Source organism: Malaclemys terrapin, chromosome 6 (genome assembly GCF_027887155.1).
Source record: "Malaclemys terrapin pileata isolate rMalTer1 chromosome 6, rMalTer1.hap1, whole genome shotgun sequence".
Lineage (NCBI taxonomy): Eukaryota > Metazoa > Chordata > Testudines > Emydidae > Malaclemys > Malaclemys terrapin.
In genome coordinates this window covers 99,616,041-99,744,855 of record NC_071510.1, presented here as the reverse complement: position 1 = coordinate 99,744,855, position 128,815 = coordinate 99,616,041, and the positions used below count along the sequence as shown (strand labels likewise).

At 42.0% G+C, this 128,815-nt stretch overlaps 1 protein-coding gene across 3 annotated transcripts; it reads left to right on the top strand.

Moving 5' to 3' along the window:
• The first annotated feature begins 14,105 nt into the window (after window positions 1–14,105).
• Window positions 14,106–118,140, top strand: DDX4 (DEAD-box helicase 4). Of its 3 annotated transcripts, XM_054032238.1 has the most exons (21): window positions 14,106–14,186; window positions 14,607–14,694; window positions 22,977–23,040; window positions 37,018–37,092; window positions 40,934–40,975; window positions 44,157–44,201; window positions 55,801–55,896; window positions 56,265–56,342; window positions 66,313–66,354; window positions 75,538–75,585; window positions 75,684–75,728; window positions 79,797–79,939; window positions 85,115–85,267; window positions 86,649–86,803; window positions 89,126–89,255; window positions 90,775–90,941; window positions 91,590–91,735; window positions 95,127–95,226; window positions 107,309–107,579; window positions 107,748–107,855; window positions 117,378–118,140. In XM_054032238.1, the coding sequence occupies exons 2-21, from the start codon at window positions 14,623–14,625 to the stop codon at window positions 117,459–117,461; spliced, it is 2,064 nt and encodes a 687-aa protein (XP_053888213.1). In that variant the 5' UTR covers window positions 14,106–14,186; window positions 14,607–14,622; the 3' UTR covers window positions 117,462–118,140. The 3 variants fall into 3 exon arrangements, with proteins under 3 accessions (XP_053888213.1, XP_053888214.1, XP_053888215.1); XM_054032239.1 differs by lacking the exon at window positions 44,157–44,201; XM_054032240.1 differs by lacking the exons at window positions 37,018–37,092; window positions 40,934–40,975; window positions 44,157–44,201.
• Window positions 118,141–128,815: the final 10,675 nt, after the last annotated feature.

Here is a 128,815-nt window from a genome sequence, read left to right as displayed (position 1 = left end):
ACTATTTAATTTGATGGACCCAGCTCCATGCTTACGGCCAATGTAGACACAGTTTGACACCCATAGCTCGATTGTAGTAAGGTTGAATTTTAGCCGTGCTAAAGTCAAGCTGAAGGCATTCAACTCTCTACCGTGGTGTTTTCAATTAGTTAAACTAGCGGGATTGAGCTAACTTGATTGAAAAAACACCTTTTTTTCAGTGCTTAATGGTCTGGAAAAAAGGGATGAAGATCTGTCTTATTCTGGTAGCAGTAGTTTTGAAACAGTATATAAAGTGTGCTGCTCCACAGCTGAGCTTGATTTTTAAGTGGGTTTTCTTGGGCCAGGATATGACCCCTTGATCTCCTCCCCACCCACACACTTTACGTCCTGCCTTTTTTCTTAATCTACAGGTAGAGTGTACTTTAGCACTAGGTAGCTGGTAGAGCTGAACAGGATTGGCCTCAGTGAAAATGGCAGCCTGGGCAAACGCGTTTTGGTGCCCCTAGCCAGGGGTGCTAGAACAACTTTTATAGTAGGGGTGCTGAGAGCCATTTAACCAAACCATAAACCCTGTATATAATGGAAACCACTTTAAGCCAGGGGATGTGGTAGCACCCCTAGTTCCAGCACCTATGCCCCTGGCCCCAACCCCCAGGGCTCACCCCATCACCTCTAGGCTCCACTGTTTCCTCTGTGCCCCCCCTCCGCCCCCAGTGTTTAACTTGTGCTGGCTGGGTGCCCAGCACTGAGTTTTGGGGGGAATGTGTGTGTGTGTGTGTGTTGGGGGGAAGAGTGTATACCTGAGTGATCAGTGATCATGTCAGCGTGATCAGGGTGCCTGAACTGTAGCACCGGAAGCTTCCACTTCAGACCTGGAGGCACCAGCACAAACATGCTCTCCCTGACCCCCACCCCCACCACAGAGCAGCAGAAATTGGGTACACAGATGGAGGGAGAGGGACACCCCCCCGAAACACACACACACACTATGAAGCAGACAGGAAACAGGCTCCAGTTGGAGTAGCTTGACCTTGAGTGGCTCCATGGGTAGTGGGAGGGGAACAAGATCAGCGGTGGATACAGATGGCAGTGGAGTAGGGCACCCTTGCTTCGGAGGAGTCACCTGCCTGGTCCAATCACCCCCCCCCCCCCCCCCCCCGCAGCTCAGTTTGTCCGCCCTCTTCAGACATTGCAGCGTCTGCCTGGTAGGGTGACCAGATGTCCCGATTTTATAGAGACAGTCCCGATTTTGGGGTCTTTTTCTTATATAGGCTCCTATTACCCCACACCCTCTGTCCCGATTTTTCACACTTGCTGTCTGGTCACCCTACTGCCTGGTTGCCTCTAAGCCTCACTGGCTGTTGTCAGGTCAGGTGGGTGGGAGGTACCAGCACGGGCAGCGCCCCCTTGAATACCACACCCTGGGCGGGTCGGCCCAGGAACCCTAGGCTCACTCTATGCTAAAGCAAAACTAGAGTTCTAGAATATGTTAGGATGTGCTAGTTAACACACAAAAGCCCAGTTTTTTATCCTAGGTCTTGGCTTCACCACAGCAAAAAAAGGTGTTAGATAACTCAAGTTAGAACATGCCTTATTTCATGGTGAAGACAAGGCCCTAGCCAAGATATACCTCTAGAAGCCAATATTTATAGTATTAGCAATAGGGTTGCCAATTTTGGTTGGACCTATTCCTGGACATCACTTGACATAATCTTTAATTAAAGATTAAGCTTTAATTCCTGGAGACTTCAGGACAATCCTGGAGGGTTGGCAACATAATTAGTAAGTGTGTGGGAAAGTTGTTGAGTTCCATGTTTGGGTGGCAGCAGCATTAATAGTAGAATAACACATGGTGGAAAACTCAGTAATTCCCCCTGTGACTGGCATTTTCATGCAGAGAAGAAAATCTCTGAGTAGGGAAAGGGCCACTTAGAAACATTTTTTTTTTAATGTTTTCATGTGAATTTAGAGACAGTGAGATGTGCTCAATGCATAGCTGTGGAAGTTAAGTTACTTTTACCTATCCATAGAAGAGCATCCATGGCATAATCAGTGGGTGCAAGATTCTCCACATTCACAAATGTGCGTTGACCATGAGGGAATATCTGCAGGTTTTCATGATAGAGTAATAAAAATGCCAAAGACTACTGCTAGCACTAGTTCAGATGCATTGTGGTTGGAAAACAGGTACAACATTTTCTAATGTATGATAGGCTGGAGACTGAAAGAAGGGGATGTTAATAACTATGTCTGTGCAGTCTGGGTCTTTCTTAGGAGTAGGTTTGACAGAAACTGATTTTTTAAATAATTTCAATACATTATATCAATGTTTATTTTTAGGCATTTTAAAGTTATTGATTTAAATATTTACAGTTTTACAAAAGTCTGGGTTTGAAGCATATTTTTATTATATTGATTTAAATTTGCACAGTTGTGGGAAATCATGGGTGGATCCGGCAATAATTATTTAATGACAGTTGATGCTGAGATTAAAAAAGTTAAAGCTTTATAACTGTTAAAATACAAATTGTCAACATCACATGTCAAAATATATTAAATAAATATCCTTAAATCAAACTCTAATTAAGGTTCGCAAGCAACATTTCCTTACTAAGCCTATCTGTAAATTTCTGTTATTACCAATGGCAATATTTTTTCATTGGTTTGTGTGTGTATGGTGAATTGATGTTTACTGATATTGACTACATTTGCAGATGACACAAAGCTGGGGGAGGGTTGTCAACACTTTGGAGGATAGAGCTAAACTTCAGAGGGATCTTGATAAATTGGAGAATTCGGCTAGAGACAACAAAATTTAATTCAACAAAGAAAAATTTAAAGTGCTACACTTCGGGAAGAAAAGACAAACGCACAAATACAAAATGGGGAATAACTGGCTTGGCACCAGCACTGCTGATAAAGATCTGGGGTTGTGGTGGATCACAATCTCAACATGAGTCAGCAATGCGGTGCTGTTGCAAAAAAAGCAAATATAATTTTAGGTTGCATTACCAGAGGCATCGCATGCAAGTCACAGGAGGTAACAGTACCATTCTAGTCAGTGCTGGTTAGGCCTCAGCTGGAATACTGTGTCCAATTTTGGTCACCAATGTATAGAAAGGAAAGGATGTGGAGAAACTGGAAAGGATTCATAGACGAGCAACAAAGATGATCAAAGGGATGGAATGTAAGCCATATGAGCAAAGGCTGAAGGAACTGGGTATGTTTAGTTTGGAAAAAAGGAGATTAAGGGGGCATGATAGTGGTCTTCAAATACTTGAAAGGGTGCCATAAAAAAGATGGAGAAAAGTTGTTCTCTTTTGCCACAGAGGGCAGGACAAGAGGCAATGGGTTCAAACTACAGCCTAGCAGATTTAGATTAGATTAAATCTCAGGAAAAACTTCCTAACTTTAAGAACAGTGGGACAATGGAACAGCCTGCTGTGAGGGATTCCTTCTCTAGAGGTTTTCAAAAGGATGCTGGATAGCCATCTGTCTTGCATGGTTTAGACGCAACAAATCCTGCATCTTGGGCATGGGTTTAGACTAGATAACCCTTGCAGTCCCTTCAAACCCTATGATTCTACTGATAAAAATGTAATCCATCAAAGCTTACTTATGAGAATGCCAATAAAGGCAACTATTGTGGTCTCTATGTTACAAACTGCGATAAGTCCACTGTGAACTGGAGACATACTGCCAAAGTCTTCAGTCCTGCCTAATTATTGTTCCTTGAGGAGCACAGGCAGACCTGCTGCCAAATCTCATTGTCTTGGATGAGTCTGTGTAAATACTCCCTCATTATAAATTAATTTTAAAGTAGTGTCTAATTCTTCTTTAGGTTAAAAAAAATTGCTGTGTGTTCCAATGAGGTATTTAAAAATCTTATTAATGTTATAGGAGGAACCGTTATCAACACCTATTATGAGTGTTGCCTTGTATTTCCCATGATAAGAACCTGTTTTCAGTTTCTTATAACTTTGCCAAGCTTCAACTGTTTGGGCTGAAGTTTTCCATGCCAGTTGTCTGCTTCAGACTAACTTTTTTTAATATTTCAGCCAAAACAGTTCAGCCATTTCTTAAAATTAGTCTAGGGAAGAATATGTTGTTTTGCCATTTAAAAATTCTGGTAAACTTTTCTTTGAGATATTCCAGTATTCCTATGTTTTGAAACAAAGACTTGAAATTTGGCCTTTGTGTCAGAGAGGCATCTTTTGCTGTTCTTGCAAAAATCCACCCAGATTTGAACAAGTTATAAGCCTTTAAAAAAAAATCTCAGTTTCACATTCTCAGTACAGAATTCTAGTTTAGCACCTAAAATACCCAGTGATTCCATCCAGGTCTACTCTACAAAATTTTATTAGCATAGATATGTTGGATGGGGGTGTGAAACAAATATTCCTCCCCACTCCCACCCCCAGTCTAGATGCAGATATGCTGACAGAGTGCTTCTCGCAGCATAGATCATGTTTTTTCTTTGGGAGGAGGGGGGGCATATTCCCCTGATATTCCCACGGTGCCACCAGGAGGTATACCCAGAGAGCACTATGGAGAGTAAGCACCACAAATAGCACTACCCAAGAGAACCAGAGTGACAGTGCCCTGCAACCGTCTGACTGGCTATGTGCCCTATTAACCTCAGGGATTGGCCCAGAAAGTTGTCTGGGCAACCACACAGATTTTGGTCTGCTGCCAAGTCAGACTTTATTGATCTCCTGGTTTTCAGTCTCTGACTCTGACCCTGATTCTAGCCTGGTACTGCCTCTGATCTCTGACTCCAGCCTGTCTCTGATTCTTGCATCCTGATTCCATCCTGGTACTATCTCCGGTGGTCTCCAACCGTGGCCTGAGTCTTGCTGACGGAATCTGGCTCTTGCAATTCTTCCAACTCCAGGCTGATGACTACTGTCCCTGGTGTGCAGACCTCAGCCCAGCTGTGACCGCTAGGCCAGATCACCTATGTCTTGGCCCCTTACACTCTGCCCCTTCACGCATTCTACATGTAACAGGGAGGGAAAGGAGTAGATTGGACAAATAATAAAAAACCTTTTATAGAGCTATTATTTTTGGGTGTCTCTCTGCAGAGGGAGGAAGGCCTAGGCTACGCTACAAATATAATGGAATCAGGTCTCATTTACAACATGATTAACTTTTTAGCATGGACAGGACTTAACCATCTTATTGTAATGAGGCTAGTGCCTTGGATGTTTCAACCTTACACTAGAGCATTAAGAAGATTTTTCTTTGCAACAATAAAGGAAACTGAAACTCAAGGTACTACAAGAAAAGTATTAGAAAGAACTTCCAGACTGATCCAGCTCACTTCAAACCTGGTGCCCCAAGGAAATGTAATCACTGACACTATTTTCTTTTCAGTGACTATTACTACTATAACTTTTGGTGGTACAAAAGAAAAAGAGAAGTTGGACTGAATCATCAATTCTTGCATACTCAGCGCTGTGGTCGGAAGAGAGATGTGGGATAGAGGCTGTAGGAGTTATTCTAGACTAGAGCCTGTGAAAGGATCAAGGGTGTTTGCAGATGCCAAAAAAAAAAAAAAAAAAAAGGCCATGAAAAAGCAAAACTGAGAACAAAGTTCATTTTTGATTACATATAAATTGTATCTCACTATCTCAATTATTATGAAATAAGGCAGTTTGAATTTGTATTCCAGTACATACAAAACTTTCAGTGCCTTTTTAGTGTTACAATATCGACATGTTTTTTTCTAAAGCATGCTAATTTTCAGTATTGTAATACATAATTTAGGGAAAAGCTGCTCTTCATGGGTCACATTTTCTCATGCACCAAGATCCACTTGTTGCAATTGTTGGGAGGTAAAGGGGACCATGCTTCTTAGGCCTTGGCTACACTGGCGCTGTACAGCGCTGCAACTTGCTGCGCTCAGGGGTGTGAAAAAACACCCCCCTGAGCGCAGCGAGTGCAGCTCTGTAAAGCGCCAGTGTAATCAGAGCCTGCAAGCTATTCCCCTCGGAGAGGTGGAGTACATACAGCGCTGCAAGAGCTCTCTTGCAGCGCTGGCGGCGCAACTACATTCGCGCTTCACAGCGCTGCTGTGGCAGCGCTGGGAAGTCCCGAGTGTAGCCAAGGCCTTAGTTCACAGCTGTTCAAGCCACTAGCATGAATTAGGGCTCAGCTACACTTGTGAGTTAGAGTGCATTAAAGCAGCCCGGGGTGCCCTAACTCACGACCCGTCCACACTGGCAAGGCATTTAGAGCATTCTGACTCTGTGGCTAGAGAGCTCCTGGTAATCCACCTCAGCGAGAAGCATAATGCTTGGTGTGCCTCGGGTGAAACGCCAGTGTGAACGGGCATCAGTGTGAACGAGGTGTTGTGTTACTGCGTTCTGATCAGCCTCCAGAAATGTCCCATAATCCCCTTAAGTCAAGTGGCCACTCTTGTCATGGTTTCGGAATCGCTGCAGGGATGCGGATATCAAAGCAAACCATTACTGTGGAATGCTGTGTGTGAGAGAGAGAGGCAGGGGGGAAGGGAGATTTGCTGCTATCTGAACTTACAAAACAGCATGCTGACATGCTCTCAGCCCTCCCAAAACCCACTCTCTCTCCCCCACATACACACAACACACATCCTGTCACACTCCACCCCACCCCATTTGAAAAGCACGTTGCAGCCACTTGCATGCTGGGATAGCTACCACAATGCACTGCTCTCTGTGGCTGCTGCAAGTGATGCAAATGTGGCCACGCCAGTGCGCTTGCAGCTGTCAGTGTGGACAGATTGCAGCGCTTTCCCTACTGCGCTCTAAGAAGGCTGGTTTAACTCAAAGCGCTCTACATTTGCAAGTGTAGCCATGCCCTCAAAGTAGCCTAAGGGCAGCTGGTGGATATCCCAGCTGGGCAGTTACGGACAGATTTTGTCTCCTGTGCACTGCTTGATTGGTGCTATTCAACCTGATAATCAGTGACCAAGTCATGCCAGAACACTGGAATGGCATTCCAGCACCTTTTTGAGTGGCAGCATAGCATTCTGGTACTTCTGACCGGTCTCCCTGTTCCTGAAGAAGAGGTGGAAGAGGCAAGGGCAGTATTTCCTCACACTGCTTCCTCCACCTCTTCTACTTCCAGGTCTGCTCCAGAAGAAGAGATGGTCACTCAGTATCAGTCTCTCCTTCCCGAGCAGGTAGCTGTGCCCAGGGGGTGCCACTCAGAGTTTGGAGCCATCTCTCCTTCCAAAGCAGGGAGATGGGTCTGGGGAGTTCTGGCACTTTTTTTTTTTTTTTTTTTTTTTTTTTTTTTAAGGATTTGAGCACTGCTGATTATAAAAGATAATCTGGCCCCATATTATTTAAAAAATTACAATTTAGTATAAATCTGTACCCAAGAATAGGTCTTATTTTAGAGCTTCAGGAAGCTTCACTCCCAGAAAACATCTCCTGGAACCTGTGCTCTAACTCCACTGCTTACATTAGGTTAGTGGTATTAGGTTTGGTCTACACTTGAAAGTTATATTGGCAGAGCTACGGCAGTCAGGGATGTGACAAAAGCACACCTCCGAACAACTTAGCTATGCAGACATAACTCCCCCAGTGTAAATGAAGCGTTGCTGACAGAAGACTGCTTCCATCAACATAGCTAATGTCGTTAAGGGAGCTGGTGTTCCTATAGTGATGGAAAAACCCCTTTGTTGGAGTATGCTCTGTACACTATGGGGCTATGCCAGCACAGTTATGCCTTGCCGAAATAGCTATCGTCTCCATAGTTTAGACATACCCTTAGAAAAATCCTGTCCCCTGTCTGGTGGCTGAACTCTCTAGCCACATCTACACTTTAGTGTTTTGGTATTAACAACACTCAGTCACCATCTGGCTTCTGCTGAAGCAGTGGTTAAAGTGTGAGACTAATGAGGGCAAAATAGGGATGTAGATAGCCTGGAAACAGCAGGGACAGAGTAATCTAGGGATGGGGGTAGGGACAGTGTGCTAGTCTGTCTACTCCTGAATAACACAGGCTTCCTGAAAATGCATATGACATGTACTTTGCTTGGCTAGCCTTTATAAATGTCCAGGAAATAGCATAACTGATGCTGCGGGGCTAGCAGCCTTTTTGGTTGACATATTCTGCCTACTTCCTTGGGTAGGCACAAAAGGGGACTATCAGTGCTATCTCTTATATAGCACCAGGACAGTTTGGACATATAGCTTGCAAAAGCCCTCAATAATTTCAGGTGCATTATGCCTTTGCCCACATGCCAGCTGCCATTGTGAATTTCTCAACCTCAAACATACAGTATATCTCACTGAATGATAATTGCTTGGAATTACCAGCTGTCATAGAGTAATATCCACTTTATTATTCACAGTGAGCAGAGCTCTCATCTGCATTGTCTGGTGCTACATAAGCTCACAGAGATAGAAAAGTTAATTCATAAGTTTTACTGCTCTTTACTCTCATCCCTAGACTTCAGCACAATCTTGTTCCACTAGTCACTGGAGGATGGTCCTGGCATGAGCACAGGAAAAAAATCCAATAAAGGTCCATAATGAACAGGCATCCGAGACAGTTCTGAACAAGGTAGCAGAAGCCAGATCCCCTTTTCTTCAGTGACTGCCCTCCAGCAGCAGGAACTCCCTCTACTATTATCTCTGTGTGTGTGTGTGTGTGTGTGTGTGTGTATATATATATACACATACATACATACATACACACACACACACTTACTATATGTCCTTACTATATGTTCTATTCTATGCATCTGATGAAGTGGGCTGTAGCCCACGAAAGCTTATGCTCAAATAAATTTGTTAGTCTCTAAGGTGCCACAAGTACTCTGTTCTTTTTGCAGATACAGACTAACACGGCTGCTACTGTGAAATCAGCCTTGACAGCCATTCAGTTCTGCATTACCAGTCTTTCCATCAGAAAATGGCAAAGAGATGGCTTAGTTCCTCTGCAATACAGGAGGAGCTGTTATCCCATTGGGATAATTGAATAAAATGGCAGTGATTATTAGACAATTCTGGGATAAACACCCAGTTTTCTCAAATATTCTTTTGGTCCCACAATACCTTTTAGGGTCTCCTACAAACCCAGATTTCAGGGATGTGTGGTGTTGAGAACTGTGGAATAGATAAACTGAGGCGCTTACAGTGGATAGTTGGAGTAAATGCATGCAGATGCACTGAACTGTTTCAGGAGCAAATGGTGCTATAATTGCCTAGCTGTGATGTTGAAATGGTGTAGTGCTCTAATATAGTCAGGCTTCGAGAGCAAAATCTTCCGTTTTCTAATCTCCCTTATACCAGTTTACAGTGAAGGCTTGCATTCATAAATGGACTTAGGCACCTAGAAAAATCACTGGGACAACACTGCAATCCACAAAGCCTGAATTAGGCAGGTAGGCTCCCTAGACAATGAGAAAGAGGTGACTTAGAATGAAATCCACAAAGCAAGCACGCTAGTCAGGAATCTGCCTAAACTAGCCAATGAGAGATGCCCATGAGAGTGGTGTGTCCTGAGCCTTCTGACAGAGAAAAGCGTTGATATCCAGGCTGCAGGGAGGTGCCTACTGATGCCTGTGATTCACTAGTGGGAACGCCTTTTCTTGGAGTCAGGTGGCTTAGGTGTCTAAGTCAGAGGTTCTCAAACTGTGGTCCATGGACCACCATTGGTCCGTGAGCTCCATTCAAATGGTCTGCAGACAGTTCACTTTAAGGTGCGTGCCTGGGTGGCTGTGCATGAGAGAATAAAGGGCCACCCACCTAATTAGTGAAGCCGTCCAGACCTGGCTCTACTAATTAGGTGCCTGGAACCTGGAGAAGATGCACATATAAGGTGAGGGCAAATGGGGGTAGGTGGGAGGGGGAAGTGAGGTGAGAAGAGGGGGTGGAGGAAATTTGGGACATGCAGGGCTGTGGTGGCCAAAGAAAGAGCGACTTTCCCCAGCTCCAGAGCTGAGGCTGGTGGGGGAGAGACCACCCTCCAGCCCCAGCACGGGGGCTGCTGCAGCGGGGGAGAGAGGGCACATCCATCACATTAATATCAGTAGTCTTACCTTTTTAAAATATGAGTTGTGTGCTTTTATTTGTAGAACAAAAACATTAATTATTATTAAGTTTTTTTTAATATAGCACTTTTATCCAAAGCACTTTGCAATAGTTAGCTAACGGTACAAACAACATTTGGAAAGATCATTAAGTGATCAGCTGAGACCCTCAGCAATTTTCAAGTGGTCTGCGGAAAAAAAAGTTTGAGAACTACTGGTCTAAGTTATTTCTTGTAAGAATAAGTCATGGCCCAAGAAGGAGGTGTGCTGCCTACTTTATAAGTGGGTTAGAGTGCTCAGCTGCAATGTGGGAGATCCAAGTCCAATATCCCCTTCTTTAGGAGAAGGAAAAAGAATTTGAACAGGGGTCTCTGTCACGGGGCAGGACTCACCCCTGCGGCACCTCCTGCTGGTCATCCAAGGAATTAGCTTTTCCAGCTCCGGAACGCCCTCTGCAGGCCGGTGTCCCACTTGCCGCTGGGCCCACGTCCCTCTTGGACCCCAGTGCCCCTTTCAGGCTGGGGTGCTGCCACCTAGGAGCTGGACCTGCTGGCCACGTCTGGGGTACAGTGCGGTGCCAGGACAGGTAGGGATTAGCCTGACTTAGACCCGCAGCACCGCTGACTGGACTTTTAATGGCCTGATCGACGGTGCTGACTGGAGCTGCCAGAGTCCCTTTTCGACTGAGCGTTCTGGTCGGAAACCGGACACCTGGCAACACTAAGCAGAGCCGGGGGTCAAGCACCCCCTGGCACTTCGGAAAGTCAGCGCCTGTGGGAGAACCTATCTTCCCTGGTTTGTGGATCACTTGGGGGCTTACGTGGGAGATGAGCATCTGGATGCCTGTAGAGAGGAACCAGTGTGCCCACATGCAGAAACGTAGATATCTAGAGAACTTTTACTGTAAAAATGTCGGTGCTGAGTGAGTTTAGGAGCCTCCAGGGTGCCTCAGGCAACAACTGAGCAGTAGTTTTGTGGATTCCAGTGGAGCCTATGACTGGGATTTAGGCACCTAAGTACCTTTTTTACTGCCTGTGGTTGATAATGTTTTCTCAAAGGTCAGTTGCAAAACACTAGGTTTTTGCCAAGGTATTTTTGTTGTTGTTAATTCTTATGCTGTATAAAGGCACTTGCTTTGCTTGATGCAAAATGGCTGGAGGATGCAGCATCCATCTTCTTAACTTTAGCCCAGTAGTTAGGGCACTCACATGGGATGTCAGAGACCCAGGTTCAATTCTTCTCCTGCCTGATGGGGAGAAAGGATTTAAACAGAGTTCTCCTATCTCTCAGGAGCATACTCTAAGTACCCAGCTATGGGATATTTTGTTGAAGCTGTGGATAACTAACAAAAAAGTGATTAGAACAGGGGGAGGGGATCCTGAGTCTTCTACCACTAAGGAAGGTTCCCTAACCAGCAGGCTATAGAGTCATTCCCCCTCTTTCTCTTGCCCAGTAACTGTTCCATTGTGTAAAAAGCAACAGAGGGTCCTGTGGCACCTTTGAGACTAACAGAAGTACTGGGAGCATAAGCTTTCGTGGGTAAGAACCTCACTTCTTCAGATGCAAGTAATGGAAATCTCCAGAGGCAGGTATATATCAGTGTGGAGATAACGAGGTTAGTTCAGTCAGGGTGGGTGAGGTGCTCTGCTAGCAGTTGAGGTGTGAACACCAAGGGAGGAGAAACTGTTTCTGTAGTTGGATAGCCATTCACAGTCTTTGTTTAATCCTGATCTGATGGTGTCAAATTTGCAAATGAATTGGAGCTCAGCAGTTTCTCTTTGGAGTCTGGTCCTGAAGTTTTTTTGCTGTAAGATGGCTACCTTTACATCTGCTATTGTGTGGCCAGGGAGGTTGAAGTGTTCTCCTACAGGTTTTTGTATATTGCCATTCCTGATATCTGACTTGTGTCCATTTATCCTCTTGCGTAGTGACTGTCCAGTTTGGCCAATGTACATAGCAGAGGGGCATTGCTGGCATATGATGGAACCAACCCATGCAACAAACCTCGATGCCAACTCTGCCCACATATCTACACCAGCAACACCATCACTGGACCTAACCAGATCAGCTACAACATCACCGGCTCATTCACCTGCACATCCACCAATGTTATATATGCCATCATATGCCAGCAATGCCCCTCTGCTATGTACATTGGCCAAACTGGACAGTCACTACGCAAGAGGATAAATGGACACAAGTCAGATATCAGGAATGGCAATATACAAAAACCTGTAGGAGAACACTTCAACCTCCCTGGCCACACAATAGCAGATGTAAAGGTAGCCATCTTACAGCAAAAAAACTTCAGGACCAGACTCCAAAGAGAAACTGCTGAGCTCCAATTCATTTGCAAATTTGACACCATCAGATCAGGATTAAACAAAGACTGTGAATGGCTATCCAACTACAGAAACAGTTTCTCCTCCCTTGGTGTTCACACCTCAACTGCTAGCAGAGCACCTCACCCACCCTGACTGAACTAACCTCGTTATCTCCACACTGATATATACCTGCCTCTGGAGATTTCCATTACTTGCATCTGAAGAATTGAGGTTCTTACCCACGAAAGCTTATGCTCCCAGTACTTCTGTTAGTCTCAAAGGTGCCACAGGACCCTCTGTTGCTTTTTACAGATTCAGACTAACACGGCTACCCCTCTGATACTTGTTCCATTGTGGATACTTATATAGGTATTGGGCTAGAAAGAGTGAAAGGGAAATGACTCTGAAGCTTGCTGGTTAGGGAGAGACTGAGGTAACCTTGCATCAGAACATCCAATAGCTCAGGGATTAGTGCATCTCTCTTAAGAGGTGTGGGAAACCCCTGTGTAAATTCTTTCTTCAGCCTATGCAGAGAAGGGAACTGAACCTGGGTCTTGCACATCCCAGGTGAGTGCTCTAACCATTAGGCTAAAAATTATCTCATGAGCTCTGCTACCTCCCCCCAGATTTTTGAATGAGACTTGATCTGGTAGGTGGTCTCTGAGAGAATACTCACTGATCAACCCTATATGTGAGACAGGGGTTAATCTGCCAATGTTCCCCCAATTTGTGAATTGCTCTGGGGCTTGGGCAGGAGCAAAAACACTGGTGCTGTGGGAAATTCACCCTGAAAATGTAGGCACTGAGAGAGTTTAGATGCCTATTAGATTTCGTGAGGTTTTGTGGATGCCAGGGGAGCCTAAAACTGGGGTTTAGATGCCTAAGTTTGAGGTTTAGGCACCCATGTATCTCTGTGGATCAGGGCTACAGTTCCTTATGAGCTCCCTACCACTTTTTGCACAGTGATGCAGAGGACTCCTTGCACAGTGACAAAGAGCTTTGAGAGTCTATAGTTGCAGTAATCTTTCCAATATGTTGCACATGCTCTGCAGCACAAGCATATACAGAGCTGACCAGTGATCCCCTCCACCACTTGTGCACTGACACAGTCACACATAATGCTCCTTGGACAATGACTCCCCTCTCCCCCTGCCCACACAACCTATGTACAGTAACCCATTCACAGCTATTTGCAGTGACTTTTCTACTTTTAGTGACAAATCTCTTGTACCCAGACACATACACCCAGAAACATTGTATTTGCAGAGTTTCTCCCTCTCTCTCACAAAGCAAACTGTACAATTACTTTCTCCAGACCACCAGTGCAGTGACATATGGGGCAGGGGCTTTCTCTTTGCTCTCTGCTTTGAAAAGCACCTAACAGTGGAGATCCTGGTCCCTGACTGAGGCTATAGCTCGATGCTAATACAAATAACACAATACTGTGACCCGCAGCCCATTACACAGCGACACACAGCTCTGCTTACCCACCGCCCCCGAGTTCCCCACCAGACACTGTGCCTAGCGACACAGCCACAGATCCCCTAGACCGGCCCTGGAGCCCCCCAGCCAGCGGCTCAGTCTCAGACTAACACAAAACCAGCGCCACGTGCACAAGCTCAAACTCACGGCTGAGCGACTCACAGCCTCTAGCAACGCTCCGCGCCCAGGGCGCTACGGCTGCTGCGTCCTCATTGGTGGGTGGGCGTGGCACGTGACACAAAGACGGGGCGCTGCGCGGCGGTTGGTAGGTAGCGGCACGTGCTGCGGCTGCTGAGTGGAAGAAGCCTCGTTGTAGGGGCGCGCGCCGCCTTTGTGGCGCGTGACTGCTGGTGCGGCGTGGAACGGAGGAGGTGAGAGGGAGCGGAGCGGCTGCCGCCTGCTCTCCCGCCACGCCGGGGTGGGGTCGATGGCTTCCCGACGCAGCGCTGGCCTAAGGCAGCGAGTGGCGTTTGGGTGGGAAGCCCCGCGGAAGGGAGCTGGGCGGCGGCCCGCCCGGGCCAGCAACTAGTGGGAAGTTTGGAGGGAGAGAGTAGAAAACATGGGGCTCCGCGAGAAGAGCTTGTTGGGGGGCGTGGGCGGCCGGGAAGGGCAATTCCGGGTTGGAGGAGGTGTGGGACTCGTGCGGTGCTGCGGGTGTTGGAGGGTCTGGGCTTTACAGGCTCTTCCAGTCCTGATTCGGCTCAGGGACCTCGCGCCCACTTTGTCGGCTCTGCCTGGCCGCGGCAGCTTCCCGTGGCCGTCAGTAACAAGGTCTTACCTTCTCCGCGCAGATTGAGAGCCTGCAGCATGGGAGATGAGGACTGGGACACCGAGATCCAGGACTGCGTGGCATCCTTCGTACCAGACTTCCAGCAGCTGGTATGAGACCATGAAAATGGGGCAAAGGGAGGCTGGGGCCCGGTTACACTTCTGCCCTGCACAACTTCTTTTTAACCTCAACCCTGGCCGGGGGGAGACAAACACGATCGCATATGCCTCTTCCCTTGTATTGGAGTGATAGACTGCTGTAGACGACTGTGTTAGAGGCCAAGGTTTTATGGAACGACAAAGGAGTATTTATCTATATTTCCTAAGTGTGTGTTAGTAGGGAGAGCCTGTTTCTAATCTTTATACCATGTTCGCCATGACTTTTGTAAATTAAATACTCTTATCCTTCTAGTCTCAGAAGTGCTGAGAAAATGTTCCTGCTGAGCAGATCAAGTTCCTTCCCCTTGATCTCTGTTGGATTTCTGTCTCTTTAACAACTTGACTTTGTCTATAAGCAGAGTACCTACCTAATCCTGCTCCCTCAATCTTTTGTTTTAGTTCCTCTGTTCTTTCTTGTGATGTCCTTCCCAATAATACCAGTTTACTGTTCCCTTCATTTCTGATTTTCAGCTTTTTCTCCAGGGATGTTTACTTCTGTACTTGGAACAGTCTCTTTTCCCATCCACCACAAGTGTCTTCTTTCTTTGTTGTAAACCCAGTTTTCCCAGAAGTCCTTACCTTCATTTTTGTCATTCATCCTGACCAAAGGGGGGTCACAAGCTTATTGTGTGTGTGTTTGGAGGGGGTGTGGTACTGCTATCCTTATTTCTGCACTGCTGCAGGTGGTGGTGCTGCCTTCAGAGCTGGGCATCTGGAGAGCGGTGGTGTCTGGCCTGGAACCCAGTTTTGAAGGCAAAGCTGCTGCCAGCAGCACTGTAGAAGTAAGGATGGAATGGTATGGTATTGCCTTACTTCTACACTGCTGTTTGCAGAAAGGGGCCCTTAGTCAGCAGCCACCATTCTTCAGCTGCCCAGCTCTGAAAGAAGCAGTGCAGAATTATGGGTGGCATGGTATAGTATTACCACCCTTACTTCTGCACTGCTGCTGGCGGGGCGCTGCCTTAATAGCTGGGCACCCAGCCAACCACCACTGCTCTCCAGCTGCCCAGCTCTGAAGTACAGAAGTAAGGGTGGCAATACCATGACACCCCTTCCCCCAAATAACCTTGCAATTCCCTGCAACTCCCTTTTTGGGTCAGGACCCCCAATTTGAGAAACCCTAGTCTCCCCAGTGAAATCTATATAGCATAGGGCAACGTTTCCCAAACTTTTTTGGCCACGGAACACTTTTTAGCCTATTACGGAACACACATAATATTATTTTGTAGTCGTTTGGTTTTCAAATAAAAAATTGCGTTATTTATGCTCAAATACATTTTATTTTATAAAACAAAGCAAAAATACAAATTTAAAATAACTTGAACTAACAATTTCTAACTGGAAAGCGCGTATAAAGTAGTACAAAAATCATACAAAAATTAAATACAGTGTTCTTAAAAAAACCCTGTTTTTATATATACCCAAACACCAAACAAATTAGATTTTTTTACTAGGAAAATCTATTTTTATAAACAGAAATATAAATTTGGATTTAATGGGATTGGTGTTCCTGCATTTTTCTTTCACAAATTTGCTTAATATTAGGAATAATGCTGGAAAGTTAAATCCTCATATCAAGCACAACATCAAGTCTATTCCTATATTTGGTTTTCGTTGCAGTATAATACGAAAATACCGTCTCTCACAAATAAGTTGTAGCAAAAGGAAGGAGCACTCGAACTGCACGTTTAGTCATATTAGGGTACTCTTCTATTAGGCTGCTCCAAAAATTATTCAGCAGAATAAGCAGATCCTTAAAGCTTTTGTTTCAAATCAGAGGCAGAAATTAAGTCAATTAGGCTTTCATAATCGTGCGCAGTAAAGCCGACTGGTTTGGCTGTAATTACAAACGGATTTCGAACCCAAGCATTATCATCAGTAGTTGCAGGCCTTATTAGAATATTGTCCTACAAGTCACGTTAGTGCTGTAAAATGGTGCTGGAAACGTCTTCATGGACTGTAGAATTTATTTCAGTGAGAAATTCATGTACTGTAGGGAAGCAGTCAAAGTTATTCTGTTCTACAGAAGATGCCTAGAATTCCAGTTTCTTTTTTAACGACGAAATTTTATCCATTGTAGTAAAAATGGTCACGTTCTTTCCTTGCAGCGACAGATTAATTTCATTTAATTTTGCAAAAATATCTGCAAGATACGCAAGTCTCATTAGCCATGAGGAATTTGTCACAGTCATTACATTTTCGTCCTGAATTATCTGAAGTGAAGAATACCAGTAGTTCACTACGAAGCTCAAAAAACCTCACAAGCACTTTTCCTCTGGATAGCCACCTCACTTCCGTATGTAAAAGAAGCACTTTGTGCTGACCATTTCCTCACACAAAATTTTAAATAACCTGGATTGAAGTGGTTGAGATTTGACAAAATTGATAATTTGTACTTCATCGATCATAATTTTCAGATAGGCTGGTATTTTTTTAACTGCAAGTTCTTGTATGTGTAGAACACAATGGCTCTAGTGCTTTCTGGTGCCACACTTATGATTCGCGTTACAGCTCCTTTCATCTTCTCAATCATTGCCCGAGCACCGTCAGTACATACATCAATACATTTTCCCCAACTAATTTCATGCTTTCCGATAAAATTGTTGATATAGTTGAATATTTCTTCTCCAGTTGTGTTGCTTTGCAGAGATTCACATAAGATCAGGTCCTCTTCAATAATATTATTAAATCTATATCGGACAAATACTAGTAGCACAGCAAGTCCTGAAACATCAGTGGACTCATCTAGCTGCAGTGAATACTCATGGCAAATTTTCAGTCGGCAAACTAGCTCTTTTTCTGTGTCATTGGCAAGATCTTTAATACGGCGTGCAATGGTATTATTTGACAACTATACAGCATCAGTTTTTTTTACAAGACTCCTCGCTCAACATGCACGTTACAATATATTTCACGCAAGGCTTGATAAGCATTTCTCCAATAGTGTGAGCTTCTCCAGCAAGTGCTATACGGTAACTTAATAATAAGATGCCTCTGTTGCACTTTTGTTGTCTGTTTTAGCAGTTTTAATCATTGAAAGTTTACAATTTCCAAGTGAGCCACGCTTCCTCTTGAAAAAGCTTATATTTTTGTCCTTGTATTCAGCATGCTTGGTTTCCAAATGCCTACGAAGTTTAGCAGGAGCCAATGAACTGTTGGCTAGTATTTTGTTGCACATGACGCACTGCGCATCAGGAACTTTATTTCCAACACACGTAAAACCAAAAGACAAATAACTTTCATCATACTTTCGTTTTGGTATTTTAACACCTGCTGCTTCTTGTTTTTTGATATACTTCGGTGGAAATTCTTTCACCTTGGATAACTCATTAGTACCAATAGTTTTTTTCGGCAACAAAAGATTGCGATTGTTCATCCTCACTTTGAAGTGTCACAATATTTTGCTCGTTTATTTCGGCCACAGTTGGATCACCAGAAGAACTTGCTTTTCGTTTCAAAGTTCCTTCTTTTAGCCACAAATCCATGGTGATTAGGTTTAGTAACAATATTTAGAAATACTGATTTTTGTCAAATTTTGTTTGTCACAAATATTTATATTGTTTCGAGCGAAGCTAGTTTAGTTGTGCTTATCGCACACACGGTAAAGACCCATAGGTTTGAACGTGTTGAGTGAATGTTATATTCAACATGGCATAAAGAGAATGGTGTGTGCATACCACTGCAGTTCGCGCAGCCTCGAGCTGAAGGGGTACGACGTCACTAACTGGAAACATGCCCCAAAGAGGTAGATGTCAACATGCTTGCGTGCCACTTTCTCTTTACGCCATGATATTCAATACGAGATCTATCAATAACCGGAAAAAGTTTTGTTAAATTAGTCATTCAAAAAGAGTTTTAAACTACGCTTCAAATATGCCAAATTTAAAATTAAAAAAAAATTTAAAGACACCCTCCCCCCCCCCCCCCCCTTTTTTTTTTTTTTTTTTTTAATTATGATTTTCACGGAACACCTATTCACATTGTGCGGAATACCAGTGTTCCGCGGAACACAGTTTGGGAAACACTAGGCTCTCATGCTCTCTAACGAGAGATGTGCATGTTTTTTGAGTGGTTGTGGCTGCCTTCTCTCATATCTCCTCGAGACAGAAAGGTGGAAGGCAGAAATCTCCCACATCGTGGTTAGAGGTTGCATATGTTATGTTTATGAGTCAAGGTCCATGTCAGAAAAGTATCCTCCTTCCCTCCTCTCACCCTCCATGGAGTTGTCCGGCCGTACACTGGGGCTTTTCAAGGCACTACCTTGCTGGCTGCAAATCTTCAGATTAGGGGGAAGGAGGATACTTTTCTGACATGGACCTTGGCTGGTACACAACCTTGGCTTTTGGTTGAGGAGTATGTTTTGTCCTGCAATGTAATGTAATGTGAGCCTCAAGCGCTCGCAAGATCCTGGTGGGTATGAGTGCAGCTCTTGGTTACTAAAAATAAAATGGTTTTTTATCTGAATGATCTACTCATAAAATCTCTAAACTAACAATCTGCCTTGTGAGCAGTTTAAGGATAGTATCTCTTTTATCTTACCTAAACTTTCAGTCGGGACAAGTGAGTTAATTCCAGATCAACAGATGGTTCTTCTAGAATTCGTCTTTGACATTGCCATCAGAGCAGTTTTCCCTTTTCAGGAGATAGGAAAAAGTCATCTATCTAGTGAATGATGCTCAGGGGGAGACAGATCTCATGAATTACACAAATGCATCGCTTTTCACGTCATAAAATTAGTGCTTTGGGTTAAACACTTCTGATGTCCCCTGTCTGTACAGCTTCCAGTTAGAGGGTCTACAAATGTTAATTTATTTCAGTTCTGTGGTCAGGCAGTACCTCTGGTGAGAACTTCCAGAGAATTTATTGAAAGGTATGCCATTGTAAGAACTCCAATGTGAACGATATTGGGGATTTTTGTTTTTGAAGGAACAACTCCTATTTAGATATGTTCATGGGAAATGGTCCAGACCCAAAAGAAAGATGCACCTCAACCTCCTCCAGCTTAGAGCTGTGAATGTTCAAGGATGTGGTGTCAAAGCATGGTTCTCCTAATCTGATTTGGCACAGTGTGATGGACTTATGTGGTTTTACCAGAGGATACTGGGAGCATAACTTTAGCCAGAAAGTTGAATGTTTTAAAATATTCAAGTCAGAATCTCAGAGCCTTAGAAACAACACACCTGGCTCTTTGAAATTCTCCCTTTTTGTTCAGTAAGGTCCTAGATCTCGAAATGTAATATCCTTGCTGCTCTAACTTGCCTAAATTTGTGCTTGCAGTGAAACACTTAACTGATCTGTTCAATATTTTACTTCAATGTTTTCTCTCTAGATCTGTAAATCATTGTACAGGTGAAAATATAAACAGCTAAAGACAGCTGATGAGAAGTGTTGTTCAACACTTGCTGTATTCAGCGGAAAAAAAAATTGTATGAAATATACCATACACTGGCTTTGCAACAGCATTATGTGCAAATTTAAAAATTCAGCCTTCTCTTTAACCAGGATCACATGAAAAATTAATTTTTCAATGTTAAATGGGGTAAAGCTAAGGTTATCAAAGGAACTGATTTCTACTATACACATTCTACTTCTGGGGGAATTCTGCACCAAAACATTAAAAATTCTGCACACAATATTTTAATCTGCAAATTTTATTTGTCAAAATAGCACTATATAATCGCGCCAGTTTTAATTATTTTGGTAACTTATTTCAAAATACCTGTCAGCAAGTATGTCTATAACAATATAGACAGACACACACACAAATTCCCCCAAAAATGGAGAGTTAAAAAATGCTATGACAACCCAGTTCCTGTTTCTCTGCGCGCGCCCCCCCCCTTCCGGGAGCCTAGTTCGGGGTCCAGACATTCACACCCCTTCTCCCTCAGAGCCCAGCCACGTCCCCTCAGCCCAGACAGTCACGTCTCCTAACCCCCAGAGGCCAGCTGCAGGCCCCCCGGCCCAGACACACTCACATGTGGCCGCCTCCCCCCCCCCCCCCCCCCCGCCAAGCGCAGCTTGCGTGCGCCCTCCTCCCCAGGGATCCAGAGGGAGAAACAGACTATTTGGTGGGTCCCAAGCTTGCACGGAGTTTTCTGTGTGCTGCCACCACCCCCTTCCTTAAGGGTGTGCTGGGAACTGCAGCTGCTGGGAACCCTCCAGTTCCCTCCCACTCCCCCTGGCCTTGTCATCTCTTTGCAAGCTGGGCTCTGCTGGGTCCACTGCCGCCCATTTCTATGGGGGGAAAAAAGGAAATTCTGCATGCACAACTTTAATTTCTGCAAAATTCTACATTGCGCGGTGGTGCAGAATTCCCCCAGGAGTAATTTGACATTCGAAGTAGCAATTACATCTTAAATTTGTTTTGCTTTAGTGGTCAGTAGTATGTCTGCTTTGAGAAGGGTTAGATGATATGGTAGAAAAGCAGGGAGGATAAAATGGATGTTGAAAATAGTCTAGTTTTAAAAATTTTGTTTATAAAAATGATTTTAAAATTGAATTGAAATTATGGTAACTTGGGTTAAGGCCTAAATTTACTATAATATACAAATTATTTTAGTATTAAATAAAAAATATATTAAGCAGAACATATTTGCTGCTGAAATTTTAGAGAGGGCCAAACCTCTAAAGTGTTAAACCAGCTTTTGACAGCATTAGTCTCTTCTGCAAATGCAGAAATATTTTCTTCATTTCAGTTTATGCAACGAGTTCAGTTCAATGACTAGTTTGAGAAACTGGGAGTTGAAGGAAAAAAAGGACAAAAGCTTGTTTTCCTTTTTCAGTCTATGGATAAAAACAAGGTGTGAGATGATGAGATCTATTAGTTCTAAAATCTTGATGAACATGATGAACAGAAACCGTTGAGTTTACTAACTACAGCTAATACTTCCTTATTTTAATAAATCAGTTAACTTTAAATATGTTTTGATAATTTCTCTTAGGTATTCAGCACACTTAAGGCAGTTTCATTTAATACAAAAATTAAAATGCTGTCTGTCCATTTGTGAGTTCCAGTTTCCATCCAAATACAGCTTAACGCAAATCATAAATAAAAAAATTAATCAGGTAAACAAGAAATGCATCATTCACCATTTTCTTACAATGATATAAAAACTAAGATTCTGAATAAATGTATGTTAAGCTATATAATTGATTAAATGTGTATTGAATGTGTATAGATGTAATACCAAATTTTGTGTAAAGGATATATGTAGTTGCCGGTCAACATGTTTGATATGGTAACTGACCAATCAATTTTTCTTTAGAAAAATAACTAAAAATACAAAGGTGAAACCAGATTAATATTAAATCAAGGTTTCCTGCTTGCTGATATAAATCATCATTAAACTCTGTAATTTACACTGCTTTGACTTAAATCAATCCACCTTGTAAAACAAACAAACCCCAATTCTGCAAATAGTCTATTCTATCACTGCCACTGTTAACATTGTTGGAACTGCACTGTGCTTGACAAGAGGTGGTATAATTAGGGAATTGTCAGTGGCGGTACAGCCAGTGATATCACATCACAGAAATCAAGAGTGAATGTTAAAGGATTAATTGGATTTTTGGTTAGCTGGTTTGCTTTAGCAAACATTTAGTTTGGATTAAAAAATGTGTTAAATGTTCAACAGCTCTGCTGTTTCAATTAAATTGTTAAAGCTCACAATAAACATACTTCCATGATGATCTCCAGCAGAACCAGAGAAGATCAAGCATAACGTTCCTAATCTGTCTAAAGAGTAAAAGTAAGAACTTCCTTCCAGTTCATTTAAAAAAAAAAAAAAACAAACCCAAACAACTTTCAGAATTTTGTGGATCAAAAAAACAGAGTAAAGGCCCTTTTAAAAAAAAAAAAAAAATGTAGCACTTGTTCCGGGGAATTGACAGTATTCCTGTGTTAAAGGGACATGTTAAAAATAAATATGCATTTTGGCAGCCCCCAAAATTCGGGTGGTATACATTGTGTCCTGGAAGTGTGTGAAAAGTTGTTCAGTTTAATCATTTAGCAACTGTAGAAGATAAAGATTTTGAAAGAGATGTTAATAGGTTTAGCATATATTAATGCAGAACATTTTGACTCGAAACATGATTTTGTTAAGAGCATTTATAATATTTATTCTTGGTGTAACCTCCTCATTGATGGATGCATTTGCAACTGAAGTTTTTTTTTTTTTTTTTGCTTGGTCCAGAACTATTATAATAGGTCTAATGTGTCTTGCTGTCTGTTGTAGGATAACTTTTCTGGAAGAGCAAATGACCCCTCATTTAGTTGCAGTCAAAGCAGAAATTCAGCAGGTATGTGTTACAGAATTTCTAATTGTAAGCATTTGTGTTTTAGATCACTTGAGTGGCTTAAGAGATGCAGGAGGTTTTCAGCCATACAGTCCTATGAGTGTATTTAGTACATGATCATATAGTAAAGAAAATTCAGTATAAACCAGCCATTCTTCTGTAATTTTGCAAACTTATGATCTGTTTTCTAAAGAATATAAACAGACGCAGTGAGGTTGGGTTGGTTCTTTCTTTTCTTAAGAGCTGAAATTAAAGGAAACATCAATATTTGTCATTGTTTATTTTATAATACATAAAATAGGGGATGACTTTGGAAGTTTAAAGAACTGCTTGTAAATGTTGTAACATATTGGGGATTAATAAGTATAAATTCATGTTTCCCATTTTGGAACTTACACATTTAACACTATTGCAAAGAGAAACCAACTTAAAAATTGCACTTCACTCTGTTACACTAGACAGTAAAAACAAGTAATGTCTAAGATTGCTTTAAGTGAAGGAGTAGAGAAAAATATTTATTTTTCAGTTTGTGCATATTGCGCATTTTAGAATTTTCCCCAAAGCAACAGCTAAGCACCGAATTAACTACTGCCGGTAGCAAAAGGATGCACAGAGATAAACTTAGTCTGAAGTGCATAAGTCTGTAAGGCACTGTACATAGTACACCTCTACCCCGATATAACGCTACCCGATATAAAACAAATTCTGAGATAACGCGGTAAAGCAGTGCTTCGGGGGGGTGGGGGTGGCGGGGCTGCGCACTCCAGTGGACCAAAGCAAGTTCGATATAACGTGGTTTCAGCTATAATGCGATAAGATTTTTTTTTTTTGGCTTCCAAGGACAGCGTTATATCGAGGTAGAGGTGTAGTTTAAAATGCTTTAACAGAAGTAACATTATTTAAGCATTAATTGTGCTTGCTTGACTTCCTAAAAAACTTTATATCATTATTCAAGAAAACTCATTTGAACCCTACAAGAAGAGTTGATGGTATAACTTTTGAAAATTGCATAGTAAAAGCTGTTCACTAGTATGGTTTAGTACAGGTCTCAACCATTTTTCAGTATTGTGTCAATTTGTGCTTAGCATGTGGAATTTTCAGAAGAACCTGACTAACTTAGGAGCCCAATGTTCTCATTGAAAAGCAACAGGATTTAAAAACTTCTGAAAATTGTATTAGCATGTAACAATACTGAACAGACAAGGAATTACAGTAGGTATAGAGAATTAATATCACAGGGTAACATGTAGGTCAGGACTTGTTAGGGTATGTCTATACTGCAATAGATGCCTGTGGTTGGTCCATGCCAGCTGAGTCAGACTCATGAGGCTTAGGCTGGAACCTTGGCTCTGGGGCCCTGTAAGGTAGGAGAGTTCCAGAGCCTGGGCTGCAGCCCAAGCCTGGAAATCTACACTGCAATTAAACTGCCCTGCAGCCTGAGCCCAGTGAGCCAGAGTCAGTTGGCACAAGCGAGCAGCGGGTTTTCAATTGCGTTGTAGACATACCCTGAGACCAGATTGTGGGAAAAATCGATCCCTAAAACAGTGTGACTCATTCTCCTAATCCTTACGTGCTTTTGAAAAATCTTCCCCATAAGGTCCGACTGCTGACGTATGTTAAGATTTTTGTATCCTCCTTTGAAGCTTCTGATGCTGGACATAATAAGAGAGAAGATAAAAAGTTAGATTGAGAATTGTTGTGACGATTTTTATATTTCTGTGAAACTTTAGTGGAGGTGAATCTGAGTGGAACCATATTTAGGAGAACTGTAAGAGACATTTAAGAGACATTAATGTTCCTTTTTAAAAAATTCGTTAATGGTAATTGTTTTCTTTCTTGCTGCTGTGTGAAATATCCTCAAAGAGAAACTATCTATGCACAAAGTGCTGAAAAATCCACACTTTTGAGCGATGTAGCTATGCAAACCTAAATATAAAGTGTAGATGCAGCTAGGCTGATAGAAGAATGCTTCTGTCGGCCTAGCTACTGTCGCTCAGGGAGGTGCTGCCACTAAACCAATGGGAAAAATCCCTCTATCTAGATCAGCTGTGTCTACATTATGAGGTTGTTCCAGCATCGCTCCAGTGCTGTAGCTATGCTGGTTTAGTCCCCATATTGTAGACATGGCTTCAGTGCGTCTACTTATGCCATTTTAAACACCGTAACAACAGAATGACTTGATGTAGATAACTGACAAAGTATGGGAATGACACACTTCATATGAAAAAGAAATTCCCATATAAATTGAGGCATACTTCCTCCATCCTCCAGCAGTCGTCTTCTCTGCAGCTTTCAACTGGCCAGATTTTCCCATGTCACAACTTCCCTGAATCAACTTCCTCTCACCTGGTTGTGCAGTATGTCGTGTACCAGCTTTTGTGATGAGCTTTTAAGTGGTTAGGTGGCTGTTGTATGCATCATTTGAAAAGTACTCTGTTTCATTATGAAATGTGCTGTGGTCTATAAATGCTAGTTATGCTTGTATGACTTATATCTTACTGAAGCAAGACATGGCTTTGAACTGAATATTCATGCAAACAATTCTAAAGTGAATTTAACTTTCTTGCTTCTGTTGTAGCAGTCATCTTCATGGCATACTGACATGTAATTACTGCTTATTCTCTTGGTGTAAGGCACTGTGAGATAGAAAGGTACTGAGTAGTGCTTAGTTGTCAGTTTCCTCTTCTCCTGTCTTCTTCTTCTTTTTTTTTTTTTTTTTTTTTAAATCTCCCCTGCTACCAATGACAGGATTTTGAAAGATCATTTATAGTGGTGCTGGGGTAAAATTTCACCTCTACCACTCTAGACCTTTTCTGTAACATTGTCTCCAGTTCACATTTGTATTTTAATTGTTTATTGAAGAAAATTTAAGCCCAGTTTAAAAATTGCTTAAAGCTAAAATGATTTTACATGTTGCGATAGTTGTTGGATAGGACCAAATTGTTTATGTGAATGTGGCTAGAAAAATGGCGTTACCCCATATCGGCTTGCTGGGTTTGAAGTCTCTTCAACAGAAAAACCTTTGAAGATTGGTTGTGTTGTATCAGCATATCTTAAAACAGATGACTGCAAGACCCGTACATAGTGTTGTAAAGTGCTAGTTAGGGAACTGCTCAGATGGCATTCTGAGGTTATTTTTGGTGGCTGGTAAGTAATTCATGAACAGTGCATTTGATGCTGGTTGGTGGTAGTATATCAGAACTTTTGTTCTTTTAAAATCTCAAGGCATCTAGAATCCTGGGTGACAGATGGTAAATGTTCATAAATCTGGATATGAAAAAGGCAGATAAAATGCAGCAGATATGGGTGCTTGTTCTTTCTTCTTTTATTTATTGTGGTCTGGGTAAGAATATTTTCCTGATCCATTAAATCAGATTGCACTAGTTAACATAAACAACCAGAAAATTAACTATGTACATTGCCCTCCACAGAGCTACATTAGGATTTACATGCTTAGGGAGATGGCTGTGAAACTTTGAGAAATGTGTGTTTGTATCCTGCAGGCTCTTACCCACCCTGGGATAAGTATGTAAAGAGAGGTTTGCAGTTGGTCAGTAGTATTTCCTTTCTTTCAAACAAACCAGTTTAGGAATACTCCATACTACTTTCTCTATTGTGTGGTGTTGACCTTAAAAACTTTTATGCAGTGCTGACACCTATAGTCCAAGGTTGCCAAACACTTTCCATTTTAAATAGTTTGAATAGTTAATATTTATTTTTTTATTAAATTAGAATTAGTTGGGTAGGGTTTTTTTCCTTGTGGAGAACCTGGCATTGAGGAAATGGGTTTAAGAAGTGTGCCTCGTGTGGTAACCAATTTTTTTACGTGCCTACAAACACTTTCTTCTTTGTCTAGCAGAGCAAACTGCAGGAAAAAACATGGCTTCTCCTTAGAGGGGTGCAAAAAGATCTCCAGACTCTCCTTGTGAGGGTGACTATCAAGTATAGCTTCAGAGAGAACATCTGGAAAAGAGGATTCTCTAGGCATAAGGGCCCTGCTTCAGAATCAAATGGGATTAGCCTGCTTTCTTCAGTGTGGGATAAGAAGTCATTCTTGGGGGGGGGAATGCCCTGAAAAGAGTCCTCTTAAAAATGCAGCAGGCCCTGAAATCTAATCTCCTTTAGAGCTAGGGGATTCTACTCAGTTACCAGTGACTTCCAGGAGCCGTTTGCTGGAAAGATCTATCTGAGCCTCAGTACCAGCTTTGCGCATATCAGGAGTTGTGGCAAGTAAAGCAGCCCTTTGCATCCAAGCTGTTTGAAATACTCCAGGGTCCCTGTCAGATTCATCTACTCTGATCTTTGAGAATCATGTTACAAGGTTTCATACTGGGGGGATCTCTGAAGACTTAGCACCGTTTGATGCTGAGACAGAACTATTACCCTTTGGAGTTTTGTCCCTTAGGTCTCCTCTGAACGTCTACCTCTTCTGTGAGAGCCTTTGGACATTTGATGGTGGCCTCTGTGCTGGGCTTGATGCCAAGGAGGACTGGGGTTGGGAAAATCTGGGTCTTGGTGTTTCTTTTACTGCCCATTCTTAGAAGGCCCAGACTCCTTTGGCTCTTGCTCTCCACTGTTTGGGTGTACCCCACATCTTTTCTGTCAATCAGCAAGCTTAGGGTTAGGACAAGTTCTTCACTGCTTGGGAGGGATTTTGCAGCAGTGCCTAGCCACATGATTAGTCAGGATCACTCATGCTTCCTCACCATAACTCTCTGGAAGGGGATTAGAATTGGGAGGAGAAATTTTGAGGCCACTCTTAAATCTTTCCCAGATGAAGTCATCACTGCTTCCTTTTCACTCTCATGCAATTGTGTGTATAATGGCAGGTACTCTGGAAAATTCCTTTGACATCACTAAAGGAGGAAGGCCCATTAAACTCTCTGACATCCCAGAGGTTTAGGAAAAGGGTGGAGCAGCCCTCCTCATTAAGAGCTTACTGGACCTGGGCAAGGTTATTTGGAGGCACCCTACTTCTGCGGACTGCTCAGATTTTATTCATTAGGTTCCAAGAGAAAGGTTTGATTTATTATGTTAACACCCAGCAGTTGGTTCACTGATGATTTCCATGACCATTGATAATCTTTGCTACAGGCAGCAAGGAGTTCTGATAGCTGAATGATTTGTGCAGAAAGATTTGCTAATTAGCAGCTGCTATAGCTTCCAGCTACCAGGCTGTCATGGCTCACTACAAATTCTTGTGTAGTAGGGTATCCATGTGAGCTAATCACAGGTTAGCTGACAGGGAAGTTCCTTAACCTCTGTCCTGAGGGACAGCAGCTCTTCAGGCATTCCTTGAGAGCATCTTTGCTATTTTTTGACAAAGCAACCAAATCATTTGATTCTGCAATGATTCTGAAAGGACCTGTTGGGCTTCATACTTATGGCTTGTCTCAGGAAGTTCAAGCAAAGCTTCTTAACTTTCTGTTGGAGGGATCTGAACTCTTCACCGTGAAGATGAGCTAAGATCCTAGGAAGCTGAAGGCACTCAAGATTGCCAACTCATTTGACTTACAACAATCCTATACCTGCAAGGTAATCTGTGGTCATGGAAAAACTCTCCTCTAAAGAGTCTGAGAAGATAGTTTGTTTACTTTAAAGAGACAAATAAGAGGGGCTTGATAAGAGTACAAAGTAATGAATGTTTTTGACAAGGCTAATCAGGCACTCTGTTTTCCTTGTCTTATAGTACAGTATGAGCATGGGATACTCGATGAAACTGAAAAGTAGCAAAAAAGATAACACAATACTTATAATACATGTAGACTATTAAACTCATTTCCACAGGATGTCATTGAAGCCAAGAACATAGTAAGATACAAAGCTCCACTTCCTTTTTGAATAAATTACAAGTTACAAGAATGTGTTATGGTAAATATTACAAAAAAATATCCTGAACTAGATGGACCATGGCTCTGATCCAGAGTAAGTAAGTAAACCAGAAGCAAGTGGCAGTACCACCCTTATAACCTTTAGCCCAGTGGTTAGGGCACTCGCCTGGGATGTGGGAAATTCAGGTTCAATTCCTCAGATTTATGTGGAGAGGGGATTAGAACTTGTCTTCCACATTGTAGGATTGTGCCCTAGCCACTGGGCTATGGGATATTTGGGTATGGAACTTTCTCAGTCTCTCGTCTTGAAACTGCTCTACTTTTTTTCTAATACTTAGTCATCGGAGTAGAGATTTGAACCCAGGTCTCCTACATCCTGGGTGAGCATACTGACTACCAGGCAGTAAGAGTCCTTCTTATTCTTTCCCTAGTTCAGCGACACACCATGATGGTGAGTGCCCTAACCACAGGGCTAAAGCTTATAAAAGCCATCACCTCCCCTATATCCTCATTTTGTAAATCCTTGCCTCTTTTCAAAATGCCTAAAAGTAGAAATTAAACATTTTGACTCAACATGTTTTAGATTTCTTGATTTGCCAAAACTTTCAGAAAATGTTTATTTTGATCCAAAATAATGTTTGTTCAATTTTGCAAAATGGCTAGTAACCTGAAAAATCCATTATTTGCCCAGCTCTAGTTCAGATCTCATTAAAGGGGTCAGAGGTTCTATTATTTGTATTACCATAGTACCTAGGCGCTCTAATCATAGACCAGGACCTTACTGGGTATAAACACAGAATAGAGATGGTCCTTGCCCCATAGAGCTTACAGGCTAAGTATAAGACAAAAGATGGATACAGACAGGCTAACAGGAGTATGATAAAAGAATGGGGAGTATAATCATACAGTATTAGTCAGCATGGCAGGCAGTGGCATCAGTGCACTAATGGCTTAACATTTTTTGTAGGCATCATGGCAAAGGAAAGTTTGAAGAAGGACAGGGCTGTCATGGCTATGTATCTAAAGATACACTGCAGGACTGGCACTACTTTCATTGACTGTTCAGTCCTCTTCCCCTGTTTTCATCAGCATTTCTGGTTATTTCCTTTGGCTGCTGGCTGTTAGGAAATGAACAAGGTATACCCCTCAGGGCAAGGTTGTGTCAGATCCCAGCCATCTTCCAAACCCTTTTCTTTTCAGAGTCTTCTCTTGAGATTTATGGGCAATGGTCTTGGATCTGCTAAAATGTAGGAGATAGAGCAGTGGTGCCAGACCCATACAAAGTAGATGAAGTTTTGTTCCTGGTATTTTCTTCTTCTGAAGGAAAAAAATCTTGCATATTACTTTCAACCTCTACAAGATGAATAGATATCTATTCAAGTTATTTGTGGTTTCTAAAGCTCTCAAGCTGTGTTTGCATCCAGTCCTGCTGTGACCTCATTTAAAAGCCTGTGACAGTGACTTACGGTACATTCCCTTTGAAGAGTGGCAACATCCTAAATGGAAGGACAAACAACAATAGATGTGCAACTAGGGTCCTTGATTTCAAACGGGCAAACTTTAAAAAATTAAGGGAATTTGTTAGGGAAGAGGACTAGACTGAAGAACTCAAGGATCTGAATGTGAAGGGGGCTTGGAAGTCAAAGTTGTAGAAATTATCTGAAGCCTGCATCCCAAGCAAGAGGAAAAATTTGTAGGGAAGGGTTGCAGACAAGCAAGCATCTCAAACAGGTGATTGAGAAAGCAGAAAGCCTCTAAGAAATGGAAGATGAGGGGGATCAGCAAGAAAAGATGCTACTTCTAGTGCTTGTTCATGTCCATTCCAATCAGGTGTGTGAGTGCCGCATGCACGGTCGTTAGAAAATTTTCCCTTAGCAGTTGCCGTTGGGTCAGTTGTGGAGTCCCCTGGGGTTGTGCCTTCATGGTGCTCAATATATGACCCAGCTGCCCGCCCCGCCTCCCCCCATGAAGTTCCTTCTTACCGTCCGTGGCGGCCAATGGAACTGCGTTCGCTTGCCTTTTAGCTTTCTTCTTTAGTCTAGTTTGTTTCGGTTAGTAGTTAGTTTTAGTTTTGTGTATATAGTAGTTTGGGTTAGGGTGCAGGGTCCTCCCCTCGGCTCCGGGGCATGCCTTGGGGCCAAGGATTTAAATCTTGTGGGACACGCGGTAAGCCCATGCCAATGGGTGACCCCCACGACGTGTGCCTGAAGTGTCTGGGAAAAGAGACAGGTGCAAAATCTGCTGGTCTTTCCGCCCTAGGACAAAGAAAGAGAAGGGTTTCTGTCTGAAACAACTTCTGATGGAGTCCGCTCTCGATCCACAGCCTGCCAAGGAGCGCCGGGATCTGGCACCGAGCGTGTTGGTGCGGAGCGCTCTGGCCTCAGTATGCGACATGGCACTGGGGAAAGACTCTGATTCAAGAGACTCTCGGCACTGGTGCTCCCTGGCACTGCAAGTGGCGCAGACAATCAGGCACCACTCGCACTCACTGGTGCCGCACAAGAAGATGGACAGGGGTCATTCCCGGGTGTTGAAGGCAGTGCCAGGCACAACAGCAGTACGTCCCATGAAGGAGCACTCAGCGCCCAAGGACCAGGAGTTGGCACCATTGACTTCGGTTCCCCGGAGGGGACTGTTGAGCCTGGCGCCCAGCGACTCCCCGGACAGACAGTGCCAGGTGGAGGAGTTCGAGTCCCCCTCTATCCCAGACACTTTTGAAGCCGCCAGTGTCCTAATAGCAATGACGGCCCCACAACCTCTGGTTAACAGGGACAAGCTTCTGGTGCTGCCGCATATGGCGCCATGTAGAGGCAAGCCAACCATGATGCGGTGATCACCTTCTCTGACATGGCACCGTTCCCCTTGGCACCACTTGAGTTCACCGTCGCTGAGGCACCGTTCTCCAACTCAGAACCTCGTGCAGGGTTCCCCGGCTCGGTCCCCAGTGGAGAAGCACCGGTCCTAGCTCAGTACTGCTTGGTGCTGCCATGGTCATCACGATCTAGATCAGTGTTGTCTGACTCGGGCGGGGACTTATTTTATTTATGCCATAGCAGGCACAGGTCAGATTGGCACAGAAGTGAGGCATGCATGTCTCCACAATGGCCCTTTTGGACTCCCTGGGCTTATCACCAGGCCCAGGGCTCATTTTCCAGGGGCTCTCGGTTGGTAGTCTTAGAAGCCCGAGCATCCCGGCCCCATAAAGATAGCCCAGCGCCTTGGGATTGGAATAGACTCCAGCACAGGTCCACAGCCTGTCTAGGACACAGTTGAAACAACCATGGCAACAGCCCTGACAGCCGGCCAAACTACCATTGCTGTGACAACTGTCAGCGCAGAGCCCACAGGCACTGACCAGGAAGACACTAGAGAGCTGGATGGTGAGGAGGACCCGGTACCGCCTCTAGCCTCCTCAACTTTGTCCCCGGACGAGGCGGTTGCAGGGACTTTGGCCTCAGGACCTCCTCCAATAGACCACCGCACACACCAGGACCTCTTGCGCAGAATCACCCGCAAGATGGGATTGCAGGCAGAAGAGGTTATCGAGCCAGAGGACCCCATGGTTGATATCCTGACTCCGGAGGGTCCCTCCAGGGTAGCTCTGCCCCTAATTAAAATTATACAGAGCAATACCAAATGCTATAGCAGACACGGGAATCGATCCCGCCTATGACAAGGGACGTGGAGTGCAAGTACTTTGTCCCATCCAACTGATATGAGTATTTGTTCTTGCACCTGCAGCCCTGCTCCCAAGTAGTGACCATGGTCAATGAGGAGGAGAGGCAGGGCCAACAAGGACTGACTCTTAAATTCAAGGAGTTTAAAAGACTAGACCTTTTTGGTAGAAAAGTCTATTCAACAGGTGGCCTGCACCTGAGAATAGCTAACCACCAAGCTGTCCTCAGCAGATACAATTTCAATTCATGGGCCTCCATGTTGAAGTTCAAGGAGCTAATTCCATCAGACTCCAGGGCTGAATTCACGGCCATTATTGACGAGGTTCGTGCCACTGCCTTCCCTTCTCTTCAAGCCACCCTTGATGCGGCAGACTCTGCCGCCCACACCCTCTCATCAGGGTTAGCCACGAGAAGGGGTTCATGGCTGCAGGCGTATGGGTTGCCCCCCGAAGTGTAGCAAAAACCCTTCAGGACCGGCCATTTGAGGGCACGGTCATTCTTGGAGCAGACGGACTCCAAGCTGCACAGCCTGAAAGATTCCCGGGTGACCATGAAGTCCCTGGGTATGCACACCCCTGCAACCCAGTGTAAACACTTCAAACTGCAGCCTCAACAGCAGCGGTCGTACCCTTCTTGACTCATCCTTGAGGAGTAGGAATGGCAGGCGCAGACCGTCTCACCCCCAGTCAGGTCAGGGCCCGACCAAACGTTTGTCGGGCTCAAAGTAGGCCTTTTGAAGATGCACCCAAGAACAGTGTACCTGCCCCTACACCGGATCCTTCCCTGTGTTTCATGAATCTATCCCACTTGGTCCCAAATAACATTGGACCGCTGGGTCCTTCACACGGTAGAGGTGGGATATTCTCTCCAATTCTGCTCCTCCCCTCTCTCCCACCCCCTTTCCCCATCCTTCTTCAGGGACCCTTCTCACGAGCAACTCCTTATCTAGAAGGTGCAGTCAATTGCTCCTTACCATAGGGGCAGTGGAGGAGGTTCCTTGGGAGCTAAGGAACAGAGGATTCTACTCTCGTTATTTCCTAATCCCCAAAGCAAAGGGGAGTGTCAGTCCCAGTTCAGACATGTGAGGACTCAACCAGTTCTTGGTCAAGCTGAAGTTCCGCATGGTCTCCCTGAGCACAATCATCCCATCCTTAGATCCGAGAGACTGGTACATCGCCCTCGACATGAAGGATGTGTATTTTCACATATCCATTCGGCCTGAGCACAGACTATTTCTGTGGTTTGTGGTTGACCATGAACATTATCAGTTCACTGTTCAGTGTATTGATGGGCCCCCAGGTGTTCACCGCGTGCATGTCGGTGGTCGTAGCCTTTCTTTGCAGGAGGCAGATACAGGTTTATCCCTTCCTTGACGACTGGCTGTTACGGGGGCACTACAGGGAGCAGGTGGAGTCTCAAGTCCGACTAGTGTGAGCTAATTTTGAGAGACTGGGACGACTCCTCAACATGAACAAGTCGACCTTGTCACCGACCCAAAGAATAGAATTCACTGGGGCAGTGCTGGACTTAATACAAGCAAGGGCGTTCCTGCTAGAGACCCGATTCCAAGCAATGACAGACATGATCCAAAGCCTCAGGCAATACCCCACCACAACAGCAAGAGGATGTATGAGTCTCCTTGGCCACATGGAAGCCTGCACTTATGTGGTCCAACAAGCGTGGCTCGCTTTGACCTATCGCCCAGGACGCGACAGCCTGGAGTCAGTGGTGTCTGTGCCAGAGCACATAATCAAGTCCCTCTGTCCCTCGGACAGTCTGTGAAAGGAGTTCCCTTCAACAGCCCAAAATCCTCTCTGTCCCCAGTAACAGACACGTCCGCTCTGGGTTGGGGGGGATCACCTGGGAGATCTCCGAACACAAGGCCTGTGGTTGTAGGATGAGCTCTTACTCCATATCGATATCAAGGAACTCAGAGTAGTGTGACTAGCCTGCCAGACCTTCCTGTCCCGACTACAAGGCTAGTGCATGGCAGTGATGACCGACAACACCACTGCCATGTTTTACATCAACAAACAGGGCAGAGCCCATTCCTCCCCCCTATGTTGGGAAGCCATCAACTATGGGAGTTCTGCATAGCCTACTCCATTCACCTGGAGGTGTTGTATCTCCCAGGAGTGCAGAATGAACTAGCGGATCACCTCAGCAGGAGGTTCCGCAGCCACAAGTGGTCCATCAATCCGGATGTCATACATTCCATTTTCCAAAGGTGGAGGTTTCCCCAGGTAGATCTGCTTGCAACAGAAAGTGCCCAGTGTTCTGCTTCTTCTGGAAACACAGCCCGGGCTCGATCTTGAACGCATTCATGCTACCCTGGGGGGACTGCCTCATGTATGCCTTTCCACCAGTCCCACTCGTACACAAGGTACTGCTCAAGATCTGCAGAGACAAGGCAGAGCCGTTGGCCCCAGCGTGACTCCACCAACATTGGTACACCACGCTTCTGGAGCTGTTCGTGGACACCCTGATTCTGCTACCGCTTTACCCAGATCTCATCACCCAGGACCACAGTCGCCTTCACCACCCAGACCTCCAGTCCGTCCATTTCATGGCTTGGAAGCTTCATGGTTAAACCCACTGAGACTCCTGTGCTTGGAACCGGTAAGGGAGATTCTGCTCGGCAGCAGAAAACTATCCACCAGGACCACTTATCTAGCTAAGTGGAAGACATTCACTTGCTGGTGTACCAAGCATCGCACACCTCCGCTCCAGGTGCCTATACCACTTGTCCTGTAGTGCCTCCTACATATGAAACAACAGGGCCTGGCAGGGTCATCAGGGTACACCTCGCTGCTATCTCAACTTGTGGAACTCTGTGCCAGAGGATGTTGTGGAGGCCAAGACTATAACAGGGTTCAAAAAAGAACTAGATAAATTTGTGGAGGATAGGTCCATCAATGGCTATTAGCCAGGATAGGCAGGGATGGCGTTCCTAGCCTCTGTTTGCCAGAAGCTGGGAATGAGTGACAGGGAATGGATCACCTTGATTATTTGTTCTGTTCATTCCCTCTGGGGCACCTGGCATTGGCCCTTGTGGGAAGACAGGATACTGGGCTAGCTGGACCTTCAGTCTGACCCAGTATGGCTATTCTTATGTTCTTGTTCTTCTTATGGCAGTTGTCAGTTTTCTCAGTCTTTTTCAAATAGTACAGGGAAGAGAAACATTTCCAGGACATCTTGAGAGAGATTGGAATAGATGTAGTAGCTTAAACAATTTAAGTTTCATTCCATTTAATAAGTGGAACCATGTTCTAATTCAGACTAGTGAAGTGAGAAACCTGGACAAAACAACATTTAACAGCTGCAATAGCGGTGTCTGTAGTGAAGACCCTAAGATTTCATTACTTCCGCAGCATGTAGTGATTCTTTTTTGCGTATGTACACTGTTACTGTAAAGCTTAACTACTAATGGAAAAAGTACATCTTATAATGCACTCTCTCCATATATTAAATTGGGGGAGAGGGATAGCTCAGTGGTTTGACCATTGGCTTGCTAAACCCAGGGTTGTGAGTTCAATCCTTGAGGAGGACACCTAGGAATCTGGGGCAAAAATCAGTACTTGGTCCTGCTAGTGAAGGCAAGGGGCTGGACTCAATGACCTTTCATGGTCCCTTCCAGTTCTATGAGATAGGTATACCTCCATACATTTTTTTATTAGCTTTTTTTTAATGCTTGCTTGTGGTTTAAAGCATGCAGTGAGTCTCCATTCTGTTAATGAAGTAGCGAGATTTTTGTTCTGCTTTATTTTTATTTCTTTTGAATAATTATGTACAGATCCATACAAGATTTCTTTAGAAAATATTTTGCAATAATTACACCAATAACATTATAAATTATCCACCCTATCCCTACTCTAAGGCAATGTATATTAGGAGCAGTTTTCAGGTAATAAAAGCACCAAAACACCTAGTGATAGGGCAGCTTAACACAACAGAATGTAGTTTTTAATGCTCTGGTTATGCACATTTTGCATCTTTTAAAATTAAAATGAATTTTCTTTCACTCTTTCATGCACAAATGACTCCACCCAGAAGTCATATTTGTTGGTATATCTTGCCTGGGAATGTACACATGGCAATTTAAAGTAAATGTCTCCAGTGACAACTTTAAACCACTTTGGATTTGGTAGTTCAGAACCAAAAAAAAAAAACTTCTTAGAACAGACTATGGGTCCATCTGGTCTGGTTTTCTATATCAAAAGTGATCTGTTTGATGCCTCACAAAACCAAAATCTGAGACCTAGCCCATTATACATTACTATATTGTGACACAAGTGAAGGGAGGCATTTCCTCTTAGCATGGCTAGTAACTACCGGTAGATTATTTCTTGAGTTGAGGGTTGATATCTCTCTAATGGCTGTAGGTATAGCTTAGTCTTAACTTGGATATTTTGAAATAGAAAAACTTAATGTATTGAAATCTGAATCAATAATTCTTTTTCTTTTACCACCAGATGCTGGTGTGGGACGTAACAGAAGTCAACACATGCGGGGTGGCTTTGGTATCGGAAGGAGTTTTGGGAATAGAGGTAGTTTTGTATTATCTAATGTTCGTTTAAAGTCCTGTTGTATTCACGTAAATTCTTAATTTGTAATTGTCAGGGTATACCACCCCAAATCTGAACTCTGGGGTACAGATGTGGGGAGCTGCATGGAAGACCCCCTAAGTTTATCTTATACCAGTTTAGGTTAAAACTCTTCTAAGGCACAGTCTTCTGCCTTGGACAGATTGCTGCCACCACCAAGTGATTTTCACAAATATTTAAGGAAGGGTCACTTGGAATCCCTATCCCCCCAAAATATCCCCCAAGCCTCTTCACCCCCTTTCCTGTGGAGGCTTGAGAATAAAATACTAACCAGTTGCCTTAGCAATGTGAGCACAGACCAACCCCTTGTCTAAGGACTTTGGAATCAAAGGATTCTTTAAAAAAAGGTAAATTTTTATTAAAGAAACAAACGTGAAAACTCAGGCTTTAGGGATTAAACACCAAAAATAACTTTCTTGGGGTTCAGTTTAAAGGTTACAAGCAAAACAAAAGCACCTGGGGTTAGCACAGAGGAATCCACAAACCAAAACAACCAAAAAGGTTTCTAATCACATCTGTCTTAACTTTTCCTGTGCTACTTGCATATCTGGGGTTCCAAATTAGGAGTTTCTAAGTATGATGCTGCTGTTTTCCCATACCTGGCTTAAAGTTTAGAGCTTGTTGCTGCCTTCCCCTCTCTCCAGCCCAAAAGACAAAGATATCATTGAATGTTGCTACTGATGTCTGTGTGAAATAGTTGTAGCTTAATGTGAAAACATTTTGAGAACTTTAATTACCTTGATTTTGTCACAAGACAAAATGTATCTGCTTCCTTCGCTTGCTTCACTTTTCGAGTAGGTTAATTTAATATTTCTTTCTGTCAGAGTAATACAGCTCTCAGATACTTCATTTACACTCGTTGCTATTAAAAATTGGTTGCAATGTCGGGTATTCACTGTACTTTGTATGGAAAGGTACTGCTAACACTGCAGTATGTTTTATTACTCTGTCCCACCTGCCTGGCTGTCCCTCACATTGTGATGCTGATGTGAAGCTGCAAACCTCTGACAGGCACTGCACTTATGCAGACATCCACAGGCAGGGACACACCCAGCTGAGTTACATGAATGACTTCCCAGCCACTCATGAACCAACAATAGAGAGACGCTGGCCAATTCCCCCCAGCTCCCTGGTCTTGCACTCCAGGGCTATACTGTCTTTGGCTATACTCAAGGCTCCCTTGGGCAGTGGAAGTTCATCAGTTTGCCACTCCCTCACTATGGAGAGGACACACACTAGCCTTTGTAAACTGCATTGAGATTTCCCAAGCACTTCAACCAAAACATGCTGTTTTTAGGTAAAATATAAAACAGATTTATTAACTATAGAAAGATTTTAAGTTATTGGCATAAAGTTCAGAGATGTTACCTTTAAGAAAATAAGAAGTAATCATGCTTTCTAAATCCTAATCTTTTAGTCTACGCAAGAGTTGAATCGAACAGCTTTTATCACCTTGACAGATGTTACAAAGCAGATTACAGTTTCTCAATAACTAACTTCCAGCCTGGGACCACCTTTCCCCTGTTCAAGGTCTTTTTCTTCCAGACCTTTCTGCAGGTCTTGAAATGGAGGGGGGAAAGAGGCTAAGTGTTGTCACTTCCCCTCTTTCATATTTTCTTCCAGCTTGCTGGAAAGATCTTTGCTCTGATGGGGGATCAGGCAGTCCCGATTGGTCAAGCAGTCTCCATTGCATATGTGCTTTCTCTGAGAAGTCTCAGGGATGGCCACTGGGAGAGGATTCCCTTTAATGGGCTATCAGCATATTTCTGGCTGGTTCTTTGTTGCAATTGAAAGGTTGGTTGTGGGCATTTCCCAACCTGACAACATATTTCAGTAACATACATGGCAATTTGGCTTCATAATGTCATGTATAATGAAAGCACATGTAATCCAACAGGATATTAATGTGCAACAGATCAAGACTTTTAAAATGATGCCTTACATGGCATACTTTGTACAAAATATGTCATAATTATATGACAGTGGTGAATACAGAGATTTCAGGGTTCTACTTTGAGGTACAGAGTGTCACTATGCATTGGGGCTATATTGGATACTCCCTCAAATGCTTTTGTGCTAACTGGTGTCTAGTGAAAGCTGGGAATCTTAGCGTGGAGGAAAGGTGCTTGAAGTAGCAATAAGCTAATAGAACAGCTAGCTAGGATAGGGCTAAGTGGTAAAAGAAGGGAAGCTGGTGTCTGATGTGGAGGAGATAGGGAGTCAGTGGAAGGATTCAGAAGAGGGTGGCGTAGCCAGGAAGAGAATAATGGCAGTTTTTTAAATGTGGAGACCAGGTTGCAGTACTCAGGGACGGATTAGGAGTCCAGGCATAAGACGATGATATGGGCAAGAGTTTTGGTCATATGGAGAGAGGAAAGTACTTTGATGTGTTTGTTTCCTTTTTATTAGGTGTATGGGCATCAACTGACTGTTAAATGTGTATGTCGCATATGTCTTGGATCTTTTGTAAGAGAGAGCTGTAAAGAGAGGGTGCAACATTAAAGTTGACACCCATAATGTGGGCCTGGATGACTGGATTGAGGGTGTCAGTGGTGTAGAGGCTGAGTTGAAAGACTCATGAGGAGATGTCAGAAAGACAGGACAAGATGTGAATTTGGCCAAAGGGAGGGTAGAGGTAGATTTGAGGGATCAGTGTACAGAGAACAGGTTACGTCGATAAGATGTATATGGTTTAGATAGAGAAGAGAACCAGGGATGAGGTGTGTGGTGGTGGTTTTGTTGTTGTTTGTTTTTTGTAATGCTGCATTTTCCCTCACACTCCTCTAAAACCAAAATAACTTGACTGACTTTTTGTTGAAATTATTCCAAAGACTTTTAGGGCTGAGGCTGTGTAAGAAACTTCAGCTGTAGTGGAAATTTGTAAAATATAAAGTGGGGATGAAAAGAGTTTTCTAAAATGCTTTTCATTCAACTTTTATGGCTTTTAATGGTGGCTGCAATATTACTGCAACTTAAATTCCTCATCATATTTTGAAATCTTAAGAATAAACTGAGTTCTTTAAATCCAGTGGCTGCATCTATTGCTGTCTTGACAAAACTGTAAGCAACAGTGTGAAATTAACAATTTTAAATTTCACAACTGCTGCTGATCTGAGAGATATTGAAATGAACAAATGTTAGTTTCGTTGGTGAAATTAGGTTCCCTTGAGACTTGTGGTAAATAATTTAAGCAGCCATTAGCCCTGATTACCCTGAAAGAACCCATGAAAAAAGGTTATTGTGTGTTCCTAAGAACGGCCAATATAACAGTAGTGGCATGCATCAATTGCCAGGAAGTTACTAGCTGCAAAAGCCTTAAGAGAGACTGTTGCTGTTCTCATGGATGAAGCTAGAGTATGTAAATTGAAAGTACCTGGGGGAGTGGTCTCTGAAGGACAGAGATTCTAGAGTTGGTCTCCAAAAATGGAGTTGATATGCCATAGACTAGTCTATTCTCCTGCCCCTATCCCACCCCAAAAAGAAAAGAAAACGTCCATCACCTTTACAGAAGATGTTGGAATGGCTGCAAAAATTCTGTTTGGTTTGCCTTCAGTACCTCTGATGTGGAAAGGTTTGATAAAGACCTCCATGTTCAGGTTACTCTGATCCTAATATTCCGTTCTGATTATTGGGCGAGGTTCTGTGGTCTGGGCTATCTGGATAGTCAGACTAGTTCATAATGGTCCCTTCTGACTTTTAAACACTATCATTATGAATCTATGGTAATACATGTGTTGATTCTTCTGCTATAGCTTATTTGTCTTATTCCCTATAACTACACTAGGAAATAAATTGGAAGAAAGAAGAAACTCTGGATTTGAGAGAGGTGAGCTTGATTCTTCCAGTCTGTTTTTTTTTATAGCATAATTCACCATCAGTACATGTCTACATATTGTAGAGATGTGTCATGTTGAACTATAATAGCTTTCAGTCAGTCTCTTTCCAGTGTGGTAGGTGGTTTGATATGGCTGTGCATGACATTATTTTGGTGTGTAGATATGATCACATGTTAAATACTTTGCAGGGCAATTATTGAGCTGTTTTATGCAATGTATTTTGTAATTCCTATTAAAAGTATGTCAGTGTTCCCTCTTAAAGCATTCATGTTGAGATTTCTTTGAGTGTTTTCATGTCTATGAAATGTTTAAACTGAAAGACTGGGACATTTTTAGACATGCTAAAAATGCAGTTTTTCGTAGTACCAATCTTAAGTGTAAAACTGTATTCTTAATCTGGACAAAAAGGGTAAATATGGTCAGAACTGAGGGTGCAGTTTAGCAGTAAACTTAGAGAAAACTCGCTGTTCCACATTGCAATAAAATGTAACCTTTTAGCAAAAACATGTCTTAATTGCTGGTTGGAGAAAGGCATAAAATTAAGCTAATGCTTATCAGAAAAGAATATTCCTAACTTTTAAAAGTAAACTCTGGAGGTTGTGGTTCAGAGGAAGTTTCTTGTGATAGTCAGCTATAGTCTTGTCTGTCTTGTTTTGAATCAAATACAGAATGATTGTAGCTTCCTTCTGTAACTGAATTAGGTGTATGCCATTATTTTCAGGATTTGTCCACTCATTTTTATAGGTCCTGAACTCTCCTCCAGACATGTGGGTAGTACCTCTCTTCCTGCAAATAACAGTGTAGCTCAGACAGCCATGCTCTTTCAACCTTTATGCCAGATTCTGTCTGCGACTGTTTAGCACTTCCAACTTGCCTATTGCTGTTCTAGCTATTAAATATGGTTTTGAGGCAGCAACAAGCAAAATTTTTCATGCTGAGGGTGATATCTTCGCAAAAAGCCTTGCAAACAGAAAAATAGACACCCTCCACCTTTGATGGACTTCAAAGCTTCATCAGGGATTCATTGGCAACCACTGATTGACTAGAACTACACTGTACTGGTGTGACAGCCAAAAGAACCTGTACTTTCTGGACCAAGACAAATTTAAGTCAGTACTAGAGAAAATATGCCTAGCTGCTGAGTTCATAGACTCAAGGCTGACAGCAAAGACCATAGCCGCTCTGGACAGTAGATAATTGTTCTCAACAAATCCTCTGCTTCAGAATTCTCAGGTGAAATCCTCTTTGGAGAGAAGCTTCATAAAGTGGTAGTTACCGCCACCAAGGACCCAAGCATTCTGTCACCTCTGATGAAATCCAAGAATTAGGATTGCTCATATGGGCAAAAGCTGCTTTTTTTTTGTTCTGAGAGAGGAATAGTCCAGTGGTTAAGGTGCAAACTTGAGACACCATGGGACTAGGTTGTTATTTGTTCTGCCACAATCTTCTGATGCAACCATGGGCAAATCACTTGATCTTTGCCCTTCAGTTCCCCATCTGTAAAATGGGCATAACAGTTCTTCCCTATCTCACAGATTGCTGAGGATAAATATATTAAAAAGATAGAGGCAGTTGAATGGTATGGTAATGGTGGCCTTATATGTATCTTAAATAGATACCCATAAGAGAGCTATCAGGTCTGGGATCAAAACCTGTATGGGAAAAGTTTGATCAGAGAATGGCTCCAAGACTACTTCCAAACCCTGCCAGCAGTATGACTCCATTTGTGTCTGTCTCCCTACAAAAATAGACCTAAGGGAAGGGATATCCCTTAAGCTGCCTAAGACCAAAAGAAGTGAAATAGAGCAGTGAAGATTAAATTTAAGATGGAGACTCCAGCTTTCCTTCTCTGCACTTTCTCAGGGAGATTGCCTGGTATTGGTGGATCTGATAGAAGTTTGTCTAATATGAAATTTTCAAATAATTTGCTTATGCCTAGTTTACTTGTGAAAATTGCCAGTATCCACAGAAAAAAGATCCTGTCAATTCCCAGGATCTTTAACAAGGACTGATGATTCCCTCAAGTCTTCCATGTAAAAAGAAGTTGAAATGTGCCTTATTAGGGCCAGTCAATTCACAAGAACATCACCTCTATTTGTTTCCATCCACCTTAAATACCAGTGCCTGATGGCTTCCAAGTCCTCCAAAACTAAGAGTTAAATGCTGTCACTCAAGCAGATGCAGCCCCTAATTAACCAATTCCAGAAGCTATTAGAACTCATTCAGTCCTATTTAAAAAAAAAAAATTAACTAATTTTCCATTTCAAATTAAGGAAAAAAACTAACATGGGAAAACACAATTTTTTTATGTACTTGGCAAGTCTTATTTTGACCATAAGCGTGTATTCTACAATGGTTTAAACCAAAGAGGGTTAAACATTGTAAAAGTGGGTGATTATTTTAAATTAAATTATTAATAGGAAGAAGGAATCCAGCATATTCCTCAGTACTTAAAGGCAACATATAATTGTTCACTTACTAAAAGACAGCTATAAAAGAGAGTCTCTTAGTGAAATCACTCTAATTATATTATTCTGGTTGACTGTAGTGGTAGAATGGTTTCTTCAGGCCTAATTTCCAGTCCATTCCATCTACTCTGCAAACTTATAACACACACAATTAAATTAAACGGTCAGGTTTTTGCAGGAACGCTTGTGTAAATGCTGCTTGCATCCTCTCCCAGTGTTTCCTGATAGTAGGATCTTAATGCAGCAAGGCTGTAGGAAGTTGGTTGCTATGCTGTGGCAAGTGATTTGTGTGTTGCAAATAACGTACTATTTGTTTTGTCTGATACAATTACGCTAGCTGTTAATGTGTACCTTTCAACCCAGTTTAATACTTTGAAGGCTAAGATCCAAAATCCTTAGTGGTGTGTAATATCAGAGGGGTAGCCGTGTTAGTCTGAATCTGTAAAAAGCAACAGAGGGTCCTGTGGCACCTTTAAGACTAACAGAAGTATTGGGAGCATAAGCTTCCGTGGGTAAGAACCTCACTTCTTCAGATGCAACTGAAGAAGTGAGGTTCTTACCCACGGAAGCTTATGCTCCCAATACTTCTGTTAGTCTTAAAGGTGCCACAGGACCCTCTGTTGCTTTTTAGTGGTGTGTACAATTCAGCACAGAGACCTGACAAGTTTGTTTAAATTTTAATTTTAATTCATTTGTCTCGAAGAATCTACTGAAGATGGCCAATCAAGAGCGCTTTCAAGGAGAGGAGGTAAGACCACAAAGATGAAGTGACACTGATAGCAGCTCTGTTTTTTCTATCTCCAAGGGAGTCTAACGTTCTTTGAGTGATTGTCCATATAAATTCTACTGTTGGTGCACATGTTTCCATGTGCTAGAGATTTCAGCCTTTTCACTCTTGGAGTCTGAGGCCATGCATGCGCTCTGAAAGCCCTCCTACTGAGGGCATGTAGAGTAGACTGGGCCCAGCCGTCCCTCGTTCCTTCTTACTACCCAGGGCTGTGAGATGGAACTTTAGTGTCTGTCACAACACTTATTTTTTCTAATCTTAGTGTAGATACGTAGATAGATGTGACAATAACAGTGTGGTTAGGTTTAACATAGTTAGGATAGCTTATGAGTTGGTAAATATATTTTTTATAGTTCAGCTCTTTTTGGTTTGGTTTTGACAGGAAGATTTTGTTTTTCCTGGGGATTTAGCCCTGTCTGATTATAAGGGCTGGCCCACACTAACCCCCCAGTTCGAACTAAGATACGCAACTTCAGCTATGTGAATAACGTAGCTGAAGTCGAAGTATCTTAGTTCGAACTACAAGGTACTTACCACGGGTCCATACGTGGCAGCCAGGCTCCCCCGTCGACTCCGCGTACTCCTCTCGCGGAGCAGTAGTACCGGTGTCGATGGTGACCACTTCCGGGATCGATTTTATCGCGTCTAGACAAGACACGATAAATCGATCCCAGAAGATCGATTGCTTACTGCCGAACCCGGAGGTAAGTATAGACGGACCCTAAATCCCTGGGATTTAAAACTGTTCCTCCTAACGGTGGCTATCCCTTTTAATGATGGGATAGGGCAGTAGTTTTCAACCCAGGGTACATGTACCCCTGGGAATACGCAGAGGTTTTCCAGGGGGTACATGAACTCATCTAAGATATCTGCCTAATTTTACAACAAGCTACATAAAAATCACTAGCAAAGTCAGTACAAACTAAAATTTCATACAGTGACTTGTTTATACTACTCTACATACTGTACACTGAAATGTAAGTACAATATTTATATTCCAGTTTCTTTATTTTATAATTATATGGTAAAAATCAGAAAGTAAGCAATTTTTCAGTAATGGTGTGCTGTGACACTTGTATTTTTATATCTGATTATGTAAGCAAGTAGCTCTTAAGTGAGGTGAAACGTCGTGTATGCAAAACAAATCGGACTCCTGAAAGGGGTACAATAGTTTGGAAAGGTTGAGAACTACTGGGATAGAGAACCAAAACAGTTTGATTTGTTAGGAGTTAATCATTAGCCAGCCTATAATTTAGGATCACTAACTACCAAGTGATAGTATTTAGCTCATATAATCATATCCTGCTATTATAAGTTCCTGGATTTTGTTGACAAACTACTGCAAGAGGCATGGCGGAATTTAAATTTTTGATTTGAGGGACAGTGGATAACCAGGACATTCCTTCAGGAAGCTCTGGATGCCTCTGACACCACATTCCATTCCATGAAAATTTCAATTGTTTGGAGCCGGGATGCTCTACTTATCTTCCAGCATCACAAGGGAGATACAGTCAGTGGTGGAACATTTCACTGCGAAGAAAGATGAGGCTCTTCATTTGTTCAAGGAATCCTGGGCTGCACTTTATTCTCTTGGAATATATACACTAACTCCTAGAAGGAAGCAGGGAAAGCTGCCCTGCACCACATAGTAAAAGATACTGGGTAATAGCCTCTATCAAGTCCACTGACCCTCCATGGAAGGAGATTTTGCTTTCAAAAGAAGAGTCCTTTGGCCTCAACATCCACATCCTGTCCTGCCACCACTTTGAAGCAGTCACGTTGACAGATTGGTCTAGAGGCACTCTACAACAGTGGTCACCAACTGGTCGATCATAGAGAATCTCCCGGTCAATCCTAGAGAATCTCCCAGTCGATCGCGATCTCCGGTGGCACAACAGGGCTGCCACTAGCCACTGCCGCTGCCCCAGTCCCACGCTGCTCCCAAAGTGGCCCCGGCGGCAGGGGTCTCCCTCTGCGCGCTGCTCCTGCCTGCAAACACCGCCCACACCGCTCCCGTTGGCCAGGAACGGAGAGCTGTGGCCAGTGGGAGCTGTGGGGGTGGTGCTTGCAGAGATGGACAGTGTGCAGAGCTACCTCCCCCCCTCTCTGGGACCACAGAGGTGCGTTGGCCCCTTCCAGCAGTGGTGTGGGGCCTTAGTGGCAGCACCTCTTCGCCGCGGACCAGGAGCCACCCAAGACAAGTGCCACCCCATGGGAGGCCGCACTCCAACCCCCTCCTTCATCCCAACACTCTGACCCAGCCTGGAGCCCCCTCCTGCACCCAAACTCCCTCCCAGAGCTTGCACCCTTCATCCCCTGCTGCACCTTAACTCCTTGGCCCCAACCCAGAGACTGCACCCCCTCCTGAACCCCAACCCTCTACCCCAGCCCTCTGAAAGTGAGTTGAGGGTGGGGGAGAGTGGGCGATGGAGAGCGGGGGGATGGAGTGAGCAGGGAAGGGGTGGGGTAGATCCTGGGTTGCCCTTAAATTCAAAAAGTGATCTTGGGCATAAAAAGGTTGGAGACGACTGCTCTACAACGATGCAGATGGATCTTTAATCTTCATCCACTCTCTGTTTGGAGGCAGCCTTTCAGCATGGTAGCATCAGATGTCTGGGTTATAGAAACAATAATATACCTCCTACAATTCCAGCCCTATCACCCACTCCCTTCTCTGTCTCTATTCAGAGACTCCCTTTCAAAGAGACTATTTCAGCAGGAAGTGGAATTGCTTTTCTGTGGCAGCAGTAAAGGAAGTACTGCTTCAGTACAGAGGGAGGGGGTTTTATTCCAGTTGTTTTCTAATCTTCAAGAAAAAAGGATGCTGCCCTGTCTTGGAGCTGAGGGCATTAAATGCCTTCATTTGTTGCAGCAGGTTCAGAGTGGTAACTCTAGCCTTCATAATTCCTTCATTAGAGCCACAGGACTGGTTTGCTGCTCTTGACTTGCATGTTTGCTTTCATATCACCATACACCCCGTACATAAAGGTTTCAAGAAGGATAAAACCACTATCAGTTTAGGGTCTGATTCTTGAGTTTGTCTGCATTCACAAGGGTTTTCAACAATGCCTAGTAGTGGTGGTGGCTCACCTCAGAAAACAAGGCATAGTGTTGCTGTATCTTGATGACTGTCTGATCCAAGGAAAATCATCACAGCCCAGCTACAAATCCACTTAATGGGCAAGTCCATGAGTCTGGCATTGAACCCCGGTCACAAGAGGGCACTTCCCCCTGCCCCCCCCAAAACCATGATCTTTGTTCTGAAGAGTGTGGGTGCTGACTCAGTGCTTCATCTTCAGTCCTGTTTCCAAGATCAACCAAATCTGATAAGACACTCTCAGAAATTGAATAGGTCACAAGGAGTCCCAGGAGTAGATTCCAAACAAAGAGCTTAAAGAAGAGGTTTACCCTCTTTCTTCAAATCTGAGACTTCATGGTCTTATGTGGTTATACTGAAGCTTGAGCTCATGAATGTGTGGAATCCTTGGCACAAGCAGACTATACTTGGATTAGTTGTTGAGAGTGCCACTGCTGAAAGCTGCTTTATCTAAGAACTTGGCTTCTTTAACCTTCTGCTCTTCAATATCAGCTCTGACGAAGGCTGTTTGGAGGCCAAAGGCTATTCTGATGCCACTGCTTCCACTGCCACAGACTTCAGCATCTATACTGGCCTGCAGGACACCATGGCATCATCTCTACCTCAGTGCCATGGGGCTCCATTGACATTTATGGCACCGATGGACCTTGGTGTGCTGCCGGAGCTGGAATCTCCATTGATGCCAGAACTACCTTCGTAGGCTACACAGCCTGTGACCCAGAGTGCCTTGATGGTGCTGCCATCAGTGCCCGTGTCTATGGGACCTACTTAGAGTGGATATGTTCCTTCGTGTCAGCTTCCTCTCTGGTGTCAGACAATAGGCAGGGAATGGAAAATTCCCATATGTATTCTTCTAGTAGTTCTCTTTCACCTTTATTTGGTTTTGAATAAAGGATCGAAGTACTCATTGTGAGACACATACTCTTGCGCACCAGGTAGCACCTGGACATGGGCTGAAGTTTAACACCATATCCACCAGGCCCTTCTCCATCTGTCAATGTGCCATATTGGGGGGCTTTGATCTTTCCCTGGCAGAAAGGGTAACAAAAGGCTGGTCTGGATAGTTCTAATACTCTTCCTAAGGCCCTGGCTATGCAATCTGCCTCTGAACTTCCACCTGCTCAGCCTTATTCCCAGTGCTAGGATGTACCAAACAGAGTTTCTTCCTTGGCGGATCTATTGGGAACCACTATGATTTCCTTTTCATCCCCAGTATGCCTCAGTGGGATGACTTTCAGGGTTTTCAGGACTTAGTCTGATTCCTTACAAATCCCAGTGGAGGAGATCCAGGAACCTATGCATAAACTAATGGATATTCAGCAATCTGTTTTTTCAGGGAAGGATTGCACTTCTGATGAATGAAGCCATTATGAACCCTGCACAAGTGATCTGGCTGACACCATCTGTAGTGCCCCTGCTGCCTACAAAGCAGACAAAATATCAAATGGTGATCGGGACTGGGAGCGGTAGTGGCTGTGGCGGGACACAGATGATTCTGTTTCTGAGGAGTATTCTGTACCTGACCACGGGGGAGCGGAGCCGGACGGTGCTGGGGAGTGGTACCGGGGAGACTGAGACTGAGATCAGCACCGCAACATCATGGGCTTCCCCTGATGATGAATCAATGGTGGTGCCACCATGAGTGCCGCCCTCGGTGCGGAGACAGGTGTCGTAATCGTCCATGGTGCTGGGCATTGCACCGCAGTCGGTGCCGTCGTCGGTGCCACTGGCGGTGCCCGAGTTTGCAAAGTCAGGCCCCGCACCTGCCTAGCCAGGTACTGCGCTGTCGTGGCAATGAGGTCTCGAGCCGCCTCTTGTGTCCAGAGTGGAGGGGAGATCAAGCTCTTCCTCCAAATTGTCCCGGGTAGAAGAGTCCATTCTCGCTGGACTCAACGATTTTGCAACTGGAGCCGGAGTCAATGGCACCGGTTCTTGGGGACCAGATCAAGGGTGTCATGGACAGGTCACCTGCTGTACGCGTTCCTGCCATTCACCCTTATACAGAGTGCTCCTCAAGACTTGTTAGGACAGGGCTTTTTTGATCCTCATAGCACCAGCGTGGCCTCACCAGCACTTGTTCACCATGTTACTGAACCTCTCAGTGGACAGACCACTAGCGCTCCCTCTCTGTCTGACCCTAATCACACAGGACCACAGCCGTGTACAGCACCCCAACCTCGAGTTCCTCCACCTCATGTTGTGGAATCTCCACGGCTAAACCTTCTTGAGCTTCAGTGCTCACACTCAGTGAGGGAGGTCCTGTTAGGAAGCAAGAAACCCTCCACTCGAGCCACGTACCTGGATAAGTGGAAGCATTTTGCCATTTGATCTCGACCAAAGGGGAACTGAGCCATAATCAGGCCCAGTTCCCCTTATTTTGGACTATCTTTTATATCTCAAGCACCAACGGTTAGCAAGATCATCCCTGAGGCTACACCTTGTGGCCATTTCGGCTTTTCACCCGGGAACGACGGGGGGCATCAGTTTTCGGTAATCCCATGGTGAGCAGGTTTCTTAAGGGCCTGGACAGACTTTATCCTCCATTACGCAGCCCGTTCCCCCCGGGACCTCAACCTGATCCTGTCCTCACTCATGGGGCCCCACTTTGAGCCCATGGCTACCTGTCCTCTGTCCTACCTTTCCTGGAAGGTGGCTTTTCTGGTGGCTATAACCTCCGCTAGAAGGGTATCCGAACTTAAAGGACTGACCTCCGAACCACCTTATACGGTATTTTATAAAGACAAGGTGCAGCTATTCCCCCATCCTGCATTCCTGCCTAAGGTTGTCTCCCAGTTTCATGTGAACCAGGATATATTTTTACCTGTGTTCTTTCCTAAACCCCATGCCACTAACAGGGAGCGCATGTTCCATTATTGGATGTTACACGTGCCTTAGCATTTTACATTGAACACACAAAGCTGTTTCGTAAGTCACCGCAGCTCTTCATTGCTATCGCTGAAAGAATGAGGGGGCTCTCGATCTCATCACAGCACATCTCGTCATGTATCACGTCCTGCATCAGGACTTGCTATGACCTGGCTAAAGTTCCAGCCCCTCCGCTTAAGGCGCACTCTTACCAGAGCGCAGGTGGCGTCCACAGCATTCCTGGCGCAGGTCCCTATCCAGGACATTTGCAAGGCGGCAACCTGGTCTTCAGTTCACACCTTCACTTCCCACTATGCCATTATCCAGCAGGTGAGGGATGATGCTGGGTTTGGTAGAGCTGTCCTGCACTTGGCAATTAGGTGAACTCCGACCCCTCCCCGGGGTAACTGCTTGGAAGTCACTTATTGGAATACACATGAGCAATCACTCGAAGAAGAAAAAACACTTACTTACCGCTCGTAACTGTTGTTCTTAGAGATGTGTTGCTCATGTCCATTCCAAATCCCTCCCGCCTCCCCACTGTCTGAGTACTCCGGCAAGAAGGAACTGAGCCAGCGGCAGGCCAGCAGGGACATATATACACCGCCATAAAGATGCCACTCTAGGCGTCTCCACAGCCGACCTGACGAGTACCGCAAGGGAAAAGCTTTCCAGCAGTCATGCATGTGGTGCTTGCACACGCCTATTGGAATGGACATGAGCAGCACATCTCGAAGAACAACAGTCCCATTGTTTGTGGGATTGTTTATCTGCTTGGTAGATACGTTAATAAAGGGACTTCTGATAAATTGCACTTCTCATGTACTTCTAGGGTGTCTCATTTTAATCATATTGATGATGATACTCCTGATGCTGTAGCCTTCAGGAGACCAAACCATTATTGACCACTGTGGTCTAAGATTGATTAATCAGTATATCAACCCATCATACACATCAGAACAAAAGACTGTGATCCTAAAAGATAGTTTATTTGGCCACTAGTTTGCAATGCTGTATTAAAAATTACCAGACCTGATGGGTAAGTATGACTTCCTGGATTGAATTGAAAAATTCATGTGTTTTATGAACAAGTTACTAGCAGATGCAAAGGGAAGAGTTTGATATTGTGGTCAACAAGGCCATCTAATTGCCAAGACGAGCTTCTCAGCTGCGCTGGATGTATTGCATACAGTATCTTACTCGGTGACTAGAGGTGTAGTTGGGAAGAGGGTTTGTGGCTGCAAGGATAGGGCTTAACCTGCAGGTGCAATTTACAATGGAGGACTTGCCCTTTGAAGGATCAGTGTTGTTCAGCTCCAAAACTGATGAAACCCTTCACACACTGAAGCACTCCAAGGCAACTTAGATCCCTCAGGGTCTTCACATTAGTCCCTAAAAGAGAGCACATCAGACCACAATTATACATCTCATAAAGATCAGCTCTATCTTCTTCCTGTCACCAAAGACTGACTGATCCTTCCAGAAACAGGTATCTCTCCAGTTTCCAGAGGACATGGACAACCTTTGCAGCTCACTCATTGCAGTCTCCATCCCAGCAAAACATAATATAGAACCCACAATGTTCTATATCTACATTTGTTTTGATGGGACTGTCAGAAGGTTCAAACTTACTCCCATTGATCCAGAACCACTGAGTTTCTTTTGGGGACCATCTAGCCCTTCTCAGGCACACATGTTCTTGCGTCGCCTCAGACCAGTGAGTTATGGATACGATTACAACAGAATACTCTGTCCAGGTTCACGTTGTGCATACTCCCAACCCTCTTTCCCAATCTCTCTTCAAGGATCTGTTTTAGGAGGATCTGCTACATCAAGAGGTCCTCTAGCTTCTTTTAGAGTGAAAGAAAGGGTCCTACGTCAATACCTAAGGAGGGGATTCTACAGCAAATACTTTGTCATCCCCAAAAAGAAAAGGGGATGACAGTCCATCTTGGACTTGACACTTAACATGTTCATAGATTGACGTTCAGGATGATTATGCTTGCTTTGATAATGATCTCCCTGGATCCGGGGACTGACTTGCATCTCTTGACCTCCAAAATGCATGCTTCCATATATCTGTTCCATCATACAGGAAGTACCTAAGGGTTGGTGACAGGTCATGAACATTTTCACTATTGAGTTGCTACCTTTGGACTATTGACTGCATTGAGGGCATTCACCAAGGTGTTAGCAGTTACAGTGCATCTGGTCTTGAAAGTCAGCATGCAGAAGTCCAACCTAACTACTGCTCAAATATTCCAGGGTTGGATTTCAACAAGTCCACAGCCTTTCTGCCTGCGGACTGGTTCGAGAACCTGATAATAACATAAGAGAGGCCGTACTGGGTCAGACCAAAGGTCCATCTAGCCCAGTATCCTGTCTACCGACCGTGGCCAATGCCAGGTGCCCCAGAGGGAGTGAACCTAACAGGCAATGATCAAGTGATTTCTCTCCTGCCATCCATCTCCCCTCTGACAGTCAGAGGATAGGGACACCATTCCTTACCCGTCCTGGCTAATAGCCATTAATGGACTTAACCACCATGAATTTATCAAGTTCTCTTTTAAACGCTGTTATAGTCCTAGCCTTCACAACCTCTTCAGGCAAGGAGTTCCACAATTTGATTGTGCACTGCATGAAGAAGAACTTCCTTGTATTTGTTTTAAACCTGCTGCCTATTAATTTCATTTGATGACCCCTAGTTCTTGTATTATGGGAATAAATAAATAACTTTTCCTTATCCACTTTCTCCACATCACTCATGATTTTATATACCTCTATCATATCCCCCCTTAGTCTCCTCTTTTCCAAGCTGAAGAGTCCTGGCCTCTTTAATCTCTCTTCATATGGGACCCGTTCCAAACCCTTAATCATTTTAGTTACCCTTTTCTGAACCTTTTCTAGTGCCAGTATATCTTTTTTGAGATGAGGAGACCACATCTGTACGTAGTATTCGAAATGAAGGAGTATCATCGATTTATATAAGGGCAATAATATATTCTCAGTCTTATTCTCTATCCCCTTTTTAATGATTCCTAACATTCTGTTTGCTTTTTTTGACCGCCTCTGCACACTGCGTGGACATTTTCAGAGAACTATCCACGATCTTTTTCCTGACCTGTTGTAGCTAAATTAGCCCCCATCATATTGTATGTATAGTTGAGGTTATTTTTTCCAGTGTGCATTACTTTACATTTATCCACATTAAATTTCATTTGCCATTTTGTTGCCCAGTCACTTAAGTTTTGTGAGATCTTTTTGAAGTTCTTCACAGTCTGCTTTGGTCTTAACTATCTTTAGCAGTTTAGTATCATCTGCAAACTTTGCCACCTCACTGTTTACCCCGTTCTCCAGATCATTTATGAATAAGTCGAATAGGATCGGTCCGAGGATCCCCTCTCCATTCTGAGAATTTACCATTAATTCCTGTCCTTTGTTCCCTGTCTTTTAACCAGTTCTCAATCCATGAAAGGACCTTCCCTTTTATCCCATGGCAGCTTAATTTACATAAGACCCTTTGGTGAGGGACCTTGTCAAAGGCTTTCTGGAAATCTAAGTACACTATGTCCACCAGATCCCCCTTGTCCACATGTTTGTTGACCCCTTCAAAGAATTATAATAGATTAGTAAGACACGATTTCCCTTTACAGAAACCATGTTGACTATTGCTCAACAGTTTGTTTTTCTATGTGTCGGACAATTTTATTCTTAACTATTGTTTCGACTAATTTGCCTGGTACAGACGTTAGACTTACCGGTCTGTAATTGCCGGGATCACCTCTAGAGCCCTTTTTAAATATTGGCGTTACATTAGCAAATTTCCAGTCATTGGGTACAGAAGCTGATTTAAAGGACAGGTTACAAACCTTAGTTAACAGTTCCGCAACTTCACATTTGAGTTCTTTCAGAACTCTTGGGTGAATGCCATCTGGTCCCAGTGACTTGTCAATGTTAAGTTTATCAATGATAATCTTAGCACAGTTGGAATCTAACCCAGAGACCACAGTGAGGATTTCTCACCTACTTAAGCACATGACTTTGTGCCCTTCGTTGTGCTATATGCTAGACTATGCCTTTGGATGCATGTAGGTCTGGCTGAGGTCAGTGTATGCCCCTACCAAGCATCATGTAGGTCTGTGAGTGCAGGGCCTTCGAACTGCATGAGAGACACAGATGCATATCAATCTGTGGGAACTTGGAGCAGTGCGCAAAGCTTTTGAGTTTTCCATCACTTGTTCTATACTGATAACAATGGACAATATGCATACCATGGTCTATGCCAACCTGCAGCACTGGGTGAGATCTTCCCCCTAAGTTAAGAAGCAATCAGACTATGGAGCTAATGCATCAGATCCCAAATCTCCCTTTTGATGGTATGCATACTAGCCTGCAGGACAGTGTAGCAGACCTTCTTTTCCAGTCACAGGCGTGAGATCAGACTCCATTCTCCAGCACATCTCCTTTGAGTGGGCTACTCTTGAGTGGACCAGTTTGCAGTGCAAAACAAGTGTCAGGCTTTTGGCTTGAGGGAGAGATCTGAGTTCAGAATTCCTGTCTGATGCTTTCTTAATCATGTGATCATCTCTGATGTATGCTTACTCACTAGTCCCACTGATTTCTAGAGTGCTCTTCAAGATTATACAGGACGCTGATATTGATCGCTTCTGTGTGGTCCAGACAGTTTGATTCTCAGATGTTGTGAACCTCTTGGTTTCCCAGCCAAAGACCTTGCTTGTGTTCTTATATGTACTGTGTCAGAGTGAAGGGATCTCAAATTCCTTCCTCTTACAGCTCATCTGCTGCAGCTGTGCTCTTCACCTGTCTGGAATTTTCTAGTGAACAACAGAAAGGACTCCTAGACACACTTAACCTCGCTCCACTTTGCAAGGTTTTCTTGGTGGTGTCATCCAAAACCCTAACTTGACAAGAAGTTTTGGTACCAGAAATCTGAAATTATCTGCTGTACTGTATTCCATATTCTTAGCCGTTTTTTCACAAGTAAAATCAAATAAAAGTACAGGTACCCAGGATTAGACAGTTAATAAACTGAGAATACTTCATTACATTATTGGTGCATTGAGACAAGTGATTCATTAGAAGTGTCATGTACTGTGATGGAGATAGGTATAGTATCCTGATCTGACTGTCTTCTGGTTTAACCATTGGAGAATCTGTACCAAAGTGGGAGACTGGAGGGTAGGGAGTTGTGTATCTTAATCCACAAATGTAGAAGTGCAGTATGGAAGAATACTCCAAGGCCTTAATTCCTTCCACTTGTATAATCTGTCACTGTGTAGTACCAAGAAAGAATACCAACAAAAAGGGTAGCTTTTCACTCTTGTTGTCTTGCGAACTGTAATAATTGCTTCAGAATAGCTTTTATATAAATTTGCTTGAATGTAAAGAGTAGCATACTGAAAAGGACCTGATTCTTTGAGACTGCGGGTAAGTCGCTTCAAATCACTGCACCTAAGGTTTCCCACTTGTAATTTTGGGATCATGTTTATTCTCCTTTCTAAGAAGTGCTTTGAAGTCTGCGGATGCAAAATAATAGTGTAAACTAAGGTGCTAAATTGCTGTTATTCTGTATTGTAGGTTTCCAGGAAGGAAGCTATTCAGAAAGACTTGGCACACGAAGAGGTGTTGCAGGGGGTTTCAGAGGTGGCCATATAGGATTTGCACAAAGTCAAAGTAAGTTGTATGGCATTCAGCTTTTTGTATTCATCATGGAGCAAAAATTCAATTCAATTACTACTTGAGTAGACAGAGGGCTTTCCCAGAAGATTTTTAGGAATAAATGAAGGTACAAGTTATGGAATGGTCTTGGTGCTTCAGAAATATATGGAAACTTAAAATGTACATGAACAGGTTCACTTCTGATATTGCAGAGTGGGAGTTTTTTAGGAATAATATAGTTTTATAAATGATAACCTGATGGGATTGCCACTTTTTTTTTTTTTTTTTTTTTTAGTTCATTGAGTTGAAATTGCTAATTCAGGCTTGAACACTTATGCTTTGTATAATTACTTTCTGATTACTTTGGGTATGAATTACTACAGATAATGAAAATGAGCAACGAGGACAGCAGTCTGATAGCGTCTTTATCTCTAGGAGAGGAGGGTTTGGAGGTCCTACAGGTAAGATTATACTTTCTGTAAAGTATTTATTTAAATCTTTTTTTGTGATTTATTTGGAGCTGCTTGCTCCTCGACTCCATTCTCTTCACTAACCCTAAGCATTCTTTAGCCTACAGCTGTATTAACTTAGTTTATCTCTACACTCAAACACAGAAGAAACCTACCAGACATAGGAGGGGCCTGGAAAGCTTTTGGTCTTGCCTCTTTTAAAGAGAAAAGCAGGGTGTCTGCAACTGGGGTATCACATGCAGAATCCAGGTTATAGAATTATTTTGTTGCTACTGACATTGGATTTGTTTATACAACTACATGTATGCTCCCAGCCCTGCTGGTTTCTATTTACTAGAATACATGAATCACTCATTGGAATGATGATGTCCTCTACCCCCAAAAAAGCAGGCTGGATTCCTTTAACTACTCAACACTTTCTAAGGATTGAAACACCACCTTCCTGATCACTGGTTTAGAATTAGTACTTTAAATTTATGGGTCCTCCAAGAATCAGTGTTTCAGGTCTTTACATTGTAGGTGGCAACTAGCTTAGTCAGTTTTTCAGAATGTTTGTTCAGCAGGGTATAGCAATTGGTTATTGTGGTGGTGGATATCTGAGCTGGTGGTCTGATTCTTTATTATCAGACAATAGAACTATTACTGGCATGGCTGTTGAATAGGGCTGTCAAACGATTAAAAAAATTGCAAAATTAAAAAAAATCACAATTAATTGCACTGTTAATAATAGAATACCATTTATTTAAATATTTTTGGATGTTTTCTACATTTTCAAATACCGTATATACTCAATCATAAGCTGGTTCGTTTATAAGCCGACCCCGCCAAGGTGGATAAGCAAAAATGGAAAATTTTTATAACCCATTCATAAGCCGACCCTATAATTCAGGGGTCAGCAAACTTTGGCGCCCAGGATAAGCCGCTGGTGGGCTGAGATGGTTTGTTTACCTCAAGCGTCCACAGGCACATAGGTAAACCTAAGTAAACAAAGTGTCCTGGTGTGCCAGCTGCTTACCCTGAAGGGCCGGGACAGCAACTGGTGGGGAAATTTTTTGGCAGGGGAGAAGCTGGGAGTCAAGGGAGGAACCCTGTGACCATCCACACATGACCCCACCCCTAACCCGGGACCCCAACACTCTCCCCATCCCATCCCTTCCCACCTTATTTGGGATGGGCCAAGGGAGGATGTCTCTGACCTGGCTGGAGCTGCTCCGGCGGGCCGGACTGAGCGGCGCAGCTGCAGCCCCAGAGCTGCAGCTGCTTCGGAGGCTGGGAGGAGAGCAGTGTGGCCAGAAGCGGAGAGACTCTGGCTCCGCCTCTTCCCTTTTGTCTCTGCTCGCTGTGCTGCCTCTCCTTGCTCCCTTTGTTGGAGGAAGGGGCTGTGTCCCATCTCTCCCTCTCTATACCCGTTCATAAGCTGACCCCCATCTCTGGTGATTCTCTTTTTTACTAAAAAAATTCGGCTTATGAACGAGTATATACAATATTATTGATTTAAATTGCAACACAGAATACAAAGTGTACAGTGGTCACTTGTTATATTATTTTGTATTACAAATATTTGCACTGTAACAAGATAAAGTCAAAGCATGAAGCGGCATACGAATGCATAGCATATCTGGCATGTAAATAACTTGGAATGCCGGCTACAAAAGTGTCATGTGAACTCCTGTTCTCGCTTTCAGATGATTATAAATAAGAGGTCAGCATTATCTCCCATAAATGTAAACAAACTTGTTTGTCTTAGCGGTTGGCTGAAGAATAAGTGGGACTGAGTGGACTTGTAGGCTCTAAAGTTTTACATTGTTTTATTTTTGAGTACAGTAATGTAACAAAATACACATTTGTAAGTTGCACTTTCATGAGAGAGATTGCACTACAGTATTTGTATGAGGTGAATTGAAAAACAGTTTCTTTTGTTTATCTTCCTTATAGTGCAGATATTTGTAATAAAAAAATAATATAAAGTGAGCACTGTATGCTTTGTATTCTGTGTTGTAATATAAATCAATATATTTGAAAAATAGAAAAACCTCCAAAAATATGTGTAATAAATTTCAGTTGGTATTCTATTATTGTTTAACAGTGTGATTAAAATTGCGATTAATTACGATTAATTTTTTAATCAAGTTAATATTTTTTGAGTTATTTGCTTGAGTTAACAGTAATTAATTGGCAGCCTTAGTCTTTAGCTACTGTTCCAGGGCTGAACTTCACGGGTTTGATGTCTGGGGCCTACAAACTTTTTTTCCCCAGTCCCTACATTCTTTTTCTGAAAGGTTTTCTCCCCCACTCCCATCTTCAATTAGCTATTTTTGGTAATTTTCCTATGTTCGTGTTGATTCTCCAGGAAGTGTTGTATATCCCTATGTCTTTGTACATTCCTGTTACAGAATTTGAAGCCTCAGGTGTGAGATCTGAAAGCTGATTGGTAGGCTAATTGTTTAAAACCTGTAGACAGACTTGACGGGAACAAAACCAAGGGCCTTGTAGATGAGCAGGTCAGCAACGAAACAGGACAAACCAGTCTTCCTGCTGAAATAGGTTTCAAGTCCCCATCTGATAAGTTACTTTCAAGATTCAGCTTTATAACCTGATCGATTGCGTATCCTTGTATGATTGGTTCTTGTGAGCCCAAACGAACAAACTGCCATTTTTCATTTTCATTTACAGAATGAAAAATGCACTGCTTGAAGGTTTTGCATATCCAGTGGCTTAGTATATTGTTCATAGGGTCATAGTATCAATGCATGTTTTGATAAACAAAGATCTGAAAATATTAGGGAATGGCAAGAAATACTTAAAATATTGCTTGACACGGTCAAAATTTTAGTCCTTCCACAGCCACTGTGGAGTGCTGGAGAGCAACAATTGTGATGTTTACTTGAGCATCCTTAAGCTACTTGCCAGACCTAGTACAACTTTTGCCCATCATGTCAGTGACGCCAAGAGAATCAAGTACTTGAGCAAGACAGTTACTGATGAACTAAGTCTCTTAACATCATATACTAGGAGACATATACTTATTAGTTGCAAAGAAGTTAAGTTTTCATTTTACTGTCATTGCAGATACAACCATGGATATTAGCTTTATAGCAGTAAGTGAGGCAGATGCTGAATCCTTGTTTGATCAGTTAACTAATGTTTTATTCTGCAAGTATGGATTAAACCCCAAATACATGTCTGGCCAGGGATGTGATGGCTAGTGTTATGGCAGAGCTCATGGGGGATTGCAAGCAAATATGAGAGAATAAGGTAAGGGAGATAGTGTATGCACCATGTAACCATTGCCCAGACATCAGATTAACCTAGTTTTGATTCATGCTACTGAAGGTAAAGCCAGTATAGACCTGATGGTTTTCTTCACAACTTTGCAGGAAATATATAAATATTTCAGATTCTATCAATGGGCAAAAACTAATGAAGTCTAAAAATTGTCTTTATCTTCAAACTCTTACTCAAGAGAGTACAGTTTTGTAAAGAGTAAAGGAACTTGATGTACTTCAGGCCTCTGAAGAAGTTGACAGGATTGATGCAGCAGATTAAAATGAACAGGCTTCTGAAGAACGAAGACGACCTGTACATCTAAAGTACTCTGCAAGACTAAATGGGCAACCCAAGTGAAAGCCGCTGAGGCAATGATAGTAAATTTTCAGAATATATTTGAATGCTTAGAAGATAAAACTGTCACTCAATGCAGAAGGAGTGAGGACATACCTTGAGCAAAAAGCAAACTGTCCTTGTTGGATTGGATGTTCTTCCTCAGGTTGTTATGGCATGGGAGCTTAGTTATCAGGACTGCAGTCTCTGGAATCCTTCAGTCAAAGAAAATTTACCTTTTCCAAGTCCTACAGATATTTGAGAACATGGTGAATGAGTTCAGCAAACTCAGATCTGAAGGAAATTGTAAAAGAATCTCAGAACAGTGGGAAGCAATGGGTTTTGAAAATGCAGTCTATCCAAGCCACAGGAATAAACATGTATGCTGCAAGGATGACAAAATTTCACATGATTCTGTGTTAAGTCAAGCATAACCATCAAAGGAAATGCTTCAAGGTTTTGGCATGATTGGGGAACTAACATTTCAATGTGAGGGATTTCAACAGATAGCTACACTATTTGGTTCCTCCATCCCTGTCGACTTCAAAATATAGCTTTAGAAGAGTCAAAGGAGGAAATTCTTAAACTCATGGGAAAATAGTCATATTTTTCTTTAGACTTGGTTCATGAGTCTTTCAAGATGTCTTACTTTGCAAATGCTGCGGAGGTGTTTAGTTTGTCATTTGGAGTCCAGAGCTACTTGAATTTCAAGAGAACTTGACATTATGATGCTTTTCCGGAAATATTGTGTTGACTCTCACCAATGCATTCAGCACTGTGTCAGACACAGCTGAGTGACCTTGCTCTCCTTGCAACTGAGAAAGATGAGACAGCAAGATTGGAGCTGAACAGTATCATAGAACAATTTGCCAAGAAAAAGCATCACTGTGGTGCGAGATTCCAATAATTGGAAATATGCAAGCCAACAGAGTTTGGGTGAGTGTTTTTTGTGTGTGTGTGCTCTGAGAGTCGTTAAAACTGGGTTACTCCTCAACCTCCAAGTATGGAGGTTATCCTCTCTCACTTTCTAAACATCCCTTTTAGCTTCTCAATTTATTGCCAACTGAAACTGTTCAGAGAACTGGGACTGCCTCGCTAACTCCCTGGTGTCTTGCCTCCACTTGAAGCATGCGGTTCAACTGGCCCTCTCCTTTTTTCCATTACACTTTTAATTTTTATCCCTGTTCATGGTGCCCGACCAATAAGGAGAAGAGTTTTGGAGGACAGAAGCTTGTAGGAAACCTATGTTCTAGAGAAAACGCAGCAGAGTACCAGTCCCGCCATTAAGGGAAGAGAATATATCATTTTGTGGTACAGGTATGCTACTTCAGTAAGGCTTAAGCTCAGAGCTTTGAGGAAGTGGTTTCAAACGTGAGTGTTCATGGCCAGCCCTGCTCTCCTCTCTCTACGTATCACCTCTATTTCTATACATATGATTAAAATAAAAAGGCATTCCTCTGTCTTCAAGGGGCAAGTCATAGACTGCAACAGCAACAAAGCTGTAGCTGTTGCAGAAGCAGCAGAGACTTTGCAACTGTGAGGCTGGATAGCCTAGTAGGTTAGAGGAGTTTCTACCTCGTCTAAAGTGATTAGTTCATGTTTTCAAGAAGAGGCCTTGGTATACCATGACACACACAACATCAGCATCCTAGGATGGAAACAGGAAGAGAAAAGGAAAGAAAATTAAAAAACATAAATTCCCACACTCCGTTAGGCTACTCCCATTCCCCTGCACCCCATCCCCTTTGAACAGAACTTTATTTCAAAGTTTTCAAGCTTTCCACGTCAAATTAAAAATCCATATTGGACAAATTTTCTCAAAATGAACGGTCTTCCCATAGATTTAAGTTCCTTTCTGTTATCCATCTTGTTGCCCTCCTTTGTTTGGGCTAGGTAACAGTTAGTGAAGAACAGCATTGCAAGCCTCACTTCACCAGAAACAATTATTCCTTTTTCTGAGAACATTTTGGGGTTTTCAGTCAAGACTCATCCTAGGGGAAAGAGAGCAGACAAGTTTAAACAAATACTAGTTCTGTCCAGGCTGACTATGTGCAAGGCTCATTTCTGCATTGAGGCCCGGCCTTTCTGATTTGTGTCAGCATTTTTCACTGTCCTACTACAAAGGCTATCCCCATGTGTCTGTGCCACCAATGCAACCTGCAACTTTGCGAACCCATTTTCAATTCCAGGTTATGCCCTTTGACTTCTGTTTTTCTTCACCAATGCAGTGGTGTATCTGATGGCCAGTCTATGACGGGTCAAAAATTACTTGTTGATAACTCATTTGTATCAGATAATGTGTACATCCTGACCATATCTTTTAACTGCTTGAGTCCCTGGTCGACTTCTGTTTTCAGGAGCTCCTTGGTGCCCTCTCAATTGGCCCACCTCTATTAGATTTTTCCTGGTTCTAGTCTAGTTGCCAAAGAAAAGATCTTACAAGGAGCTCCAAGTATTTGTCCTCCAGGGACTCTAGTTACTTTGCATGACAGTGTCTGGATTTGGAAACTGGTGTCTGATAGTTATACACCTTTGTTTAAATATATACCACATTCTCTCATTCCTCCTGTTTTAAAATTTCTAAAAAGACTAGTTCATGCATATCCTTTGCATTTGAGAGTGTCTCCTGACCTGTAGCTTTAATGTAATTCTGATGGGCCTTATAGAACCAGCCTTTGAACCCTTTCCGGTTTTTCAACATCCTTTTAGAAGCGTATTCAGTAATGGTTCTGCTAGTCAGAGTGAATGACACCTCTCTACTCTTCTGTGATATTCCTTGCTTATACAACCAAGGATTGCGTTTGCCCTCTCAGCTACAGCATTTCAATGGGAGATTATGTTCATTTTATCTGTTCTTGGCTGGAATCCTTTTTTGTGTCCCTGTTTACCATCTTGCAAGTGTGGCTATATTCTTTGTTCCTAGATGTTGACCTTGTATTTGGTTGTATTAAAAAGCCTGATATTTTGATGAATCCATCTCATCAGGTTGGCCTGTATAACTGACCTGTCCCCATCATTAATTTGCGGATGACAAAAATTGGTAAAATGGTAAATCTTACCCACAATGATTTTATATTTTCTTTCACATCATAGATAAAGATCTAGAATGACTTTGGGCCAAGAATGGTTCTCATGGGACTCCACTAGAAACACCACCATTGGTTGAGAATTCCCCACTTTTATAATTACTTTTTGGGAACTGTTTAACCAGATTTTACCCTTTTAATATGGGCTACATTGACTTTATATAGTTATAATATTTTTATCAAAATGTTATGTGGAAGAACTAAATCAAAGTATATTACGTCAAGAGTTAGTTGATAAAGTTAAGCTTGTGATCTCATTTAAAAACAAAAAACAGGTTTGACCAGACCTATTTTTCCATAAAACTGTTCATTGACATTTATTATACTGCCATCCTTTAATTCTTTATTGTGTCCATACGAGCCTTTGCCTAGGATAGAAGTGAGGCTAAGGTTATGTCTACACTAAAGTTTGACACCTGTGGCTGGCCCATGTCAGCTGACTCAAGCTCTCCAGGCTTAGGTTAAGGCACTTTTTAATTGCGGTATAGATGTTTGGGCTCCATCTGCAGCTCAAGTTCTGGGACCCTCCCACCTCACAGGGTCCTAGAACCAGGTGCCAGCCTGAGCCTGAATGTCTACACCGCAGTTAAACAGCGCCTAAGGCGGGCAAGCCTGAGTTAGCTGACATGGGCCAGCCACAGGTGTCAAATTGCAGTTTAGACATACCCTACCTGGCTTATAGTTAAGCTGGGCTTACCCTTTTAAAATGTTGGTATGACATTTGCTTTTATCTAGTCCTCTAACTTCCACAGTGTTCCAAGATTTGTTAAAAACCAGTATTATTGGTTCAGAGAATTGACTGGTGGATTCTTTTAATGCTCTTGGATGTAAATTATTGTGTTTTAAAAAACTTTTAATTGCTGTTTAACATCCTCCCTGGCCACTGATGGAATAGGTAGTATTCATTACCCCTATAAAATACTAATTTGTTATCCTTCTGTCCAGATACAGAAAAGATGTATTAATTTAATCTTTTCTTTATCATGATAGATGATTTTACCATCTTGATCTAGTATCAGACCTATACCATTGCTAGAATTTTTTGTTACTGACATATTTAAAGAATTCCTCCTCCTTAAATGTACTAGCAGTACCTTTTTCATTGATACCTTTAGTTTCCCTTACCAATTGTCTTCATATCCTAACTGCTGATTTGTACTCACTGGTATCATCTTCCCATTTTTCCATTTGTTATAATTTTTTGATTTATTATTGCTGCTTTTGCTTCCCCTCTTGACTAGACTAGTTATTTTACCCAAAGGTGGCTGCTTTTGTGATTATTTTGGAATTGTTTTTAGGCACTTAATAAAGCATACTTAAACAATTCCCAATTACTATTCATGCCTTTGTTTTATTGTCCTGTTCAATTTTACTCATGATTGTTTGCAGCTTTGAGAAATCTGCCTTTTTAAAATACAAAGTAATTCCTGGGTAGAACTATATTCTGTTTGCACATAAATAGATCATGATCACTTGTATGTAGGCAACAATCAATTTTGATTCCCGTGATCAATTTATTTTTCTCTCTCAGAATCCGGTTTAGTATAAAATTACCACAAGATGGTTTCAATACTTTTGTGTTAGAAAGTTACCTATAATTTTTAGGCACTCCAGGGATATTTTAGAAGTGGCAGCATATGCTCCCTATATTGAAGTCCCTCAAGATCATAGAATTATTTCTAAATATTCTAGATAGATATATTTAAGGAGTTTCACATACTGTTCCCATGTCTGATTTGGTGGTCAGTGACAGACCTCCTGCCTACATCCCATCTTGCAATTTATCAGGTAGAAGGAACATATTCCAGGTCCTGTCTTTAATTGTCAATAACTAAACCAGATAATGGCATCTTTGATGCACTACACACCACCCCTCTGCTTCTACTTACTCTTTCCTAAATAGTTTATACAGTTATTTTAACATTCCAGTTATGTGATTCTTGGTATGGATACCAGTAGGCAAAACTCATTGTTGGTGGCGAGGTCTAGCTTAACTTGTAAAATAACTTTCTGCATGGAAAGGCAAGCTGTTGCTGTAGCTTCCAGTTTATTTTCCAACTGGATACTTGAAGCAAGCGTTCTGGGGTGGCTGAGGAGACGGTACTTGCTACTCAGCTTCCTGGATTCATCAGTAATCTCTCTGGAGTCCAGGGAGATTACTGATGAACTGGGGAAGCTGAATAGCACATACTACCTCCTCAGCCGCCCTGCGTGGGGCATAATAAAACACACTTTCCCTTAAAACCCTGCAACTGGGGGTCTGGCAGCCACTCTCCATGTCAGAATTGTGTGTTCATGTGTCTTAGGGGAGTTTGATATTGAGTAATCTGAAATGCTTTGGATAATCAAAGTAGTTTTTAATGTAGTAGATGTAGAATGGTGAGGTCCCTACTCTAGTAGGTGTTCAAGTTAATGATTGTTGTACTGTATTTTCCATTCTCAGTAAGAGACCCTCATGATATTTGCCACACATTTAACATTGCATGGACCATTGGTTCTCTTCAATAGCATTTTGGGATGAAAAATAATGTTAATGAACAAAATGAAAAAATGTGCCATAATTAAACGCAGGGTGGCTTTTTGGGTGGGAGTTTCTGTTTTATCACATGAACTGAGGTATTCCCTGTAGGATGGGACAACTGGAGACAAAGAATTGAAAGTACTTATCATTGTCCTTCCTTTCCACTCAGACTTTGTAGACTAAGTTTTGCTAGCACAGCTATGTCTGCTAGTAGTGTGAAAAAATTACATAGCTATGTTGGCAAAACCCTCAGTGTAGACAGCACAATACCAACAGTGCGTTTCTTCCGGCTTAGCTGGTGTTAGTCTGGCACATAGTGTAGCTATGCCAGCAGAAGAACAACTTCTCTCTGCTTATTCTGCGTCTCTTCTACAGAGCTCTATTGGAATAATGGTGTTGTGAAGGGCTTTGTAGTGTGGACAAGCCGTAAGTCCTCTTTGTTGTCCCATAACTATATATGACCTAAAAGTCTCTACAATAGAGAAGGCATGGAATGAGTTTATGGACAGCTTGTTACTGATTTTTCTTTTTTTAGCCTTTGCTGCTTGAAAGGACGAGTTGACGTTCTTACATAAAGAATTACTGGGTGGATGGATAATGAACGACTGACAAAACCGCTGCCAGATTTTTCTTACTGGGAAGGGATCCTGCTTTCTGCTACCTGTAGTCATAACAGCTTTAAGATATTGTATTAAGATCTGTGAAGCACTGTTACACCCAATTACATGTAAATAATTCTGCCTTTGTTTTTCAGGTGATAATGACAATAATAGAAGCAGAGGATTTGGACGCAAAGGTCAGCTGCTTATGTATTGGGGTTATACAAAGACTGAGTATATTTACTAGTGATTGAAAGGAAGGGAGGGAGTCAGGAGGTTTGGGTTGTGTATTCCTAGCTCTGATACTTAGTTTCTTTGACAGCTTGGGCAAATCATATGTCACTCCATGCCTCATTTTCCTTGTTTATAAATGGGATAATACCTATCTTGAGAGACTGAGATTTATTTTATCATTTTTTGGAAAGTGCTTGTGAGAAGTGCTTTGGAAAGTGCTTTCCTTAAATGCAGAAAAGCAAAAATATTAAGATGCATTTGCTAGAATTTAGCAGAAGCATCTTAAAGTGGCATTGTCAAGTTACATTTCACTGGTGTCTTAAATTTCCTTTCAGAGTAGCAGCCGTTCCATTCTATGCATCTGAAGAAGTGGGCTGCAGCCCGCGAAAGCTTATGCTCTAATAAATTTGTTAGTCTTTAAGGTGCCACAAGTACTCCTGTTAAATTTCCTTGTTCACTTTGTACCAAATAACTTTGTTAAAACTGAAACTTTTTTAAAAAAAAAAGTAAATTTACTTTTCACTCTTACTTATTTACGATTGCATTTCTCTCATCTTGGATAATGAAAATATAGTAGCCAGTTTGATTTCTAATCAGTTCAGTCCATTTCTGTTTTAGGTTTTCGAATACTAGACCAATGTTTGCAATGTGGCCGCAGTGTTTGGGGTGCAGGCAGGGCAAACTAGCTATTTAATATATTAAGATACTACACTAAAAGTAAGGGTACTGTACATATGCTTAATCTCTAGTCCTGGCTGTCATCTATCTTTTTCCTTCCATCAAACCATTCGGATTAGCCTCTGTATGTAATTAAAAAAAGGTATGATTCTTAGTTCTCCAATGTTGTTTAGTTCCGTCCATCAAGATTCTTTCACAATTTAACTTTTTAGATAGTCACTAATCCCACTGACAAAGGAATATAGACTGCTTTCCAGACAGGCGTAGGATAGTTTTAGTATCCCAAGCATACCAGTTCATTTTGTCACTAGCAACTATGGAGCACTGTTTTGTTTTGTGTTTAGAACTTTCTGGAATACCTTTATTTACATTTTAAGAAAAGAAATTTCTAATGGTTCTTTGAGTGCTTGCTCATGTTCATTCCAATGTAGGCGCGTGTGCATTGTGTGCACTGTCGCTGGAAGACTTCTTTCCCCCTAGTGCTGTCTGTCAGGTCAGCTCTTGGAGTGGTTCTTCCATGGTGTGGTATATAGGCACCTACCAGCCCGTCCCCTCCTCAGTTCCTTCTTTCCATCTGTGGCGGTCACTGGAATCAAGTGAATCCCGTAGTGGTAGTCTTCCTGTAAATAGATAGTAGATAAGTGTAACTAGTTTGTTAGCATAAGTATAATGATAGTTTGTCGGTAAGCACCCACCCAGGCCCTGGGCCATGCCTCGATCCCACGGCTTCAAACTGTGTGTGGTGTGCCTCAAGCAGAGGCCAGTCAGTGGCCCTCACGAGAGCTGTTTAAAGTGCTTGGGAGATGGTCATATTCAGGATAAGTGCCAGATCTGTAGGAACTTCAGTTGATCTTCTCTCTTTTTTGGTCCTTGCTCTGAAGTTCCTACTTATGGAGGCAGCACTCAGTCCCGTTTCAGAGCAGCGACCGGACCCGGTACCAAGCACCTTTTTCTACCAGGAGTGTGCAGGTGTCTGTTTGGGACACCCGCATGGCTTTGGCTCCCCAGCACCATCCTCCCGGCACTGGCATGCTTCTCCAGCGCCGACGACTTGGAACTGATCACCATCACCAGTGCTGAAGAAGTGGTCAAAAAAGTCTGATCAGGGACATTCCCCCTTGAGAGAGCCTGTTGAGAAAGTGCAATCTGTGGCAGACCACTCTCCATTTGGAGGCAGTTCAACCAGCACCATTGAGTCCGGCACCAAGAGGCTCCTCACATAGGGTGAGCCAAGAAGTGGACACGACCCTGGCAGCACTCCCAACACTAGAGGCATATGAGGAGGCACAAAACCTCTTCATTGTCCTGGCACTGCTGTCCCCTAGCTGAGGGCTGCAGGGAATAAACCAGGCATCACTGGTTCCAGCCACAAAAGGGCAAGCACCAGCCCTGAGTAAGCCCACAATGATGGCAAGACGCTGCTCTCCATCCCGCTCATCATCAGGGGAGTCGGCATGGAGACCACACTCACTGCAGTGACACGGCACCCCACCTGGTCGTACTCCTGGCACCTCTCATACTCCAGGCGTTGATCGCAATCTCCATGCTGCTCTTTGCCATGGCACTGCTCGCAATCTGCACCACTTGTCGTTGAGACACTGCTTTCCATCATGGCAAAGCTCCCCATGGTGGCACCATTATTTGTTGTGGCACCACTCTCCTCGGAGACGCTGCTTGGCACCACCGGGCACGGCACCGCTCTGGTCATCTAGGGGTGGGTCCTCTGGCTTAGAGTCGCATGCAGTCATATGCCTTGTGAGGAACTGGATCCAGAGTGCATCACAGGTGCCCTGCGGGCAAGACCCAGGGATTTGTCCCAATAGGGTGGGTATGGCCAATGGCAGATGCCTCCTCAGTGGCCAGTGTAAACCCCTTGGCCACAAGTGGTCCAGATCTCCCACAGAGTGACGCTCTTTTTCGGCGCCCTGGGAGGCGAGGGTGCCCCCTCAGTCCCCTTTCAAAAAAGAAAAGTACTCCACAGGGGGCCTTCATTTTAGAATTGCTAACCACCAGGCCCTGTTTAACTGTTGCTATTTTAATTCCTGGTTGGCAATCCAGAAGTTCAAAGAGTTCCTGCTAGCTGACTCTAGGGAGGAATTTGGGGCCTTGGCTGAAGAGGGCAGAGCAATAACCAAGGCGTCCCTACAGGTGGCTCTAGATGCCATGGATGTGGCGGCCTGGGCAAAGGGCACAGGTGTGGTAATGAGGAGGAGCTCCTGGCTACAGTTGTCTGGCCTCCCCCATGAGGTCCAACAAATGCTTCAGGGCTTTCCATTTGAGGGGCAGTTCTTGTTTTCGGAACAACTGACTCCTGGCTCCACAGTCTCAAGGATAACCTTGAAATCATTGGGTCTCCCCTCCCCATCCCGGAAACATTTTAAGCTGCAGCCTATGGGCTGTTTCTACCAGCCCTACCAGAGGCAGGATTTTGGACAAAGGAGGAATAGGGGTTTCAGAAAGAGACTGACCCCTCACTCCTCAACAGCCTCGACATCTGTGCCCACGAGATAATTATCAGGCAACAAACAAAACTTTTGAGGATGTGCCTGAGGACGATGCACCAGTCCATAACCTATATCTTACCTGTATGTTTTTGGACTGTTCGTTCCAATTTTACTGGGCGTGGGCCACCATCATGTCTGATTGGTGCTCCTCATGGTAGAAGTGGGATACACCTTGCAGTTTCTCCTCCCCTCCTTCCCACTCCCCATCACTCTTCATGTACCCTTCTCACAAAAATCTCCTGGCCCAAGAGGTGCAGTTACTCCTAAGGGCAGGAGCAGTAGAGGAGGTTACCATAGTGGTAAGAGGCAAGGGGTTTTATTCCTGCTATTTCCTGATCCCAAAATCCAACAGGGATCTCAAACCTATCCTAGACCTCAGGAACCCCTCAACAAGTTCTTGAAGAAGCTGAAGTTCCGCATGGTCTCTCTGGCCACAATTATTTCTTCCTTAGATCCAGGGGACTGGTATGCCGCCCTCGACTTGAAAGATGCGTATTTTTTATATAGCTATCTTCCAGCGGCACAGAAGATACCTTGGGTTTGTAGTAAATCAGGACCACTCTCAGTTCAAGGTTCTATCCTGCGGTCTATTGGTGGCCTGGAGAGCCTTCACAAAATGTATGGCAGTGGTGGTGGGCTTCCTTAGAAGGAGAGGGGTGCAGGTCTACCCATAATTGGACGACTGGTTGGTGAGAGGTTGATCCAGGGAGTTAGTGGAACAGCATGTGCAGATTGTATGGTCCACTTTCGAGAACCTGGGCCTCCTGATCAACGAGCAGAAGTCCAAGCTCATGCCTATCTAGAGGATATCTCCGATGCAAACCAGGCAAGAGCCTCCCTGCCAAAAGGATGCTTCAGGACCATCTCAACACTCATTCAAGACCTGCTAGCATGCCCCACCACCAGGGCAAGAAATTGCCGTAAACTCCTTGGGCATATGGCCTCTTGCACCTACATAGTGCAGCATGCATGCCTTGGACTCCGTCCTCTACAGCTGTGGCTGGCATCGGTGTACATACCGGGGCATCACCTGCTAGACAGAGTGTTGATTCTTCCCCAAGCGACGCAAGATGCCCATCAGGGGTGGCTAAATCAAGATATAGTATGTGCAGGGCCTGCACCGTCAATAGAGCTGGTCACGGTTGCCTCGGCTATGGGGTGGGGAACCCACCTGGAGCCCCTTGGGACACAAGGTCTGTGAGCACCAGAGTAGGTACACCCGCATATCAATGTCAGGGAACTAAGGGCAGCGCGCCTTGCCTCCCAGGTGTTCTGCTGCAAGCTCCAGGGCAAGTCTGTATCAGTCCTCACAGACAACACCATGGCAATGTTCTGTATAAACAAGCAAGGGGTGAGAGCCTGATCATCTCCCTTCTGCCTCGAGGCATTGAAATTTTGGGACTACTGCTTATCCCACTCCATTCACCTGGAGGCTGCTTATCTTCCATGCTCGCAGAACAAGCTAGCGGATTACCTGAGCAGGTCCTTCACCAGTCATCATGAGTTGTCTCTCCCACAAGACATCCTGGAGGCTATTTTCCAGAGGTGGAGGTTTCTCCAGGTGGATCTGTTTGCAACCAGGAGCAACAGGAAATGCCCCCAGTTTTGCTCATACCTGGGTCACAGTCTGGGCTCTCAGATGCTTTCCAACTGCCATGGTGGGGTGGGGGCAGACTCCTGTACACTTTCTCTCCCCAATCCCCCTCCACTCCTCATCCACAGGGTGGTACTCCACGTCAAAAGAGACAAGGTACACATAATTCTCATAGCACTAGCATGGCTACGCCAACACCGGTTCACAACCCTGCGGGACCTCTCCATAGACATCCCAGTTGATCTCCCAATGTGGCCAGTCCTCATCTCCCAGGGCCACAGCCACATGCTTCACTCGAACCTGGAATCTCTGCATTTGACAGCTTGGCACCTTTGGCTGAACGAAATGGAACTAGCCTGTTCAGCACCGGTCCAAGAGGTACTTACGGGCAGCAGAAAGCAGTCAACTAGAATGGCCTACCTAGCAAAATAGAAAAGGTTCTCACTCTGGTCGCTTCAGAAAGGGGTCTCCCCTCTGGAAGCAATACTCTCCTTTATCTTGGACTATCTGCTCCGTTTGAAAGGGGAAGGTACAGCTGTGTCCTCTATTAGAGTCCACTTGGCAACAATATCAGCATTCCACCCTCCGGTGAATGGAAGATCAGTTTTCTCCAATTTAATTAGCTCTTAATTCTTAAAGGGCTTGGAGCGCCTGTATCCATAGGTATGCCAACCTCTGCCCCCCTGGGATCTCAACTTGGCCCTATCACAACTGACAGGGTCACCGTACGAGCTACTAGCAACATGTCCCTTGATTTATTTGTCCTGGAAGACCATCACCTCAGTTAGAAGGGTCTCGGAGATCTGAGCCCTCACCTCTGAGCCGCCCTACAGTCTTCTTCAAGGACAAAGTGCAGTTGCAGCTGCACCCCTCATTTCTTCCGAAAGTGGTCTCCCATTTCCACAACAGGAAGTCTTTCTCAGTCTTCTATCCTAAGCCCCATATGGCTTAACAAGAACAGAAGATGCACTTTTTGGATGTTAGAGGTGCTTTGGCTTTTTATATAGGAAGAACCAAACCCTTTCAAAAATCCACCCGGTTATTTCTGTCTGTTGCAGAAAGGATGAAGGCCAGCCCCATCTCGGCTCAAAGGTTTTACTCCTGGATGAAGTCCTGCATGAGCACGTGCTATGACCTGGCAAAAGTGCCTCCCGCATGTTTAACGGCACACAGAGCTCATCAGTGGCATTCATGGCCCATGTTCCAATTGTAGACATCTGCAGGGCGGCCACCTGGTTGTCTAGCAATACGTTTACGGCACACTACACCCTTACTCAGCAGGCAAGGAATGATGCAGCCTTCAGTGCAGCGGTCCTTCAGTCCGTGTGTCTCAAACTCTGACCCCCCACCTGAGTGTTTGCTTGGGAGTTCCCTATATTGGAATGGACATGAGCAAGCACTCGAAGAAAAAATGGTTACTAACGCTTCCGTAACGGTTGTTCTTTTAGATGTTTGCTCATGTCATTCCACAACCCACCTTCCTGCTTCTCTGTCAGAGCTGCCAGCAAGAAGGAACTGAGGAAAGGGCAGGCCAACAGGCGCCACTCCAGGAGGCATCAGAGTCCACCTGACAGATATCGATGTGGGGGGGAAAAGTCTTTTGGCAATGGTGAAGGTGACGTGCGCATACCTATATTGGAATGGACATGAGCAACACATCTTGAAGAACAACAACAGTTAGGAAAGGTTAGTAACTGTTTTTATGGCTTGTGTATATTGTGATGGGGCAAGGCCAGATGGCTACAGTAAAGTAGTGAGGAACAGGTAAGTTAGCTCCAGGCTAAACAAATACCATGGTACCATGGTAACCAAATGGCAGTTGCTCCAGATTAATCAAGACACCTGGGGCCAATTAAGATCCTTCTAGAAGGCAGGAGAGACAGCTAGCTTGATTGGGACACCTGAAGCCAATTAAGGACTGGCTGGAACTAGTTAAAAGCCTCTGTTAGTCAGTGCGGGGTGGGTGTCAGGAGCTGTAGGAGGGAGCTGTGCTGTTGGAGGAACGAAGTAGTACGAATCCATATCAGGTGCAAGGAAGGAGGCCCTGAGGTAATTGTGAAGAAGATATTGAGTGGGGGCTGCTGTGGGGAAGTAGGGAATTGTACATGCCCTATTTCCAAAAAGTCAGCTTTCATAGCTGTTAAGTTTAGGGTCCCCGGGCTGGAGCCCGTAGTAGAGGGCAGGCCTGGGCTTCCCCCTCTCCTCCCTGATTAATCACTGATACTGGGAGACAACAGAGACTGTGTGAGGGAGGGTTGTTTCTCCTCACCTCCCTTGCTAGCTTATGATGAAAATGGCTCAGTAGACTGTGACCCTTGAGAGAGAAGGGCTATGTGGAGGGTCACAGTGAGCCTCTGAGGCTAGCAAAAATCCGTCAGGAAATGCAGGATCCACAGAGTCAAGGACAGAACTTTGTCACAATATATAAAAGCTTTTTTTACAAATTCTAAATTTGTGCCAAGCTGGACATCATACTTTCCCTTTCTAAAATGTTCAATTGAAAAAATATGGACACGTGGATGGATCAGAGTATTCTAATTTTTTTTAATCTGTATCTTAAATTTCACTTTGATTGTGATGGTTTCTTGGGAAGAGCCCAGAGTTTTACGGTAAGCAACATAAGTGTTCTGGTAGGTAAGTTTTTTGAGCTCCTTGCCCTTGAGACCATAAGATACAAGCAGATCATTAACCTAAAAACTCTAAGAATGTAGGTAATAGTTGCCTTGAGCAGGGTGGATTTGATTTAAATCATGATTTAAATCACTAGTAAGGAAGACTCGATTTAATCATGATTTTCTACACAAGTGATTCTTGTTGGTTGTTATAACCTTAATACATATTCTTCACAACTCAGAGATAGATGTAGGTTTCATTTTTAGAAGGTACACCCAATACATTTTTAAACAGTGATTTGTTTTGAAAACTTTTCAGATTAGTTTTACAGCTATATCAGAAAATGAATGATTGTTCGGTTATTTCATTTACCAAAGGTAATTGAAGCAGATAGTTCACCTACCAATGACTTCATAAATATCTCCAATTCAACAGGTTAATCATTAATATTTGAAGTATTTTCTTGCCATGCTGTATTAGGAGGAGAACATCACCAGACAGACATTTTAAATTATTTTATTTAACTAAAACAATAATAATAAGTATTCTGGATTTTTTTCTTCAACAGAAACGTATATTTTAACAAAACAAGCATATGTCCCTCACTTCTCACATTTATGTCCAGACTTCTTCTCCTTGTCCAGATCTGTTCCGCCCCCAACAATCTTTTAGTCATTGAACTTTTTGAAACTTTGCATTTTGAGAGAGGTAAGGGATTAACTCTGTGTACACAAATTTGCAGAGGGACAATAGAGTTAAGGTCTGTTGTTTCTCACCTCTGTATATTTATTTATTTTAAAACATTTTTGCTGTTAACAAGCATGTTACCTCTGGAGACCCAAATCCACAGTTTGAGACCTGCAAAACTAAGCATCTCTGATGGTATCTTCTAGACTAGCACTGAGTCCTATTGGGTAGCTAGAAAGATTAACCTTAAATAATCTATATGGAAGCCTGTGGAACCCGATAAGATTGGGTCCCTAATCCATGAACTATTGGAACTCATTTACAAAACTTTTCTTAAACATTACATTAATATATTGTCTCCATACTATAGAATTAGAATTTATAATCCCTATTCCATGATGAGCTATCTTTGAGCTATAATGTATCTTAAACCTATCTAAAGATAGTCTTAATTTTTTCCTCAAAAAGCATTTTATCAAAAACATGCAATTTAAATGTCTTAAATCTTTGTTTATCCACCCTGGCCTTGAGGTATCCAAAGATAGAATTTTCCTTTCTGTAGTTTGCTTCCCCATTCTGGACTATGTGAGTGATTCCTCACCTCTGGTCAGAGGATCAACATCTGGTCTCTTTTCTGACTATACTGCCAAACTATCATTCATATTGCTTCTTGATTACTGCATCCATCTCTCCTCTGGTCATCATCACTGCAACATTGCTCCTTCTGGTCTGGTCAGAATGCTGCTGCCAGAATCCTTTTTCTCAACTCAGTGCTTTGGTCAGGTCACTCTCCCTTATCCACTGTGTTAAACACAAACTTTTGGTCCTTGTCTTCATTAGCTTAGCTCACCTTACTTTCCTGATCCCTTAGCTCACTGTGTTTACTCTGCCAACTGTCCAGCTCTATCACCCATTTATTTACTTTTACAAGCTCCTAAGAATCTTCCATGCTGTCCCTCATGCGTGTTTCTGTTGTGACTGTACTTTTAATTTTTGAAAAGCAGTAGAGCCTGAGAAGTGTTCGTTTATTTTGCAAATCAAAATAAAATAAATGTGACATACTTTAACAGGAGGATACAGAGGTTACAACGAAGAAGTAATTGCAGGTTCAGGAAGAAGTAAGTAGATTCGCTATAAGGTAGCTTGTCAAGAAGTCAATATTTTTTTTATTGCCTGACTATTCTCTTTTTCCTAATCAATTTCTTTTCTACTTAAGGTTCTTGGAAATCACACGACAAAACAGAAAGTGGTGATAATCAAGGTAAATTTAAGAAATTAATTGGGATACATGTATGTAGGCTTACTTATAAGGCAAGAAGACCAAACTTGTAAAGTTTGATTCTGTTTTAGATTTCATTAATTTATACATATAATTGAGTGACAGTGAACAGTACTAAGCAAATAGTAAAAAAAAAAAAAAATTATAAATGCCTCAAGGTATACAGGGTGCCCATCTTGGAATTTATAATCTAAGGCAATTCACATACTGTTTTGTTTTTTTTTTTTTGGGAGGGGGGGGGGCGTTGTTTTCTTAACTTTTCAAAACTTTTCAGTTGCACAGAGCACCATGTGACCAGAATTTGGAATTGTCACATTGGTGCACTAGTTCTTGTGACATTTTTAAAGTATTATTTCTCTAGTTGTTCGATTAATAGGATTCACTTAAGTGTATTGAATTTACTTGAAAGACAAAAGGTTAGAAAGTTGCTGTACAGGATAGGTAAAGTTATTCCAGGCTTAAAAGGCATCATGGAGAAAGGCAGACACAAAGATGAGCATAGGAGTGATGCAAGAATTTGTAAAGTGAGATCCAGCAGGTCCAAGGGACTGGAGAGAAATCTAGGACACGTGTGGCACTTGCCCCAACCTGTAAGAAAATCAGACTTGCCCATAAAGAGTTCTCCAACCATTCAAGGAAGACAGATGATCCTTGCTGGAGATTCTACTCGGAAGAAAAGAATAGAACATTCTGCAAGCTACAAACAGACAACAGGACAACATGCTGCTTTCCTGAAGCCAAGACGAGAGACCTCACTCTAAGATTGGGTAGGCTTCTGAAGTTGACAGGCAAGGATCCACTGGTGCTGGGTCACATTGGCACAAATGACACTTCATCACAGGATATCTTGCAGATAGTAGATGACTTCAGGGAACTCTGAAGCATGCTGAAGAAGAAAGTCTAAGGCATCTTCTCTGAGATCCTTCCTATCCCATGATCAAAGGAAGACAGAAGGCAGAAATTCTTCTCGAGTAGTCCCCCTAGGGATGCTGCATTTCAGGAGCACATGTGCCTCTTGATCCCCCAGTAGGAGATTTCTAGCCAGCAGTTTCCGTTTGGCCCATGCACAGTCCCTATGCCTCCACTCTTCTGATTTTAAGGTTGCGTCCTTTAGTCCACCTTCCTTTGGGGACTGTCTTGTCCATTTCCATCAGGCTTGGGAGCAGATCACCTCAGACGAATGAATGTCTTGGAGGTCATGATATTGGGTTACATCATCCAGGTTTTGCCACTCTGTCCCTTTCATCCCTTTCTCCGTCCCTCTTCAGGGACTCCTCTCACGAGCTTCCCTTTAGAGGGGCAGAGAATTCTACTCAGAATAATTCCTAGTACAAAAAAAGGATGGCGGTTGCCGGCAGATCTTGGAGCTAAGACTGAACAAGATTGTGAAGCCTCAAGAGTTCAGGATGGTGACTCTGGCAATTATAATTCCTTCTCTGAAGGAAGGGGATTTGTTTGAACTATTAATATTTGAAATTATTAATATGGGAAAATATCAAGCACTAATTTAACCATAAATTCATTTATTAAATCCAAAGGTATACAATTGCTCAAAACATGCCTAAAAAGCCCAGATAAGCAATTTACTATATCCAAATAGTAACAAAACATTTATAAGTATTCGATTAATATACTTACAAATGGGTATATTTGCAGAGTGCTTAGACCCATATTGGTCAGCTCCAATGTGGTCAGGCAGGTACAGTAACTCCTTACTTAACGTTGTAGTTATGTTCCTGATGCATCTGAAGAAGTGAGGTTTTTACCCATGAAAGCTTACACCCAAATAAATCTGTTAGTCTTTAAGGTGCCACCAGATTCCTTGTTGTTCCTGAAAAATGTGACTTTAAGCAAAACGATGTTAAGCTAATCCAATTTCCCCATAAGAATTAATGTAAATAGGGAGTTAGGTTCCAGGGAAATTATTTTGCCAGACAAAAGGCATTATATACTTTTTAAACAAGCAATTTAATACAGGTATTAAATAGGCTGGCAGCCCCCTTATCATGCATGACCCCACCCTAGCCTGGGACCCCCACGCTCTCCCCATCCCATCCCTTCCCACCTTGCCAGGGGAGGATGTCTCTGGCCTGGCTGGAGCTCTCCTGCAGGCTGGGCAGCGCAGCCGCAGTATGTTCCAGCGGGGTAGGCCAGGTGGCATGGCCGCAGCATGCTCCAGCGGGCCGGGCGGTGCGGCCACAGCCTGTTCTGGGGGGCGGGGCAGAGTGGCACGGCTGCAGCCTGCCAGCCCTGGAGCTGCAGCTGCTTTGGAGATTGAGTAGCGTGGCCAGAAGCAGAGCAAGACTGGCCCCGCCTCTTCCCTTCTGGCTGTGCTGCCTCTCCTTGCTCCCTCTGTTGGAGGGAGGGTCTGTGTCCCACCTCTCCCTCTCTATACCTGTTCATAAGCCGACCCCCTTCTCTGGTGCTTCCCTCTTTTACTAAAAAAAAATTTGGCTTAGAATCAGAATATCAGGGTTGGAAGGGACCTCAGGAGGTCATCTAGTCCAACCCCCTGCTCAAAGCAGGACCAATCCCCAGACAGATTTTTGCCCCAGATCCCTAAATGGCCCCCTCAAGGTTTAAACTCTCAACCCTGGGTTTAGCAGGCCAATGCTCAAACCACTGAGATATCCCTCCCCCCAGTGTACAAGTATATACGGTAGTTGGCATTATGGAGGGATGATTGCTTGTTGTCCATGTCATAGCCAACTCCTCCTCTTCAGCAGTTAAGGATTGATTCTGGTACTGAGTATTGAGAATATTTGCAAGAAAATGAGCTGGAGATAGTGCTTGTCCTATTCGTTTTTTTTAATGCTTGTAATTTAACTCTCATTGCATATTTCTCTTTTTAAGATCTCATTTCGTTTCTTCCAAATTTCAACAGCGTCAGCTATAAAACAGCTATTTCCCTGCATTTTGTTCAAGGCTACAGAAATAGGCGTCAGGGGTACTTAAGAGGTGTTCAACATTTCTCTTAAGCCCAATGTTGAGAACTTTGGCTGTGACAGTGCCATCTATTTTTTCACAATTTTGTTCACAAACTGTAATCAGATTAGGCCAGTTCTTGATATGATGCTCAAAACACTTCATTACTGAGTTCCATCGCATGTCTTGCAGGACAGTTAGCTTGGTTTCTCCCACTTTTTTCAGAGCAGCTGCTGCAAAGTGGTTGTTACGGAAGTATTTTGTAATTTCAACAATGTTAGCCTTTATTTATGGAATACTGAAGTCTTTGGCTAAGAGGTGCATTAAATGAGCACTGTAACCATATGTTATTAGCTTGGGACTCTCTTCACTCTCTTCTAAATACTTTCTTCTCATTTGGATACGTTTACAGCATTGTCAGTGACCAAGCTGGGTACTAGATATTAGAATTTTTTTTTCAGTTTGTCATAGCTTTTACTGCTCCTTCTTGTAAGTATTCTGCTGTGTGTGCGTTTCCTGATGTATCAATTGTTTCTGTAGGGAAGACGTTCCCTTCTTCTGCTCTCACACAAACACGTTTCTAATGCACTTGAAGAACACCTCACATCCACATATAAGTGCTCCATATGGCTTACTGATGTCCCAGACAAAGTTTGGTCTAGACTTGATTTCAGAAGAATGTAAACTTAGTAGTGTAAACAAGACTTTAAAGGTGTAAAATTCAGCTTCTGGTTTTTTAGTTACCCAATAGAACTCAACTAATTCTTTCTATTGATTAGAAGAGCCATTTGTGAGAAAAGTGAACAAATGCTAAGCAAGTAGAATGTTTCACAAAAACTTTGATTTTGACAACTGCAAGTAAGTGGGTTTTTTTTAATTGTAATGTTTGTTGTGCAATAAATGTACAATAGTATATTTTGTGTGTTTAAAAAAAAAAGTTGTATTGGATAACCTCAGTGCAGCACACTATTGAATCTTTTTCATACATGAATTATAAAGTACAGGTTAATGAAGTTCTACTGAATTGTTTGGCTGCTCCAAATGGAACAAGTTACTTTAACTAAAATTTTCCCTCAGATTATTGTTCATGTATCTGAACCATTGGTTTTCTTTTGTATTCTGAAGGTCCAAAGGTGACCTATGTGCCTCCGCCTCCACCTGACAATGAAGAAGCTGTCTTTGCACACTACCAGACAGGAATTAATTTTGATAAATATGACACAATTCTTGTGGAAGTGTCAGGACTTGATCCTCCACCAGCAATACTGGTTAGTGAACTCTTGTCCTCTATTAAAGTTACTGACAAAAGGTATTTTAAAAATGAGTTTGTTCCCTTTTTTGCTGCTTTATGATGTATAAAAAGTAGTTTTTTCTTTTGATAAAAATATGAATAAATGTAATGAATGGCAAAATAGAGCTCTGAATTTTTTGTCGGAAGATCTCTTTTGAGGGACAGAGTTTCAGGGACTTATTTTGTAAACTTTGAAGGATGACAAACATAAACGTGGAATCTTAATTTTTTTCCAAATTACTGTTGAAATTAAATAGCTGTCAAACACACCAAAGCCTGACTTAAAAATCCTTTCACCTCTCAATTGCTCTGCTTTGTGTCTGTTGAGTATTGTGAAACTTCTCTACCGCCTCTATAATATTCTTCCAGGTTTAATAGGACTCTAATTTTTAAAGTAAAAAACCAAAGCAACTTTTGGGGCCTTCTTTAGACACTACAAAGAAGCAAAAGGTACAAGCCCATTTTTTCCCCCTTTACAATAATTTTTTCTTTTAATAAAAAAAAGAAAAAAGAAAAAAAATACTGACCTCTAGAAAATCATTAGGAACATTTTAGTAAAAGCGTGTTCTGAAATCTGTTCATTTTAAAGCAAATGAGAATCCTTAGAGTAAATTTTGTATTTTTTTCACCTTTGATAGTCTGTTTCCATTGTCCGTAATGAGAGAAATAAAAAATTAAAATAACATGTTTTGAGAAAGTAAAGATGTACAGTTGTCAGTATTAGATCTCTAAAGTGATGATTTTAACATTCCACATTACATAAATAATTTAAAATTTTGTTTTATTTGTTTGCTCTGCAAAAATACATACTACTACTAATTTCTCTCTAAATCAAATACTTGCAGTATGCTGCCTGAGGAGATCTGCTTTTTTTCATTGATAGTAAGCATAAGAGTTTTTGTGTTCAGAAAAGATCATTTTTTACAGAAAATTGGGAACAGTAAATATAATTAAACTGTTTCTCTACATGTGATAGTGTGGTCTGTCAACTTCAAGAAACTGGTTTAGGTTTTTCCCTTGAGCAGTTTTTTGTCTGTTTTGGGTATTTCCTATTTTGTGGGAGCAAATGCAATACAAATGCTGTGTGAAATATAGTAAACTTTCTTTCTCTGGGTGTCTTCCCAGCATTAAAGAGAGAACCAATATGTAAATGCATGTTATTTGATAAGATGTTAATGAAGTAGGTGTTTGTAGTTGGTTACTGATGGCTGATACTCAAGACTGGTCTAATCTGGCTATGTCACAGGTGTGTGTTAAGTTGAAAGAAAGAAAAATCTTAAACTTCAGAGGGTGATGTAGGAATACCAAAGAGAGAACGGAGAGCCAGGTCCAGACCTTGCTAGTATAGTACAGCTCACAACATTTTGGCCAAAAACTTTATGGCTATTTGTTGCTGTGGGTTTCTCTCTCCCCCCACCCCCTCCCGATTTTTATTTTACACGGCTATTTAAAAAAAAAAAAAGCACAGCTCCAAGTGACACCACTGGAACTGACTTTTTAAAAATTGTTCATATTTTGGTCAATAAATGTGGCAACACGTACATAACAATTTGTTTGGTATTTATTGCAGTCTTGTTCTCTTCTGGTTTTGATGTTGCATGCAGTTCATAACTGCATAAAGAATTGGATTTTAAAATTGCTTATTGGGGGAAAAAAAATGCTACTTTAAGGTCCAGGTGTTCTCGGAAGATATTTTTATAACCCAAATTATAAACTATGAAAAGCTTGAAAAGGGCTGTAAAAATGTTTAGGAGAAATATATTTAGTAAACTACTCCTAAGTAACTTTTCATTAGGTTAAGAAAAAAGATTGAACCCATTTTGCTCAGGCTAGCCATGAGAGAGCTCAAGGTTACAATTCTCACTATTAATAAATGTTTAAACACACTTCTAAAATGAAAACTGTCATTTGAGTCTGTAGTTGGATTTGATGATATTGCTGAAAAGTTGCCTCATTTAACAAACTAGCAGTGTGAGCAACCTGTGCAAGAAACTCTTCAACTATTTAAGTAGGTTGGACAACAGCTTCGTCTTAAATAGGGCTCCCATATGAACATGTCAGAAATGACCTTTATTAAAGGTGTATGCCAGCAGAAGGGTCAGATGCCAAAGTTATTTAAACTCAAAATTGTTTTCATTGTGACGGGTTGATTCTGCAATATCGTCCAGATTTCTCCCCTGCAGTTATTAGATAGTTCAGAGTCAATTCCAACAAGGAAACCTCTTCCTTTATAAGGATGCATCTGCTGGAAGAAAGCCTCCAAAAGAGAGAGAGCATCTCATGGAACTTTTCCCAAGCTTTTCCTATTTCTTCATGTAGGATATACAGTAGTAACTTTCCTGTTATGTACTTTTGTACCAGATATGGAGTGGCTACAGAGCTTGCTTATACACACCAGATGTGTTCATAAGATCCTTTAGTGATCTCCCATGTATGGCTGAGGATAGCTTTTAAAGGTATTTTACACCCAACACCCCCTAGTGGCTGAACAGTATAATACAGTTTAGCATTCTATTATATCTCCCCTTTTAAGTTATACATTTCTACTATGGCTGTGGATTAATCGCAGTTAACTCACGCAATTAACTCAAAAAAAATTTACTGCAATTAACAGTGCGATTAATCGCGATTAATTTTTTTAAACAATAGAATACAAATAGAAATTTATTAATTTTTTGGATTTTTTCTGCATTTTCAAATACATTGATTTCTGTTACAACACAGAATACAATGTGTACGGTGCTAACTTTTTATTATTTTATTACAAATATTTGCACTGTAAAAATGATAAAAATTGTATTTTTCAATTCACCTCAAAGTACTATAGTGCAATCTGTTTATCATGAAAGTGTCACTTACAAATGTTGTTTTTTGTTTGGTTTTGAGTGCAGTTATGTAAAACTTCAGAGCCTACAAGTCCTACTTCTTGTTCAGCCAATCGCTAAGACAAACCAGTTTGTTTACATTTATGGGAGATACTGCTGACAGCTTCTTAATTACAATGTCAACCTGAAAGTGAGAACAGGCATTTGCATGGCACTTTTGGAGCTGGCATTGCAAGATATTTACGTGCCAGATATACTAAACATTCATATGCCTCCCCATTCTTCGGCCACCATTCCAGAGGACATGCTGACGATGCTCGTTAAAAAAAATAATGCGTTAATTAAATTTGTGACTGAACTCCTTGGGAGAGGCTTGTATGTCTCCTGTTCTGTTTTACCCACATTCTGCCATATATTTCATGTTATAGCAGTTTCGGATTGTGACCCAGCACACGTTTGTTTTAAGAACACTTGCACAGCAGATTTGACAAAACGCAAAGAAGGTATCAATGTGAGATTTCTAAAGATAGATATAGCACTCGACCCAAGGCTTAAGAATCTGAAGTGTCTTCCAAAATCTGAGAGGGACGAGGTGTGGTGAATGCTTTCAGATGTTTTAAGAGCAACACTCTGATACAAAACTACAGAACCCGAACCACCAAAAAAAGAAAATCAACCTTCCTCAAGTGGCACTTGACTCAGATGATGAAAATGAACATGCGTCGGTCTGCACTGCTTTGGATCGTTACCGAGCAGAACCCATCATCAGCATGGACACATGTCTTCTGGAATGGTGGTTGGAAATTTTGTGTTTTGCTGTACTACTTTAACTACCCTGACATCTGTTGGAAGTCACTCATTACTACTGTTATATTGGCTGCTTATTGCCTCATTGGTAGTGATGTGACTGCAGTTCAAAGTGCTAAAGCAGATCAAATCCACTCTAATCCTTTGATATAGAAGATAAGAATCTTAGGCAGAAATATGTTCTTCTCAGCTTACCATTCTAATGCCCAGAATGACAGTCAGGTAATTATATGCAATTGCCAGTATTACCTATGAGAGAAAATAGTATTGTTTGCCCAATCACTGCTGAAAGACAATACAAGACTTGCCAAACCTTTTATTTCTGAAGGTCAATCAGTCAGTTGCTAAGGGTGCCTTGAGAGCATCATTCAGTGCTTCTGATGAGGCCTCTAGAATTGGTAGCTGCTGAGATTAATTTGAAGTACCACTTGTGGCTATGTTTGTCAGGACTTCCTGTAGAAACAAGAATGCAGGTAAAAGACTCCACTTGATGGTGAAGGGCTGTTTAAATCTAGAACAGACAAGGTTCTAGACCAGCTAAGACACCAGGTCTACTGTTTCTACAAGATGATAGAGGCCAAGAGCTTCAAAAGCTTAGCGGGTTCAGAAAGGGATTAGACATTGATAGGGATAACCAGAATAATCCAGAATTGTTGTAAATATTAAATAAGGTTTGGAAGAAATCTAAACCTTCATCTTTCAGGTTTTAAGCCTGCTTCTGACTATTGGTGGTGGATGAAATAGAAGGAAACTTTCCCTGGAGCCAGTTTATCCCATAACTGCTTGCTTCTGAGTTTCTTGCACCTCTTCTAAAATATTTTTGCTAGCTACTGTTGATGATTAGGCTATTGGACTTGATGGACCCCTGGACTGATCCAGTATGGTAATTTCTGTGCTCCCATATATTATCCTAGAAATTGCTTTGATACTCCACGACAGAAGCCAGTCTGAGGGACTCGGGAGCAACTGGGCAACTTATCAGTCTGGGGAATGTTGATCAGATTCAAAAGGCAGAATCAGCATAAATTCACTTGGACTTGGGGCAGTGAGACTTGCACTGTGGGAAATCTATCAATTCAGTAAAATGCTGCCATCTGAAGAAATTGCTTTCAGATCTGTCTGTAGATTTCTGAAGTCAGATACAGCAGTTGAGCTTCCACCTATTCTGATAACCAAAATGGCATCTGAATCTTGTCCTGAAATCCCTAACTGTTCAGCCATTGAAACTCCTCTCCATGTCACTCTGGCAATCCTTTTAATTTTTTGTGAATGGCACTCATATGAAGGAATGGTCACTGCAGTAGTTGCAGGATATTGTTGCGGGGGGTGGCGGGGAATTAAATAGGTAATGGGACACTCTCTCAAGTACCCATAGACATTAAAAGTTCTGAATCCTGAGGAGCAATGGAGTAGTTCTGGTCTTTCAAGCATCTAGACCACTTACTACCAGTATTTCGCAACTTCTGAATTTGAATCATTTTAGTATGGTGCTATACTGTTATAAACTTTCTCTTTTCTAGACTTTTGAAGAAGCTAATCTTTGTCAAACATTAAACAAGAACATTGCTAAAGCTGGATATTTGAAACTTACGCCAGTGCAGAAGTATAGTATTCCTATTATACTTGCAGGGAGAGATTTAATGGCATGTGCCCAGACAGGATCTGGAAAAACGGTAAGTTCCCACCCCTCTGTATAAAGGGGGCTTCCATTGTTTCTAATGCCCCCGTGTTTAAATTACACAGGAGACAGGTAGATAGCTGTGACATTCCCTCCTGTCTGGACAGTTTGTACAGCCTAATATCAATGAGTATCCATAATTCCTTACATAGTGTCAATACATACATTTCACAATGATACGAATCACCAGTGTCATTAGCTTTGAGAAAAGACTTCACTCTGATTAATATAGTAATATTGTATACAATAAGTTGGCTCAGTTGCTTCTCGGCTACTACTCAAAGTAAAGTTTATTTAAGCTTGAGGAACGCGACATGGAATCTGGTAGTGAAGAAAGCTCCATGCTCTTTCTTCCCCCATTTGTGTTTGCTGAAATGCAAATTGTTGAGTTTCCTGCCATCTCCTCTCCATGCTGTCTTGATGGTCCTGTTTCTGCTTCTATGTAAATATGGACTTTCGGTGTCTTTGGCTGAAGATTGGGCTGGTCAGACTCAAATACACATTCCTTTGTCTAAGCAGGCCTGTTTACTAACTCCCCTGACGTGCCTGGCTTGAATACGTTTTAGTTATCATTCCAGCTTATGTCCATAACTCTCAATACCCACTGCATGCATACATCGTTCAAGAATATTAATGATCAGTGAGTTTAGTTTTCAACTGATACCTCACAAGTAAGGCTGAGAGTCTGTCATGGAGATAATGGATTCTGTGACTTTCCATGACTTCTGCAGCGGCTGGCATGGCTGGCTCTGGGGCTGCCAGAGCAGTGCCAGTCTCAGGCCACCACCCCACTGCTGTCCCCCCCTTCCCCTCAGAAGCAGGAGGAGGAGTTTGGGGTGTGGGAGGAGGTTGAGGGCTGGGGGTTGGGATGTGGGAGGGGGTGAGGGCTCTGGGTGCTGCTTAACTTGTGGGGGGCATCCCCAGAAGCAGCAATATGTCCGTCCCTCAGCTCCTAGGTGCAGGCACTGACCCCGCAGCTCCCATTGGCCGTGGTTCCCAGCCAATGGGAACTACGGAGCTGGCAGCGCACGGAGTTAGGAGCTTAGGGAGGGACATGTTTCCAAGAAGCCGGGTAGGAAGCCTGCCAGCCCTGCCAACTCCCCGCCCCCAGCACCAGCGCAGGTCCCAGGCTGCTCCCCCCTGGATAACATCGCTGAGTACCTGCAGTCCTCCCAAGCACCTCGTGGATCCCCCCGGGCTGCTGCCCACCTGCAGTGCCCCGTCTCTGAATTTATGTAGAACTTGCTAGATTTATTATAGCTTTTCAATCTTCAAATAACTTTTTCCTTTAACTTCATTGCTTCACAAATTGCTCACACTATTGAAACAAATGTTTTAAACCCAATGCTAATAAAGCATTCATGTTTGCTCTCCAGGCAGCTTTTCTTTTGCCAATTTTGGCTCACATGATGAAAGATGGGGTAACTGCCAGTCACTTCAGAGAGCAGCAGGAACCAGAATGTATTATTGTAGCCCCAACTAGAGAACTGATAAACCAGATCTTTCTGGAAGCAAGAAAGTTTTCATATGGGTAAGCTTTTTAAAAAAATACCAGGCTACATTGCAAAAGTATGAGGCTTAATTTAATTACTGTAAAATCAAAGAATTGCTACTACGGTTTTGCCTTAAAAAATACACACGTTTTATCCAATTCAATTTGTCTACATTCACTTCAGCAAGGAATTGAATTTAGGCCACAAAAGACTATTTTTGTAGTCTAGTTTACAGATAAGAAATTAGAATGGGCAAAATGAGTTTGTAAGATGATTTGTGACAAATGTTTATAGAAGCAGAGTCTTCCTATGAAATGTGTTCCAATTTCTTAGTGAAATGAAGTACACCTTTACCTCAATATAACGCTGTCCTCAGGAGCCCAAAAATCTTACTGCATTATAGGTGAAACCATGTTATATTGAACTTGCTTTGATCCACCTGAGTGTGCAGTCCCGCCTCCCCCCGAAGCGCTGCTTTACCGCGTTATATCCGAATTCGTGTTATATCGGGTTGCGTTATATTGAGGTAGCAGTGTAATTAATTTAATCTAGTTTGCTTTCATAATTTATAGTAAGGTTTTTTTGGCATTCACTCATCTTGACAATAAAAGTAAAGTAGCTGTGGTTCAGTGTTTCTAATGAACTCTAAATTAAGGTTCAAAGAGATCTGATTGAAAGTCTGAGCAACAATGGTTAATTCTTTTTGGTTTGAATCCTTTGAGGCAAAACACTCTTTCTATTATTATTATTATTATTATTATTATTTTTTTTTTTAAGTTTTCATTCTTTTCTTAACAGCAGTTCTGTTGCCTCAAAGGAGAGGGATAGAAATTCAGCTCTTAGGTTGGATAAGGGTCTTCGGTGATGGTGGTGTATTTTTTGTTGTTGTTGTTTTTTTGTTTTTTTTAATACATCTCTACCCCAATATAACACTGTCTTCGGGAGCCAAAAAAATCTTACCGCATTATAAGTGAAACTGCGTTATATCGAACTTGCTTTGATCCGCCGAAGTGCGCAGCCCTGCACCCCCGGAGCGCTGCTTTACCGTGTTATATCTGAATTTGTGTTATATTGGGTCGCATTATATCGGGGTAGAGGTGTATTTAGTAAAATCAAGTCCTATGCCTTGGCAAATGGAATAGCTGGAAAAATGTTTCACGCAAGCACTTTAATTTTGTAATCTTCCAAAGTTCAGTTTGCACTACATATGTGTGCATAACAGTTAAATAGAATTTTAAATGCCTTTTTTAAAAACAAATCTCTCATTTGATGCACTTACTGCCTTTGCTTCATTAAAGGTACATCTTGTACAAAACAGCTCATTCAAGTGCATTCTATTCCACACTATAGAATTTGTTTCTGTTGTGTCCTTTTTAAGCAAACCACTTAAGATAGACACTCAGAAGTGCCTCAGTTAAGGTTGCTTGCACAGCATTAAATCTCTCCTTTGTGTGTATTTGTTACCATAGTTGTAATGATTGTATAATGGATGTTGTTCAAAGGGAGTACAATTTTTCAAGCATGTGTGAGACTTATTCAGTGGGACTTCAGCTTCAAGGTTACTTAGGAGTCCTGGGTAAAATTTTGAAGAGTGCCTAACTCATTCAGCTTGCGGGTTGATGGTGCATATTGAATAAAGCAAGGACATAATGAATGGGATCTATGTTTTTGTGGGTAAATTCTACTTGCAATTATTATAGCATAGGCCTGGAGTAAATCTGTCAGCAGATTCAGTCCCCGTTCTTACAGGGGTAAGTGAGAGCAAGTGCAAGCCCATGGTGAATTGAGCGTCGAAAATGTAGCAAATGAATATTGAACTGCTGCTTTAACCACTGCATGAGATAGAGATCCTGTGGGAAAAGGTGTAATGTAACCATGCAATACAGTCATGATATATATGCACAAAGGGGCAAGATATTTTGTGCAAGAAAAATTAACTTTGGCATTTTCTGACTCTGAATGTGACCTTTAAGCTGTCATGTTTTAATTCTGTAATGTATGAAATTTACAAAAGTCTCAAACAAAATACAGAGGACTGGCATCAGGATTCTAAAAATAGTAGCTGTTAATCTTAGCTCTGTTGTAATTGTACAGAGGATTAATTAACAAATAACTGAGAGAATGCAGAATAACTAAATGGTAGTGCTTGTCATACTATATCCTCACACAAAATCTTGCCTCTTTCAACATCAACCAGTCACCAATTATTTAAGTTCCTGACTTGAGCAGTTTGATAAATGCTGTAACTATGAAACAGTACAGTAATTCCTGGGCCGAGGAGGAGGGGGGGTTTATAAATGAAAGTGTGTAACTAAGAATTGACTTGCGAATATAATCACAATTTCTTGCCAATTTAATAGAACTTGCATAAGGCCAGTTGTGATATATGGAGGTACGCAAACAGGTCATTCAATTCGTCAGATAATGCAAGGCTGTAATATATTGTGTGCTACCCCAGGAAGGCTTATGGACATCATAGGTAAAGAAAAGGTAAGATCTTACCTAAAATTTCTGTTATATTTAAGAATATAATTTACCTTGAATTCCTTGAAAATCGTTTGCAGCATTTTTATTACAGATCAGTGCTAGTCAGTCTAACTTGACGCAAGCAAAGACAGATTTGCAAACTTGTCACCATCAATTAGAATGGATGAATTTGGCAGTCAAATGAGGTTGCAGTGATTCCATTTGCATGACCTAAGTAGCGTTTTTGAATAAATGCTAAACTTGTTGCAGTAATATAACTAGCCAGTGTAAAATGTTTGTAAATAAATGCATATTTATAGCACTTAGCAGGATTTATATTTGGACTCTTTTGTAACACCAGAAATGTACATAGCACTTTAAGACATCTAGTTGTGACAGTATTCTTGCCCTGAGGAACTGGAGTCAGACATAGTACCAGCCAGGGAGACAGCCAAGTGTTTGGAAGGTTATGTGGCAAGAAAAGGATTACAGAAGTGAAAGATAATGACAGTCTTGTTTACTTATGGGATCAGTCTTCTTTGTTTTGATTTTCAGAAAATTAAAACTTTGGAGCAGGGACATGAACTCAGGTCTCCCTAGTGGTGTCTCTCTTCAGGGCAAATCTCCATCTGACTTACACTGGCTTAGTCTTCCGTTGGTAGTAAAATCCTTAGTATTAGGATTAGCAGCTTTTATTGTCTTTGTGGAACTATTTTCTTAACATGAAATAAATTAAATTAACATATTTGAAAAGAGCTTATTTTTTCCATTAATCGGTTTGTAAGTTTGTGACTATTATTTGCACTTTGGTGATTATGTTGGCAGAAAAACACAAAACCCATGGTGTAGTGTTAAAGTAGTGTGCAGTAAATGGGCCCCTGGGCAGGTGAAGATACCTCAGTCCCTCCTACAGAATTGTGTTTTGCTTCCTTGGTAGGAAGGATCTGGTGTTGGTTTTCCATCTGTTTTCCTAGGACTACTGGTCAGAACCTCACTCCTGACTGGTGGTGATGGTCACAAAATAACTTTTGTCTGTAGTTACTAATTCGTTTTGTGACTTGGTGGAAGTCTGCATTAGTGACACCAAGGGATCATGTCAAGGAACAAAGGGTGTGTTGGGCGCCGGTCACTAGTAATCATCTAGTTCCAACTAGTAAACATTTAGTTCCAACTAGACTAAAAATTTTTAATTATGCTGAACTAGATCAGGAAACAGTTTAATACTGAAATTCCCTGACACTTTGTAGAGTAGATAGTGCAGAGGTACAGTAAGTTAAGATCTTTAAGTTGTGTACTGGATAGAAATGAATAGGAATAAGGGGATTCTGGGGAGAACAGGAAGCATTTTAAATGTGACTGACCTGCAATCTGAGAGGGGAGGAATACCTTACCATTATCACTGATAAAATAGTCTCAGAAAATGGCATTGGCAGAAAAGTTTCTTGTTTTTAGCCTGTTCTGTTTTGAATGTATCTTTACTGAAATATTTTAAAGCTGTTTTTTCTTTCTTTCTTTCTTGTACTTAAATAAAAATCCACTAAAGATTGGATTGCATAAAGTGAGATATTTGGTGTTAGATGAAGCCGACCGTATGCTCGATATGGGTTTTGGTCCAGAGATGAAGAAATTAATCTCTTGCCCAGGCATGCCATCAAAAGATAGGCGTCAAACACTAATGTTTAGTGCCACTTTCCCGGAAGAAATTCAAAGGTGTGTGACCATTTGCATGAAGCTGGAAATGTAGTTGAAGAAAATGTATTTTTAAGATCTGTGATCAGACTTTGCTTATTTGGACAATCAAATAAAAATATTTGAAGTTGCTACTTAGTACTGTTGTAATAAATTGAGCACTAATATTTAACAAACTTAATAGGATATTAAGTTTATTATTGTAAAGACCCCAAATTGAGCTCATTTTGTGTGTTTTATGTGTTCACTGTGTAAAAGAGTTAACTTAAACATTTTGCTGCATAAGTCAGTCTCTCTGATGCTGACTTGTGCTAGAAGCAGTGTGGTCTGATGGACTACCGAGCTTGCTGAAATTCAGGAATCCTGACTTAACTGCTAATTTTTCTTACTAAAGATTAATGCGTTGATTATTTTAAAAACTTAAGGCAAAAATTCTGCCCTGGAATGTGTATGCAGGATTCCTGTAATGTTAATGGGAGTACTGTATATCCCAGGATATAATTTGGCCTGAAAGGTCTAATTTTTAAGTCTAAATGTATATTTTGCTGTGTTGTGGTGATTGGGTTTATATATAATAAAAAGCTTTATGCAACTTGCCTGATTTGTATTGTGCTAATTATAAGTAGTTTAAGAACCACTACAATAATGTAAACTTTGTTCTTTTTGAAGGCTGGCTGGAGAATTTTTGAAACCTGAATACTTATTTGTTGCTGTTGGACAAGTGGGTGGAGCCTGCAGTGATGTTCAGCAGACCATTCTTCAAGTTTCCCAATATTCCAAGAGAGAGAAACTGGTTGAAATTCTACAAAGCATAAGTAACTTTCTTTGTTACCTTTTTAATTGCCTTTTCCAATGAGTGAGAGAATCAAGTTAATAGGAATTTATTTTAGCGCTTGATTCTGCTACTCAGCGAGGCCCAAGGCCCCACTTTTCTAGGCACTGTACTGTTATATAGTAGAAGACAGTATCCATTTCAGTAGAGTATTTTCTTTAGCAAATTTCACTGCCTTTCCTAACGTAAGTAATTTTGTTTTAAACCTATTTATGTTGTATATAGGTGTTCTCTAGATAGTCCACTAGTATTGGGTACTGCTAGACAAAAAACACTTACCCAGGTTCTGGCACCCCCGGAGCAAAAATAAGGATTTGTGGTCATTTCTGTGAAGGAACTCTACAATCTACAATTCCACCTGCGAGTCTTACTTTGTACCCTGGTCCAATTTTAGTTTATTCTTTGAAACTGGAATTCTGTGGGGGAATATTGACCACTATTTAGTGAGGGCAAGTTGTTAGTTGGGGGGAAAAGGCACTGAAGGTTTCTGCTAAGGTGTGAAAGCTATCTGAAACAAGAACATCCCAGTTTCCCATTGATCCACTTGCAGAAATGCAAAGTACAGATACAATTAAATACCTCTATCACAAAATTGATTTTTATCTAATTGATAGGTGTTGTTCAATTATGTGATACTTCATACTACATTATTAAATGTGTTCTGTATCTTGTAAATGTAGTAAATTCTTACTAATGTTAGGCCTCAACACATGTCCTATTAAATCTTTTCTGAGATGTGGGGAGGTACTGTTGTCCTGCTGGTGTCGAGTGTGCTAACTAATGACATGTTCTAGTATTAAGCGCTATCTTCCTTTGACTATATGCATGAAATTTTTTTTTTTGTCCATCTGTGAAGGCCCTCAGGCACTCTAATGGAGGCCATTTAAGTACATGGCTGGATGGACAGACAAAATCAGTTTCAGTTACTTTGACCTTTTTGGTACTCCACAGAACTCACCTCTACCCACCAGAATAATAGTATTCGGATTTTTTTTGTTTTTGTTTTTTTTTAAATAATCCTGATCTTGCTTTGAGAGCATATATTTTTGCATGTAGTTATTTTAAAATAAGCTCAGTAATAAGCCTTCAGAAAGGTTTCAAAAACTAGGTGGGCTGTGCGTCTAGTGCCAGAGAATAGCATACCTCCATTATTACTAAGTCTGTCAAGCGATTAAAAAAATTGTGATTATCACGTGATTAAACAATAATAGAATACTAATTATTTAAATATTTTTGGATGTTTCCTACGTTTTGTAATATATTTATTTCAATTACAACGCAGACTCCAAAGCGTACAGTGCTCACTTTATATTTATTTTTGATTACAAGTATTTGCACTGTAAAAAAACAACAAATAGTATTTTTCAGTTCACCTAATACAAGTACTGTAGTGCAATCTCTTTATCAGGAAAGTTGAATTTACAAATGTAGAATTATGTACAAAAATAACTGCGTTCAAAAAGAAAACAATGTGAAATTTTAGACCCGGCAACTCCACTCGTCCTACTTCATGTTCAGCCAATCGCTCAAACAAACAAATTTGTTTACATTTGCAGGAGATAATGCTGCCCGCTTCATGTTTAGATTGTCACTTGAAAGTGAGAACAGGTGTTCTCATGGTACTGTTGTAGCTAGCATCACAAGATATTTATCTGCCAGATGTGCTAAAGATTCGTATGTCCCTTCATGCTTCAACCACCATTCCAGGGGACATGCATCCATGCTGATGACAAGTTCTGCTCGATAACAATCCAAAGCAGTGTGGGCCCACTTTTATGTTCATTTTTATTATCTGAGTTAGATGCCACCAGCAGAAGGTTAATTTTCATTTTTGGTGGTTCAGGTTCTGTAGTTTCTGTATCGGAGTGTTGCTCTTTTAAGACTTCTGAAAGCATGCTCCACCCCCCGTCCCACTCAGATTTTGGAAGGCACTTCAGATTCTTAAACCTTGGATTGAGTGCTGTAGCTATCTTTAGAAATCTCACATTGGTACCTTCTTTGCGTTTTGTGAAATCTGCAGTGAAAGTGTTCTTAAAATGAACATGTGCTGGGTCATCATCGGAGACTGTTATAACATGAAATATATGCCAGAATGCGGGTAAAACAGAGCAGGGGACATACAATTCTCCCCCAAGGAGTTCAATCACAAATTTAATTAATGCATTATTTTTTTTTTAACATTCTGGTCATGAAAGCATGTCCTCTGGAATGGTGGCCGAAGCATGAAGGGACATATGAATGTTTAGCATATCTAGCATGTACATACCTTGCATGGCTACAAAAGTGCCATGCAAATGCTTGTTCTCACTTTCTGCTGACATTGTAAATAAGAAGAGGGCAGCATTATCTCCTGTAAATGTAAACAAACTTGTTTGTCTCAGCGATGGGCTGAACAAGTAGCAGCACTGAGTGGACTTATAGGCTCTGAAGTTGTACATTGTTTTGTTTTTGAGTGCAGTTATGCAACAACAAAAAAACTACATTTGTAAGTTGCACTTTCACAATAAAGTATCAGAGGGGTAGCTGTGTTAGTCTGGATCTGTAAAAAGCAACCGAGAGTTCTGTGGCATCTTTAAGACTAACAGATGTATTGGAGCATAACCTTTTGTGGGTGAATACCCACTTCGTCAGACCCGTGTGTCTGACCAAGTGGGTATTCACCCATGAAAGCTTATACTCCAATACATCTGTTAGTCTTAAAGGTGCCACAGGACTCTCGGTTGCTTTTCACAATAAAGAGATCGCACTACAGAACTTTTATGAGGTGAATTGAAAAATACTATTTCTTTTGTTGTTTTTACATTGCAAATATTTGTAATAAAAAGTAATATACACTTTGATTTCAATTACAGGCAGAATACAATATATATGAAAATGTAGAAAAGCATCCAAAATATTTAATAAATTTCAATTGGTATTCTATTGTTTAACAGTGCGATTAAAACCTCAATGAATTGCAATTAATTATTTTAATCGTGATTAAATTTTTTTTATTTAATAGAGTGAGTTAATTGCGATTAATCGACAACCCTAATTATTACTCTTGCTATTAGTGAGCAAAGATTAGGGTGATAGGAAAGGAGCTGCAGATATTGGATCATGGGGCGTAGGGAATTGGCGAATGCAATACAGAATGTTTTATCCCAAAGGTATTGGCTTGATGCAGAAACTAGTGGGTGAAATTCTGTGCCCTGTTTGTGTAGGAGATGAAGCAAGATGATCAGACTGGTTCCTTGTGGTCTTAAACTCTGAATCTATTTAAACGATGGCAATATGTTCATGGTATAAATGATAAAAACACATTAGTGCTTTTGAGACTGTAGGAAGTCTGTAATGTTCCCCCTTTACCAGATTGTGTCTTTAATCTGTTGCAGGAGATGAGCGAACTATGGTGTTTGTGGAAACAAAGAAAAAAGCAGACTTCATTGCAACCTTTCTTTGTCAAGAAAAAATACCAACCACCAGTATTCATGGGTAAGTATTTTACTGAATAAATTCTTTTGGTCTGCTATGGTTTATTTAAATTAAAAATGACCTCTTCTGTTAAAACTCATTTGTCATGAGCAAAACCATTATTGGACCAAAACACTTGGAACCAGGATTCTGATTCTCAGTGCTTACTGGACAATGTAAGAGTTGGCGGTGGCGAGAATCCTGCTCTCACTGCTAAATGGCTAAATATTTTTCTGTTTCCCTGGGATAAATTGTACATATAAGCCTCTTTGTTTTCAGTTTAAACTGATTTTTACCAAAAAAATTCTGGGATTGTAAAAAAAAGTATTACTCAGTTTTTTCCAATTTTCACCCTCCTTTTGTATCATTCAAATATATAAAAAATAACTTTTTATTAGGAAAATACACTACATTGCATGAGATGTATGTATTGTAATACATTACTCTGTGTATATTGTGGCAGAGCTCCAACCTTATCCCCGCGGGTCCCACGCTTCCAGGTGGTTTATACTAGCCTCAGAGGCTCACTGCGACCCTCCATGTAGCCCTTCTCTCTCTCTCGCTGTCTCTCGGGCCAGGGTTACAGTCTACTGAGCCCTTTTCATCATAAGCCAGCAAGGAGGCTGGTGAGAGAATTCCCACAGTCTCTGTTGTCTAGGGTTACCATATTTTCCTTTTTAAAAAGGACACTCCATGGGGCCCTGGCCCCGCCCCCAGCCCCGCCCCAACTCTGCCCTCTCCCCTGAACGCTCCGCTTCCTGCTCCTCCCCCTCCCCTACTTCCTGCGAATCAAATGTTCGCGGGAAGCCTGAAACAGGGAGGCAGCAGGTAAGCTGAGGCTGGGGCGGAGTGCAGCGCGGCCCAGTCCGGCCCCCCTGGCCGAGCGGTTCCCTCTGGTGGCCGGCTGGCCCAGGCCAAGAGGTTCTGGCCCCGGTGTCTCCCGCCGGGCTCGGTGCCCGCGCTCCTGGCCGAGCACCACACACACCACCGAACACCGTGCTGGCCAAGTGCCTGCGCCGCCGCTCCCTGCCCCGGCCGAGCGCCGCGCTGGCCCCCAGCCACATGCCCGCGCCGCCGGCTCCGGCCGAGCACCGTGCCAGCCCCTGGCCACGCACCCACCGCCCCAGCCCCTCCCAAGCACCGCGACGGCCCCGCACCGCCGGGCCCTCCCTCCCTATTTTCCTGGATATGTCCGGCTTTTTGGGATTTCCCCCCGGAGGGGGATTTGAGGCCCAAAAAGACGGACATGTCCGGGAAAATCCGGACGTATGGTAACCCTACTGTTGTCCCTATGGGCTTATTCAAGAACAGTTTAGCCTCCTGTCCTGACAGGGACCTGTCTTCCCCTCCCAGGAGGTGTTTCTGTAGTGGTGGGTTGTGGGGAACTGGGCCCACCCTTTACTCCGGGTTCTGGCCCAGGGACCCTAGTGGCAGCAGCTGTTGGCAGCCTTCCTTTCACGGCCAGAGCTGCTACATTTCCCTGGGCCACTTCCCCACAGCTCTACTGTTTCTCTCTTAACGCCTTCTTCACCCTTACCTTAGGGGTCCCTTTCCAGTGGTTTGAGGGTGTCTTTGTTACCCAGCCCTTCAGCCTGGCCTGACCAGAATGAGCCCTTTTACAGTATCAGAGGAGCCTTTATTAGAATCAGGTGTTCTCATTAGCCTAATGGCCTCAACTGACTCTTTGCAGGCTAATTGGAGTCATGTGTCCACCCTAGCCTGGAGCAGCCCCCGCTCTGGTCAGTCAGGGAATAGAAAACTGCTTATCCAGTGGCCAGTATATCTTCCTTCTACTACTCTGCTGTACCCAACTGGCCTGGGTCTATCACAATATGCAAAGCTGCCTGTTGAAGTAAGGCTATGTATTAGTCTAGAAGATGCACACAGTAAACAAACAGGCACGCATGCAAGCTCTGAAGTGCGTGCGCATCTGAACGTACTGATGACTCTCTCACTCATTATATACACATTTCAAGCTGTTAGCAGATAACGATTTAAAAATTTGAAGCACTAAAATGGGAAGAAAACGAAAATCTCTATCAGAATACATTTCAGAGCACAAGAAAATATTCATCCTTTTCTCCTTTTTTTTAAACTTTTGAAGTTGAATGTACATGCTGCAAATCGTGTCGCCCAATTATTAAATTTAAATATTTATAGGCTAATAATTCTAAGCTACAGCAGTAAGCTGTTTGTTCAAATGAAAAGTTTTATTTGGGTATTAGAGATGTATTGTTTTCTTATACTCATAGGTGGCATTGTGTTTTGAGTTCGGTTTTAGTTCTGCAGTAAACCACATTGATTAATGGAATTCAAAACATTAATCTATTGAATGCTTTTCCCCGCTGTCTTTCCATTCACCAAAATAAACCCCGATATTTACCCAGAAAAATTAAGAATAGTTTTTTACACTGATTTTCACCTGTTTTTGTTGTTGTGGTAATAAACACTGATACATTCCTGGGAAAAATTAAATAAAATAAAAACTGAAAGCGAAGGGTCCTATCTACATATAATTGTACATATAGCATGTACAAAGTGGTTTTCCTTGTACACTGCACCAGTGGGTTGCTCTCCTGAGACAGTGATTCCCCATCTTCACTGCAATGCACAATTGAGGTCATAGTGTCCATCTAATCCATAATGCTGTGGCCATTTTCACTATATAAATATAATTTTATAGACTGAGAAAATTATGTTGACTTTTTAATGAAACTTGAATGACAGAATTATAACTTGTTTGATTAGCTTTTTACACTGTATCATGAAAACATATGGTTTTATAAGTTAACTTTGTAACAACTCTAACTACAAAATTTTTTTAACTGTCACATTGTAGAGCACTTATTTGGCCAAATTGCTTTGACCAGCTTCAATATATTGACTTAAATTGAATTTAAAACTCTTGAAAGGTACCAGACTCTGTCCTTGAGACTCAAGTCCCGTTTATCTGCAGAAAGAAGGAAATCAGAACTGATCAAATGAAAGCCTATAGATGTGTGTCACAGGGTAGGGAACATGGATAACTTCATAACTTCCCCGTGTGGTGTGCTTTAATTCAGATAGTGGTAGTGCAATGAAAGCACATAGAGAAGGGAGCACAATCATCTGGAGTTGGCATTTCCAACACTAGCATTCACTTCTCATGTTAAATAAAAACACATGTCAAGGAGGTGGAGCAGGAATACATGAGAAAGTGAGAGCAATATGTAATTTTTACCATCTGCATTTTGCTGCTGAGAGTTCTGGCTTTTCTTCTTTTTTATGTTTTATTTTCATTTCCCTGTTTTTGGAAGCTCATGGGATTTGGGTCTTATTTTCTGGCTCTGTGACTAAATGTTTTGGCCTGCTTAGCAGTCCTGTACAGCATGAGAAATAGAGGGGCAAGTTACTGCTTCAAATATACTTGGATTCTCACTTCGCTCCAAGGATGAAAGGATAATGTAGTCATCTTACATATTTAATCCTTGGTTTCTGTCAAGATTGTCGATTATGATGGTGACATTTTCAGTGCAGAGCAATGTCCCCCCAGGGCCTGGAGTGAGAACCAGCTAATTTTACAGGTCCTCAGAAACTCCTCTTATGAGTCTGACTACCTTTCAGTACTCTGAGGGAATTCTGCACCAAAAAATTTAAAATTCTATGCACGATATTTTAGAATTCTGCAAAATTCTGCATGTTTGTCATAATAACACAATATAATCATGCCATTTTCAATTATTTTGGTAATTTATTTTAAAATACCTGTCAGTAAATACCTTTATAACAGTACAGACAACAAAAGATTCAGGAAATGTTTGACAAATAAATCCCTTACTAGGCATATTAATATAGAATTTTGAGTAATAATTCATTTAATTTACAATACAGAAATGTTTTCTGCACCCCTCAAAGCAGTGCAAAGACTTGCAGAAGTCCAGGGTAATGGAGGAGCTGAGGGAGAGGGAAGTAATTGCTGGGAAGGAGCCTGGGAGTGAACCTGGAGGGTTGTCGGGTGTGGGTAGGAGACGTATGGAACTTTTTTTGGGGGGTGGGGGGAGGGGATTGTTAGGAAGTTGGGGAGTATTCCCCATGCAGACTTTGGCTGATCTCTAGCCTCTCCCATTCAGTGAAGCACATCTGCCTCTCTTCCTCTGTGTCCCTGTACACCCCACTCGGGCCACCCCATCTCCTCGTCCCCATGTGTCCCTACACCACCACTTCCGTTCAGCCCCTGGATCTGTGCTGTTACCCCACTAGCTCCTGTGCTCCTGTGCTCCTTCTGAACCCCAGTCTGTGACTCCCTAGCAGCCCTGTGTGCTCCTTTCTGTCCCCCATTTCCCATGTTTCCTCACCTGGCCCCGCGGGCAGGGCACTGTGAGGAATGCAGTCTCTCCTCCCCCTTTCTGTGGCTGGCTGCTTTGGTGGTTGAGCTGGCTGCCCTCTGTTCTGGCACCACAGCAGCCCCTGGTGGGTGAAAGGTGTAACTGCATTACCTCCCCAGGAGAATGTATTTTCTGCAGAGAAGAAAAAAAAAATCTTTGGGGAATATGAATTCTGCATGTGCACAGTGGTGCAGAATTTTCCCATGAGTACTTTCGGGCAGTAGCAGCCTGGGCCAAATTCATATTGGTGGGTTACAGAGCCAAAAGGCTCAGATAGCTAGACTTGTAGCCAAACAAATAAAAATGAAGTGATTTGGATTGTGGAGGAAACACTGAAATACCAAATATAGTTACATGCGTTACCTTTATCTCCTTTTCTTTTCCTGATTCCCACATTCTTCTTTCCTAGATGTTCAATGTCCGAATATCTCTGTTCACTCCCCACTCAGTGCTAAAGTTTTCTCATGAGTAGCTATGTCTGAGGACTCTTCGAGGGTTAGTATCTTTCCCAGCATTTAAAGCTAGATTTCTCAGGAATAGTAAAGATCTTAGGACCTGTCCAATACATTTCTGGTCAAAAGTTCCTGCCTTTTTAGGAATTATTCATAGCAGTTTTAGAACTTCTGTTTTATTCATAGCTAGTTTATCTCTGGGGACAAAGAATTCCTTAAAGACAAAATACAAGTCTAGAAAACAGAAGTCTGAGCAGCATAAATGTGCCAAATTTTCAGTCTCTTAAGACAAATCTCAGGAGGAGGAGGACCTGTCTGGTTTTAAGTTCAGTAAAATCCAATGCAGATGCTCAGACTCCCCTCAAGAATGATCTGACGAATTACACTGGGTGTGGAGCAGCCTTGCAGTATAACCAACAAGAAACCGTAAAGCAAAAAAACAGGAATCTCCTTTAAAGCAGGCTTAGAACACAGATCAAGTCTGAAAGGAAGGTGCTTCTAATCTAGGCTTGGTAAGGCAGTCAGTTTGACTGCCTGTTGTTTGACCATGGACAAATATTCCTGCAAGAATACCCTATTGTAGGTGCAAAAAGAACAGGAGTACTTGTGGCACCTTAGAGACTAACAAATTTATTTGAGCATAAGCTTTCATGGGCTACAGCCCACTTCATCGGATGCATGTAGTGGAAAATAGAGTAGGGAGAGACAGAGAGAGCATGAAACATTGGGTGTTACCATACACACTATAAGGAGAGTGATCAGTTAAGGTGAGCTTTTATCAGCAGGAGAGAGAAAGAACTGTTTGTAGTGGTAATGAAAATGGCCCATTTCCAGCAATTGACAAGGAGATACGAGGAACTGTAAGGGGGCAGAGGGGAAATAAGCATGGGGAAATAGTTTTACTTTGTGTAATGGCCCATCCACTCCCAGTCTTTATTCAAGCCTAATTTAATGGGGTCCAGTTTGCAAATTAATTCAAATTCAGCACTCTCTCGTTGGAGTCTATTTTTGAAGGTTTTTTTTGTTGTAATATTGCGACTTTTAGGTCTGTAATCGAGTGGCCAGGGAGATTGAAAGGTGGTGGCCTACCTTTTTTGTTGCATTGTGGTGCCATCTGTTAACAAACCTGCTTAAATTTCTTGAACACTCTTTACTACATGGTAATGCCATGTGTTAGGAAGAAGGTGAACTAATCAAAAGTTGAGTATCTTAACTGGCTAGAATCTTTTAGAACAAACACTCTGTGTATGCCTTTACTTGTAAACCAGGCCATCATTGTACATGGTTGTTTACAAACAACGTTCAACAAGTTTAAAGATGCATTTCCTGCCTTGAAGGCTTACAATCTAAACTGACTAGACAAGCATACAGAAATTAACGCAGAAGAGAGTGGGGGAGAGAGAGGAGGGTTCAGTCATTAAACTTCTGCACCGAATACACACACAAGATGCACGGCTATTGAGCTGTTTGAAGAGGTGGCCTGCTGCCTACCTAGCATAAGTGCATTTACAATTAAAACTTTTTTATAGCTGCTGTTTGTTCTAATTCTGAATAATTTTGTTTCTTCTTTTGTAACTGTTCGGTCTTGAATAACATTCACAATTTAATGCTAACGTAAAAAAAAAACTTTTTAGCAATTTAACAATTTCATTTCATTGTATTTTTCAAAGTTAAAACAACTTGTTAAATGACTTGGTTTTTTTAATTAGGCATAAGTATCTAAAGCTGAGCCTATTGAAGGCCGTAAAGTCTTCCTCTTCTTTGTTATTGTTACTGAGCTAATAAATTAGTGCTACAAAATATTTGACATTTGATCAATATTTGACTGGTCAGTTGCCCAATTATTTTTTGATAAGTGAAATGCCCAACCCTATTTTAATCTGTCCTATTTAATCTGTAGTATTCTCATCACTGTTCACAAATTTAGAAACAGACAAGTGATTTACAGAATTCAGAAACTACCAAACTTGGATATAGTCTTGAAAAAAGGTGTCATAGTGGTGGCAGAGGATAAAGAGCTATAATGCAGACCAAGAGTTTCATGATGCTTATTTACAAAATCACCATATTGCATTTTTTAATATGTAGGGCAATAGAAGAATTCATCTTGAGGAGAAATACAGTTTACTATAGAACCCAATGTAAAGATCTTCCGTCTTTCTACTCTCTATCTGAACACAGAAAAGAGACACTCTCTGGAAATAAACAAAGCATTTGTAATATACATTAGGACATCTGGGCTGTTCAGAAATCTGTGCCCTATTCTCCTTTTTCCCCACAGATTCAAAGAAGGCATGCGCACAGACCGTAGGTTAAATTTTTGCTCTAATTTAATACTTGTGTAAATAACACTGGTCTACAATTTTTGAGAAGTTGTCTGCTTCTGAGATAACGTGCTATTTATTATGTATTTTGATGTGCTGAATTCAAATATGACAATTAAAACAACTGGCTACTGTTTCTAAGATATTTAAGTTTTTACATTTTATGTCTAGGTATATTGTGTAGATAGTAGAGTTTTAATGATAAATTGTAAACCTAGGTCTTTTCATGTGTTTATGGTTGCTTTACATGATAATATTTCACCTGTCCTGTTTATGTAACACTTTAAAAATCAGTAAAAGGGTTATATAAATAAAATGTATTATGAAACAAAAGGCAAAAAACTATTATGTACGTAGTTTAGTCCTCTTCAGTGTCTACTCGGCGCTTCTTGGCTTGTCTCTTGTATTCATTAAATGGAGCATCTCTTGTCACTGTCCAGCAATAGTCTGCAAGCATTGATGGGCTCCATTTGCCCTGATAGCGTTTCTCCATTGTTGCAATGTCCTGGTGAAATCGCTCGCCGTGCTCGTTGCTCACTGCTCCGCAGTTCGGTGGAAAAATATCTAGATGAGAGTCCAAAAAATGCATCTTTAGTGACATGTTGCAACCAAGGTTTTTGTATGCCTTGAGGAGGTTTTCCACCAACAACCTGTAGTTGTCTGCCTTGTTGTTTCCGAGAAAACTTATTGTCACTAACTGGAAGGCTTTCCATGCCGTCTTTTCCTTGCCACGCAGTGCATGGTGAAATGCATCATCTCGAAGAAGTTCACGAATCTGAGGACCAACAAAGACACCTTCCTTTATCTTAGCTTGAGTTAACCTTGGAAATTTTCCACGGAGGTACTTGAAAGCTGCTTGTGTTTTGTCAATGGCCTTGACAAAGTTCTTCATCAGACCCAGCTTGATGTGTAAGGGTGTAACAAAATCTTCCTTGATTCAACAAGTGGTGGATGCTGAACACTTTTCCTCCCAGGCTCCAGTGACTGTCGGAGTGGCCAATCTTTCTTGATGTAGTGGGAATCTCTTGCACAACTCTCCCATTCGCAGAGAAAACAGCAGTACTTTGTGTATCCACTCTGCAGACCAAGCAAGAGAGCAACAACCTTCAAATCGCCACAAAGCTGCCACTGATGTTGGTCATAGTTTATGCACCTCAAAAGTTGTTTCATGTTGTCATAGGTTTCCTTCATATGGACTGCATGACCAACTGGAATTGATGGCAAAACATTGCCATTATGCAGTAAAACAGCTTTAAGACTCGTCTTCGATGAATCAATGAACAGTCTCCACTCATCTGGATCGTGAACAATGTTGAGGGCTGCAATCACACCATCGATGTTGTTGCAGGCTACAAGATCACCTTCCATGAAGAAGAATGGGACAAGATCCTTTTGACGGTCACGGAACAGGGAAACCGTAACATCACCTGCCAGGAGATTCCATTGCTGTTGTCTGGAGTCCAACAGCTCTTCCTTACTCTTGGGTAGTTCCAAATCCCTGACAAGGTCATTCAGTTCATCTTGTGTTATGAGGTGTGGTTCAGAGGAGGAGGATGGGAGAAAATGTGGGTCCTGTGACATTGATGGTTCAGGACCAGAAGTTTCTTCCTCTTCCTCGTCTGACTCAAGTGAGAACGATTCTGGTGCATCAGGAACCGGCAGCCCTTCTCTGTGGGGTACTGGGCGTATAGCTGATGGGATGTTTGGATAATGCACAGTCCATTTTTTCTTCTTTGACACACCTTTCCCAACTGGAGGCACCATGCAGAAGTAACAATTGCTGGAATGATCTGTTGGCTCTCTCCAAATCATTGGCACTGCAAAAGGCATAGATTTCCTTTTCCTGTTCAACCACTGGCGAAGATTTGTTGCACAAGTGTTGCAGCATATGTGTGGGGCCCACCTCTTGTCCCGATCTCCAATTTTGCAGCCAAAATAAAGGTGATAGGCTTTCTTAACCATAGTGGTTATACTGCGCTTTTGTGATGCAAAAGTCACTTCACCACAAATGTAGCAGAAGTTATCTGCACTGTTCACACAAGTACGAGGCATCTCTGCTCACTTTGGCTAAACAGAAATGTGTCCCTTTGCAAAATCAAACACTGACAAATAAGAGAGCACGACACTGTATGATTTCTAGAGCTGATATAGGGCAATTTGTTCAGCAGAGTGATGTAAGCTTCGTTATGATTGCATCATCCATGACTTCTAGGAATAACATGATGCAATTCATATCATGTATGACGCAATACCAGCTTCAGATTGCATCATTCATTGTTTTGCCTAAAAAGCAAGTACTGTCCAAAGCCAGTCATAGATTTATTCATAGATCCAGTCAAAGATGCGTATTAGTCATTTCTGGTTTAAATTGAGATCCCTTCCCTTTATAACTCACTTATCCTCCGCCATTCCCAAGTCAAGGGTCATACATACTGACCCAATAGCATATCTTGAAAACTAGAGCCAATCAACAATTTGAAGCATCATTTTCGTTCTCAGTGACCCAGAATTAGTAAAGTTTGACTACATTTATTTCAGAAGCATTTTGGCTGTAGAGCAGTGTAATTGGCTTCAAAGGCATCATGTTTAGTTTACACCCATATAACTGAGAACAGAACATTGCCCATGTCTGTGGGTGAACTACAGCTGGAAGAGTCTGCGTGACACCAATGCAAGAGGACATCAGCACAGGTTCTTCCAGCTCTATTACACCAGCAGCTTAGAAGTCATTTATAGCATGAGAATAAACATCTAAAGTGGTCAAGTTACAAGTTAATTAGCCATTATAAATGAAGCTGTTGCCATCTTTGGCAGGAAGATCTGCCTTACAATAACTCTTTAACTTGCCTTCTCCCTTAATTGTTTCACTTTATTCCTTTTAGTCCAGTTTTGCCCTCCTATCTTATTTCCACATCTGTTTTTGTTTGTTCCAGGACCACTTTCTGTTGGATGTGGACAAAAAAGAAATGCAAATATAAACCCTATTCCTTGGGCCTAGCATATATAAATTGTTACTGTGTCAATCAAGATGCCAAAAATTTTAGCTGTAGAAGGTCAAGTGGTTAAGGGTGAGTCCTGCACCATTCACTTGCCTCTGACTAACAGTTGTACCTGTTTCTGGGAACTGCAGAGGGATAGTTCAGTGGTTTGAGCATTGGCCTGCTAAAACCCAGGGTTGTGAGTTCAATGCTTGAGGGGGCCACTTAGGAATCTGGGGCAAAAATCAGTACTTGGTCCTGCTAGTGAAGGCAGGAGGGGGCTGGACTCAATGATCTTTCAGGGTCCCTTCCACTTTTATGAGATGGTATATCTCCATACTTTAAAAAAAAAAAAAAAATCTGCATACTTCCCCTGTGACTATTTGGGGAATCTGTACAATTTATTAACTCTGTCTTGAGATTGACTCTTTTTGTATCTTTATCAAGCTGCAAACGCCATTTTGAATGTGGGGTTAGTTGTCATGTCTCTTGTGCAATTGCTTCCATGTTGGATTGAAATTCCAAGACAAAAGCCTAAGAATAATTAAACTTTGACCGTCCATCTAAATGACAGATGGCTGCAGCTAAGGCAAACCATTCTTTCAAGTCTGAACTCGGGGCAGGTCACTATAGCAATTAATTATAAAATAAATCAATTGGAATATAAATATTGTAGCAATGAGAATTACCTAGTAGGTGCACTGGTCACCTGATGGAGTCTCCTGACAGAGGAGAGTGGATGGTTATAAAAAAGTAAACCCAAAAGGGAGGAACTGATCTATTCAGGGGGACATTATTCTCCAGTGCAAGATGGAGTAGCAGCCCAGTATGTAGGGACCTGATGAGGCAGGGGACCCTGGCCACGTTCCTGAACACATGGTGCTCCTGAGGACTCCCAAGGGATGGGGTGAGCTAGTGAGGGGCATCTAGGATATTTATCTTCTAAATTATCTGTGCTCTGTTAACTGAAAGAGCAGTGATGTTGAGAATCTTGTGTAGTGCGTTACAATTATCAGAGGTCTCTTGAGAGGGTTAAACTGTAATCCAAAAGGCTCACATGTCGGGGTGGAGATCTGAGAGATGGTGTGTTGAAACTATGGTGGTGTCTGAAGGGTCAGCACTGAGCCCTGGGACTAGGCAGCTGGATAGCAGATTCCAGCTCTCATTAGGTGTTCTAGGCAAAGGGTCTGTGCCCGGAGTGTACTAAGTGTGCCTTGGCCCCAAGACTTGGGGCAGTAGCTGGGCTCCATTCAGTCTCTGGAAGCATAGAACACCCAAGGGCTGAGCAGAGGGGTTCCTTCAATGCAACGTAGCGAGTGATCAAGAGGGGGCATTCAGCTGGGATCCATGACATCTTCTCTTGGGGCTCTAGTAACAAAGGAGAAATAGTGTGTTTGGTAGACTGATGCTTGACTAGATCTCTGTAGTCTTAGGTAAAACTTTTAATCGCTGCGGTACACTGCAGCATAATATTGCAAATGTATATTGAAGCAACTTTAGTACGAACATACAAACATATCAGACTTTTGTCTCTCAAAGCACAAAACTGATTTGCAATTTCCAGCATCTCATATTTTCTCCTTCACATCTTTTCTGGCTTTTTACTTCTGACCCCTCCTTCCACCCACCACATTTGTGTCCCCTGGCCATTTTGCAAAAGTGCTCCTAAGATCACTGCACTTCCAAGGCAGAAGTGAGGAGGTCCTATCAAAACATCATGCCAGGGGTCTGCAGAGCTGAATGTATCTCCAAAGGTGCAAGTTAAGGATCCCTGCTGAATATTTTAATAGTTTTACTTCTCAGTGAAATGTTGCCAATTTGGTTTTATAAAATTTGAAACATTCTTTTTTCTTAAATACCAGTATTGCCCTTTTGTCTTACTGTCCATAGCTTGTTGATCTTTGACTTGCAGTATCTTAATCTGTAGTGTTCACTTGCCTTTAGAGAAAAATCTGTATTCTAACCAATACTTTCTTTGTTTGCAGTGATCGGGAACAGAGAGAGCGAGAAGAGGCTCTTCGGGACTTTCGCTTTGGAAAATGTCCTGTTCTTGTTGCTACTTCAGTAGCAGCAAGAGGCCTGGATATTGAAAAAGTTCAACATGTTATTAATTTTGATCTTCCTTCCACTATTGATGAATATGTTCACCGGATTGGGCGAACTGGACGCTGTGGGAACATCGGAAAAGCGATTTCTTTCTTTGATTCTTTTTCCGACAGCCACATAGCACAACCTCTGGTTAAAGTGCTTTCAGATGTACGTTGCCCAGTTTTTTCAAAATTAAATGTGTTCTCATTTCATATACTACTAAGACTTCATTTTAATGCATAGAGTAGCCATTAGTCCTGTGATGCACTTGAAAAACTCTTAATATGTAATTTGGCAATCAAGTCAGTATTTAAATTTGCAATTATTCTTCTGTAGGCTCAGCAGGAAGTTCCATCATGGCTGGAAGAAATTGCATTTAGTGCTCAGGGAACTGGCTTTAGCAAACCAAGAGGAAATATCTTTGCATCTGTTGATACTCGAAAGGTAAGTTTATAACAAAGAAATGAAATTGTTGGTTTGGGGAAAATTTTTATAAGCTAGGTCCGTGTCAGTGTAAAATGTCTTTTGAGTGTCCTTTAATATTGTAGTTTGAGTGGCTAGGACAGTCAAGACGGCTCTTGAAATAAGAATTGTTAGCAATGTGTGTAGAATTCAGGGGTGAGAGAAAGTGAAGGGAGACAGACATCTGTATTACAGCTGGTTCTCAGGAGTTGCCAAAAGAGGCTGAACTTAAATTCTGTATTTGGAAGGGGAGGTTTCTTCAAGAACAATTTTGTGACAAACATTAATACCAGGGCTGTCAAGCGATTAAAAAAATTAGTCGCACAATTAATCACACTGTTAATAATAGAATACCATTTACTTAAATATTTTTGGATGTTTTCCACATTTTCAAATGTATTGATTTCAGTTTCAACAGAATACAAAGTGTACAGTGCTTACTTTATATTTCTATTTTATTATAAATATTTGCACTGTAAAAAGTAGTATTTTTCAATTAACTTAATACAAGTACTGTAGTGCAATCTCTTCATCATGAAAGTTGAACTTACAAATGTATAATTATGCACAAAAAATAACTGCATTCAAAAATAAAACAATATCAAACTTTAGAGCCTACAAGTCCACTCAGTCCTACTTCTTGGTCAGCCAATCACTCAGATAAACAAGGTTGTTTACATTTGCAGGAGATAATGCTGCCTGCTTCTTGTTTTCAATGTCACCTGAAAGTGATAACAGGCATTCACATGACACCGTTGTAGCCAGCGTTGCAAGATATTTACGTGCCAGATGCGCTAAATATTCATATGTCTCTTCATGCTTCAACCACCATTCCAGGGGACATGCGTCTATGCTGATGACGGGTTGTGCTCGATAACAATCCAAAGCAGTGCGGACCGATGCACACTCATTTTCATTATCTGAGTCAGATGCCACCAGCAGAAGGTTGATTTTCTTTTTTGGTGGTTCGGGTTCTGTAGTTTCCGCATCGAAGTGTTGCTCTGTTAAGACTTCTGAAAGCATGCTCCCCTCCTCGTTCCTCTCAGATTTTGGAAGGCATTTCAGATTCTTAAACCTTGGATCGAGTTCTGTAGCTATCTTTAGAAATTTCACATTGATACCTTCTTTGTGTTTCGAGAAATCTGCAGTGAAAGTGTTCTTAAAATGGAAAACATGTGCTGGGTCATCATCGGAGACTGCTATAACATGAAATATATAGCAAAATGCAGGTAAAAAAAACAGAGCAGGAGACATACAACTCTCCCCCAAAGAGTTCAGTCACAAATGTAATACTCCATTATTTTTTAATGAGTCATCAGCATGGAAGCATGTCCTCTGGAATGGTGGCTGAAGCTTGAAGGGACATACGAATGTTCAGCATATCTGGCACGTAAATACCTTGCAGTGTTGGCTACAAAAGTGGAATGTCTCTTCTCACTTTTGCGTGACATTGTAAATAAGCTGGTAGCATTAACTCCTGTAAATGTAAACAAACTTTTGTCTTAACAATTGGCTGAACAAGAAGTAGGACTGAGTGGACTTGTAAACTGTAAAGTTTTACATAGTTTTGTTTTTGAGTGCAGTTATGTAACAAAAATTACATTTATAAGTTGCACTTTCACAATAAAGAGATCGCACTACAGTACTTCTATGAGGTAAATTGCAAACTATTTCTTTTATCATTTTTACAGTGCAAATATTTGTAAAAAATATAGTGAGCACTGTACACTTTATATTCTGTGTTGTAATTGAAATCAATATATTTGAAAATGTAGATAAACATCCAAAAATATTTAATTTCAATTGGTATTCTATTGTTTAACAGTGCTATTAAAACTGCGATTGATCACGATTAATTTTTTTATCGCGATTAATTTTTTTGAGTTAATCCCGTGAGTTAACTGCGATTAATCCACAGCCCTAATTAATACCAAAAATTGTTCCCTTTTTAGAGGCTCTTTTTGTTGATTTTTCTGCCTTTAGAGGAGATAATCAAGTTTTCCAATTGCTTCTATGACATCTAGAAGTGTGAATCTGCCTTTCTCAATGCAACTTTTGTGTTTTAACTGACCGGGCCATTTCTGATTGAGTGTTGGGGGGATTTTCATCCTTTGTTTCAATCTCCTAGTTTTGCCTGGTTTCCTCATGGGTCCCCCCCCCCTTAATTGTTTCTCTCATTCCCTTGCTCTTTGACATTTAGCTTCACTGAAGCTACTAAACTAGAAGCAGAAGCACCTCCATTTGTGGAAGTGTTGTGTCTGCCTTCCATGAAGGAGGTGCATGCTGAGTTTCATTGAGCTGCTTTGGTATGGCTCACTTGTTCACCAGTCTGAGCTGGAAGGGGATTATATGTCGAAGTGAGCACATTGTCTGTTCTGTTTATCCAGACATGATATTGATGGAAGCAAAGTAATTCCATGATCATGCTGAAAAGCCATTGCAGAACATATTCTGGATCCTGACATCTCTTCTGGCTTCAAGACATTTGGGCTATGCCTGTCTTCCCGTGCATACTGAGTCAGTTCAGACTTGTCCGTGAGATTCAGGACTTGGCCACCTTTCATTTCACCCTTGCATTAGATTTCTACTTCCAGCTGTGCAAACAAAGTAGTGGTTCAGTGTTCCCACGTCATCCATTATTTATGCTACAGAAATGACAAAACTTTGTGGCAGCAATGGCGAAAATCCATTTTCTCTTTTCTCCCCCCACCCCCCTCTTCCTTATGGGACCAACATTTCCTGGATTTTTTGACCAAATGAGCCCACTTTTTGTGCTCTGCTTACATCTGCTCATTCCCTGATCGTGGCATGGCAGCCAAAAAAGGAAAACAGAGGGCAATAACAGCTGATTGGAGAGCACCTCAGGAGCCACAGAAAAGGAGCTCTTTCATAGTTCTGATCATGGACTTTTGGGACCTCCCTGTCACCCCACATCTCCTAAGATGCCCCTGGTGATGCTTCTGTAGGGATGGGGGACTAGTCCTCTTTATTTCTTGGGACTCAACAAACCACGCTGAACAAGGTCTCGTAAGAGGTAAGTCCAAAGATCCTCTCAAACTCCTGGTCCAATCACTTCTAACGGAAGAGCTCCAGGATACCCTTTGTTCTCCAATGGAAGGTCTGGTATCTTTTAGGGATGTTCCTCTTTGCGGTTTCCCTAGTTATATATACAGTTATTAATTACATACAGTATGATGTACAATAAAACCAGGGAACAGATCAGATTCCCTACTTCCACAACCAGATCTTAATCCAGAAAAAGCCTTCGGAGCCAGGATGTCTCCTTTCTCAAACACTTGGTTCTTGTCAACTTAAAATAGGTGAATACAGAAGATGGTATCTGTGCAGCACTTTCTGCAGCTTCAGGTTCCTCCACATCTCCATCTCGTTTCCTGGTTTCTTAAGGATGGAAAGATCAAACAATCCTGAAATATTTCTTCTTCTAGAGATAGGGGCAAGAACCTGTCACTCAAGAGAAGACATGCGCAGGGCCATCCTCTGTATTCTAATGTAGTTTTAAAAAGTTGGTGAAGGTGGGTCAAAAGACAGGACAAGTCAATGAAAACAAAATTCAGAATGGAGTTGTGCTAATGTCCGTGAATCTGGCAGAAACTGCATATTCTGCGTGGCACTTGTCAAAGCAATTTTTTCAGTTTTCTCATGAAATTCACCATTATTAGTACAAAATATTACTCGAGTTTGTTTCAGTGTGCTCACAAAAGTACTGAGTGAGAAGTTTGTCTTTAGACAACATATTAATCAAAACACCATGCTTGTGGACCTCTCAGGAAGCTAGCCAAAGGGCTTCTGTCTACAGTGCTCTGGGCACTTGGATTTATGATTTAAGGAAGAGCTCTTATTTTTTTACCTCTGAGGACTATCGGCCTAATATGAGTCTGAGACATATAAGGAGACAGCCATTGTCTTCTCAATATAGCAAAGTTTTGAAAGATCTAGCATGTAACAGCATTATCTGTACCTGCAGCTACTAGGTCTTCTGGTCTCACAAACAGGGATTACTCCATTGGCAAGACTGTACATTAGAGTTTGTGGCGATGCCGTCCCATAGTTGCTGTAAACGGGTAGCCCACATGATAGGATGATCTCAATGTTGAAGAGATAACCGCCTTTCAGGATGGGGGAATACATCTGGGACACCACAATATACAGGCAACATGGCGTAACTCCGAGAGACTGAAGAATTAATACTCTAAAGATGCAAGTGGTCTCGTTCGCTTTTCAGAGAGAGCAGCCCATTTGGGTTCATTCGGACAACACAGTGACGTAGGCTTATGAGCATCCTTTCCCAAGTTATCTAAATGATCTCCCTTGAATGTAAGGTTGGCTAGCTCCATGGAGGCCATCCAAACATCAAGTGGATCAAGTAAACAAAAGTAGGCTGAATAAACTATCAGCAGATAACTCAGGATGGCTTTTTCATCAAGAAGTGTTCTAGATCAGTGGCTCTCAACCTTTCCAGACTACTGTATCCCTTTCAGGAGTCTGATTTGTCTTGCGTACGCCAAATTTCACCTCACTTAGAAAATCAAACCTAAAAATACATGTTTCAGCACACTTTTACTGAAAAATTGCTTTTTCTCATTTTCATCATATAATAATAAAATGAATTAGAATATAAATATTGTACTTACACATCAGTGTATAGTACATAGAGCTGTATGAAGTCATTGTCTGTATGAAATTTTAGTTTTGTACGGACTTCGCTAGTACAGTTTATATAGCCTTTTGTAAAACTAGGCAAAGAACTAGAAAATCTGTGTACTCCCAGGGATACATGTACCCTTGGTTGACAACCACTTTTCTAGGTGATATCCAGGGAGCTAAGTGGACATATTCACATCCATTTGAAACACAAAGTTGAGGGTGTTCACTAGGGAAAAGGACCAGAGATTGTTAGGCTCTACACGCCTTTACCCTTGCACAGTCTTCCCACACTCATGGCTTATCAAGAACTTGGACAGAATTCTTACGGTTGTTTTTTTTTTTTAAGGTTGATTTTAACAAAATGTATTTTCCAGCTCCTCCTGGGTTTCTTACAGTATGGCCTGGGTTTGGCTTCCCACTATCAGATCTTATGTCTGAGTTAAATAGTATTATAAATACAGGCTCTATTCTGCCTTGTCTTCCATACCTAGGATCCACTTACGAGGCTGCAAAATCCCAAGACTCATCCATTGAAACCAATGGCATCTAATGCCCTATATTTTCTTTCTTCAAGACATACTTAGTTACAATCACAGCAGCAAAAATCTCCAGTGTCACTGCTCTTAGAGGTCACGATTCTTGGTAGATCATCTTCAAGAACCAGGTTTACTTCATACATAAACAAAAGTAGCTCATTCTTCCCCCATTTTGTTCAAAGCCATTAACTCCCCAAATAGAAGGTATGACTATATGAAATGAGCAGTTAAAATATACCTTAGAGTCAGGCTAGTCAGAAAATTATCTTTTAATTCTTTGAGTGGTTGGCCACGTGGTTTTTACTTATGGTGCACATGTACTCAAGATAGCTCAATAGATACCGGCCAAAAAAATACTACGTCTGCATTTGTACTGTCCACCTGTGAGCATAAAAGGTGGAGTGGGCTCAGCCATCCCTCAATTTCTTCTTGCCTCCCATGACAGCAAGATGGGGCCCTTGCAGTGTCAGGTTACTCTGGACATTGTGCAGCTTTTCCCCCGATGCTGTTTAGCAGTCTTCTTATTTACCCATTGCCTTAAAAAAAAATCAATCAAAATCCTTCCCCACCCCTTTTTCTATTAGATTTAGAGAACTCATGGTATTGGGATCAAGTAGCAGTGTCTGAATTGTAGTCCCCATGGTTCAAAACTGGCCCCTCTTGTGATGTGGCTATTCCACTTAAAAACACAAATCCTGCGTGTCTGTTTTTACCTTGGAGAGGGACATATCCCCAGTATTTAGTCAGGTCTGCTGCTCCTTTTTATGCAGTTTCTTGGAAGCAAGAGAGGTCAATCTTAACTTTCTTCTGGAGAGATTAGAAAAAGCCTCCTCTGAACTTTAGACAAAAGGCCCTACCAAGCCTGGACAGCTTTGGTTGGTGCTTCTGTGGACTGTGGCCTTACTCCAAGCTCCTGGGATCATTCATCCAAGAGAATGAAACTTTCAACTTCAGAGTCAAGTAGAGCAGCTAAGACTCCCCTCACATCCAGCCCTCAGAAAGGGGTAAGAAAGAACACCTCACACACCAAGCAGAGCCATAGGTCATCCTCTGTGGGGCCTAGTAAAATGAAGCAAAAACCAAACCATGCCACAGTATCTTTTCACAATGCTCAGCCAAAAGGTAGTTCATGACTCACATTAGGTTCCTCTAATGCCTTGGCATAAACCCGTCACCAAGTACCCAGAAGTGTCAGTCCACACTTCCCTGTATCTGATATCTTGGTACTGTTAGTGCACGAGGTGCTGATGACTCCTGTGCCAATGTCTCTGTTGCTGATACTTCAGGCACTTTCTAGGCATTGAAGACCTTTCTTTGTACTGAGCAATCACACAGTGATAGCACAGACAGAATCACCCTTGCTGCTCTTTTTTGCCATTAGAAAACTGTTTGCCACAGTACTGATGAATGCTGCTGCTCTTGATTGTGATGGGATTCAAGAACACCCTAGGACACCAGTCAAGAGTAGTCCCCACTTAGAGAAAGAGTATTTGTTTTCTTCCTTCCCTTCTGAACGCAGCAGGGAGGAATGCTCCATTCACTCACTTAGGTCTCAGTCTAAATGGGCCTAGGAATTTGCAGCAGACTGCAAGGTTTTCATGGGGAACAGTCACCTTGATATCCACTCCCATGTCCCCAGCCTCTTACCCCTGCAATATACAATCTTGACCTTATTGGCCTACTTTGAGTGTGCAGCCAGCTAGGAAGACTTCTGCTTGCCCTCTCTAGAGTTCAGTCTCCCTACCTTATCCAGTGACATGAGTCTATTCAAGAGTCTGTTGGTACTGTTCCACAGCCTACATCAGCAAAAACAGGACAGTGAAGAACACTACCTGCAGGAAATGGAAGAGCCTATGATTCCAGCAGCAATATCCATTTCCTCACCAGAAAAGGTTATAGTTTCTTCTTCTTCTTCTAGTTACCTGTGTGATTTTTAAAATCTTTCAAGATCTTTTACATCATATGGCAGACCCCGTGGAGATAGTGCAAGAAAAATCCTGCCGAAGATTGGACATCATGCACTCCTCCAGGCCTGGAAGGCCATGTTCATTAACAAAGGGCTACTGGAATCAGCAAATAAAAGTGGCGCCTCTTCCCCCCCCCCTCCCCAACCTTTGGTACCCACATCTAAAAATTAGGTAGACATTATCAAGTCCTGGTTAAGGAGTTTGAATATTTCTGCACCCATCCAGTTCCTGGATTACTGGCAATGGTGACTATACAAACAACAAAGGCTTCCAAAGATGACTTCAAGAGACAAAGATCCAGCAAAACATTGATTTGTTTGGCAGGAAGACTTCCATACTAAGTAACTGGGTCTTTAAGTCTACAGATGCACATCTCAAATCACCAGGCACGTCTGTCAAAATATTACCTCATTTGGGACAAGGTGTCACTGTTTATAGAACGACTCCCACAAAAACATAGGGAAGAACTGAAATCCATTGTATCTGATGGACAGCTAATGGTCCAAATATTACTGTAGACTATTAAACACTTCTGATACAGTGTCACGCTGAATGGTCATGTCTGTTGCCCATACAGGGCTCCATGCTGCAATATTCAGGAATATCAAAAGAGGTCCAAACAATCATTGAAGACTTCCCATTTGAACGTTGTGACCTGTTCAAGGTGCCTACTGATGTAACTCTTGGTTCTCAGATTTAAGAGCCATGCCTTGCTTGTTTGGAGCCTCTATGCCAGCTCTTTAAATAAGGCAGGCCAGATCCCAAATAGAGGCCCTTTGCTTACTACTGTAATCCACAAAGAGAATCGAAGTTGCCAAGGAAGAAGCAGAGGTTTCGACACAAGCGGGTTCTCTGACTTCTTCCTCTACTGCACACCCCATATCAGCCTCACAGCAGCAAGTTTGATGTCATTTTCAAGAGCTAATCTGGAGCCGTTTCAGTTTTGGAATGATACCCCGTGCCTTGATAATTCCTTTTTTAGATCCCCAGGACAGTTTTATGGTTCTTGACCTACAAGATGCCTACTTCCACATCCAGCATATAGGAAATATCGCCAATTCAAAGTAGAAGTGTCCTACTACCAGAACAGAAACTTTTCCTTTGGCCTTTCAACAGCACCGAGGGTATTCAAATGTTTAGCAGTTGTCAGGTCACCTAAGGAGACAAGGGACAGTATACGCAAATCTCGATGATTGGGTCACTCAAGGAAGATCACCACAATAGGTGAATAATTCCACTTGATACTAGAACTTTCTTTTCACACTGGGTCTTGGGATCAACAAAGAAATACACACTATTGCTGGCCTAAAGGATAGAATTAATAGGAGCCAGATTAGATCTGAGAACAGCAAGAATTTATCTACTGCAGGAGAGATTCCAGACCTTGGTAGACCTCATCAGCCATCTACATGGTCATCCACAGACATCTGTAAAAACATACCTCAGACTTATATATTTACCATACCACGTATCAGACTTCACTTAGAATCCATTCAAAGGTAGCTAAAATCAGTATCTACCCAGCAGATATCATGTGGACATGAGGGTACAGGTTGCCTGAGAATTCCTTTTGTATAGACCACCCTCAGACATAAGGCTTCGGGATTCACTTGAAAAGTTGCCTCCATGTAAATGTTCTAGAACTCAGAGCCACTTGCCTAGTGTGCACAATAGTTATTGATCCATGCAGCAGGGTTAGACAAGTCAAGTAATGACAAACACCACAACTGTACGGAATTATGTCAGGAATGAGCACAGTTCTCCCCTTTCCCTTTATAAAGAAGGTTTTAATATCAGGAATTGACAAAATCATAAAATCCCATCAAGTGGCTCTATATCTACCAGGCTTACAGAATGTCCTAGAGGATCAGCTCAGCAGGCAATTTTCAGGTGACCATGAGTGTTCTGTCAACCACTAGATCCTGAACAGCATCTTTCAAAGGTGGGAATATCCAAGAATAGACCTATTTGCTACAGACTAGACCAAGAAATGTCAGTGTTCTGTTTACGGGATTGCAGTGAGAAGAATCCCCCAAATGTATCTGCTCTAATAGCAAAATGGGCATGGCCAAACCCCATAATCCTGTGGACAAATCTGAACTGTCTTTATTTGCAGGGAGGCAGCCACAGCCCAAATGTCTAACTGTTGGGGAGGTCAGTCCCAGAAGGGAAATAAATCACTAACAAATTTTCTACTGTATATATGTATATATACATAGTCATGGTAAGGGTAAGATTTTATATAGCTTAGACTCAGGTTAAAACAAATGAACTTTTTTTTTTTTTTTTTTTTTAAGTTAAAATGTCTACAAGTTAGTATCAACTTTATTTTTTAGATTTACCAAGGCAAAGACAGTATGAACACTGGAGGTCTTACTATGTCATCTACTACAGGTACAGCTGATGAGTCGTGGGATTAAGACTAAAACAGTACCAAGTTATAGATTTTGGTTTTGATACAAAAGTTTCTGTTTTTTAAAGACTTGTAAAGTGAGAGATGTTCACTTAACTAGCCAGTAAAGAATTTAGTTATGTAAACTACTTAAAATGTTTAAAAAACTGTTTGTGTTACTAAAAAGTGGTGATTCCATCAGAAATGTGGATCTACTAAATGTAGTATTCCATGAGTTGCTTGCTACTTTTGGTATACTTTGTGAAAGGCATTTTAACAAATTTCATACATCCTGGACCAAGACTTCCACTCTTGAAAATATATTACAAAAACTATCATTAAGAGTGTTTACTGATGATCCTTTGGCGGTGAGTATTCTTTGTTGCAGAATGTGTGAAATTCCCTCTCTTGCTGTCATTTTTCTCTCATTTTTTGTTCTTAAAAAGAAACCAGTAAATTAGTCCAAGTTACCAGTTACAAGTCCATAGTCTATATGTGAACTACACAACGTTACAAAAAGATGCTTTGAGATATAGACTCGTTATAAAGGGCTTACTTAAATGTAAATGGTAATTGCAAAATAATTTAACTTCTCAAATATGTCAAAGGTAAAATACTGTATGCACCAGATGACATATCACGTTAGCCTGTAAAGAGCTATTGCAGATTACTGGTTGTAAACATACTTAATAAAAACTTGAGGATTATGTCTTGTGTTGCTGATTGCTTTTATCTTGACTTTGTTATGATGTAGGATTTTATAATATCCACTTCCGACACATGAAGTCTGTCAGCTAAATACTGAACATCACATGCTGTATTCTAAGCACACTATTTCCGTACAAAACAAAAGGTCAGTGGGTCCATCCTGAGTCTGGCTGTAGTGAAGTTGTTTTACAAAACAGCTAATCACATGGATTTTTTTAAAACAACTTCTCTCTTCAAATAGCAAAACTCACATTTTAAGTCTTGATTTTACTAGATGTTAAACATCATTTTGCCTTCATGTTGACTTAAATGTAATTTTACTGGGCGGTAGTAACATTGCCCTAGCCCAAGGAACAGCTATGTGGGGCCTCTTTTTCTCTCTTTCAAATCTGATTCAACAAACCTTTCCCATTTTTCCTCCCTTAGCTCATGCACTCAACAGCTGGGTAAACTACACTTAGGCTGACACCAAGACCACATACCCATGAAGGTGAGACTTAGTGTCTACCCTCCTTTTGTCCAGTTGCTTTGCAGTACAAAAGAACCTGAGCTTTAACTGCCAGACAAGACTGTTTTAATGATGCTCTGGATTCAGTTGATCTTTTTGTCCTTTGTGCTTATATATCAGTGATCTATAATGTGCAGAATATTTAGCACATTTTGACCTAACAGTCATATTCCTTTCCTTTTTGCATACAGTAAAGTGGTAACATAGCTTTATCCCTGACATCTAAGTGCACATATTGAGATAAATGGGGGCGTTCACACCTCAGCTGTTTCAAGTTCTTTGCTAATTGAGGCAGACATCTCAGCATAACATATATTTGCTTCATATTTTGAAAGTTTTCACAATCATCACTACAGACATTTCTTTTAAAAAGAAAAGCGAAGACCCTGGGGAACAGTTGAGGTCTTGTCCACACCCTCCTGCCACTAGTCTTCTGCACACCTTATACTTTGAGAAATACTACATTAAAGCATTTCTTCCTACAAACTAAATCTTTGCATGGCCTGAGATGTTTAAACGTTGCAATGAAAATACTCCCCACTAACTTTAAAATATTGTTTCTTCAACGGCACTCATCACAATTTTCACTGTAGCATCAGTGACCCTGCATGCAGACATAATGAGGAAACTCCCTTAGCTCAGAGTTCGGAGCTGCTGGTTTTAGGAGGGTCCACCTTTGTATCATTCTGGTTTTAGGGTTCCTTGACTGCTGCCGCTGAAGGCGGTCAGTTTGTCGATAGTTAGTCCAAGAGTTCTCAAACTGTGATTTCTTTTTAATGTCACTGTGTTGTGATACTTGGATTGTTAAGCCTTTTTGTCCCATTCTAGAGAAGCTTTCATTTGGAACAAGTCTGCTTTGGTGTGGATGTTTCTGGGGTTTTGTAAACATCTGACCTTTCTTCCCATTACAGTATACTTTCATTGCAAACTTCAGCTGTTTCCTGATATAACTTGTAAATGCAACAGACTACATTGATTATTATTGTGTGGTCTCTCCCTGCCCTCTTTCCTATTTCGGGATGGCGGTAAGCACTGCAGTGGCTTTAAAAAGTTGGGCAATGCAGTTCCATGTGCTGACATATGTCCTCAATGAATAGGTCCTGGACCAAAATTAGTTCAGGTGAAAGATAATGCTGCAAATAATTGAATCTAAGAGAGAACTCTTAAATTCTCTTGGTACTTCAGATATGTTTTGTAAATTTAGTTTAAATCTTGAAGTTACAAGTTTGGTTACTAAAAGTAATAGTGTTGTAATACTTTTTAAACTTCCTGATCTTTTTCTGAAGGAATTGCTCTAGTTCAAACAGGAATAACTTCAGGGAAGTCCTGCGGGCCTGTGTTATGCAAGAGATCAGGCTGCATGGTCACTGTTGTCTCTTTTGGCTTCATGTATGAATTTAAAAAAAAAAAACTAATCGGGCAACCAGAAAAAGGCAATTCACCATAACTATACCTTTTTCTTTTGTCTTGTTCTGTTCATCCTAATCAAATGTGGGTTTCTTTATTGCCAATTTAGAAGAGGAAGGTATTTGAAAAGTAAAGGGGCATGAGATTGTATGTGTGTATTTATCTAGTGTCATTACAGAAGGAATGTCTGTCCTGTGCCCTTAATTTTGGTGTCTCAGCTACAAATCACTAGCTGTAACTTAGTTTTCTCTTGCACACTTGCATTCTAATTTTTTCGTCCTGTTTATTTCAGGATTGCTTCAGTGTTGCAGAATCTTCCTTGATAAGCCTTATCAGGACACAAAGTTCTGGCTTGAAACTGCAAATTGTTCACACGTGATCCTTTAATAGATCATGCCTCCTCTGTTAAAAGCAAGATAATCTTCAAGGTTTTGTGGACTGCGTTCAGTTTTTGCTGCTCTTCCCCAAATAGGCACATGCCTTTAAAGGAAATACCTAGTTTATCAAAGGCATTAACCAAACATCAGGGATCTTTTCAGAAATATAAAAATAGCACCTAGCTGAAGATACCACTTTCCTGGAGACATACTTGATCATTAGAGATGTCTTGTACTCTTCTTTTTTGGTCAAAACCAGGAACCCTCTACAAAATAAACAAATTGGGAGAGGTTATAGAGCCCAGAGATGGGTAGAGCATCTGTCTGGTTAGTACTGTAGAGGCAACAGGGTTCCTAAGCATTTGAAGATTATCCTGCTTTTAGCAAAGGAAATAAATTAACAAAAAATTGTAACACTTGGTATTTTCTTACGTAGACCGTACCGTCCTCTGTACGGAGAGAGTTTACACTGGTTTTGGCTCTATCCCCTTAGAGAACTACTTAGTTTCTCATCTATGGAGAAACTAGCAGCTGCTGATTATTTATGAACACATTTGGGTAACACATTTGACTTTTTTTTTTTTTTTTTTTTTTAAATTGAGAGCCCTGTTTGAGTTTTTCCTTGGAACCAGTGGGAGGAGGGGAGGATTGGTGTTTTGAACAAAAGAAAAAACTGACATGTCTAAAGCTGTATTTCTGGTCAAGTAATTCTAATAAGTAGTATCTTCAGCATGTGAGTTGTTTTTGAAGGATTCCTCCTTGCTGTTAGTTTTGTGTCCAATCTGGTGAAAATAATTTCCCGGAAGCTTAGTGAGGTAAGAGTTCTGCTAAGAGAAAGATGTATTGTACTTGAAGCGTGAACCTGATTTATCATCTTGCTATCACAAATTTTTGTCGGATTCAACATATAGTTTCCTTTACAGTCATGCTCACAGGGCTATGATTCATGAGTATAATGGAGGCAGCATTTGTTCCATATATGGCAGTAAGGATGGTATTTTTTTCAAAGGGTTTAGATCAGGGTGGGCAAACTTTTTGGCCTGAGGGACACATCTGGATATGGAAATTGTATGGCGGGCCATGAAATCTCCATGAAATTACCGAGGTGGGGGAAAGGGGACTCATGGGGTGTGGCACCAGGGGGGAGAAGAAGGGCTCTACAGGGGCGGTACCAGGGACTCCAAGGGGCCCTGCTGGCAGTGACATCAAGGCGGTTGTACCAGGCACCACCACAGGCAGAGGCACCCTAGCTGGGATGCATGCAGTGCCTGGGCGGTTTTGAGAATCTCGAGGGTGGGGCCATAGAAGACCGGGAGGGTCTGGGTCGAGGTGGTTGGCTGATGAGAAATGAGGAGTCTCTGGGAGGAGTGGTGTCTCAGGGAGTGATAGATAAAGGAGCTTGCGGTCCTAATTGGACTCTATTAGGGGCAGTATCCTGCGATGCTGCTGGCCTTGATCATTGGCTAGTTTAGGCGGAGGTTGGTGCAAAAAGGATGGCGCTTCAGGGATTGGGCATGCTGCCGTGTAGGGGTGGGGTTCCAATCCCAGAAACAGCATGATGAAGTCTGGGTAAGCGGTGCTGGTTATGCCTGTGCAGTGTGGCTCTGCATGTGTGAAGATGGGTGCTCATCAAGGAATTTGTGAGTCAGGGGCTGGGGGGTGCCGGGCGTGTGGAGCGGGGCAAGCCCCCTGACCCCACTCCTCAGCTAGAGCACCGGAGCAGGGCAAGCCCCCAACTCTTACTCCCTGGCAAGAGCTTGAGGGCCGGATTAAAAGGTCTGACGGGACAGACGTGGCCTGCGGGCCATAATTTGCCTTCCCCTGGTTTAGACCAATTTTAAGTTCAACCACCAAATTTCCAACTTTAATGAAAATTTATGTACAATTCAACAATTGGTTTACTCTTACGTTGACTCTCCTCTATCCAGTGACTTGTGCTAATTCTCACCCCCTCATTTTCATTGACAAAGTAGTTCTGTGATATGTTGCATGTACCTGTCTGGCTGCTGCTGTACAGTCCCACCAGGTCCGCTTCAGTAATATGCTGAATGATGCATGCTTTTTTCCTGGTTTTCTTTGAAACAAGAACAGTAAGTTCTGCTAACTCCAGCCCTTCTGGCTACACTAAAATTGCTGCTTTTGCAAAGAGGCCTACATTCTGAAGCACATAAGTTGGGTTGGGAGTACGTGGTTCTCTGTGTCACTTGCAAAATGTTACTTGTGCTTCAGCAGCACATGGAATACTACTAACTACTGTCATCCGCATCTACTGCAACAGCACAGTCAATGCTGCAACCTCTTTCCAGCCTTGAGTGAAAATGCCAGGTCTGATTGAACCAGTGTGAGATCTGCAATTGCACCATTTGGATAATTCTGGTGTTTGGATGTAAAATTTGGCTTACTAAGTAAGGTAAGAGACTTGAAGATTTATATAAAAACATATGGAATAAAGTAATATAAATATTTTAAAATAGTTGCCTAATTTCAAAGTTTCTTGCCTGGCAACATTTCATTTCACTGTGTGAAGATTGTCCATTCCATGATTATTTGTTTGCCACACAGGAAAGCAACCCATAATAAAATAAACAGTTATCTTAAAAACCACTCTTCAGCAGGGAATGTTTATAGTCTTTCTCTGTAGACTCATTAAAAAGAGATTTATATTTATATATTTTCCCTCCTCTAAAATATGCTGCTAAGCCAGCTTTTTTTTTTTTTTTCTGGTGTCAACATGCAAATACTGGCTCACAAGAGAACAATACAGGGCTCTCATACTAGGTTCTGTGTACTCTTTACCCTAGCTTTGCCTGAATTGGCCACCAGGCAGTTACTCTGGAACAAGTGTATTTCCCTTGGTGGCATAGAGCTGATGAAATGATCCCTTTGTCACAAGTAAGTAAGACCACTGAGCTGTGTGAATGTTCTTTAGCTCAGATCTTGACCACTACAGCTATGCTCTGTAAGGGTATGTTTACACTTCAAGCTGGGGTTGTAAGGGTATGTTTACACTTCAAGCTGGGGTTGTAATGCCCAGTTTGAGACATACCTGTGCTAGCTTTGCGCTAGCGTGCTAAAAATAGTGTAGCTTTGGGGTGTCGCAATCAGTGGGAGGGGCTAGTCCCCACCCCCATATACATGACTAGTGTCTAGGATGGGTATATACTTGGGTAGGCTGGCCAGCCCCTCCCGCTTCTTAAAATGCCATGCCTACACTCTATTTTTAGCATGCTAGCATGGGTATGTCTCCTTGAGCTAGGAATTACATCCCCAGCTTGAAGTGTAGATGTATGCTAAAAATCTTCAAATATTACCAGTTCTACCACATGGACTGTGTTTTTACCTAGTAGTTATCCTATTGCTGTAAATTTGGCTTTCCCTAGAATATATTACTTATGTTTAGTCTTGATTTTGCATTTTTTGCAATGAATTTTCTGCATGAGACTGAGTTACATTCTACCTTACAACTTGCAGTAGGTATTAAGTAGCAATAAGACCAAACCAGCTATTCACCCACATTCTGTGAACTACCAAGAATGTATCATCCTCTGAATACATATAGCATACTGCTAAAACTGAGTCCCAATTTCATTTCCTGTAACTTTCTAATTATCTTTTAAGTTTAGGGAAATATTAAAATGAAGCGTGTGTGCTTGTTTCCAAGCACAGACGAATACAAAGAGGTTGTGCCAGGTGTTACTAAAATTGTTTCGTGGGTCATATTATTAATCTTCAAAACTACAGTGTGTTATGTAGTACCCTTAAATATAGGTATGTTTTTGTTCTTTTCATTGAACAGAAGTAAAAAAAATTACAGCGAGGGCAAATGATGAAGGAACTAGCCTGGCCTGTGGGTGGCTGACATTAAGTTCTCTGCTCTGCCACAGACATTGTTTGCCCATATGCAAGTCACTTGGGGCCATATTTGAAAGGTATTTTAGAGACCTAAAGATGCCGATAGGGATTTTCAGAAGCACCTTTCTTCATATTTGGGCACCTAAATATCTTTAAAGATCTGGTCCTTGATCTCGCTGCCCCTCCGATAGAAATAAAAGTACTTCCCGACCTCACGTGGGGTTGTGAGCATACAAACACTAAAGATTATGAAGTGCTCAGATTCAACAGCGATGGGGGCATAGAAATACTCAAGATAAAATAAGTTGAGTTGTAGCCATGTTGGTCCCAGGATATTAGGCAAGATGGGTGAGGTAATATTTTTTATTGGACCAATGTCTGTTGGTGAGAGAGACAAGCTTTTGAGCTACACAGAGCTCTTCTTCAGGTATTAAAAAATGACCTGAAGGAAGAGCTCTGTGTAATCTCAAAAGCTAAGTTAAATGAATGGTGAAAAACATTGAAGTGAAACAGGCAGCCTGATTCTGCTGTGCTGTTGTTAATCTAAGGACACTAATTAAAGTCTCCTATCAAAAGCGCATGGTCATGTGCACATCATATATTGGCGCACCCATAGGGACAAAACATCTCAAACTGTACAGATAAGTGATCTCTTTCCTGTATTGAACATGCTATATGTGGAATACCCCAAATCTACCTCTGACCTGATAGAGATGCTGCAGTTTTCTCAGCTAGTACTAAGTGACTGTGATTAAACAATTTGAGCATTAAATTGTCCGCACTACTTGGTGATTAATTTACACCTTAACACCATACATTTGGGATTTCCTTGCACTATAGTTTTTCTGTTTCCTCCCTTTTAACTAAGTAAGCTAAAACTGATATAAATAGAATGTCTAATCTAATCCCTATTAATAGCTGTTTATCTTGCTTAAGTTATGTTGTTTATCTTGCTTTTCCTACCATCAGCAAAATGGAGGATGCACACATTCTGAGATGGGGTGATTGTTTATTCATATAATTTTTTTCTGAAAAGATGACTGAAATATGCTGAAACAGAAGAAATTGACTTATTTTTGTCTGTTTGCGGTACTCAGGAAGATATTGTACAGAGTGTTTAGTTATGTATATTGAACTGTTTATTCTGTTTAAAGAAGATATTTTATATGAACTGAAAAATACATGAACTATTCAGGATTCAGGTCAAATCTTTATTATTCATTGAAAGATTGTAATAATCATATCATAGCATTGCGTGTAAAAAGATAATCAGGTGACACAAGGGTTTGGCGCTTAATTGGTACCATTGTGCTAAACATTTAGTTTCAAATATTAGTTTGAGCAGTTTGGATGTAGGTAAGCATATTCTCTTTAGAGTATGTGTCATGAATTCCATTGTAGGTGCTCATGTATATAAGATTGGTGTCATTTGCATAGTTGTACCCATGGAGGTCGCATGTGAGCCTTGTGTTCTTGTATAAAGGCATAAACGGCAGAGCAGCCATGCCCCTCTCTTCGTTCCCTCTTACCACCCATGGCAGCAGGGCAGAAACTGGTGAGTGTACGACCCACTAGTTCTTAACTTTGGCTAAACCTCACTCTTAAAAAAAAAAAAAAAAACAAACAAACAAAAAAAAAAACCTTCAGAACACTCCAATTTATTGGTTTGACAGCCATGAATATCTACCTGTCTGACTTAATACTGATGATCAGACCCGCCACTGTACACACTTCACTGTACAGGGCACCTCAACATGGGGCACTTAAAACTTGCATGGTTCAATCTCTGCACATTCTGTGATGGACTAATTCTATTAAATGATACAGTTCTGCCTCTACTGCTTAGGCCTTGTCTACACTAAAGGGAAAAGTCTATCTAAGCTACGCAATTTGAGTTACGTGAATAGTGTAACTCAAATCGACGTAGCTTAGATCTAGTTACCGCGGGGTCCACACTATGCGACCTCAACGGGAGATGCTCTCCCCTCGACTCCCCTTACTCTTCTCAATCAGGTGGAGTACAGGAGTTGACAGGAGAACGATTGGTTGATTTAGCAGGTCTTCACTAGACCTGCTAAATTGACTGTTGATGTATCGATTGGCGTAGCATTGATCCTCCGATAAGTGTATACAAAGCCCTTAGAGTCTTTTATACCAAATCAGTGTTCAATGTGCCAATCGTTCTCTGCAAGAATGTGCAAATCATGGGATACTTGGTTGAAGCTTCAGCTCCTGGAGTAATCTGTGAAGATCTGTTTGTTGAACTTGTCTCCACAGGACCCAATCTTGGTAGAGGACATGCCAGCTTCATTCAGCACTCCAACTAACAGGCTAGTGACATCTGAGACCAGCACAGAGAGGACTCCTGTAAGAAAAGACCTGGCACCAAAGCAGACTCCCCAGCACTGCTGCCGATACTTCTGGAATGAAATTTACTCCAAACACAGGCATACATTCCAAGTAGCGCTCAATGTCATCCCATAAGGACAGACTACTTATGGCTTTGTGGGAGAAGCACCAAGCCCTGCTCTGTCAAGGGGATAGAGGAAGACCCCCTCCCATACAGACTGCAACTCTGGCGATAAACCTTTGACATCAACACTCAAGCTGAAAATGTATCTCTGGAAGAGATATGGTGATCTTTGCTACCCAAGCATCTACTGGTACAGACTCCTGGTACCGAGAGCACTGTATATCTTGGCACCAGCCCTAAAGGAGGTCTCTTCCCCCTCTCAGACTCTGGAGGCAAATGTTCTTACCACCTTTAAACAGAGAAGCCTCTCCTCTGAGATTGGGGGGGGACACCACAGAAAGGCCTTCTGGCTCTCCGTTACAGCCACTGTCTTGTCAGGAATGGCATTGGACTAGCCAATACTAAGCAAGCCAGCCATAGCTCATAGATCATTGCCATGGCTCCCCTATCCAGTTTCTCTCTCTACTCCCTACCCATCTGCTTCCCCAGTTCTCTTCAGGGACTGTCTCACAAGAGATGATTGCAAACAGAAGTGGCCTTGTTGCTTCATCTAGGAGCCAGGGAAAAGGTGCCCCCAGAATTCAGGATATTTCTTTATCTCAAAAAAGAAAGGAGATCTTTATTCTATCCTAGACTTGAGAAGACTAAACAAATGCATTACACCATCTCTGGTTCAGGATGATAATGCTTGACCCCATTTCGTGAAGCTCAAGACTGGTTTGTGACTCTCAGCCTCCAGGATGCATACTTCCACATAGCCATCCCCCAAGTCTACAAAAAGTACCGAAGATCCACAGTGGCACCCGGCTATTACCAATACAAAGTACTGTTCTTTGGATTCTTTGTGGCACAGGAGTATTGACAAAATGCTTGCCTGTGATAGCAGTGCCTTAAAGGAGAAAGGGAATCCATGTCTACCATACATGCATGACTGGCCGGTCAGAGGTAGGTTCCAGAAAGAGACTGCAACAGCCCTAGAATACATCCTTTCCTTTTTCTTGCAAGTAAGACTCCTGTGAACTATGAGAAATCTTGTCTTGCACCATCAGACAATGTAAAGCAGAGATTATAGGAGCCATGATAAAATTTCAGTCATTGAGAGCTTATCTACCAGAGGATAGGTTCTGTAGTCTCGAGTCAGTGACACAAGTCCTATAATCAAATCTGACAGCAATGGTGTATACATATCTGAGGCTACTAGGCCGCATGGCATGCATGCATATGATGCTGCTTGTCAGACTTTACCTGTCAGCCTTGCAACTTTGACTGAGGTCCGTGTACTCCTGTCCAAGTATCACATGAACATGAGTGCTCCCTGTTGGCTGTTAACCTTTATCAGGTAGGTCCTCAGTGGCTCAGCCTCCGGCTAAGTCGCACATAGTTTAAAAGCATGAAGGAACCCCTTCCAGGGTGAAAGGTCCACCAGGGTCTGTCCCTGAACCCTTGTTGATGTCTTTAGCCCCATCTCTGGGCTCAGTTCTCAGCCCCTTCTGGGCTAACTCTAAGTCCATGCCTGCCCTTGTATAGAGCAGTCCCCCAGGGCTTTCTCCCTGGAGATTTTGTCCTCAGTGATTCTCTGTTTTCAGCTTTAAATTCTGGCCCCTTTCTTAGGCTTTTAATACTGAGTCTTACCCCCCTTCTTGAGGCTTGGGCCACTTCCCCAGTGACTGATGGGGGAGAGGGGGACCTGGGCCCGCCCACTACTCCGGGTCCCAACCCAGGGACCCTACAAATAGAAGTCCATTGCTGCTATCTTTAATAGTTGCTGCTGCAGCATTCCCTGGACTGATTCTCACTCTGTCCCATCACCACCTTGGATCCTCTGTCTATTTCCTGTTTGTCTATTCCCCTTGATGGGATAGATCTCTCCCAGACCTCCTTGTCTAGAGAGTTTCCTCAGCCTCTGACCTGATTTCTCAGTCTTCTCTCAGGCCTCTTTGCTGTCTGTCTGTCCCCTTTTAGTCAGGGTTCTTGCTCACAGGCCTATGTGCCTGGAGAGCTTCACAGTCCTGTCCCTTCTCCCCAGGCTCTTTACCTGTGGAGTTTCACAGTCTTTT

Coding starts and splice junctions, on each gene's coding strand:
- DDX4 (XM_054032238.1), top strand. CDS start 14,623: ATGGGAGATGAGGACTGGGACACCGAGATCCAGGACTGCGTGGCATCC. Junction 40,976..44,156: donor AAACTCTGGATTTGAGAGAG/GTGAGCTTGATT, acceptor TTTGTCTCGAAG/AATCTACTGAAGATGGCCAA. Junction 90,942..91,589: donor TTCCCGGAAGAAATTCAAAG/GTGTGTGACCAT, acceptor TTCTTTTTGAAG/GCTGGCTGGAGAATTTTTGA.